The 144,179-nt window shown below is 44.9% G+C and overlaps 3 protein-coding genes across 12 annotated transcripts; 1 reads left to right on the plus strand and 2 right to left on the minus strand.

Moving 5' to 3' along the window:
* The first annotated feature begins 3,875 nt into the window (after nucleotides 1–3,875).
* MYOC (myocilin) lies at nucleotides 3,876–15,115 on the plus strand. Its single transcript, XM_075616747.1, has 3 exons — nucleotides 3,876–4,543; nucleotides 11,059–11,184; nucleotides 11,882–15,115. Exons 1-3 carry the CDS (start codon nucleotides 4,003–4,005, stop codon nucleotides 12,667–12,669), a joined length of 1,455 nt encoding a protein of 484 aa, XP_075472862.1. The 5' UTR covers nucleotides 3,876–4,002; the 3' UTR covers nucleotides 12,670–15,115.
* A 13,294-nt stretch (nucleotides 15,116–28,409) lies between these two features.
* Nucleotides 28,410–39,855, minus strand: LOC142503330 (allograft inflammatory factor 1-like). Its single transcript, XM_075615482.1, has 7 exons — nucleotides 39,790–39,855; nucleotides 39,170–39,203; nucleotides 38,899–38,951; nucleotides 32,987–33,053; nucleotides 31,326–31,367; nucleotides 29,425–29,587; nucleotides 28,410–28,610 (listed from the first exon to the last, which is right to left on the minus strand). Exons 1-7 carry the CDS (start codon nucleotides 39,853–39,855, stop codon nucleotides 28,412–28,414), a joined length of 624 nt encoding a protein of 207 aa, XP_075471597.1. The 3' UTR covers nucleotides 28,410–28,411.
* Nucleotides 39,856–48,748: 8,893 nt separating this feature from the next.
* PRRC2C (proline rich coiled-coil 2C) lies at nucleotides 48,749–115,412 on the minus strand. 10 transcript variants are annotated; one of them, XM_075616759.1, is made up of 37 exons: nucleotides 115,113–115,412; nucleotides 103,106–103,278; nucleotides 101,628–101,805; nucleotides 100,386–100,495; nucleotides 99,754–99,882; nucleotides 99,163–99,425; nucleotides 98,637–98,716; nucleotides 97,390–97,514; nucleotides 95,891–95,981; nucleotides 91,809–91,974; nucleotides 91,334–91,417; nucleotides 89,188–89,674; nucleotides 87,852–88,159; nucleotides 85,080–85,314; nucleotides 84,250–84,463; nucleotides 81,506–83,806; nucleotides 80,426–80,661; nucleotides 79,631–79,776; nucleotides 78,480–78,825; nucleotides 77,905–77,990; nucleotides 77,635–77,823; nucleotides 76,212–76,463; nucleotides 75,693–75,785; nucleotides 72,439–72,540; nucleotides 68,599–68,860; nucleotides 68,290–68,493; nucleotides 67,923–68,093; nucleotides 67,059–67,180; nucleotides 65,888–66,006; nucleotides 63,822–64,053; nucleotides 62,824–62,931; nucleotides 61,624–61,830; nucleotides 61,068–61,171; nucleotides 59,520–59,649; nucleotides 52,214–52,450; nucleotides 51,363–51,432; nucleotides 50,880–51,017 (listed from the first exon to the last, which is right to left on the minus strand). In XM_075616759.1, the coding sequence occupies exons 2-36, from the start codon at nucleotides 103,215–103,217 to the stop codon at nucleotides 51,397–51,399; spliced, it is 8,265 nt and encodes a 2,754-aa protein (XP_075472874.1). In that variant the 5' UTR covers nucleotides 103,218–103,278; nucleotides 115,113–115,412; the 3' UTR covers nucleotides 50,880–51,017; nucleotides 51,363–51,396. The 10 variants fall into 10 exon arrangements, with proteins under 10 accessions (XP_075472866.1, XP_075472871.1, XP_075472870.1 ...); XM_075616758.1 differs by having other exon boundaries at nucleotides 50,889–51,026; XM_075616751.1 differs by lacking the exon at nucleotides 51,363–51,432 and having other exon boundaries at nucleotides 48,749–51,026; nucleotides 103,106–103,274.
* Nucleotides 115,413–144,179: the final 28,767 nt, after the last annotated feature.

Raw genomic sequence — 144,179 nt, forward strand, 5'->3', positions numbered from 1 at the left:
AATGCATGTATCCATCGGCATTCGCATTGGCGTAGCTTCATGTCCCAGTTGCCCTTGCGTGGTCCCCAGGGTACATGAGCTATACCAATAAACCCAAGATTGGAAGAATCTCCCTGATGTTCCTCATTTATGTGCCTGGCAACAGGTGTGTCAAGTTTGTTCCTAATGGAACCAAGGTGTTCTAAAATGCGCACCTTAAATGCCCTGTGAGTTTCACCTACATATTGTTTGCCACAGGAGCATTGGATGAGATATACAACTCCTGTGGTAAGACAATTTATGAAGTCTTTGATGGTATAGGTTTGATGTAACGTTGAATCCATAAATGTTTTGGTGACTCTGATAGATGGACAGGCCTTGCAACGTCCGCAAGTGTATGTCCCATTGGGTTTGTTACCCAGCCATGTGCCCCCTGTGTAACAAAGTAAATCACTGCAGATGCCTAATACACCACTACACCGATGTAACCTTCCTGGGCAGCCGGGCAAGGAGGCTTACACTTGTATATTTGATTCATGTGTCCCTATTTGTATTGGTCGTTCCTGTATCATGCCTTGTGTAATATCTGCATTAAATGGCACGTACAAAGTTGGGACTGTATAAATATAGGAGTGGTCCTTATATGCCGACAATTACTTTGTGACAAATTGCTTTGCAGTCTGTTGCTGACACCTCTGGCACTGAAGAAGTTAAAGCCACTTGAACCACCGCTTCCTGCACCTGATCTCTCTCCTCTGTATCTCATTTCTCTCGCTCTGCCAGAGAACCGGTCTGTGCCCAGGCAGGCGCCATAACAAGTTGTACATACACTGCCTGCTCGCCCCCCCTCTGTGAGCCGGATCAGCTCTCCTGCTACTCAATGTCCTGTGCTAGACAAGATATACAGAGCAGAATAGGGAGAGATCACAGGGAGGATCAGTTAGAGTTAAGCAAACCAAGCTTTGCATTGGCACAGCGCAGAGGGGAAGGGATTTCGAGAAAAGGGGAACTCTGTTTTCGCAGAAGTCACATTTATTTTTTATAAGCAGAAAACGCAATAAAAAGGAAGTATGGGAATCCATGCCCAATTCCCAGCAAAACATGCGCACCAATAAAAATAAACGAATAAATATATAAAACACATTGTAAACGATTGGGTAATTTGAGTCTCACAAAAATATCACACAAACAAATCTCTGTACATGTGCTAGAGCAGAGGTGCGCAAAGTTTTCCCATTGCGCCCCCCCCCTGCCTGCTCTCCTCCCCTGCTTGCCCCCACCCCTGCTAATCTCCGGCGTCAACAGACGCCGTGGGGTCATGTGACGTCATGTTGCCATGGCTACGCGACGTCATGTGACCCCACGGCATCATTTGATGCCGGGTTACCATGGCGACGTGTCACCGAAGACACCACGAAGTCGTCTGAATCAAGGTAGGAGAAGTTACAGAGGTCTCGCATGGTCTCCGGCCATTTCATTTAAATGCCTTGGGGGAGAGCGCGGGCCTCTGTAACCGCCGCGTCCCCATAGAAGATCTTACGCCCCCCAGTTTGCGCACACCTGTGCTAGAGCAGGGTTGCTCAAACTTTCTGCGCTCCCCCCCCCCTGCCTGCTCTCCCCCAGTGTCGCATCCCCCCTTACCTTTAATCCGGGAACAAATTACGCCGCAGGGTCATGTGACGTCACATCACATGACCCCATGGCGTAATTTGACGCTGCGTTGCCACGGTGACGCGTCAACCGAAGCCAGCAGAATTTAGGTGAGTTACAGAGGCCTCGCGCTGAAGAGTGCGCGCCCCAAAAAAATCTTGCACCCCAATTTGCGCACCCCTGTGCCTACTCATAGCAGTGTCCCTGTGTGTTTGTGTTTCAATTAAATACCCGGACACACACCTACGCAATCATTTTGCACTATTAGTTGAGCCTCCTAATATTTCCAATAATTACTCATCTTCTGTGATTCCTCAGCGGATGACTTACCAGCAGGTTATACAGTGCTAAGTGGTGCACTGAGGCACCCAGAATCTGCTACTCTCGCACATCATCCTGTGTTATCTTTAGGTTTCATAGAGTGATGCTGCCCCGCGGTGTGCACACAATATAGTTCTACTGTTCAGAAAAACAGGAATCACATGAGAAGCTTTCCTAAGGGCCCAATTACATGCTGGTAACCCAGCGGTGCGCAAACTGGGGGGAGCGAGATTTTCTGCGGGCGGCGCAGGGTTTACAGAGGTCCCTGCGCGCTTCCCAAAGGCACTTAAATTAAGTGCTCTGTAAACTGCACTTACCTTGCTCCTGGAGACGCGTACCCATAGCAGATGACGCAGTGAGATCATGTGAGGTCACGTTTCCGCGGCAATGTGACATCATGACGCCGACTCCAATGTAAGAGGGGGGCGCGAAGAGAGGGGAAGAGCCGGCAGGGGGGCGCAGGGTAAAAAGATTGCGCTCCCCTGTGGTAACCCAACCACAATGCCTTATTGTTTAAAATTGCGCAGACCCACCTAGCAACATATGTTAAAGGCACGGTTGCCACCACTCCGGGTTTGACCCGGACACTACGGGTTTCCGCCGCGTATCTCTGGGATACGGGGTTACCTGTAAAATCTCCGGGTGGCGGCAGCACCATCAGGCGACATCTCTCCCTGCAGGGTCACGTCAATATGGCTGTGCGACGTTGCCGCGTCACGTTGCCACGACAACGGGACGTCACGTGACACCTCAGCTCCATAAGGCGTCCCGTTGTCGTGGCAACTTGTCCGCGCATGGCGGCGTGATGTCACGCGACGACACATTGTCAAGGCAACGCAGCGCCGTTTGACGTCGCAGAGCCATGTCGACGGGACCCTGCAGGGGGAGATGCCGCCGGAGAAGGTAAGAGAAGTAAATATATAAATAAAATACACAAATAAACAAAAACATGATTTAATGGCAAAAAGTCTCCGGGTTAGCCTTCAATAGAAGGGGCAACCCTGCCTGCAGGTGCAATAATTTGAACACACCTTGTGTAACACCTCAATCATTTTAACACTGGATTCATTATTTAAAAATACGTTCAACAGTTTTGCAAAGCAATGAGCGGCTGACCCTACTGGTGGTGACAGGGTTAAAGGACTGGCACAGGCTTGTGTGTGGCACATGGATGAAAGTGTGTGGCATTTGTGTTTTCTACAATTGCACGCTTTTCACAGTTACTGTTTTTTTAAATTTTTTAACGTATATTGCTTTTATCGTGCAGGGATTGTGCAACACATTTTCTTACGGAACATCGGGTGATAAGAGAGAATTATTTTGGAAGTGAAAACCACTATATACTATATATGCAATGTGTTTGTGGTGTGCATTCTTTATTCCCCCACTTTCACCTATCTTGCATTGTTTATTTCTGATCGTGCAGGGGTCTTGCCTGCACCCACATAATTGTTCTTGTTTAATAACTTTGGTTGTTATATGTAACTTGTGCTGCTGTTCATCTCTAGCAGCATGTGTGTTTCACCACATACATAAAAGACAATTAAAGATGCCACCTGACTTCCTTCTCGCCCTGTGATATACAGGTGCATCAAACAATTCTGTTTTTTTTTCCCGTTCCCCTGTGTAATGAGCAACAGGGTGATTTGGTAACGCAACCCCTGTAGCTGCTGCTTTTGAAGCAAGGCTGTAACAGCCTGTAGAAGCCCCAGTGGTTTACATATCGGCTTAGCCCTCTCTTGGACACAGCAACAGCTACATAGTGAGAAGCTGCAATATGAGCTGGCTCCAGGCACTGTCATTTCAGTTCAGCCGCAGGAGTCTGGAAGATTCCTGTCATGTTATCCAGCGCCCACCCTCACAACACGCCTCCTCCCTCCCACTATCCCCCTTCCATCCCAACTGTATAAAAGAAAGGTGAAGTGAAAAGGCACATACAGAGGAGTCTTGAAACAGACTGAGGTTGAGAGGCACCTGACCTTATTCTCTTATTTCTGCCTGCACCTTCCCTAAACACCCTCACCCCATTACAGTTAACTCCAGTGGGACACTATGACCCCTACTGCCCTGCACATTGTGCTGCCCCTTCTGTTTTGGGTGGCACAAGGAAGCAGCCCCCAGCTTCGCAGAGCCAACGACCGCCATGGGCAGTGCACCTATACATTCACAGTGCCCAGCCCCAAAGAGGCCAGTTGCACTGAGCCTAGAGAGGCAATGACTGCCGTCCAGGACCTGCAACGGGACAACTCTGTCCGTCGCCAGGAGATGGACGCTATGCAGACTAGGCTCAGCCTGCTTGAGAAGTTGGTGAACCAGTTCCTAGGAGGAGAGGTGCCAGCGATACCCACTCCAGCCACCCAAGCCCTGAAAGATCTCCAGCAGGAGGTGGAGAGGCTGAGGATGGAAAAGGATGAGTGGGAAGGACAACGAGGCAGCCTGGAGATGACTTACGCTGACCTCCTGAAGGAGAAGTCTACCTTGGTGGAGGAAAAGCAGCAGCTGAATGAGAGGATGGAGAGGCTGCGCCAGGGGAAGTGCCCTCAAATTGCAGAGACATCCAGGACTAGGGACCAGCAAGCGTCACCAAGACAAGGTGAGACCAAATCCTTCTCCAGTCAACAAATGTATCCCATAGGCTGTTGAAAGGACATGCAATGCAGTAGAGACCCTTCCAGCAGAGGCAGGGTTATTCCATCTCTTAGAGAGCTATTCAGTAAACTGTGATGGTGCCTGTCAGGGCATTATCATGTGGAAATTCCCATCATCACAGTTTAATGATTAACTCCCTCAGTCTGGATGGCATTATTGACAGGTAGAGGAGGGATAAAATGTGTCAGCCCATCATAATAAAAAAAAATACGAAACATTAACTTTGCAAGAAAAAAAAAGAAAAGAAAGGTTTTAGAAGTTAACGCGTTAACCCCTTCACTACCAGAGAGCGCCGCCACGCATTCGGAGCAGTCCCTACTGCTGACAAAGCGGCTAATAACTAAGCACGTCTAAGCACGTCGCAGACACCTTCTTCAGACATGCGCCTGCAGCAAATAATTGCATTATTGTTTACTGAATTCATACAGATTGTACGCTCTGTGGGACGGTTGTCCTCTTTTCCCTGTGTACATGAAATAGTTTATTTGTGTATATTGCTAAGTGCTGTGTGCATTTTTGCCACCAAACAAAAATAAGGCCGCGCTTATAGTGCCGGCGACGTGACGGTCAGGCGACAGTCGCTGGAAAATCAAATAGCGATGACTTCCAGCGATTGCGACCAATCCCTGGCTCCGTTGTGCCGTCCCGTCGCGCTTACTGTAAGCGCACGCAATGGCGGCAATTCATTTGTTTTGCCGCGACGTCGCGTCGCTGTCGCCGGCACTGTAAGCGCAGCCTAAAATGAGTCATCATATATAGCACTGGTTGTACTTTAAAAGAGAGTACTTAAAGAGAGTACTTAAAGAGAGTACTTAAAGAGAATACTTTAAGTACTTAAAAGTTGTACTTCAGGCAGAGAGAATCCATGCCCCTAAGAGCTTACAATCTAATTGGCCGCTCAAAGCAATGGGGGAGGGGGCATTAGGAAGGCTATACGTTTCCCTACAAAAAAATTTGATAGGAATCTGTAGGTAACTCAAAGCTCTAGTAGCCATAAAGAGTGTGGTATGTATCAACAAGAGAAATCTCTGCAGATGAAGCGTTTTGAGACTTCACTGATCTCTTTTCCACATGTTCTCACTCATACAGTAACACTGCTATCATGCAGATGTCCAGGGACGGGCAGTTAGCCATTCTGTATTACTGCGCACACCATTTCATCTTTCCAGTGCTGGAGGGGCCATTAAAACATTTCAATGGAGTACATTCATAATGAAAGAATAACACTAGATGTATAACCAACTTAATAGTCCTATTAATCATAATAATAATAATAATAATAGGATGTTATTGTATAGCGCTGCTAGTTTTACGTAGCGCTTACAGGCACAGTCTCTGCCCCGTGGAGCTTACAATCTATGGTTTTGGTGATTGGGGCACAGGGAGATAAAGTGACTTGCCCAAGGTCACAAGGAGCCAACACTGGGAATTGAACCAGGTTCCCCTGCTTCAAACTCAGTGCCAGTCAGTGTCTTTACTCATTTGCTTTATTGCACTGAATTTGTTGGTTTACCATCAAGTATGTAATATGATGCTAAGTAGGACTGTGATTCTAAGTAGCAGAGGAGCCTGCCTACAGATTGCATAATTATACAGTGAAGATGCACGAGCAGAGAAATAGTTATAGCATTCTTTGAAGTTTCGAAGTGCCTAGAACCTCAGGCCCTTTAATTGCAGCACATTTCAGGGCCTCCAGCAGTGAAACTTTATAGCTTCATATATATATTTTTTTTAAAGTTATGGTGGGTGAAAAAGGCGACAAACTTCCACCATATAGCATATAAATAGATCACTCGTGAGCACATTCACATGTCTTAGACAGGTCTGCAACCCTGCCTTTCACAATTATCACCTAGCATACAGTGCTCCCACTGCAGCAAGGGATTCTGGTAATTGACATGCAAATTAGCACACTGTGTCACCTTTTGCCTGAAATCCACTTTTACATGGAACCCTTATAAAATACTGCTCGCTGTTGACACAGCTTTTAAGCACAGCATGGGAATCAGATGCAAAGCCAGAGAAACCACTCACATATATCCTGGTACAATAGGCATTTTAAATGGGAAACAGCTGTTTTCTAGAAATTAAAGGTGCAGTTCCACCTTCATGGGACTATTCTGGGTCTAATGGAGGCTGGAACTGGGCTGCGGGGGGTGCTGCAGCCCCCTTTGGGTTTATATATTTTTACATTTGGTTTAGGACATTTGGCCACGGCTGTTTTGCCGCCACTTACCTCCCCACCGGGACATCTCTCCGCAGGCCGCATCGCCACCACGGTAAACCCCTAACTATTATCCCTTACCCCGACAACTCCTAATATTAACCCCTAATACTAATCCTGCCTCCTACCCTTAAAACGTTATCCTCTTAGCCTAAAACGCCTTACCCTGAAGACTTTAATCCCTTACCCTAATCCCCTTCCCTAAAGACCTTAATCCTTTACCCTAATCCCCTACCCTAAAGACCTTAATCCCTTACCCTAATCCCCTACCCTAAAAACCTAACCCGTTACCCTAAATACCTTAATCCCCTACCCTAAAAACCTAACCCTTTACCCTAATCCCCTACCCTAAAGACCTTAATCCCTTACCCTAATCCCCTACCCTAAAAACATAACCCTTTACCCTAATCCCCTACCCTAAAAACCTTAATCCCTTACCCTAATCCCCTACCTTAAAAATGTAACCCTTTACCCTACCCTAAAGACTTTAATACTTTACCCTAATCCCCTACCCACAAAACCTAACCCTTTACCCTAATCCCTTACCCTAAAGACCTAAATACTTTACCCTAATCCCCTACCCAAAAAACCTAACCCGTTACCCTTAAACCCCTATCCTTAACCCTGTACCCTATCCGCTAAAACCTCATCAATACACTTACCTTGGTGATGCGGCTGCCAGCCGAGTGTCCCAGCTGCGGCAAAGGATCCCTCGCCAGCCAAACGCCAGCGGAGACTGGGACACGGCGAATAGGCCCCGACCAACTGTCCCGTTCCGTTTTATATTATGGTAACACATGTATGTTAGTGATTTTGTATGTACAACACCCCCACACCCAAAACAGTAGTTCATAATATTTGGACGTATATTGATTCCTAGCTGTTTAAACATTTTGTCCAGGACCTCTTAAAGAGAGCAGGCATTGGGATTTTCAGGAAATGTCGTTACTAAGTACTCTCATCCTGATCACAAACATCAATATGAGATCCTCCAGTAGTATTTAGAGAATTGTATTATAATTTATTTATAACTAGCTGAGAGACCCGGCGTTGCCTGTGAGGTAAATTTCCCGCTAGGAGGGGGGGACACAGTGGACAGGAGGGGGGGGACAGTGGACAGGAAGGGTGGGGGGGGGACAGTGGACAGGAGGGGGGGACAGTTGACAGGAGGGGGGGACAGTGGACAGGTGGAGGGGGGACAGTGGACAGGAGGGGGGGGGACAATGGACAGGATGGGGGGGTTGCTTAAAATATTCCGGGTCCCTCCTCTCCACTCCCCCTGTATGTTTCTCCGCTCCCCCCTCTCTCGGCTCCTACGCCCCCCCCCATGCGCAGCTCCGGTCCCCACCCTACAGTGTTTACACACACACACACACACAGTGTCCCACTCACACACACAGATATGTCACCTCTCCTTCCGGGCGCCGCCATCTTAGGCACTCGGCGCCGCGAGGGAGGAAGGGGGTCCTTCCGGGTGCCGCCATCTTAGGCACTCGGCACCGTGAGGCAGCTGCAGGCTGCCTGCCCACTGCCTGTCCCCCCGCCGGGGAGGGAGGTGAGTGAGCGCCGGGGAGGGAGGTGAGTGAGCGCTGGGGAGGGAGGTGAGTGAGCGCCAGGGAGGGAGGTGAGTGAGCGCCGGGGAGGGAGGTGAGTGAGCGCCCGGGAGGGAGGTGAGTGAGCACCGGGGAGGGAGGTGAGTGAGCGCCAGAGTGGGAGGTGAGTGTGATGGGGGGGGGGAGAGGACAGAGAGTATGTGTGTGTGTGTGTGTGTGTGTGTGTGTGTGTGTGTGTGTGGCCGAGAGGGAAGAGAGTGGCAGTCGGGTGACGTAAGACCCACCAATCTAATTGGCCAGAGGCTGAGGACCAATCGGATTCACCGCAGCTAGCACCAACCTATCGATTTTATATATTAAGAAGTGTCAACATATTCTGCAGTGTGGTTCAATGGGGGAACAGTGATTACATAAACAGTGACCAACTAAATAAGAACACATGAATACAAAACGGTACAATAAGGCTAAGGCCCCGCTCCCTCTGTCAGCGCTCCCGCACTGCAGACAGGCGGGGCGCTGACATACACAGACCGCGATATGCGGTCTGTAGGGAGCGGGAGCCAGAGCGGGAGTGGGAGGGAGTGGGAGGCTTGAGCGGGAGGGGGTGGCGTGGCTTGAGCGGAGGGACCCGCTACTCTCCCCCCCCTCCCTTCCTCCACGGGCTCGGGCTGGAGCTGCTGATTGAAGTAATCACAAGCAACACACACACTCATACACACACGCAGGTACTCATACACACACGCAGGCGCGCACACACACACACGACAGAGGCAGGCACTCCACACTCCTCCCCGCTCCCCGAAGCCTCACCTCCTCCGGAAGCCTCGCCTCCTCATTGGCTCACAGCCAGTCATTTGACGCTATGGTGACGCTTCGCCAAAGACAAGTTAAGGGAAGTTGTCGAGGCCTCACACGATCCCCTGGCATTTAATTTAAATGTCTTGGGGCAGATCGCAGGGCCTCTGCAACCGCCGTGCCCCCTGAAAAATCTTGCGCCTCCCAGTTTGTGCACCCCTAATCTAAGGGATTAAGGGGGAGATTTGAAAGAAAAGGTACAAGTGGCTGCTCATTATGACACTGAAAATACACTAATCAGTGTATCTTTGGAATCTCTACAGCTTTCTTTCATTAGTTATGAGCTATAACTCCAGTAATGTAAATGTAAAAATGTTGCAGTTTTTAAACATATCCTGCATTATGAATTAGTCTTTAAAAGTGAAGAGACGTTACCATGGCTGGGTGCGCTTAGCATACGGCCTTTTCTATATACGTTGCCAAGTGGGGCTGCACCCGTAATCAATACATGTAATATGTGCTCATTTGCATGTCATTTCCCAGAATCCCTTGCTGCAGTGGAAGCACTGCATGCTTGGAGATAATGGTGAAAAGCAGGATTGCAGACCTATCTCAGACATGTGAACGTGCTCACAAGTGATATTTTCATTTGCTTCATGTAAAAAAAGAAAGAAAGAGCTATAGTGAGCTTGTGGAATGAAAAGCTAGAGAACCAGTAATTAAAACGTCTCTTCTGGGAATGGCTAAATGTAGCTGTGGAAGTGTTGGGGATGGGGGATGTTGATTGGATTCCATAGATAACTTTTTAATGTCACCGTTTGACCCTGTGAGGTTACTGTATGTCTGAAAGCTCATGACCTACTCCTCTGTCCTTATTCAAGTGACAACATATTCATTAGGTAGCAAGGACTGGTAACAGGACACAGGACATACTGTAGCTAAAGCGTTACCAGGATCTTACCAGGATCGGATATCAGAGAGGTATTTATGGCTTGTAAGTGATAATTGCAGACCTGTCTAAGACATGTGAATGTGCTCACAAGTGATATTTTTATTTGCTGTAAACTGTACGGTGGAGGGCTTTTGTCACTTTTTTTTACCAACCATAACGTTTTTAACATGTAAGTGATGAGAATATTCATTTCATAGCTTTAGAGAAAATACATCTGAGTTACATACAGTAGTACACATAGGACTCATTCTGTTTCTACTTAATTCACTGCAATACCCACTGCATACTGAAAAGTGGGAAATGCTGATAACATTGCCAGGAAGTATGGGGTATGGATGAGGGACCCCGAGTCAGAGTGAAACAGACCTAAGTTAGGAAAACTTTCTGATTATCTAGCTCTAGAAAAATCCATTATTACAGTACTCCTGTTCTGTATACAAATGGGAATACAGACCGAGCACAGTGTTATTCAGTGTCAAAGGCCAACGATCTAAGTGAACATACCAGCACCTTGTAAACACCAGAACACTATCCACAGTAACACAAGGCTGCTAAGGTTATATCAAGCTGTAGGTTCACTGTAGGTTGTGATAGCCTACATTCCAGAACCAATTCTGTATGCAAAATGTGCAAATTATAAAAGTCTAGATCAGTGTTCTTTGGAGTCTATCCCTTGTCCGGAAATGTGACAATTATAAGAGAGACCTGTTCATTTGATCCTGCCCCATCCCCTGTAGATTAGTGACCAAAGGTAATTCTGGATCATTGGCTAGTACTTTAAACTAAGCATCAATTATCTTATTGTGTGCTACGTTTTCTATCCTTAAATCCAAACTAGGGGTACTCTTCTTGCAAGTTTGAACTGCCGCCAAAACATATGGGAATGGTCTAGTTTCTGCTTCTGTTACCATTATACTTGGGTTTTTTTTTCCCAGTGTCTCAATGGGGTGCAGATGGTGTGGGATACCAGGAGTTGAAGTCAGAGCTGACGGCACTTCCAGCCTCCAGGATGATTCCAGAGAGCGTTTCAGCTCTTGACAAGTCAGAAAAAACGGACACTGGTATGTAAGACTGTTTCTTCCCTTCATCCCTTTCCCTTACATCCTTGTCTTTTTAGTCTTTAGAGTCATGACAATGTCTCCACTACACCCACCAAGCTCTTACAGTGATTTTTCCATTACCAAATTCCTACAAGGCCTTATTGCCATTAAAGTAATGTCTAACACTTCAGCTGACGATATGTATACATCCACCATGGGAAATCATAAGTACATTTCACTGGCATGTTCCTATGATATAATAGAAAATGGGAGTGAAAAAAAATATGTTTCACACATGTGGAACCTTAAGAAGGAAGATTGCCAGTTCATGGTGGAGCTTTTCCCCTATAAATTCAGTGTCATATGTAGAGTTGGCAGCTATCATCCCCAAAAGATACTCTGCAGAACCAGCTCTCTCTGGAAGTAGCCAATATTCTAAAACTCACAATAACATAGTTGCTATCCTTATAGAATGATTTCTTTAGATGTAAAGTCTGATCTTTTTCACACTCCTGTATCTCACTATCTAATTGAACCCGATACAAAAGGGTTGGAAATTCTTGTCTCTAGAAAACATGTTTGCCATACTAAATGACAACAAAGGGTATTAACACAGGCGTCACTTTCTCTCCCTCCTGTTCCTTTCTAAGATCTCAATTGAAGTAATGTCAAGCTATCCACCGTTCCCACGTGGAACTGACATTCTGTTTCCTTTCAGGAGGTTGTGGTGAGCTTACCTGGGTTGGGGAACCCACTGCATACCGAAAAGCTGATAACATCGCTGGGAAGTATGGGGTATGGATGAGGGACCCTGAGTCAGTGCCTCCATATACACAGGACACAATCTGGAGGGTCAATACAGTAGGAGCTGATATACGTCAGGTTTTTGAATATGAGAACCTTGACCAATTAACCCAAGGCTACCCAGCCAAGGTCCATGTCCTGCCTCGTTCCATGGAGAGCAACGGGGCAGTTGTCTACAGGGGCTCTCTGTACTACCCACGCCGCAAATCTAGAATACTTGTTAAGTATGACCTCAAGACTGAGACCATTGCAGTGCAGAGGGAGCTTCCAAATGCTGGCTACCATGGTCAGTACCCTTACTCTTGGGGTGGCTACACTGATATTGACCTGGCTGTTGATGAGATGGGTCTGTGGGTGATCTATAGCACAGAGAAGGCTAAGGGGTCCATAGTTATATCCCAAATGGACCCCAAGACCCTAGAGGTGAAACAGAGCTGGGAAACTCCAATTCGAAAGCAGTCAGTGGCTAATTCCTTCATGATCTGCGGCACACTATACACTGTTGGAAGCTATTCTTCCTCAAGCACCACAGTTAACTCTGCCTATGATACTCGCACAGGCATCCGGCGGCAAATAAACATCCCCTTCCAGAACCAATATGGGTATGCCAGCATGATTGATTATAACCCAACTGAGAAGAGAATCTACGGCTGGGACAACTTCAACATGGTGGCCTACGATGTGAGGTTGGCCAAGATGTGAGCAGAGATGGGAAAAGAGAATTAAGCGAAAGGACAGAGTGGGAAGACTGCTAGATGGCATGGGATACATTAAGAGGGAGGGGTAAGCTTTGCTAAAATTAGAAAGCCAAAAACCAAGAGGAACAACCTCTAATCTGCCTCCTAATAGTCTCTGTGCTTTGGCCAATGGAATCTACGCTCTCGCGCAGTAAGACACCTCCATCTTACTGAGATGGAGGGAAACAACAAATGCTTTAAATATTTACGTGGAATTCAGGGCTGCTAATGATATGCAAGATACAGTATAGAAGCAACAGCTTACACATAACATTGTACACATTCAGTCTGTATTACGAGCATCTGATTGATTAGACCAATGAGACAGACCAATGAGGGCAAGGCTAGGAAAATGTCCCAATGATCAAGCCCAAGGAAAATCATGGACTACAATAAGTGTATTCTGTACACATGTGGGAATACTGATTGAGTGACATGTGTATGTGAGGCAGAGAGACTACAAGAGGAAATCATTCCAAGTTAGAAACAGAGGGTCAAATGGGGGACTAGTTCTGAAAATGACCTGTTGACCTCAAGCAATTAGTGTCACTTTGATTTCCCTACAGCTAAGCAAAAACTTGCAATGGAATGTCAAAGCAAAACATCCATACTAAAGGGAGAGGGTAAGAATGCTCCCGGGGACTTAAACATGCAGTTACACTGGCTCAAATGTAGGCGGCTATCTACACGAAAACATATTAAAGCTGCAGTTCAGTCTTTTTTTTTTTACTTCAATAGTTTCATGTGTGCAATCTCTAATTACCTAAAGAACTGTATAGCTGCAGGTCAATTCGTTCTCCATGTATTGATAGGCGAAATTTGGTGACATAATTAGTGAAGGGATCTGTTTTTCTTCTGCTTCTGTCGCTCAGTGGAAGCTCATGAATATTCATGAGCACTCCTGCACTGACATGTGCTAGAGGGAGGGCAGGGCTGACAAAGGGGTGTGCCAGGGCTTGTGACAGGACATGAAGGGGCAGTGCCTTAGCAAATGGCTGTTAAAATAGAATACAAGAAAATTGGCCTTTCAAAGTTGTTTTTTTAAAAACAGAAAATGCTAAAAGTATTTTTTCTTACTACAGAACTGATTTATTAAAAAAAAACACAGGATATTGACTGAACTGCAGCTTTAATTTGATTTAACAGTTATTTTATATTTCAAGATAAGTACCGTATATTAGCATTGCTAATTTGGGCTCAAAAGTCTAACGTAGAAAAGCACAACAGAAAATATTAAACAGGTCTTTCCCACCTTGATTTGCATGTGATAAAACAATAGCAATTTGTACATTAAGGATGAAGGATCGAGAAAGTGCAGCTTCTATGTATAATGTTACCATCACTCTGTGGCTCAGCACATACTGTACTGGGAACTATTGGAACATTTTCTCTTCCCCACTATGCCCCTTGGAGGTTGATCTGCAGATCAGAGTGTGAGTATATGTTACAAGCCTTCTACCACCGAGATAACTGCATGTATTGTCTCGACTACTCCCCTGCAAGAGGAGCCAGCAACACAGTGCTTTTAGAATGCGTCGCTGACATCTCCGGCAACAAACGGGTTTTATACAGCTTGTTGTAAAATGGTTCTGTGATCCCATCCAGGTCAACGGAATTTCATTTTATTATTAATAATCCAGAAATACAACTGGGTAGTTCCAGCAATTAGAGTCTGATCTGCTAGACATATACTGTATAGCTACATAACTATCCTGAGCATGAACAACATAGGGAGAGCTAATGCTTTACAGCCGCTGCTACAAGGGCTTGCAGTGCATTGCAGAACTGGATATTGAAACTTGCAGAATGTAAAAATGATGTGCAGAAATGTACATGTTTTCGCAGAATCTTAAAAAAGTATATACGAAGAGAGAGTGTAAGAATATATTTAGGGTTTCTGGTTTTCTGGTTTTCTAATTACCCACGTTTATGTATCACGGTAATTAATAATAATTTGAATCTTGTGTATTTAAAACAATTATGTTTTTGTGTAAATGATGTCCAAATTTAAGGTGTTATTGTTTATCTATGAGTATACACATTCCTAGTTATAAAGCAACAGTTAGTAACACAGATGTAAGGTTATTAGTAGGTATCCTGCATTCATTAAAGTGACTAGGAAACCATTAATAGAAATAAACTGGAAAGATTAATAATTATCTCCCTTTGATCATTTTTCATAGTCAACAAATGTGTTTTAGGGTTGTTCTATTAATGATGCTAAAATCGAATATCAGAAGCCTTAAATATAACATTTAAAGAATCAACTTTTAATAAATTGTAAATGTATGGAACTTTTATTTGTTCAAGACAATAAAAGGTTTTATAAATGGTATTTGGAAATTATCTTAATTTCATCTTATAATATGAGACAATGAATGATGAAAATAAAATGAGAGATTTGCACTTGACACCGTCTTTTGGTCTTGGCTCTAAAACGTTTTTGAGTGTTGGATTATGGGAAAATTTGAGTATCTGTGTCATTTGCAAACATAATGGTAATAAATAACAAATATACCCAACAGGTAAGCATAAGGATGTTAACTCAACTGCAACTGATTGACTGATATACTGGACTTGTAGAGACAGAGACTAGAGATACAGGTTAGATGGCAGTATATATCTCTGTTCAACTATGTAACCCTCCAGGCTCTTAAGGAGTTTACATCATGATAGACTATTTAAATGGCTGTGCTCAGTGCCTCATACTTTATCAGGGTGCTGGATCCGTGCAGGCTGGTTTGGCTATGTAGATGTTAGCATGAAGGGCGCGAGGAACTTTTATAGTACAAACAAAAAGCTTTACTGTACTCACATCTGTTGATAATGCTCCACATACATGGGCAGGCTTCACATGGACATTAACTGGTGTAAAACAATAAGGTTACTCTGTTCTTCTTCCCTTGGTAGTTCCCACTCCTACACTAAGGATGTACTTTGGCTTCTTTAGGATATCATCCCCTTGATAGCTCTCACTCATACGCTGGGGAGGAACTTATTACTTGTGTCCTTTAGTAATGTTAGATTGACAATCTCTTGTATAACTTCCTCAATGCCCATGACCCTGGTTGGGACACACAAATATTCTTGGGGATCAGTATACCTTTACTGTGGACGGCATTCTTCCCCTATACTTAACAGATTGTGAGTTTACTGACTCTCGGTGGGAGTACACTATCTTCAGGGATCGGTATTCCGCTACTCTGTGCACCGTCTACCTTGTCCATACCTATTGGATCAGAACTGTACTAGGGACCTTCAAACTATACTCTGGAGTGTCTATTCTAAGAACTCCCTGCTGAGCACTTGTCTGCTCCTCTTCTGGTCAGTGAACAATCTCTGTTCATTATTATGGGCTCTATCAGTAATGGATATGTTCCCTAACTAAAAACAACAAAAGGTGACAGGACATCCTTACTACACAACTATAAACTCAAACTTATCTACATAATTTATAGTGAGGCCTTCTCTGACTGCTACTATTGAGGAACCTGATTCTAGAACACTGGGTGGCATATATATATATCGCACAGCGTACCAGAATGAATGGCAAATATGTGTATTAAAAACACACACAAACATATATCACTGACTCACATGAAATGAGGAAAAAAAGCAAACTCCTTGCAGTTCCAGATGAGAGCTGATCAGTTCAATGATCGAATACAGATGGGACCCAACACGGTGAGTCCCCGGACAACAGCTCGCAGCACTTGGGAAGAAGAGAGATGCAAAATAGGAGCTCAACAGCTGATCCACCACTGAGGCGTTCTGCACCCGGCTGCGCGCACAAACTCCGAGATGGGGGAAAGCCTCCGCTCACACTTCCAAACAGCTGAACTGCTCACAGCTGATCAGGAGGCTCCAACCACCATATGCGTGATGACGTAGTAACGTGATAGTGGTGACCTCTACGCGTTTCGCACGGGAGTGCTTCATCGGGGTGACATCACTAGCATACGGGGACTGGTATATATACCCTTCCCATGGATTCAGTAATCACAATTGCAAAGCTGTGGCCAATCTTCCACAAATGGTTAAATTACACCAAACTTTAAAAAGAATAGCAATATCAACATCACCATGGTATATATGTAGATGCTTCTGAAAGGATGCATTACTTTTCACAATAGGTATAAATGAAGGGACATCTATAGTAGAGAACAAACATAAGTGTATGTCCTACTCCCTTATTATATTTCATAATACACTAAAATGTAAAAAAAATAAAAAATAAAATGGACTCGGCCCGTCTTTGCCAGGTGGGTGTGTGCAAGTGAGAAAAAGGGAGAATCACCTGCACTGCTACAAACAGCTGTGATGAACTAGCTTAATTAGGGCAGAACCACTTGAAAGACTTTCTAACCAGTAGTAAAACTATAGATGTGGTAGCAGTGCAGGTGATTTTGTTGTTGGTGATTTTGTTTCCATGTACTCGCATACGCCCATCTAATTGGCTGGTAGGAATTCTCCCACACTCGGATTGGCTGCCGTATTTCATGAATGAACTCTGAAATACTATAAGGATGCCTCAGCCAATTCGGAGAGCAGATTCTAAGCGCTAGAACAGCAGCGGTAAAATTTGAAACAACCAAAAAAATGATCTTGGAGAAATAGCAGCGAGACGTCTTCAGATATTTCAGGTCGAAATATTTTCTAAGTCCCACTTTTCGGGGCCAAGTTCTGAGAATAGAACGTAGCGGTCGCAGCTAAGCTTGCAAGTCGAAAACAGTTCCAGGACATTTGGGGCTAACTCCCGGTCAAGGGATTTCAGCACCTCTGGAAGAAAGAGAGCGCTGGCGTCAGGAACTTCATGCCGATTTGAGTAACAGGACATTTAGGGACAAGTCTCGGTCAACCTAAAGACTTTGTTTTATGTACCATTTCACCTAGGAAAGTCTAGTTTTGCAGTCCAGACCCCCAGCAAGTGTGTTTTCTTCTGTATTTTGTAATCCACGGTGTGTACATCTGTTTCAATGGAATTAATGACAATTTGTTTTACTAACTTGTTTTGCTCAGTGAATGATCCTGGTAAAAAAGGTGTAAATACCTGGTCTCCCATGACACTAATATATATATATATATATATATATATATATATATATATATATATATATATATATATATAAATAAATATATCCCTTCAAACGTATATATATGTTTTTGTTGTGCTATCTAAGCCGTTTTTTCTTTTTGTTGTGCTATATATATATATATATATATATATATATATATATATATATATATACACACACACATACATATATATACACAAATACATATATACAAATATACACACACACACACACACACACACACACACACACACACACACACACACACACAATACTACATTGAACATCTTGTCTCTCTCATATTAATCTGAGTGCAGATTTTTAACAATCCGGTGGATTGTATCCAGTGGTGGATTTGGATTATTCAGCTCTGAAATTTTTAGTACCCAATATGCAGATGGATTTTGGTGGGGGGGATGGATTTAGTCAAAACAATCTGCAAAAACTTGGCAAACGGATCTGGACCAGTTCACCCATCTCTACATCTTCAGTCCAGATTGGCATATCCAAAAATACATACAGTATTTGGTAGCATGCTGTCCTTTAGCTTGATTTCCTATTAATTCAGGACTGGAGTCTGCAAGCACTGCCAGATGGTAGCATCTAGAAATGTCAAAATAAGTTATCTGGACCTTGGGTAAATTTAAAGAATGGAGCCCCTGCAAATGTTACGACATAACCTACTATGTCTATTTCCTCTCACCTCCCCCTCAAGTCTTTTTCTCTCCATTTCCCCATTTCTATTTCTTCTTTCCTTCCCCTAATGTTTCTCAGCTTCTTTCCCACTTATCACCGATGTCTCTCTTCTTTTCCCCTCATCACCTTACCACCGATGTCTCTCTTCTTTCCCCCTTGACACTATTTCTCAATCTCTCTCTCTCTCATGTAATTCTGTTTCTTTCATGTTTCTTGCCCACCTGCATCCATCTTCTCTCCTCCCGCATGTCTTGCTCTGTGTACTGATATGTCATCAGTATATTGACTGATGCAGAAAAAAAGGGGGGATCCCTGCTCAGCCTCAACAATATTACTTTTTTACTTTCTAGAGTGGTGCTGTCAGGGACAAGGCATATGTGACAAGAGAGAAAATAACCCTAAATGATGCACACTACTCTACTAAATCAAAAAAAAAAAATGTTATTAGATTAAATTTTGAATAACACAAAAAATACCTTTAAAACCTAAACTAAAGCGCTCTTGGTGAAGTGACTCAAAAATGATGTCCTCTTACAGAATACAACCTGTTATTATCACCATTACGAACCTGCAGAATAAAACAATCTGCTGGTTAATGAACTGTTGGTGTGTCTATTTATGTTCTGTATGTGGTTTCATGGGCAATAATCACCTAAAAAATAGTTACCAAACTTTTCACATTGAGACCATCTAGGTCCTACAGAGGTGATACTATAAAAGTGACATCATTGTAAGTGTAATGCTAAACTTGTTATACTGTAAGTGTATGCTAGCACTCTATTGCCACATGAGACTATATTTCTAGCTAAAAGCTAGTTGGTTATACTTGTTGTATGCATGTTATGAGTACCACAATATATCAATTAACCATTGGCTTGTGGTAAATACTCACAGGTAATATGATATTAATACCTTTGTCACCACATAATAAATACATGGTGTAAACCCACTGTCTATGTTAATGGTGTATAGCTCTTCCTTAAAAGTCTCACCAGGACTCTTGATATGATGCCCTGTGCTGACTACCAAACAAACCTTGTTCCACGGTTTAGGATTGAACTGATATCAGGGAGACCCAGCTGCGTGTATATAACACTTATCAGTCCCCTGCTGAATTACTACACATAAATCATGCTGTCTCAACTAGTGGTTGCCTGCATGGCCCACAACGTGATTAGCTAACAAAGAGCACCTCTTGATAAAGAGCCAACGCTTGAAACGCGTAGGTGTGGGCATTTTTGCCTGAGTATGCTGCTTTTTTCCATGTTGCTAATAAATTAGTCTTTTTTTTCCACTTTGGGAGCGCTCTCCTTTTTTTGATCATTCAACCTGCTGGGAGTAGTGCTGTGTCTTTTTTGCTCTTGTTGTTGTACCCGATTGAAGACGGAAGCACACCTATACCTGCATTAAAGAAGCAATTGCCCAGCCTTTAATGTAGTCATCCTGCAATTAAAGACTCCCGTTTGGTGTTTATGAGTCATTACCCTGGGAGTACCAGTCTGATTACGAATAAAGCTTCTGAATATGTGAAATCAACTCCATGTAAGTGCGATAGGTCAGTTTATTTTTATTCCCATTTTTTCATCTGTCATCTTTGGATCATAATCTCTCTTTGACCTGGAGTTAGAAGGTATGTTATAACAAACCAAAAGTAGTACCAGCACTCTCTGTCTCACAGCTAACGTTACTGAAGAAAACCAGTGGAATAAATATGAACAATTTTAATAAACTGAAATTATAGCAACAATAGCCAATGTGCCAATGAGAAAATTAATACCACCATGGGAAAAGTCAAAGTATAGGGGGTAGAGGGGAAAGAAGGAGAAGGGGAAAAAAACACATGAAACAAAAGGAAAAGACCACAAAATGGAATACATCTTTTCCCTGCTAATCAGGGCGTACCCCCAGCCCTACTAATATGTGGGTGATGCAGCTTTGTTTGATTATTACTTTTTCTTCTCGTCTAGTACATTAGAACTCTATTCACAAATTAAATCAACCAGTAAAAAAAATGGATTGTGCATTAAAATGTAGGGGATATCCCTCAGTTTGATAAAGAATATTATTTTTTCCAGCTCCAAAAAAAAATATTTTCAGTCATTTATTTAAACTTGCCGAGCAGCAAAAATATCACAAACCATCCAACATCCACCTAAGAAAATACCATGGCTTTATATTGGCAAAGCTGACTTGTATTAAAAAGAATATCGGCATTGAAGGTGAATTCCTCAAAAAGCCGGAGCTCCAGCCAAAGCCAGGACTTCCTGCCGACATAATGAGCCAATGGTTTCCTCTCCGAGAGTCCACTCATGAGGAGCTGCTGCTGCTGCTATAGAGCTACTGGCCGGGATAGGTGGGAGGGAAGAGAGTTTGCTCTCAATCATAAATATCCATCTTACTTCAAAATGGTATGAGCGCTAAATATTAGTGATTTTAAATGAACATGTCCGTTGTCAGCGCAAGGAGATTAAACTGCTGCTTTGGGATGTCTAGAAGAGTATCAAATCTGTGTTTAACCTTTCTACTGCCAGGCAACATACGACAAAAAGGAAAACCAAGCCCGACTGCAGAATTATCCTCACCATATAATGCCCCTTTTACTAAGCGACTAGGCTCATAGAAAAGATCATTTAACTATCCAAACGGACCAGTTGCCCAAAGAGTTTGGAACAATGATTCTATCACCACCAATAACCGTTTGCATTTTATCACTAATTTTTATGCCAATCCTCCCCCCCCGCCCCCATACAAGGGCAGGGTGGTAAAGTGAATACTAGAGTGACATGCAGCCACCTCTCGTTCAGAAAGTAAAGTAATTATTCATATATTAAAAATAATGTACAGCGTTTTCAAAACCTTACAAGTTTTCGTCTTCATGTCATTTGAAGAAGTCTAAAGTTTTGAAAACTATGTACATTAATTTCCACTATGTAAGACTTTGATGTTGGTCCATTAAACCAGGGGTGAGCAAACTTTTTATGCCGAGCCCCCCTTTTCATCCATAAAATTTCTCGGGCCCCCCCTGCCTGATGTAATCAAAATCACATGAAAAAAAAAAAAAACCCTTTATTAAACGGTATACAATATAAATCCAAATATGTTTAAATACTTACATATTTCAACAGCTTGCGCTTGCAAAATTAGGCTGCGTCCACGCTGCCGCTGAGAGCGGTGACATCACCAACTCTCCAAGCATGAGCACAGGGTGTCCTGCATAATTTTGCAAGCGTGGATTGGGGCTATTTGTGTGTGTGTCTGTGTGTGTCTGTGTGTGTGTGTATTGACTGCTGCTGAGCGCACATCAAAGTAAATTTTGTCTCCCCAAGCGCTAAGCTTGGGAGAGCGTACCTGCACAAAGACAATCCTTTGGGGGGGCATTCATCCACCTCTTTGCTACCTCCCTTTCCTCTCCCCCCCCTTTTTATTCTTCCTTCCCCTCCATGCTTTTTGTCTTGCTATCCCCCATTGTCATCCAAACTCCTACCTACAGTATTATTTATTTTTTCCCATTTTCAATGTTGTGTTTTCACAGTTTTTTTACATTATTTCTGTACATTCATAGTATGAGTGATATAGTGGCAGCCGACCCTTTCACTCGCAGAGGATCGCAGAGGGCAGGTTGCCAGCGGAGGAGAGCAGGAACACAGCGCTATTGCAGGGCAGACACCAAAGGAGGGGCGTTTGACTTCACCGTGCTCGGCCATGCTCCTCCCCGTACCTCCGAAGCCCCTGCGCATGCGCTCACACACCATCACGTTGCCGCCACCTGCACTATCCTATTCAGCCACCCGCACACATCTTCGGCTGCCCGCCCGTGCACATCTTCTTGGCCGCCCCTCGCGCACAGCGTCTGCCGGCCCGCGAAGCCAGTTTTCGTCTCATGCCGCCTGCGCCCCCCTAAATAATCTTGCGCCTCATTGCCCCCCCAGTTTGCGCACCACTGCATTACAACACACACTCTCTCGATCAATCACCACACACACACACCACATACACTCAATCAATCACCACACATGCACACTCAATCCCCCCCCACACACACACACTCAATCCCCCCCTACACACACAATCCCCCCACACACAATCCCCCCCCACACACACAAACTCAATCCCCACACACACAATCCCCCCCCCACACACACACACAATCCCCCCCCACACACACAAACTCAATCCCGACACACACACACACACACACACTTTCTCCTGGGGGGGGCGACATGCTCCAATCCCCCAACCCCCCATGCTGCTGAAAACTGGTGCGGGAAGCAGACAGGAAGAGAAGGAGGGGCTGTCTGCGTGCAGAGAGAAGTCCCGCCCCCTCTGCAAGACACAGACACATAGAAGCAGCAGCACGGAGCTTCTGGCCGCCCGTGCACAGCTCTGCCCGCCCCCAGGTTTCCCTGCAAGCAGCCCGCGCCCCCCCAAATCTTGCGCCCCCCCAAGGGGACGCGCCCCACAGTTTGCGCACCGCTGCATTAAAAGATATTGCAACCTACAAAGAATGTTCAGGACCAATCCCGCTATTAGAACAACAAATGAAAAGTCAAAAATTTGCTTTCAGGATACTTATATTCGTTTAAGATGGCCAATTACATGTACCTTGTTCTTGACAAAAATATTTGGCAAATTGGGACAGTCCCATTTATCTCAATCTTGCTCTTTCACCCCTTGTGTGACCTCTGCCAGTGTAAAGCATATTTATGAGGTTCATTGGATGTCACAAGGGCTGTGTGTTGTTCTTATGGCATCCAGTGGCTGTTCTAACCTTTTAATTGTGGGAGATTGCATCTGTAGCACTCAGGAAGCTGTTGACATGATCAGACCAGAAAGACAGGCCAAAGCCATGGGATGCATACAAGATCACATGATCGCAGTTCTAGATGTACCATGGCATTCCTGCCACCGTGAAAGACAGATTAAGATCTGTTCCCCCCCCCCCCCATTGATTTCTCCTCCTGCTTGCTTTGACTCAATAGGACAGTACTTGCTTTAGGTGTCCATTGTGGTTAACAATATGTAACGGGTATTCCCTATGAATACAACCGCTACTACCTGCTGTGCAACCTGTGTGGCTCTCAGGAGCCTAAGCCTCCGCTTGGGGAACCTGGGGTACATGCATATGGTACTGCACCGACACACTTTATTCGAGTAAATACCCGGTATGTACCTGGCAGATACCTGGAATGCGCCACTCCTAACCTCTGACAAGCCCCGTTGCATTTGCCTTCCCAGCCTGGGTTCATGCCTGGCTGATGGGCGGCTGATCTGTTAAATGATAATGATTAGGATTTAATAGGCTGCAATGCTTCGCGTGTCTACCAGATGGCATAAATTCATGAATTGTAATGCAGTTTATATATATATACTGTGCAGTATTGCAGCCAGCGGGAATAAAATGCTTCAATCCCTGCTTGGAAAATAACTCAATGTACTCGGGCAGAAAACAGTCACAAACCTCAATACACCCGGGTATACCCGAATTCGTGGGACTAGCCAAGCTCGAATAAAGTGTGTCGCCAGTGTACATCTCGTGGTGCAACGCCTCCACCTGGGAGGGATCCCAACGAAGTGGAAGAAGGCCCTCACAGGAAACAATCACACAAAGCAAACAATATAAAACAGGACTGGCTTTACTGCATAGCAAAACATATATCATCACAACCTTCATGCGCCACGGCGGACGCTAACCACACTGCGCCACGGCGGACGCTAACCATACTAGGCGTCACGGCGGACGCTAATCACACTAGGCGTCACGGCGGACGCTACCACCTCTGGCGTCACGGCGGACGCTAACCTCCCACAGAGTGATCCCACCCCGTGTCCAGTAACCCCCACCCAAATGTCTCGCACCCCCAAAGTCAAATACCACTGTGCATGTGTATGTGTGACTGCGCAGCCACTATGTCTGGTGATAGGCCTGGTTGGTGCACGTGAGTTGCAGGTTACCTGCCCGGGCTCCAGCCACGGGTACCGCGATATCACTGGAGATCCGCCCGATCCGACGTTGTCCTCCACACCGCGTTGGGTGAATTCCAGCGCGGATAATATCACCTTAGTCCCAGGGATGTAGGTTGTGTTCTGAGCCCAGAACCCACATCGCAGGGCCGCACGGATTCAGCACTGTGTCCCTGACTAAGCAACCAATTAATGGGGCAGTGTCTCTATCTAGGGCCTGTCCTTAAGCTCCACAAACTACTAGGTGGCTCAGGACCTAACTGGGACCTTGGGGGCTGCTGGCCTAATGCAGAGGGTCACTGACCCCTGCATCCACACCTTACCCCTAGCTGGTCTGGATCCTGACTGCCTGCGTGGCTGCAAAACCCCGCGAAATGTATCCTTATTCCTGCAGGGCCATACCTCAGCCCTATTGGCTCCCTGGGGTCATGTGTCTCTGCCCCTAAGCAACCTGGGGGCTGGCAGTCTATTCTCGCGCATGCGCGAGCTGTCTGGGCCTCCCGCGCTGTGCATTGCCATTGCGCATGCGCAACAGCCCTATGTATGGCGGCGCCCTGCTTCCCGAGCCGCCGGGCCGGTGGCAACGCGATCGCGGCCTTAGCGACGGCCCGATCGCGTCCCTAGCTACCAGGGATTCCTCTGCTCGCGCTCCGGCCCCCCCTCACTCCCTCGCACACAGCGTTTGGCCAAAGGGAGGAGGGGGTCAGCCACAACAAGGGGGGACCTGGCTACAAATATATAGTGAAGCCAAAAACAAAATTCCTTATGGAATTGCAATAAATTGGGAGGACACGAACAAAATACAGAGGGATATTTATCCAGGTCTCTCAGTTCCACACCAGGTCACAAAATCAGCACATATGTAAAATACATAGTTTCCCTTCATTGAGTCTGGTGCTGCTTTTTGTTCCCGTTTTCCAGCCAGGAGGCTATTATAACCCAAAGAATCCATTCAGGCCATTTTTGTCCAAAAACTTAATTAACGTCAATGGGAGTTTTAGTGCGATAACGGCCGCTTCAGACTAGAATGCATTACCCTCAGTCATTAGTTCATTTATGTGCTTGTGAAATTTCATGACATTTATTGGTGGTTGTGATACCTTTACATAGGAGGGACAGGAGCATTTCATAGACTGAATTAAACATGAAAGGCAATGGCGGTTTTGATAAAGGTGAAGGAAAGTTGGTCTGCAATTCTTCCATCAACTCAGAAGATAAGTAAATGGAGTATAATTGGTTCAGACGAGAGCCCATCCATCTAGAGATATGCAAACTTTTAACACACATCAGCAAGCTTTGTAAATTATCCCTTTCAGTCGGTGAAAAAGATTGCTTTGATCCAAAAAGTTCAATTAATGTAATGCCCATAGACTTGGGTAGATCTGTATCTAATTTGCAAGGCTGCTACATTGCCTCCAAAAAAAAAAAATTAAGAGGGAGTAGAGAAAGTTGCTGGCTAGGGAGAGAAGAGAATTGGCCTTTATGTGCAAGATAACAGGTCAACCCAATATTCTGGCAACTTCGTGAGTGGGGTACCTCAGGGATCGGTACTGGGACCCCTGCTTTTTAACTTGTTTATTAATGACCTTGATGTTGGCATCGAGAGTAAAGTCTCCATCTTTGCTGATGATACTAAATTGTGTAAGGTAGAATCAGAGCAGGATGTAATTTCTCTTCAAAAGGACTTGGGGAGACTGAAAACGTGGGCAGGTAAATGGCAGATGAGGTTTAATACAGATAAATGAAAGGTTATGCATTTGGGATGCAAGAATAAAAAAGGTGAATTACAAATTAAATGGGGATAAATTGGGGGAATCTTAAAGGAGAAGGATTTAGGAGTGCTTGTAGACAGCAGGCTTAGCAATAGTGTCCAAAGTCATGCTGCAAAGGCAAACAAGATATTATCTTGCATTAAACGGGCGATGGATGGAAGGGAAGCAAACATAATTATGCCCCTTTACAAAGCATTAGTAAGACCACACCTTGAATATAGAGTACAATTTTGGGCACCAATCCTAAAAAAAAAAAAAAAAAAGACATTATGGAACTAGAGTGCAGAGAAGAGCCACCAAATTAATAAAGGGGATGGACAACCTAATTTGAGAGGCTAGCTAAATTAGATTTACATTAGAAAAGAGGCGTCTAAGAGGGGATATGATAACTATATACAAATATATTCGTGAAAGTACAAAGGAGCTTTCAAAAGAACTATTCATCCCATAGGCAGTACAAAGGACTCGGGGCCATCCCTTAAGGTTGGAGGAAAGGCAATTTCACCAGCAACAAAGGAAAGGGTTCTTTACAGTAAGGGTAGTTAAAATGTGGAATTCATTACCCATGGAGACTGATGGCAGATACAATAGATTTGTTCAAAAAAAGGTTGGACATCTTTTTAGATGGGAAAGGTATACAGGGATATACCAAATAAGTATACATGGGAAGGATGTTGATTCAGGGATTAATCCGATTGACAATTCTTGGAGTCAGGAAGGAATTTATTTTTCCCCTTATGAGATATTGGATGATACAGTATGACTGGGGTTTTTTGTTTGCCTTCCTCTGGATTAATAAGTATAGATATAGGATAAAGTATCTGTTGTCTAAATTTAGCATATACTGAACTTGGACGAACGTCTTTTTTCAACCTCATCTACTATGTAAATTAAATTATGTAGGTTGGATTTTCATCCATCTTGCTGATAGACATTTATGGACTGTATCCACAAGCGTCACATCACATTGTGTGCTTTTAGCTCTCCTATGCAGTCTTAGCGATTCTATTCTACCTTGTAATAATTTAGAAGTGTAAAAACACTGGAATACATTTCATTGTTAGATCAGTTTTAAAATTCCCTTTTGCCTGTATATATTGAAGATATTTTAATTGTTCAGTTATTCAAAGTTATTTCTTCTTGTGGAACAAATTAGAACATTAGGTGCACTCACTGGATTTATGCATCTGCCTCAGGTGTACAGAGATCACCACCTGCTGGGGAGACCTATAGTACAGGACATCTTCCTAAAAAAAAAAAAAAAAAAAAAAAAAAAAAAAAGAGAATCGGCCCTCCAGTGGTTCTATACCTTAAAAAAAAAAAAAAAAAAAAAATCCTTTCCCCCTTCCCCCCCGATCAACATTTCGGTCAAACACACCGACCCATGTCATCTTGACAAAAATCAGTGTGTTGACCAAAAACGATATCTGTATGGATTTTTTTTAAAAAAATTAAAAAAAAAAAAACCCCTACACACCCTCTGGAATGCCGGCTCCTTGTTTTAGGATGGAGGATGTGTCCTGTCCTAATATGATCCACAACATTAACCCTCCACAAACACCCAATAGTGTTTAATCTGCAGATCTTGCAAACACAATGTATTACCCAGTGCTCCAACTGTAAAGGGATTACTTTGCCCATCTCTTAAAGTCCAGTATTGTACATCATAAAGTAGTGTTTAAATACAACACTACTAGAAGGATATCCAGGTAGCACAAAGGTTCTCCTTTGTTACAGTATAGTTTAGTAAATACAAACACTGCATCCATATACTTTACACACTACCTTGTAAGCTCAGACCCCAAATACACCACCATACATATGGTGTCAAAAATACTGTATACTTCATACACATTCCAAGCATGTATGATCCTTCATACAATACACCGTTTAAACAGCAAACTAGCAGTGGACATGCAAATTAGCATGTTATGAATTAAGAACTTGTCCTACACGCAGAATACTAGCAAGTAGTGATTGGGTAGGGATGTGGCCAAAAAGGTAGAAGACTTAACAAGAAAGGTGATATTAAAGATCGTGAATAGATATTGACCAACTAGGTTGCCCTCATTATTGGCTCCGAATGGTGGAAATAGAAGAGACTGGCTGATTTGTATGAAATTTTTTATTTGTGCTGGATATAAATATTTCCCATGAGGTTACAAAGAGTCCTGTGCAACTCCACACAGGCCAGTGTTCACCATCACGCTGCAGGATAGATCTGAGCCTCTGCACCCATATCAGCAGGGGATGGTGGGGGAGGGGGAGAGAATACCGCAACAGGAGAAAGGAGAGCGGACGAGAGTGTGACCTCTGTGCGAGTGATGTAGTGAGGAGCTGCGTCATCCAGCAAGCAGACCCGCTTCCCCACCTCTCCTCCTTGCACATTGTACTGCATTATCCTGCAAGAAAAAAACAAGACAGCCTCAAACTCATGCCTCATCTAATACATCCCTACAGCACCCCCATATTACAGGTTGTGGGTTATCATACTACCCCAGCACTGCCAGAGGCAAAAGAATTAAAAGACACTGGCAGTGCTTTATGTAGGAAATACTGTTTTTATAATTGCATCTTTTGCACTTGTACAGGTATTAGGCCAAAGGCCGTACTAGGCACACAGAACCCTAGGCGAGACTGGGATTTCAGAACAACCTCCTTTTGAAGTTACCAATCCCTTAAAATGTAAAAATAGTTCGCCTTCGGGTTTTACAGGACTGGCCTGCTTAAAATAAAGGTCAAAGATAGCAAATGCCTAATAAAATATTGTAGGCAAGCAGTGTGGTGTCCTACACAAAAAGATGTTGATATCAATGAGTCAGGCATATAAAACAATGTGGGTAATTACAATTGCCGACATATCCTTATTTCTGTGGGATTAGTGTGTTTCATTGAATATCTCATTGCAGTGCAACCAAGTGTTTAAATATACAGATCAATGCACGTCAACACCAACGGGTGGGCAACTGTACTGAGCAGAAGCATGACCCAAGTATCAGCATTTCTAGATTATGTAAAACCTAGGGGTATCTTGGGTACCACAATTCTATAAATAGTCCCCCTTCATCAAGCGAGAGGGCTAATAGATCAGACCTTCATGTACAATAAACACAATACTGGAGCAGGTCTACATTACTAAAAAGAGCATCCCAGACCATGGTCACCTGGATGTCAGATCTATGGTCACACTGATGATTAAACTACTTAAATCCTTACCGTTGGCACATGGTGGATCGGCGACCCAGCATAGCCATGGCACAGTCTTTGTAAGGGATGGAGTTCCCAATATTGCCAGTTATCTCCTGCACCTGCTGCTTCAGCTCCATCAAGGTCCGTGTAATACCAAGGTCCTGAGCCATGACATGGAGGGTGGTGTAATCTGACACCACAAGCAGAATGTAAGACCAAATGGAGAGAGTAATGTTGAAGACATAAATTTTTAGTATAGCAATAAATAGGCCAAGGTTAGATTAGCATAACAAGGTTGTAGAGGTTAAAAGGCACATGGACAAGACCACAGGAAGGGTTCCCATCCCCGATGAATCCGATAGGTGAATGTACGTTGGGTGCGTCTGATGTCACCCACATGTAATGTCAGTTCCATAGCAGGTGTGCGCCTAGGGGGCCTCACTGCACGCCACAGCCGACGGCTCCAAATTACAGACAGCACATTGTTCTATTTCTGGTGGGAAGGGGTAATTGCTGCTCACTACTAGCCAGTAATATTGGGGTTATGAGAGTCAGGTTTGGTAACCCTCTGAATGGTGTAGGTACAATGAGACTGGTATACTGCCACTAGGTACTACAGTATATGTGCAGGAGATTCGCTCCTTGCTCAGAGACAGCCGGCACTGATTAGCTCTGCGGATTTAAAAAATAATAACTAACTACATGAAACACTAAGGCTGCGCTTATAGTGCTGGCGACGGGACCGATGACGTCACCATCAGCGAAAGTTATAATTTGTTTTTTAGCGATGTCGCTGGTGACAAGGCCAGTGATGTCACGAAGGGAGAAGGCAGCGCAATCTGATTGGTTTAGAGACAGACACATGTGGCGACTATCAAATAAATAAAAAAAAAAAATCAAATTTACCCGGCATCAATTTTTGGTTGCGACATCGCTCTGTAGCGTCGCGCTTACTATAAGTGCTTGTGACTGAGTCAATGTATTTGTTTCAGAGCGACGTTGCGTTGCTAGGCACTATAAGCGCAGCCTAAGGTGCCATGGGATTGCTACATACTTTCTGAAACATCAAGTGGACAGGGAGTGTATTTATATACTGCCCCTCACTGGTGGTATCCCACTGCTACCTGGTGCTATCCCACTGTCTGTTTGCCCACTGCTGGCATTCAAGTCTAAAAACCATTATGAATTCATTGTAACACCCTTTATTTTCCTAGAGGCACGATGGGCCCCTCCATTACCAGATCTAGCAGACTTATTTTCTAGTCCTTCAGTATTTACATAGCCTTCCACTTTATACTATAATCAGGACAGGCTTTTTCTGCCAGTATTCTGCAGGGAGACCACACCTAGAAGCTCACACCCCGCATCGTTCATTTTTAATTGTTAAATAAAAAAATAAGTGACCCAAGTTTCTGGCATTACTACCCAGATCAATCCTTTTATACTCCTGCTTAGTTCAAAAATTAATCTAATGTTTTTTTTTTTTTGTGGGTGGGTGGGGTACATTTGGAGTGCAGCTCTAAGCACATCAGACCAGTTTCTATAGCACTGATCCATATTTACTAAACATTGCTTTCAGCCCCGGAAGACACTATGGCCCATTCATTTGAATGGTCTGCCAGTGCCACAAGGCATTTAATGGAATAGACTTTTCTTAATATTAGTCTATACTTCCTAAAGCTCCTCTGTAGCACAAGCAAACATGTTAACGACAGGGTCACAGCCAAAGTTAGTGTAAAGTTATTGCAATGAACAGGGATCGAGGAGCTGGGTGTAAGCTTCTTAGAACGCTCGCTGGAGCAAAGACTCGTTGGTTCTACTATCGCTCCACCTATCCGAGTGCCGCTCCACCTATCCGAGTGCCAGTTAAAGACAAACATTATGCCCCACACGATTCAGGGGAAAAAAAAGAGAAAATGAGACCATACCCATCTCTCCTTTGCAGTCAGGGTCATTTTGCATGAATGCACCTAAGAGAAAATGCAATAAGAAAGCCAGTTTAATAATTCAGGTACAAAACAGAAGCAACGTCCCTTAAACAAAAACACTCCAACCTCTGCACGTTCTTTTTAATACAGTATGTTCTGGAGGCCAGCAACACTGTATACATGTAGTCAAACCTTAACTGACCGTATTCACTTATCCCACTAAAAATGTGCCAGTTCGCATCTATTATACATTTAAAATATGCAACATTAAAATATAGTATCTATAGCAAACGATGTCCAAATTGACATACAAGCTGCTTAAAGCAGTAAAACGTGTAGTACTGCGCTATTAGCTTGAAGCTGAACTGCGTTAATTTCATCTCTGGGGACCCCCTGCCTCTACAGTGGTGCTGGTATCTGCAGTCAGGGAGCTTGTGTGCCTAATGAAATGGCGGTGTTTAAATGTCATCGCGTGGGCCAATAAGAAGCTGCGAGGTCATCCCTTGCTGCTGCCTATTGGCCTGCGTGACCTGGACATTTAAAGTCGATATATCGGCAGCCCTATGGGAGTCAAGTATCTCTGAATGCAGGAAATTAACACAGTTCAGCTCCAGAGGCCCTGCTTCAATCCTGTAAAAAAAAATTGTTTTAAATAAATAAAAATCAGTGTTACATGTTTTTCTGCAGAATGCAAAGACAATGTAAAGAAACTAAAAAGTGTAGCAATTTAAAGTCATTTGAATCTCTTTCCTACACCTATAATTTTAGAATCTGCATTCTAGGTTAATCTCTGCTAGAGATACTTGAACAGGGTTGGGAAACGAGAGGTGAATGGTCTTCAATTTGTGACATACAGAATGTAGACCATACCAGACCCCTACATGTACACCCCACACCCCCTCGTACTACCAGGATACTAAGAAATTGGCCTCGCTAGGCCTCCACATTAATATGTCTGGGGAAATCTCCATAAAGCCGTCTGACAGGCACAGCCAGGATAGGTTTACATGAATATTGGATATGGTATATTGAAGGTTTAGCCGGGGAATACCATAAAAACCTAGAATTGGTCATTTTAATAAGCTTTTGTATGCCATCTCCAGACTTAGCTGGTAAATAATCTATATATTAATTATTATATATAATTCTAAGAAAAAAATTTTTTTTTTAAATACACACCAGTCTGGGATTTTTAGACCCATTTTCCTACTATGAAAAAAAAAAAAAAAAGAGTATTCAGAAGAGACAGAATTGGCTCCGCCGCAAGGACTTCACAGCCCAATTTGATTAGTGCCAACATTAAGGCTGCAGCCACGCTGCCGCTGAGCGTGCTCATGCTTGAGTGGTGACATCACCAACTCTCCAAGTTGGAGCGCTGGCTGTCCTGCCATTTGCAAGCGCAAGCGCGTGACGTTTAACGGAGGGTGTGTAATTGGCTGGATCGGGGCGTGTTATTGAAGAAACCATCGTGATGTAATTTTGGGTCATGTGACCCTTCTGAGCACTTGGAAATCAATTTTCCATGTCGCCCCAAGCGCGGAGCATTGCCGAGCGTACGTGCACGAAGCGTCAGCATGGCCATGCTCATTAGATTACATTAAAGTGAGCGTGCTCAGTGGCAGCGTGGATGCAGCCTAAAGGAGAGAGTAAATGCCACCTACATTTCAGTTTCTCCAGCTTGGATTGCAGATCTGTGATGTCCTGAAATGGCCCATCTGCAATGTATTCCTGCATCACAAAGAGACACAGTTTAGCCTGAACACCTCAGTCCTGACCCCAGACACCCTCGACTATTCCACAGCTAATTAACTACACTTCCAACCTCGTGCAAATAAATAATATTATTATTAATAATATATTTTTAAAAATTACAACGTGTTATACTGCCCATGTTATAGACATGGTGCCACCCACTCCTTTTCCTAAATGTTACTTTTATGTCTGAAGCACTTCTTCCCATGATCTGTTATTTATATGCTGGTCACATGTATTACTACTGTGAAGCGCTATGTACATTAATGGCGCTATATAAAGACATACATACCCAAGCTTATTTTCTTACAGCAAATCATGCGTTGTGCAGTCATAGAAAGACTTTGATAATTAAAAAATAAATAAATAAACTGAACAGACTCCGTAGTATTTAAAATATAAGAAAGAAACTGCTTTTAACCCCAACACTTGACAACCTGTGAATATTCGTACAATAAAATATAACAATTTGCTTTTAATGATAACTTCACATGATATTGCACAAGGTGTGTAGTAATTAACAAACAGTGCCGTGTGTGACCCTCAACATATAAAAAACATTAGGGAGACTTATGTGCGGAGAGGAGCGCACCCGAGGTCCGTGGCTGGGAGATACACTTTGCTTAGCCATTGGCCCATTTAAAAAGGCGTTCCATACCACAGCAACGCTAGAGTTGATAAGCCCAAGGGCTGTTCCATAGTGGGTGCGCGGCAGTTATAGTCGGCTGTGGTTTAGCAGCCTTTCTACAATAGGGGCGCGCGCACAGCAGTGAGCGTGGAGATGGACGGACACATTAAATCAGGGTTGCAAATTTGTAGCAATACAGCAACGGATTTTGGATTCAATATAAAATCAGAGTTCGAATTCTTAAAAAGCCATCCGGATTATATTCAATGACTGGGTACTAGCAGATTCACTCAAATCAATCTACAGATGGATTTTGGTGGGAGGGGGACAGATGTGGAATTCCAGGTACTGTATTCTGAGCAGGAAATGGATTTGGACGGGATCACCCATCTCTAGTGATAAAACCAGCAGTTCTGCTCATCAGCACCCCCTGGGTCAGGCAGCTCTGCAGCTTCATAGGAAAATCATTCAGACATGAGCCAGCCAAATAAAAGTTCCCTTATAATTCAGTGTATTTATGCAAGAGTACAGCAATTTGGCAGTTACAAGTATACTGGTATTTAATGTGCGTTAACAGATTTGTTACTGTAAAACTTCAAGCATATGCACACTGGCGGGCCTAGAGCGGCAACGTTTGGGAGCAGAAAATGTCCTGTTCTTCCGCCCCCCCCTTTTATATGTAACGGGTATTCCCCCACCCAATCGCAGATAGAGTGTAGGTGCAGAGAACCTAATGTTACCTGGTGTGGTGCTTTACCTGTTAAGCTCACAGGAGGACTGAGCTTCCGCCACAGGGAACCTGGGGCAAGTATATTATGAGTAACCCTGTACAGCGCCTCCACCTGCGATGGCTCCCACCAGAGGGGGAGTGGTTCCTCGCAGGACAATATATATCACTCAGCACACAGTAGGTAAAACAGCCAATACCTTTACTAGTGCAACCATACTCATACATAACAATCAACAGATCAACAGGTGTCCCGCCCTAGAGGAGACACCAACTACAGCGTCTCGCAGGACGCTACACCCTTCACCTGGTGATCCCACCCCGTGTCCAGTAACCACACACACAGTACGTTTCCCACCCTTCCAAGTGAGATGATGTGTGACTGCGCAGTCACTAGTCCCGTGTGAACCTAATAGTATCGTTGGTGCACTTGGTGAGGGTAACCTGCCGAGCACGCAAGTGCCCGGGCCTGCAACGGAGCTTCGCAAAGGATCAGATGACGGATGAACACAGGAACTACAGTCCGGGGCGATTGCACCCGGATGGCCTCTGCAGCAACAACGAAGATCTGCGCCCAACCCTCTGGACGGACGCACAGCGTCTGCTGAGTCCCTAGCTGACTGAATAGTAAGGGGCAGGGTCCCTAACCTGGGGCCTGTCCCTGACACAACTTACACTACTGGGTGGCTCAGGGCTATCTGGGGCCTCGGGGGCTGCAGGCCTAGTGCAGGGAGTCACTGACTCCTGCACCCTACCTCCTTCCCCTAGCTGCTCCTGGCACTGACTGCCTAGCGTGCTCCAAGCCCGCTAAATGTATCTATATTCCCTGCAAGGAAATCCTCCAGCCCTATTGGCTACTCGGGGGGCACCTGGTGCCTTTCCCCCTTAGCCTCCTGGGAATTGTAGTCCCGTGGAGGCTGTTTCTATATTGGGGCTGCGTGCGCGATTCTACTGCGCATGCACAACTCCCTAAGGGCTGCTGCAACTCCCTAGCCTGATCCGCGCATGCACGAACACGCCGCATGCGTGCGCACCCGCAAAGGCGGCCCCCGCAAGCAGGGTACGCCGCCAAGCCTCCAAAGGCTTGCAACACTGCCTGCTCCGGCCCCCACCCTTGGAAACAGCCGGCGGGTCCGTCGCTGGCTCCGGCGGCACCCGCGACCGCACTGATCCAAAGGAGGGGGGGGGTCTCTGGGAGCCGGAGGGCACCGGGGCTACATATATAAAAATGTTGATGCTTGATATTTCACGTGTCGCAGGTGGAGTGTGGGGGGGTAACTAAGGCTTGCGCTCTTCTCCCACAACAATTAAACTGATGGCCAGGGGGTAGCATCAGGCCTCTATAAAAAAGGTCTGTTACCTTCTCTTGCAGCATCACCCTCCTTCAGCTGCGCCCCCACTGGTGCTGACCGCGCTCATGCTCGAGGTCAGCGACTTCACCAACTCTCCAAGCATGAGCGTCGGGTGTCCTGCTTATTTTGCAAGCAGGAGGGGGCTGGGGGTGGGGGGGCAATTTGAGAGCACTTCTGTCAGGTTTTTTAATCTGCTCAAGTGCCAAGCGTGGGTGAGCGTGCGTGCCGGTGCATGAGAACCGCGTGAGCGGGGACTTCCACATAAAAAAACCGCAGTAAGTAAAATAAGCAAGCGCTGAGCGCACAGAACGCTCAGCGGCACTGCAGTCTTCTGCATCAAATGATGTCACATTCATTGCAGTGACAACCAGATGTCACATTAGTTTCCATGACAGTCAGGACAGATCAAGAGGCGGCACAGGTGGCAAAAAAAATGTGGCAAAAAAATGTAAATCCGCCACTGCATATGCAAAGTGTTATGGGCACTGATTGAAATTAAGTTATTGTATCTATAACTCCACTACTGGCATATAAATTGAAAGCCAAGGTTTCCTTGCAGCGCCCTCTGCTGACATTCAGTGGTACATGTGTATTGTATTCATTGCTGTCCAGTGGCTGATAATTGGGTGTTTGGTGTATATCTGTTTAAATGAATGTTCCAATGGGCCCTCAACACTATAAAGTGCAAGTGTGTGGAGAAGAAAAAACTGAGCAGAGCTCTCCTTACCTAGCAGTACAAGGCTGCTCATATTCTGGGCTCTTACACCCAAGTACTGTATGTCTCCTGTCTTCCTCATAACCACGTCAGCTGTACAGTACTCTATGCCCCCACCTTCTCGCTTCCTGTGATGTTCATGCTGTCCACCCTTTGCATGCGCTGGTCATTTACAGTCATCAAATCCTGCCTTTCATTCTCTCTCCCCCACTATTAACAAGGCATTTCAAGTGTCACATCCATCCCTCAGGTTCCTGTCATCTCTGACCGCCAATTGACCAAGCCCAGCACACACCAGGATAGCCACTTTTTATCCTTAAGGCTTTGGTCCCGCTGCGGCCGACGGAGCGGCCGCGGTCCACCAGCTGCTTGCCTCCGGTCTGGATGTCCCCGCTGGCTCCTTCCGGCGTGGCTGACTGCGTGCTGTGACGCGTCAGCCAGCCGGAGCTTGTGGTTTCAGCAAGTGCCGCGACACGCAAGGCAGCCAATCCGATGCCCCCCCTGCTCTGATCCCCCTTCCGATTCACCCCCCTGTGTGTATTTGAGTGCCCGAGTGCCCCCCCCCCACGGCGGAAAAAAATCCCTGCAGACCGCAGATCGCAGTGCAGTGAATTGCACGCGCCGCGGGCAAGCAAGGCAGCGGGGCCTTAGCCTTACTAGCAATCTTTACTGCGCTCACCCAAGACCTCTCCCTCACTGACCTCTACCAGCTGAAGTTCCTCTCTTGCCCCATGCAACTTCTCCCCTCCCCTTCAAAATCAAACCTAAATACACACCTCAGGAATGAAGCATTTCAATAACCTGGACTCATGACTACTTCTCCCCCTGCAGACGCACTTACCAACCATTGTGGTCACTCACTGTACTCCTTCCCCTACTGTCTAATTTTCCCAACACCACTTACATTGTAAGCTCTCTGGGGCAGTGGTATCCACCTTTTTTTGTTTAAGGAATCCAATATGAAGTTCTGAGGAACCCCCAATCCTTTCCAATAGCAACTCTGTGATCAGATGCATTGTAAGGAACCCCAACCCTCTCCAATAGCCAGTCTGAGATCAGATGCATTGTAAGGAACCCCAACCCTCTCCAATAGCCAGTCTGAGATCAGATGCATTGTAAGGAACCCCAACCCTCTCCAATAGCCAGTCTGAGAACAGATGCATTGTAAGGAACCCCAACCCTCTCCAATAGCCAGTCTGAGAACAGATGCATTGTAAGGAACCCAACCCTCTCTAATAGCCAGTCTGAGATCAGATGCATTGTGAATTCTTCAGTATTTGATACAATTTTCAAATGACCAGGAAATTGCAGGGAACCCTTTAGGAGGTGCCTGGGGAACCCTAGTTGAAAGACACTGCTCTGGGACATACATTTCCTTTGCATGTAGTGTGCTTTAATATCTGATGCACTTATTGTATTAGAATGCTTTGTATGCCAATGTCTGTTAAGCATGGTCTACAGTACATGCTTATATGGCTATACAAGTTAAAAGTATACATACATTTTATACCAGTATACTGATCTGCAGAATTAAGTTGATACATACACACTTTAAATGTGAAAAACAAAAATATTGTCAAGGTTAGAAAAGAAAAAAAACCTAGTAAAAATGCGCGACTGGAATCAGAATAATTTCCTCCTGCTAAAGTGTAGAGTACTGTACCATTTGTACGGATATTGTCAAATTCACAGGAACACAGACATGGAGGATTGTTAGTGTCATGGAAACGTGCTGGCCAAAGCAAACAAACTTCAGTAAAATGATTTAATTAATAAGTTAAACCCCTTAAAACCAGGCAATGGACAAACCAGTATTTTAAAAAACATTTTCCTTTGCTTTCAAATGGGCACTTTAATACAGTGGTTGGCAAACGTATTTGCTTAACCCGTGATGTACAAATTTATGGACAGTCCCTCCATGTCTGAGGACTAAAGTGGACAATGGAAGAAAGGAGACGAGCCCGCTCTAAATATCTACATTGACAAACAGGATTCCGTTTATAAAGCCATTTAGAAATACTTAGTACTTTCCCAAGAAATGTAGTATAAGGAGGGATCACTCTGCTAGCTAGGAAATACAGTATGAGCCCATTATTAGAGATGGGTGAAATTCCTTTATTAGATTAGATATTAGAGATGGGTCTTTAGTGACGGATGGATGGACAGATTTGTAAAAATATCTACGCAAACCAAATGCAACTTTTGAAACTACAAAAATATTGAAAACAAACAAACTCAAAACAAAAATCCTTATTCGTTGCAAATGCAAACTGGAGAAAAACCTCGTGAATGCTAGGAGTTCAGTCTGGCCCCATGCGAGACCGCTCCTTTAGGGTCATAGGAATATTTCATTAGATGAATGCATGAACATAATCGGGGGGCAGCAGGTTATAACTGACCTTGTTGGCATAGTAAATTTCCTTCTCCAGCTTCTCACGTCTTTCCAACTGTTCTAAAAATGAAATAAATAAATATAGTATTACAAGTATGTTATACTAGACACAGGAACTTTTTTTTTTTTTTAACACTGATCACATACTTTAATGTGTAATTCTCCAGCTGTTGTCATTTAGCATTATTAGGTCATTTTCAGAAAATGGACTTAAACTTGTATTAAAAAGCAGCAGACCATGCTGATCACTGTGTTTACTTTAAGATTTCTTCTCGCACTTTCCAATGCCATTTTATTTCCATAATCTGGATTCTGCAATCATGAGATACGAGAATTTGAAATATTAAAGTATCTAGGAGGTTAAAATGGAGCACTCCCAGAAGACATTGCAGTCTAAAGGTTACCATGGTAACCTCAGGATTAGAAAATTATATATAGTTCATGATCAAAAAAAAGGTAAAACATTAACAAGGGGGGGGGGGGGGGAAGAGATTGGGCGTTTGTGCGGGTGCAAGTCCTTCAAATCAAGCCAGCTGACCAATGGAAAGGACCCATTTAGGAGTCACTTTGCTTTCCAATATAGAAGTGCCAGATGTCATTGGAAAAACAGTGATGCAACAAAATAAAGATTTGCAAAAGTATTTTAAAATGTAACCCTGTTTATGCCATAAAAAACACAGTTTTTCCCAGGTTCACATCTCCCAGACACCCGGGTCAAACACAGGAGAAACTCCAATTCAAAATGTAGATTGTGGTTCAAAAGGAACTCCATGCAGAGAAGCAGTGTGTGTTTTGCAGCTAGCATTTGAATATGGGTCAGGGGAAGTCATTTCCCAAATGAAACTTTTTTTTGGGTTTGTTTTTAATCAACTGCACTCAAACTTATTTTTAATCTTACCTGGACCACACATAGCTCATGTAACATAGTTGCTTCTGTGTCACACACCCTTTCAGGAGGAGACATGCTTAAGAGAATATTTTGGCACAAAACCCCTTCTTCCTTGGCTCCACAGTAAAAGGTTTAGTTAGCGGCAATTTTATGCAGAATATGCTCGGGTCATAATTAAAATATCTGCAGAACCAGGGGGACCCCCAGTAGCAAGAGCAGAAACTACCACTCAGGGAAACGGAAAATATAATTTCATATTAAGAAAGTTAAATTTAAAACCACCACACACTACAACCATTTTCCTGGAGAAGCTAAAAAAAATAAATACCACAGTAGGACATCATAGAACGATAAGAATTATTGTAGGCAGCATGAATAAATACCAGCATTATTTTCAAACAAAACCACTTGGGCTACAAAGCCAATATCATATTACATCCCTAAAGCCAGCTAAAAAAAAACCCAAACCAAGCACCACTTCCTCCCTTACCAGCAGCCATTTTGGACAGAAGAGATACAAAGGTATCTGGGAACACCCATTTTTAAATGATCAAAATTACCAAAAAGCAGGCCTGGTGTTAATTGAATGATTTCTGAATGAAAGCAGAATTGTGCTGATCAGTAATTGGAAACCAATCAATGTTCAATTAAGTTTATGCACTGTAGTGCTCAAATGAGGCTAATTTTATCGCGTTCAGCTGTGTTTCTGTGTGTGGCTGCGTATCTATCTATCTATCTATCTATCTATCTATCTATCTATCTATCTATCTATCTATCTATCTATCTATCTATCTACACACACGTGAAAATATAGAAATTCTGTTTTATTGTAAAACGTGTAATAAAATTGGTATATATACTGTACTGTATACAGTACATGTACACTGTAGAAATCTAGAACCATAATGATGTGAAAGTGAGAAATGTATGGCAAGTGCTGTATACACTATGCGCCACAGCGGATTTCTCTGGTACATCACTACATCATTTTCATTGTGTGAAAGCTTCCCGCTCGGATCACATGATGCTGACATGACAATGCATTGTCACAGACATTCCATATGAATATGTTTTCAGACTATATTTTTAAACACAGATAACAACTTTTGCAAAAATAACTGGTCAAACTAATTTCAAAGGAGCAGCCCCCCCCCATCTCTTTTTTTTAACCCCCCGCCCTCCCTTTTTTCCCCATGGAAAATATAGCATGGGTCTTTGAAGCTGAACAATGTTCATTTCAGAACTGGGGGTCGTCTGGATCCTGAGATACAGCAGGTGTATCCAACTCCAGTCCTCAAGGGCCACCAACAGGTCAGGTTTTACGCATACCCCTGCTTCAGCACAGGTGGGTCGATCAGTGGCTCAGTCATTGCCCTTGAGGACTGGGGTTGACCACTCCTGTTGTAAAGGTGGCACCAGTACCATCCCCTCCAGGGAAAACAAAATGTCTGTTTAAATATCTCATTATGGGGGCGATAGGAAGCTGCAGAGATATCCGCGCCTTACTGTTCATCAAAAACCTGGTACCAAAAGCATCGGGATTATTGAGGAACACTAAGACTAAGGCCATACAGCCTTCACCCGTGCGGAGGCGTGCGAAGGCTGTGATGTCACCGGCGTGAAGCGGGTGCGTTCTTGGGCCATGGTAGAAGCTCCATGGGGGGCGTGCCTAGGGGCGTCACGGAGCTGGTTCGTCCTCATTGTTTGAACCGCTCATGTGACCTGGCTATCGTGCCGAGAAATTAGTTTCAATTGATATGTCGCGCAACGCGCGCCCCCTCCTGCTGCTGCCCGCGCAATCTATGGGCGCGATCAATGCCTTTAGGCAATGTGATCGCGCCCCACGCAGACGCCTCCGCGTGGTCTGCGGCAGTATGGACGTGCCCTAAGGCAGTGGCCCCTATGCTTCATGATGTCCCTACGTTGATCGCTGATGCCGATCAGACATTTAGGCTGCGGCCACACTGCGGTTGCTGAGCGCGCTCATGCTTGAGAACGGTGATGTCACCAACTCTCCAAGCATGAGCGCTCAGCTGTCCTGCATAATTTTTTCAAGCGCGAGCGAGGGACATGGCCACGCAGTGACTGGCGCTGAATCCCTTTTATCTGTCTCGCCAAGCGCTGGCAAGCGAACGGGCACGAGCCGCGTGAGCGTGGCCGTTCATATTTACATTCACTAATGTAAATGCGCCAAGCACGCTCAGCAGCAGCGTGGACGCAGCCTCACTCTCCTGTTTATTGAGTCGTGATAACCTCACCCAAGATGGACCCTGCTTCATGCTAGCGACGTGACGCATGTTGATGTACACTTTTCTGCTCTCCAGAACATTACCACCTAGATGGCTACTCCGTGGATACTTTGTTTCTTTGTAATTGTGATCGTCCTTTTTATATATCTATTATTAATGCTCCTTCCATATTTTTGGAAAGTGGGTAATATGAAGGAAAAAGATTATATATGTTTTAGTTTATGTATTCTATATACTTTGTATATATTCTGAATGTTTTGTTATTGCATTGAGGTCTTGAGAAAGGTCCGGGACAGGATTTAAACGTTGATTCAAAATATGTGCTTTTGCTTTTTTCATATAGATATGCGAGTGCAGACTTAATCATTGAAATATTGCTGATTCCTACAGCTCAAGAACCTGGTGCAAGAGACATAGCTTTTTGGAGAGCTGCCAGTCTTGCATGATAATATATATATATATACACACACACACACACACACACACGCACGCACGCGCGCGCACACACACACGTACCAAGAGAACCGTGTGGCTGGCGATTGAGAATTTTCTCATACATGCGATTAATATTGCTATTTTTGTGAGTGGGCATTTGTCTATGTTTATGTCCCTAAATATATTTTTTTTATGGTGCTACACTAGGTGTGCGCCTGTTTTTTTCTCTCTCTCTCTCTCTCTATATATATATATATACACATATAAACTCATATCTACGTACGCGTGCATACAAATAAAAACATCACACACATTCACATGTCTTAGACAGGTCTACAACCCTGCCTTTCACTATTATCACGTAGCATACAGTGCTTCCACGGCAAGGGCTTCTGGGAAATGACATGCAAATGAGCACACCGTGTCACCTTTTGTCTGAAATCCATTTTTACATGGAACCGTTATAAACTACTGCTCGCTGTTAACACAGTTTTAAAGCACAGCATGGGAATCAGATGCAAAGCCAGAGAAACCATTCACAGACATGTTGTGACCTTAATGGGTCTCATCAATGTGAGGTTGGTTGTACTCGTTTTGCAATTTTCAAGGCTGTAGGATTTTCCATCACATTTTAAGATATGGTGGGTGAAAAAGGCAACAAGAAACCGCCACTGTATAGCATATAGCAAAATATATTTGCTATATGCTATACGGTGGAGGTTTTTTTGCCTTTTTCACCCACCATAACTTAAAATGTTCTGGTGTGTGTATGTATATATATATATATATATATATATATATTTATAGTTAGACGCTCTTGCTCGACCCCTCCATTCAGCTTCTTGATGCCTGTACACAGATAAATACTGTTCCGCTCCTCTTCTTCTATTGGAAACTAGTGGTTAGCGCTATCATTAGGCAGACCAGGGAGTGGGAAGAAGCTAAAATCCACATCAGCAACATGTCCACTCCCTATGCACTGGGGAGAGAGGGCTGCTGGGGTAGCCACCAGTTGGGGCCGCTTGTTGCCCACCGATTGTCACGGGAGACCAGCACTTTTAACACATTTATACCCGGGATCATATGATTGAGCAAAGCAAGGAGATAAAATAAATTGTAATTTATTTCACGAATGGACATACACACGTTACACAATTACACTCAAAATACACTTACTGGGACGGGGGCAAACAAAATAGTTGGTTTCCAGAACAAAAACAAAAAGTTGTAAAACAAAGTCTTTAGGAGCAATTTCCCAGGAGCAGTAGTTGCTAGTGAAACGGCTTGAAACGGTCCTCGGTCAGCAGCGCTACCTGCAACTGCTGTGTACTCTGACAGAGCTGCTTCATTCGTTTTGCCACCGCTGTAATGGCACTTGGAATCTTTAACCCTTACGAAATCCTAGAGGGTTCTTGCATGAATCTTTAGATGAATCTGATTCCCGATGGGCTGCAGAAATTCTTATAGAGTTTCAATCCCTATCTCTAACCAGTGCAACCAATCTCTCCGTGGGAATAGGTTTTCCCACCTATCCTGGAGTTGCCAATACTTTGGAAACCTGGCAGAGGGGGCTTGTCATTCTGCTAAGAGCATGCGCCAACGTAGCACCTTTGCTCCTTAGCATATGAGACCCAGCCCCTCTACCTGGCGACACTAAGTCTGGGCTGGCCACCATTTGCCAAACTGCCCGTACTTTACACAAGGATGGGGGTACTTAAGGATCCCATCCCCAACTAACACCTTGGGGACACTGAGCCCTTTCAACTCCGGGCTTTTACAGACATCGTGGCACCAAACCAGCGGGATGTCTTAGAAGTCCGGAGCTGCACCTCCTCAGCTTATTTAGTGAGTCACTAGACACATACTAAGTGGGGGGCTACAATAAATGAGTATTCCCCGGTGGTCTGAATGAAAGCCCAGTTGTGCCTAACATGTTTAATACACTATTTGAGGGGAACTTTCATTCATCAATTTTTAGACAAATGTATAAAAATTACCCTATGGGTGGTTTCCATGTTTCTCCCTGAACTACGCGCACAGCAAGTTTCAGCGCGCTAGGCGCTTTCTAACCAAAGTTAGCACATAGCCTCTTTTATTCTTCAAGCGCTGAATTTAAAAACATTTTTACTCTCGCCACCTTATACCTGGTGGGAAAGACACAGAACCCCTACACTGAATTCTGGGGGTTTGGGCATATACCGGGGGACCCTGGAATGTGATTTCCCCCTGCCAGGTCTTACTGTTCTGGTCTGCGCTGAAGCAGAGAGATCTGGCAATGAACTGCAAACTGCTTCCTAGGGTAGATTTTGTCCGGTGGCCTGTGTCTTCATGTCTCTAGGGATCTGGTAGGATTCCTGGGTACATGTTTCGGGGTAACCAGCAAGTCTGCCCCCCTTCTACCCAAACACACCCTGACAACATTTTATTGTAAAATCATCCGTGAAACTCATGCCCTGTGAATCTCCGTTGGTTAGCACTCGTGGAACAGTAAAACACACACACATATTGAAATACAGTGCACATGCCATAACTGGGTTGCAGAGCTGACAGTTCACACTCCCCAATATGGCTCAGGAGCACCCAGCCGGGCATAATACCGTTATTATTGGCCTGGGTACCCCCTCACCATCACACCGATGATGCACTAGTTTTAGTTATAGGTCAAGCGCTGTTAGTTTAGGTGTATCCTAGTTAACCATTTACGCCATCGGTGTGATTGGGCTAACACTGGAAAAGAAAATAGCTTTATACATTGACACCAAGAGACGCATATTGTAATGTCTATTAAAACCAGTTTCAGGGCAGAATCAGGACTGATGCAAAGCTCACAGTATTAGCTTCCATGGCGAAGAGCACAATAGCAATAGTAGTAGTCTGTGTATTATTTTGGGTGAATAATGGATTTATTTTGAAAAGTGGTCCATTAATTGTCTCATTAACCCCTTTTCTGCCAGAGGGGGGTCTGCATGCATTTAATTTGCAGAGCTTTATATAGAATTGTGGAGCCATAGGTCAAATGTTACAACACTCAGACACAGATTATTAATATAAATATAGGATGTGGATATCACCAGATACCAATGTAATGATACAGTGACCGAGAGCACTGAATCAACGCCATAAATGTCACCCTGTTTTGCTGGTTTCAAGGGGTCAGACCGTCATCAGTGGAGGAGTAGGAACTTATTTTCTTGGCATCAGGCCAAATCATCACGTGATCTGGAGCAAGGTTCGTGGCAATGGGTGCCACAAACTTTACGGCACACAACAGGTAAAGAAGCACCCCAGATCTATGAGAACCAGACCCAATAACCACAACATTGGAATTGGTGCATTTTTTCCTTAATGGTGTCCTGTCCATGATGAAAGTGAACTCAGGAAAGTAGCCTGTTCAATTGGTTAATTCAAGCAAAATAAGACCTTAAAAAAAAAAAATGGTCCTGGTAATCAAACTTTAGGGTTTTTACAATCTAACTAGTGTCTTTAGGTAATAAGACTGTTTGCCAGTCATCAAAATTATAATCTTATGTTGATTTTTCACAAGATACAAGAAAACCCATTACCTTAAGGGTAACAGTTTTTAGTTGTTAAACTGCTCCTTTAACTTTATGGGCGCCACAAAAATCCGGAAAAGGCCTTTTTGATTCTGGTTCGCGGATTTAAGTAACAGGACGATCCGAGTCAGGTCCAAAGCCAGTTTTGTATTTTGTCCCCAGAATGTGTTTTTATCTAATCCTGCACTATATCACTTCTTTTGAACTTTTCATTCGGGTGCATTATTCTGTCGATGATAATATATCCATGCATGAAACATCTATGATAAATTGCCTATTGAATTTCATACCATTTTATCTATACAGCCATTTGTTAATATTAGTCATATTAGGAAGGATATATTTCTTTCAATTTGGGAATAAGCACACATCGCCGAGCAGAGGCACGCGGCCGCGTCGTGTGGAAGGCAGTGAGAGCTCTCTGCTCTTGCCGATCCAGTGTGTGGTCTAAAGCGTTTATTTGTTACAAATCTGTGCATGCATTTCCACTTCTTTCATATTCGGCATATAAAACGATAAAGTATTGTTGCCCTTATCTTTCATTGCATATCTGGTAGATCTCCACACTAAATATTGAGGAGTGCCTAAACTTGTGTTTACAACACATGCTTGTATAATCCCTACACGATGTGCATCAGATTAATCTTTCCTTCCATCACTTGGTTTATTGTTCTAAGTATATTGCACTATAATGTTTCCATTTTTACTTTTATTTAGAAAAAACTTTCTAAAATGGGCACCACCCTCCCACACATGTGCGAGTTTTGTGAAAAACAAAAATCTAGTTTATAGTTAACTAAAAAAAATAAATTAAGTGACACCTGTGCCTACAATGAATAAACAGTAGTTTTGAGAATTATTTAAATACTGTGACTTGTGCAATCAAAATGACAAATTAAATATAAAGTAAATGACCTTGCTGGTCAAACCCAAAAGATGAACTGTTTCAAGTTCTTCAAGGTAGTCGATTTCTTCCAAGGGAGGGAGGGGAGTGCAACGAACCGATGAAAAATGAAACACAAAATAGTAGTATACCACGTCCTCATGGGCGAGGAATAGTGCGTGTTTAGGTAATAACCCTACTCATATTTTCACACCTAAAACAAGCATAGAGCCCAATCAGTGGCAGTCTTGTTAGCCAGTCTTTGGAAAAGGGGTAAGCTCAGGGAGACTGAGAAAAGCAAATAGTGCAGACCGTCCATCAAATCTTTGTATACAAAATTATAGGCTGTAAAATTCCGGGCATTATTGAAATCCCTGCACTCTGATTGAATAATGCCCGGAACATTAACCATTCATTAATGTCCGGAATTGTTGGCAGCTTGCAAAGTGTTTATTTCTAGCCAATCAGCTTTTCCTTTTGTCAGAACAGCTGAGACAGGGCAGGGGATTGGTCAGGAAGCAGCAGCCATGCAGTGACTCCACTCCCTCCCTCCATGAACACAGCTCCACGAAGACAGTTGATTGAGGGGGGAGTTTGTTTTGAGTTGCAGTTTCTGTCGTGTGCGCGCTGCAGAGTTTGTGTCTGCTGCAGTTTGTGTGTAGTGCTGTTGTGGTGTGTGTACAGAGGGGGCGGCAGTGTGGGGATATAGATAACTGTAGTGTAAGTGTTTGTAGAGGTGCTTTAATGTATTTACCATTGTATTTTAATAAAAAAAAATCTATATAACTGTACAAAACGGTCTATTATTTATGAAAAAGCCTACATTTAGCCTATAATAGTAATAATCCCCTAGAACAGGGCATTATTGGCCAGTAATGCCCTGTTTTTCTGGGATTACTTAAATAAAAACTGTAAAATTCACTCAATTTGAAAGAGCTTAAAAACATGTATCAGTTTTTAGCAAGTGTGTCGACGTTTCCAAGTTGCGATCTCACCGCTCCTACTTCTGTTGGCGTCCCAAGTGATCTCTGCATCAGCGTGTCTGGAGACGGGATGTAGCAGGTAGGAGGCACTGCGTATGACTCCAACTCGGCTCAAAGTGTTTCACCCTTACAGCCTTCCACAGGAGACAATACGCCAACAGAAGGAGATCACAACTTTGATACACTGACGCACTGTTGCTAAATACTGATAAATGTTTTTAAGGGCATTTAAATTGCGAGTGTGCACTTTATGGTTTTTATCTTTGGATTTGCTAGACAGTCGGCACTATTTGTTTTTCTCCGTCTCCCAAAAATTACCCTCAACCTTTATGTACTCTTTGTTTTGGGGCTGAGATTCTGCTGTTCTATTCCAATTGGATGGTGGGAAACATCCAATTCCACAGAGCTGGATCTTTTCCAGGGCTTGTATTTATTATTTTTATAGAGGGGATTTTTGTATGCGTCATATCACCTTTTCACGATTTTATGGTGCACTTTTTATTTCAGCATCTATATTGGCACATAAGCCACTAAAGTAAGTAGTCGTCATTCCTTACCTTGTTACAAGTGAACTTTTATGCTTTACCCGTTTATACACTATAGGAATCTTCAACGTTATTTGTTGTGGCTTCCTATAGGATGGCCATTAACATCCCCTTTAAAACCAGGAAGTAATTACTGGTAACTTCACCAATATGTAACTCGGGAATCAGGGAGGGTCCCAAGAGCTGAAAATAATGCCGTTCAGCTTCCAATTCCGTAAAATAAATAAATATATATCTATATATAAAAAATGAAAGTTTGTCGGGGAGGATTGCTCCTTTAAGAACCATTTTCTAGTGATGTATGACAGACGCCAATCTCTTTTCTTTAGAGAATACTTTATTAGTTCCTGTAATCAAACCCGGATAATGTAAATAGAGAGCTTACATATTTAATACAATGCATTACCCCCCTTTTGTCTCAACACGTTGGGTGTGGGAGGTGGGAAACAGGGAGCGGGGGGAGGCTAAGACTGGCTGTGGCTTCTGTGCAATGCCAAAGGGATAAAGAGTGGGAGAACTTTTGTACTATGCAGCCCCCGTCTTATTTTCAAAAAGATGACATCACAGTTAAAAAGAAAATAAGTGTGTTTGTGTATATTTTCCATATAGATCGATATCTATATATAGATCTATATGGAAAAAAACACAACTTAATTGCAGCTCCTCTGCCTGCGCGCGTTCTGTTTAACAGCCCGGTCAAGATTTACACATGATCTGTAATTATGATCCCGGGTTTTATTTTGGAATTTCACAGTGGGTTTGAGTTACTTGCTGTAGGACTTGGTATAGGCCTCAGGTCCGGAGGGAACAGAGATGCCCCCCCCCCCCTCCGGAACTGAAGGGGTTAACAGATATTCAACCTATTTTTAGGTTTAACTAAATAACTCGTAACCAAAACTATGCAAGGCAGGCCAGGCTATAACAATGGATTAATAACCAGCAATCAAACATCTAGACTGCTCTTTGCATCTGAAACAATCACCCTGTTTCAGAATAGAAACCCAGACTATACACAGATGCTGCCTTTTATATCCAGGGTGGGTGCCTAAACCTTTTTACTACTTGTCCCACCAAGACGATATTTTCACGTCAACAAAAGTTTAAAAAAAAAAAAATCACTCAGTCCCCACCATCCCCCCCCAAAAAAACATCCCTTGATAAAAACACCTCTACCATGACATTGTCGCATATACAAGTTATTTTATAATGTACAGTTTTGCCTTAGGTCTAGAATACTAAGAGGACTTTTTTCCAATTTTTATTTTATTAAAAAAAAAAAAAAAAATCACCGTTTGACTTGATTTTACTTTCAGCAGCAGAAAGAAAAAAAAAGAAATACACAATATTTTTGTGGTCGCGAGAAGGTTGGATATTCAAGGTACAGTATACAGAGTGAGATCTTTGAAACATTTTCAGACAGCAGCAACATTATAGAGAGTTGGCATGGTTTAAATTGCTCTAGCTTGTTGGGGTAAAATCAGCAGCCAGGCCACAATTTTTACACAGTGGACCATAAGAGATTTTAGAAACCAGAATGTCTTGTAGTAATGAGACAGAGGAAGCAAGAGGGATTGAGACGGGTTGGGTTTAACAGGGCAGCTCGGTTGTTTAATGCCTTTGATTTCCTTTGTAACCTGTACTCCTTACATACTAGTATGTTTATTTTAGTTAGGGCATCTGGCCTACATGTTCATAGGGATCAAAGACTGCTTACTCACGTGGCTCAGGGAAATCAAAGTCTCCAAGATATGAGCCCTACAGTCACACACTCGCACTTCTGCAAAGTCAGATGTAGGGAGATCAACAAAAGCAGCAGTGAGAGAAAGCCGACCGTGTAACCCTAAACAAGACCATAAAGCGTGTTTGGGTATACATATTATATTGTGTTGTACTGAAGCTCATTCTGATTCAGTGTGGTCAACGAGAAGGATAACTCCTCTGATAGGACAGCATTGCTAGCTAACTATACAGGAGTATTAGTGACCACCCTATTCAGGCTGTATACTCTGTCCCTAATTAAAGGGAAAGCAGTTAACCAGCATTTAGGTTGCAGACCCTCTTAATAGCCACAAACTGAGCAAAAGCCAAGGGTTCAGAAGAACCCTCAGAACAAAATATGGTTTTCAATGCCAGACCATGAAATGCCGAGAGGGAAGCCAAAGCCGACACGGTCCTATTCATACAATATCTATAACTAAACTTCTGCTATTTCACCCCTGCTTCTCAACTGCTGTATCTTCAAGGAAACAAATAAATGATATCAATACACCTCCGTGAATTACTCCCACACAAACCCCCAGAAGTGGCCTCTAGGATTTTGTCTCTTCTGTTTTGATGGCCTGAGGTTTAATTGGTCCAGTTCTGATGGGTTTAGTGGAGGTCGGCACGGAGACTGGAGCCAAAGGAGGAGTGGGTGTGGGGTTCTCCTCTACTTTCTCCTGTGGGACCATCGAGGAGTCTGGCAGGGTGTCTGAAGGCGTAGGGGGACCCGGGGTGGTTTTCAGAGCTTTGGGACCAGCGGCTTTGCTCTGCTGGTACAGCTGCTGCTGCTCAAAGAAGCGATGTGTTGACTGTAGAACCTCTGCTCTCTGTTTTGCCTTAAGGGAAAGGTAAAAAGAAAGAAAAAGGACAGATGTGTTCCATGAATTAAGATGTGCCACGGTGTGTATACACTTACTGTCTGCCTTCAGTGCTGTAAGATCTGCCACACTCTGAAAATGGCCTCCTGCACTAGTCTCCAACACAACACTAAAACATCAAGCTATGATCAGACAATACACATAAATCTTGCATACCTCAAAAAAAAAAAAAAATAAGATATATATGATTTCACTTTAGTTTTCAAAATCTCCATATAATTAGAAGGGTGCTATGAACAACTCACTAAATCTTCCATAAACCAGTGTTATACCAAAAGAAGATATGGAACAAACCATTTAAATGTTGCCATGTTGATATGATAGGATGTCACCCACTAGCTGTCCTATTTGAGTCAGATGATGACTGGGATGAAAAGAGAAAATATTAAATCATACTATTGTGATTCAAGTTTTTGAGTATATTTATGCCCCTCAAGGCACCGGCGCTATTTTCAAATTTTGTAAATGGTTAACGCCTGCTGAAAAAAATGTCAGGTTGTAAAAAGGCGCTGTCCCAGCTAGGACCAACTTTATTACACGGATATGTTTAATAGGTGACAACTAGGTAATTGTTGCCTTCTAGCCATAAAACTCCTCATCCTTAACTTCACGTTTGCAAATTCCTTCAGATTATTTATAACTACATTTGTCGAGCTTTCTTTTTAATACAATTACCTAGTTTTAACCTATTAAACATATTCGTTCACTTTGGCAGTATACGTTACATTTGCTGTAATACAACACATGTAAACTTTAAATGGTGTGCGTTTGTACCTTGTAATATTTCAGACTGAAAGCAGTTCATTTTAGATATATGGAATTTCCCAAGTAACCACAGAACATGAACATCCTTAGCTGCTGTAATGATTATGCGAGGCCTTCTACACAAGTCATACCCCTATAGTCAATTCGGTCGTGCGTTTGGCATTTGTGTTTAGATAGGATGACAGCAGATCCAGCAACAAGGAAGTGAATAATAGGCTGGCTAAATATATGAAGGAAGATAACTTCTGAGATGAATAGGAGTTTGGGGAGGGAAGTCCATAGGAAAAAGCTGCAGGGGGGCGGGGGGGGGGGGGGGTGTGTGCACATATATGTGCAAGATAATGCCAGCCCTCTACAAAACTTCCCCCAACCACACTGACCTTCAAATCTTGCTCGGCCCTCATTGCGGCATGTGCCGGAGTAACACGCACCCCTGAGGGTGGCATAGGAGGGGGCCGGGACACATGGTGAAGGCGAGGATGGTTCATCAGACCAGTGGGCATCTGTGGTGGCATCTGATTAGGCATCCCCATCGTTGGACGCTGAACGGGAGGTTGGTAGGCGTTTGGGTGGGGTCCTCGAACCAGTGGAGGGACGAGGTTAGGCTGGGAGAGCATCTGAAGGAAATAGAACAGAACCCACAAGCTTAACCTTTGCACCATTTACATTCTGGAACGAGGAAGAATGTTACGGTGTTCATATGCAGCTGTATAATTCTCTGCCTGACACTTTCACATCGGTTATGCTGATTCAGAGTCCAAAATGCTGATTGACTACAACTTTCAAACCCTTTACCCTTTGGGTTACCCAAGCACTGAAAGTTTTTATATGGGCTTTAAAAAAAAAACCCAAAATAAAAAAAATAAAGAGGCACCCATTTCACAAATTCAACAAAAGTTGCTGCCAGCTGCAAGATTAGATCAACGTGGGCAGTTGCAGATAGGATCCAGGCCTTTCCAAGATTTAGACTCCATTAGTCCTCCCACTACAGATGTTACACGACTGTCAATTATCCCCAAAGATCGTTTAAAGGGCAATCATAATAGTGCCACAAATTATTCAAACATTTTTTGTAAAATCTTCCAATGCAGTGGAAAAAACATTGAACTAGCATTTAAAAAAAAAAATTATATCAGAGAAGCATTTTTAAGCAACTCACTTAATCTGTCACTTTTCACTTAGATACTTGACATTCATGCCACATTTACAGATAACCGTGTGGGTTTATGTAAACAGGTATAACTAGTCACTTCCATCATTTACCCCGCCGCTTATTTATTATTTGCGTATACTGTACGCATGTGTATGCTCTGAGCTGAAAGAGTATCTTGGTGGTTACAGCACTGCCTACGAAGTGAGTACATCTGATGAACCCCTGTGTCAGCTCTCCTTGTGACACAGAGTAGGTCCCTAATGGCTAGTCCCTCAGGCACAAAAAAAAAAGATTGTAAGCTCTTCGGGGAGGGAATCTTTGCACCTGCTAAATTCTATGTACAGTGCAGTGTACATCGACAAGGCTTTAACAGATTACTTTTTGGAAACGTCGTCCTAAAATGGTTAACACCTGCTGAAAAAAATGTCAGGTTTTAAAAGGCGCTATCCCAGCTAGGACCAACTTTATTACACGGATATGTTTAATAGGTGAAAACTAGGTAATTGTTGCCTTCTAGCCATAAAACGCCTAATCCTTAACTTCACGTTACGCTTGCAAATTCCTTCAGATTTTTTTACTACATTTGTCGAGCTCTCTTTTTACTACGATTACCTAGTTTTAAACCTATTACCGTATTTCCTCGATTCTAAGACACACTTTTTTTCCCAATTTCACATCTCTGAAATAGGGGTGCGTTTTATAATCGATGTACTAAAAAAAAACAAAAAACCTGCTTGGGGGCGCTGCAGACGGAGGGCGTGCAGCTTTCAGCGTTTTTCCAAAAAGCGCGGTAGCCGGCTGCTTGAACCACAGCTTCCAGCCCCACGAGCCCTCTGCTACTCACAGCTTCCTGCCCCATGAACCCTCCGCCCCCCCCTCTGCTACTCACAGCTTCCTGCCCCATGAACCCTCCGCCCCCCCCTCTGCTACTCACAGCTTCCTGCCCCATGAACCTTCCGCCCCCCCCTCTGCTACTCACAGCTTCCTGCCCCATGAACCCTCCGCCCCCCCCCCCTCTGCTACTCACAGCTTCCTGCCCCATGAACCCTCCGCCCCCCCCTCTGCTACTCACAGCTTCCTGCCCCATGAACCCTTCGCCCCCCCTCTGCTACTCACAGCTTCCAGCCCCATGAACCCTCCGCCCCCCCTCTGCTACTCACAGCTTCCTGCCCCATGAACCCTCCGCCCCCCCTCTGCTACTCACAGCTTCCAGCCCCATGAACCCTCCGCTCCCCCTCTGCTACTCACAGCTTCGGCTGCCAGCCCCACGAGCCCTCCGACCCCTCCCTTGTCTGTCACTCTGTGTGTGTATGTGTCTCTCTCTGTGTGATTCTCTGTCACTGTGTGTGTGTATGTGTCTCTCTCTGTGTGATTCTCTGTCACTCTGTCTGTGTGTGTATGTGTCTCTCTCTGTGTGATTCTCTGTCACTGTGTGTGTGTATGTGTCTCTCTCTGTGTGATTCTCTGTCACTCTGTGTGTGTATGTGTCTCTCTCTGTGTGATTCTCTGTCACTCTGTGTGTGTTTGTGTCTGTGTGTGTCTCTGTCACTCTGTGTGTGTATGTGTCTCTCTGTGTGATTCTCTGTCACTGTGTGTGTATGTGTCTCTCTCTGTGTGTCTGTCACTCTGTGTGTGTTTGTGTCTGTGTGTGTCTCTGTCACTCTGTGTGTGTATGTGTCTCTCTGTGTGATTCTCTGTCACTGTGTGTGTATGTGTCTCTCTCTGTGTGTCTGTCACTCTGTGTGTGTTTGTGTATGTGTCTCTGTGTGTGTCCCCCTCCCCTCCACTGTCTCCCTTCCCCCCCTCCCGTCTCCCTCCCCCCTCCCCTCCACTGTCTCCCTCCCCCCCTCCCCTCCACTGTCTCCCTTCTCCCCATCCCCTTCTCCCCCCATCCCTCCATTCCCTCCTTTCTCTCCCCCCCTTTCCACCTTTCTCTCCCCCCTTACCTCCTTTCTCTCCCTCCTTCCCTCCTTTCTCTCCCCCCTTCCCTCCTTTCTCTCCCCCCCTGCCCTTTTTTCTCTCCTTCCTCCCCCCATCCATTCTCTCTCTGCTCAACCGATACTGTCTCTCTCTCTCTCCCCATTCTGTGTCTGCCTCTCTCTAGTGCAGATAAATGTATGCTACTGTTTGCTTTAAAAAAAAAAAAAATCTGCACTTTTAATATATTGGGTTTTTTTTCCCCACATTTTTTTTTATTAAATCAAGGGTGCGTCTTAGAATCGATGGCGTCTTAGAATCGAGGAAATAGGGTAGTTCATTTTGACAGTATACGTTAAATGTGCTGTAATACATCTGATGTATCTGCCTGCTTTGACTTTTTATTCTTATTTTTTTTTTGTACTTAAATTTTTATTCAGTTTAGACAGGGAAGGATAATGCAACATTAGCTTGAGTACGGATTACAGAATGTATAAATCAAATACAGTGGTTCACCGAAACCTATACAAATAAAATGATTATAGCATGTATTTGAGGTACTTCCTTTCTTATTAGTTAATAAGGTCCAAAAATTTGCGTTTTATCCACCCATCTGTATACATGACCAACTTTCTCCTAAACAAAGAAAATCAACCTGGTGTAGTGGTGGGTCTAGATCCCAAGATATTAAGAGGGAAAAAGTAATGGGTAGACAGAAAAAGAAGACGACGACGGGGGGGGGGGGGGGGAGGAAGGGCCCACGGGCTCCCCCCAGTGTCGCGTCTCAAGCCCGTCCGGCCCTCAGTTATCCATAGGTCCCAGGTCCCGTAGAAACGGTCAGTGGACTGATTTAAAAATACCGTCATTTTTTCCATTTCCATAACCTCGCTAATTCTCCTTTCAACTGCACGTTTGGGGGATGGGGCCAATTTCTTCCAGGAGGCCGCAATAGCGCATCTGGCTGCCGTGAGAATAAAAGATATTTTAGTCTTCTCATCGGAGGGTCTATATCTGCCACCGGTTTAGCTAATAAAAAGACCAGAGGGTCTATAGGGATCTGGAGTTCTGTGATCTCCTCAATGATAGATTGAATCATTTTCCAATAATTCTGGATACCCGGACATGTCCCCCATATGTGGGCCATGTCTCCCTTTTGTCCACATCCCCTCCAACAGAGGTCAGACACCAGAGGGAATATCTGTTTAAGGCGCGCTGGGGTGAGGTACCAATAATACATGATTTTATAAATGTTTTCTTTGAATGTAGTGCATATGGATGTTTTCGAAGCAAACTCCCATATGACCTCCCAATCCTCTTTGTCAATTTCAATATTGAGGTCATTGGCCCATCTCAACATATAATCATGATCAGCGGAGTCCGCTTTTGACTCTAGACTCCCGTAGATCTTTGTTATTAGGCCTTTTTGGTAGACGCCTTTGCTACATAACACCTCGAACTCTGACATAGAGGGGAACTCCAACCTCAGTACTTAAATAAATTTAGATCTGGTATCTCATACTTAGCTCGAAGCTCCTGAAAGCTCAACAGTTTACCGTTGTTTAACAGGTCAGCAATTACCCTGATAGCCCTTGTTTTCAATTGGTTGAATTGATTGGAATCGCAACCTGGGGGAAACTCCGGATTGTCAAACAGCGGAGTAAGCTGTGAGACGGGGGATAGCAATCCGAATTTATTTTTGGTTTTTGTCCAAATCTCCCACGTATGTCTCATCGCTTCGAGTTCTATTTTCTTTGACTGTATCTCTTCTCTCACCAGCCCACAAACCTGTTGGCAGAGAAGGCGTTTTCGCATAGTACATTTCAATAGACAACCAACAAGTCTGGGTCGGTGTTCCAAACCACCACTTGCCTTAAGCCTCTCTGAAGCCCTGACGGGCCTCCCCCCCCCCCCGCGGCCAGGTCGCCGAGAGTCCGATCTCTGCGGGGCCGGAAGTTCAACGCCAAGCTCGCGTGCGAATTGTGGCATATCCTCCGGTTGTCTGATGGATAGTTGTCTGCCGTTTCCCGTCACAATTAGCCGAAACAGGAATCCCCATCTGTAGTTTATACCTTTCTCTCATAGTAGCGTAGTTAGAGGTTTTAACTCTCGGCGCCTCTCATTAGTCGCCCTAGCGAGGTCGTTAAAAATTTGTAGGGGTTCTTCTTGAAACTCAATCACGTTTTTGTCCGTGCAGGCTGTTATTTTTTCCTTAGTGGAGTAACTGTGCATACGCACAATCACGTCCCTTCTTTTTGGGTCGCCTGATTTGGGGGCAAGCGCGCGATGAGCTCGGTCCAGCTCCAGATCTCTCTCCTCCAGACCGTCGCAGACACTTTTGAAAAGGTCCATCAGATATGGCCTAAGGAGGTCAGGAAGAACCTCTTCAGGGACATTGCGGATCCTCAGGTTTTGCCTACGGTCCCGGTTCTCCTGATACTCCAGGCTCTCTTTTAGGCAGGAAACCTCGGCGCCGAGGCGAATAATCTCCTCGTCTGCCTGTTTGCGCGTGGAGGGCCGCATCTAACCTGTTCTCCAGGTCTGCTCTTCTCCTCGTGAGGCTGCCAATTTCCTCCTTTAGCTCGGAGGCAAGATTTTTAAAGTCCTGCTGGAGGGATCTGTATAGTTTGTCATGAGAGGATGACAGCATTCCCTCCAGCATTTCTTCTAGGTATGCTCGGGTGACATTCCCCTCTGCTGCGGATCCCTCCGTCAGCCTCCTTGAATCTTTTCTTTGAGCTTAGGCGCCATCTTGCTCGACGGGTTGGGTCCCCGATACTCGTGACGCCGGCGAGAAATACTTGTTGACTCCCTTCGAGGTTTGTGTTTTTCCTCCTCAGGACATGTTGGAGTTTTTTTTTTCCCTGCCAAATTATAGCAACTTTTGGCCCGATATTTTGGGGGAAAGATGCTTGTCACTTTATCCGCACGGGCTCCTAGAGCTCTCTTACAATGCTGCCACACTGGTCCACTACACCGGAAGTCTCCCCCCCCCCCCCGGACCTAGCCTTTAATCATTTTGAATGAGGGTCTGATTGTCTCTGTGGGACTTTTATGCATATGCAGGTCTATCGAGTCCCTTGTTTTATGGCCTCCGTTCTGCCTCGGCCACACTTTGCAGGGCTGCAGTTATTCAACAGCCCTCCTCCCCCGCACCCTGTGCTGCAGACCATCCAGGGAAAGTTGATTCCCCCCCCCCCCCCCTCAATCACCCGATCGGGTGTCCCTGCGGTGAGCCCTCTAGGACTAGTGATTACTCTAGGGAGGAGGGGGGGAGAACCGGGGCTCTCCTCCGCTGCGGGCTGCCTACGCTATACGCCCGTTCGTGTGCAGCGTGGGAGGATCCTCCAAGCACCACCGAGGAGGGGGGGGGGGGGTACACACCTTCCTCCACGGGCTGCCCCACTTCCCTCAGGACTCCGCCGGTCCACCCTACTCAGGCCGCACGGCTCCGGTGGCCATCTTGGGCACACAGTGAGAGGCGTAGTGAGACCGAGCGTCTCCAGTCTCTACCGTGATCCCTGCCGTCGCTCGTTGGTGGGAGCGGGCGTCGGGTGTACTCGGGGGGGTTCCCCGTTTATCCGGGGCACTCCTGCGGGTCCCACAGCCACTTTCCCCGCGGCCCTGCACGGAGCGCTGTAGCCGTGTGACTGCTCTGCCCGGCTGCTGGACACGCCCCCCCCCCCCTTATTCTTATTTTTAACATGTTTGCTGCCAGACGGGTCAGGAACTTTAACCTGAAATGTTGTAGTCTGAAAACCACAGCACACCGTCATAACATATGCTGAGAGCCACCGAACAGAATACATAAAGTTATGCTGAAACCAACATGGAGCTTTAAGAAAAAATGATTGACTTCAGAATCACTCAGGATGCACTGAACAATAGTGGTCAATTTCATGCCTGCAGAATGTTAACGTCATGAACAAACCAAATGGCATATTTTAAACAGAAGGTGGTTTACATAAAATACCACCTAATCACAGCAGCTTCTACAGATTTTACCAGCGAGAAGCAGTAGTGTCAAACTGTGAAAGTTGGATGAGAGCCAGTGAAACTGTCGGCCAGGGAATAATTTAGAGAAGTTGGCAAGCCATTACTTGTGATGATACATTAGAGGTCACTGAAGTTTGTCATCGGTTCTTGCTCCGACCCATTTTTTAGGTTTTCTGTAGGTCACTGGTAAACTCATCCAAGTAAAATATTCTACAGATAGTGCTGTGAATCAATGTATCTGCAGTACAGGCATACCCCGGTTTAAGGTCACTCACTTTAATTACACTCGCGAGTAAGTACATATCCCCCAATAAGCAAACTCGCATGCGCCTGTCAGCACGTCCTGAACAGCAATACCGGCTCCCTACCTGTCCCGAAGCTGTGCGCAGGCGGGGAGACTATAGAGCCTGTTACAAATGCGTTAATTACATCAGTTATGCACAATTGCAGTACAGTACATGCATCGATAAAGTGAAGCACAACCTTTTTTCACTTAAGTACATTTTCGCTTTACATACATGCTCTGGACCCATTGCGTACGTTAATGCGGGGTATGCCTGTATGTAAATCTGCTGGGACTAACTAGATTCTCTTTCCAAACCTGGGGTCAACAGATGTTTTACCTGGGGAGGGAACTGTGTGAAGTGTGGCTGACCCATCCGTACACCAGCTGCTGTGGATGTATACTGGTGCTTTTGGTAAACCAGACTGTTCATTTTACTGGACTGGCTGTTGGGGCTGGTGGAACTTGCACTAAAGGAAAGGAAGAATCAGATTAAATCTCATACTCAGTTCATCAAATCAAATGGCAGAGAACGTACCCAAAAATAAATAAAAATGACGTGCATAGGGAGAGAGGAAACAATATAATCCTGGGCAGCTTCTAATTTATTTACACAAATATGAGATGACAGCAAAACAACAAAATAAAGGTATACAAAAAGTCAAACAAGATGTTTGCCATAACAAGAAATTCAGTGCGGCCCTTCAAATACTATTCAGTGGATTGTGGCGGTGATTTGAATCCACCAAAACGGAAATTAGAAGAAGGCCGTTCACTTCAACCTCCGCTTGTGTCAGAATCAGATCTGGGAATATCATTTTTTTTAGGTCAGGGTCTTGGCTTTTTTTTTTATTTTTTAGTGGAACTAGCAATCCACTGCGGATATATTTTGTTGAAATGACAAAGTTGTAGTACCACTTAGGATCAAATTAAAATGGCAGAGCAAGGCTTAAAAACATATTGCTTTTATAAAACACTTTTGATGTGCACTGACGAAGTTGAGACATTAGGGGGTCTGACATAACAGCATTAGGATGAAGCCATTTTGTTTGAATATTTTAGTCCGCCATCTTGTCGTGTCTTTGTGAGTCTTATTTCTGTGTGAATGAACGTGTGAAACAGACATGGAATGTTTTCGCTCCTAGCTGACTTTATTGATCTTTCCTCATCCAATCAGCTTCAAATTGAAAGTGTAAACAGGCCAGATATAATGAGAAGCCTGTAAGATAAGCTCAGTTTCTCATACAATGTGCCAAGTGGCAGAACTGACATCACATTTAACCCCATAATGATTTTTAGCTTACATACAGTTATTCAGTATTATTATGTATTACAAAATGACATCAGCTTTAGTATTGTTATGTATTACAAAATGAGGTAATATTTAGTGACGTGCAAGCCCCCCTATAAAGGGGTGGAGCTTTAGTTTTTAGGGTATAAATATATGGCATACTGTGTTATCTGGGAGAGAGCTTTTTGTTTTGAAGCTGTCTCCACTGTGTGCACTCTGAATAAACTCATTTGATAACTGAATCTTTGTTGTAACATTTTTACAGCTTTTACAGCATCATGCTTTTTGATAGATGAAAAATACCCACCTTATTTTATACTGAGTATATGAATTTCTAGTGGGGCACAAGACTACATTTATTATTGACCTGTTTAGTAGTAATTACACTAAGAAATACTGATAATTTAGCAAGTACCAGCTGATAATTGTTTGCAGAACTAGTCTCAACCTGTGCATGGTCTTTGTGTTGCAAAATTCAGGGGAACCAAGAATGAATGGAGATTGGTGTTACGGTTATACTATGCTAGAAAAAGCCAACACAGGCCCCGAGATGGCAACAGTCTTTAAAAATGGCAAGTATCCAGTGTTCAGACTCACCGAAAGGGGCTGGAGGTGGGAGTGCTTCTGCCAGGGATGGGAGGCGTACCAGGTTTCACATGATCCAAGCCACTGCCATAAGGCTTCAGGTCCATATCAGTCATCTGGAGAGAGAAGCAAGACACAGTGCAACCATACTGGCAAACTCATTTATGAAGAACACCCACTAAATTGGCTGAAAAAAATAAATCCCTAGACAGAATGAGTCAATGGAAGATGAGAACTCCCATATTTTTCAATAAAATTTCCTTAAAGAGTTTTTGTGTGTTGACCAGTATGGGTGCACCCAGGGGACATACCAAACGGATCCAGCTTCTTGTATGAGATTGTAAGAGTGGTCCTGCCTAAGCCGCAGAAATTGTTAAGACTTAATTTGCAATACTGTCCTATAACGTGCCGAATTAGTCCATGCCACTGTATAAATGTGTGAAAAAAACATGTGTAGCTCAGTTTGCATCTGTTTCCTGTGTGTGTACATTTTGTAGATGAGGGATGATAAGTGATCCTTATAAAGAATGCACACATTTTAATGTTCCATTTGTATTGTTGCTCTCACCTTGCCAGGTGCAGCAATCATGCCATGCTGATTGCCTGCAGGGATTAGGCCTCGGTAAGCCTGGTTCACTTGGCCCGCCCTGGAGAGATTCTGGTGCTGAGCCTGGGGTCCTGGCTGCATAGTTTGAGGTAATGCTATCATCTGCTGCCCAGCCGTGGAGCCAAAGTTGGACATAGAGAGCTGCGATCCTTGTAATGGTACAGTCATCTGGAAGCCCGGAATAAAGAATATAGCAAACTGTGATCCCCAACAGCTAAACCCTCTTTCAGAGTCAGAAGTCAAGTCCAAGGAATTTAACTTGGGCACTGCTGGAAGGGCCAGTAATGTATCACGAGAACTTTGATTAAGCAGTTCAGTATTAAGTTCCTTTACAATCTTCTCTGACAGCAGAGGAATAAAATAACATACAGAAGTAACCTGCAGACGTGGCTTATGCTATGCGAGGCGCTAGAGATTTCCAGCTTGGTGAAAGATAGTGTGTACGTGAAAGGATTTAGAACAGTGATTTTGTTTTCGCTGCTGTAAGATCTAAATAGATTTAAAATATACCAGTGTTCACGTACAGCGAGCCACTAAGGTTTTATTTTCTTAATTCAGATATTATACTGATTGTGAATGTACAAAGAATGCCTGGATATGTACTGAATAACTAGCTTATTAAATATATATCCAAAAGGAGTCTCTACTAAATCACAAGACAGGCAGTTATGTTATGCTCAAAATTATACTGCAGCTGTAGAAAGCAAACCCAAATATAACCAGTGTTCCAACTCGAAACTTTCTTCTTTCAGTATCAGATATGGAGACCCAATGACAACAGCTCATGCTAACACCAATAGTCAATGGATGAATCAATAGCTCAGTGATCGTGTCACTGCCTACGAACTGGGTGAACTCCATTGGAGTCCCAATATCTCTCCGTGTGACCATGGTAAGTCATTATCTGCATACATAGTCAGTACTATGCATGGAAAGAATAAAAATAAAAATAGATTTCTTCCCTAAACCAGCGGCTATATATAAAAATCACTATAAGTTAAATGCCCCAGTAAATAGACAACATATAAAACTAACATGGTTAACAAGGGTTCATGCCATCTAGGACAGCTCAATAGCCCGAAGAGTGGCAAATAACTAAGTGTATTTATAAGAATCACTGAGTCTACAGAATGATTATTCCTGTGCCGATGTGATCCTCACCTGCTGGAGGGCATTGGGAGACTGAGCTGTGTTGTAGAAGTTGGTCTGACCAGGCTGCTGGACCTGGCCCGAGTAAAGGTTTGAAGGCTGACCCAAGCCCTGACGTGCCTGGGAAGACAAACTTTGTTATTTAAAAAAAAAAAGGGCAATCTACATCAAGCTAGCTGCGCACTGTAAAGTATTGTGGATAAACTAGGGTCATACTCAAACTATTCAAGCCAAGTAGTGTTTGAGTGCAAGCACATTGTGACCATGTTTGATAAAAAATAATTGAGATGGAAAAAAAAAAAAAAAAAAAAAAAAAAAAAAAGAACCCTTTAAGAAAAAAGCTCTCTACATGGTTCAAGTACTTCTGACCATCCAATTTCCAACCATCAGAAAAAGCCAAAAAATGACAGTTAAAATGTCTGCTTGCGTTAGGGTATAAGGTATTTGCGGAGAGAAACCATGAACTCATATCAAAGGTTGTTTGTCATCTAGTTTTAGATGAGAAATATGGAGCAAATCTTTAGTGCAAACAAAAAAATTTCTTAACCCACCCAAGAATAACAAAGCTGGATTTGAAATAAGAAATGGTATATCAAGCGATTAGTGCAGTGATATTTCTAGCTACACAAGTCAGATCACCTCAAAATACTTAGAGGATCATACCAGAGTATCAGAAACATTCAGTCTCCTCAATGGCTTAAATGTGTAAAATTTTCGTGAGGAATTTTAAGCAGAAATCCGTGCTGCCCGTTTTCCCCCCACCCACTGTATTTGATCCAATGAGTCACACAGAACTTAAAAACAAGAATCCGAGCTCGGTGACAGTTCAGATGGATAAATAAAGCGGCGTTGCTTGTGTTTTCCTGGCCACATTTTTAACAAGTCCAAGGGCAACCCCCGGGAAGCATTGTGGCTTAAAAAAAAATCCACGTCACTAATTGCAGATTGGTCATTGGAGTATGCCTCTTCTGATGCTTACAGCATCATGTCTAATGGAGTGAACTTCCTACCTGGAGCATGTGAGTATCAATTAGTTGGGGTCCGCCCATTCCAGACTGGCTCAGCTGGTGCTCATAAAGGATGGGGATAGCTTGTGCACTGCTGGTCTGCTGATAAGCTAGGCTGGACTGAGCCTTGGCCAGATCTTGGTGTTGAACCCCCGCGAAGTTGTGTAAGGCGGCCCCAGACAGTACGACAGTAGAGGGTTGAGACAAACTGCTCTGTAGAAATGCTTGCTGGGATCTGTAAAACAGAAGTAACTGTGTTAGGAAAACTGTTCCTTTGACATTGGGGTAAAGAGGAAAGTAATCCTCCAATGGAATTTAAGCGGTTTGTGGTTTATTCATCTTAACCAACATTTCGGTCCAGCATGGTGGACATTTTTCAAGGGGGTAAATCAGATTCAAATTCAAGTGTCAGTTCACCTAATCAATTTGGGCAAATCACCGCCTCAAGCACCACTATTAGACTAAGGTCTTTAGGACAGGTACTCCTTGTGCCTGCAGAAGTTTATGTACAGCGCTATATAGAACACGAACACACACACCAACACACACACCAACACACACACCAACACACACACCAACACACACACCAACACACACACCAACACACACACCAACACACACACCAACACACACACCAACACACACACACACACGAACACACACACACACGAACACACACACACACGAACACACGAACACACCTTACTTTCCTAGAAATATCCCTGAATGGTCATGGATTGATTCTCCCATAAATATGCACCCACATTACATGACAAAGGGCGGCAGCTGTAATCTGTGTCAATAATATGGACGTTTCCTTCTAGGACTGAGATTATAAACACGAGACATGCCACGCAATGTGTAAGTAATGGAGTGAATAATCGCAGTTTGAGTCCGTTGAATGGCCATTTGTAACAAATACATTTAATACACAAGAGTGCATTGTGTGAAAGTATTGTTCCATAATTACAGTCACATTACAGGGACTGGTATGGATAAAGCTAGTAAGCTTTACGTAGAATTCAGGGCTCCATCGGAAAACACTTAAGAAGCTGAATATCAGAATCACTTAAGACAGCCCACAGATACAGGACAGAAAACAGAGCTCAGTGGAATCACCATATGACAGACAGAGCAACACTGTGGGGTCTTGCTTAGGCATTGGGGCCATGGTAAAAAAATACAGCGCTGAGCCAAGAAACTTACCTCCTGCATCCGGGCTGTGTGGGGCTTTGGTAGACGCTTCCGCAGGCGTGCGGAATTGCAGCCGACAGATAAATAAATTTTTCGCGCAGAGGGAAGCGGAGGGACGGTCACGTGACCGGCAAAAGCCAATGGCACTCCGTGACGTTAGCACCGTGGCGCGCTAGCCCCGCCTCACAAGCACACGCGCCAACGCTCATGCCAGGACACAAAAAGGCTCCTGCTTGAGCAGGAGAGCATGAGCGTCAGCGCAGCTTAGCGATGTATTTTGTACCATGGCCCCGGCCTTAGAGATATTATCTCACCTTTAGTACCATCCCTTTTTTCCCCCGCAAGCAAATACATTTTACGATTACCAGTATGTGTTGAGGCAAGGCAAACACAAGCGCAAACACGCGCTAAAATCCGGTAGTTCAATTGGGCAATATACCGGTGTGATGGCAATACCACGGTAATAACAAATGAAGGCGATTTGTGCAATTTTTTCATTACAGCGGTATTAGTATCAGTCTGGTCACACAGCTGACGCAGAGTTGAATTTCTCTCTTCCATCACTTCCACTGCGCGGTAGGGAGGCTGGTGCTGTGAGGCCCCTTGCGCCCGATGCAGAGGCTGCTGTCGGGGTGCCACTGTTTCCCCAGACACACTGAGGCCAACCTTCACCTGCACGGGGGCACTTCCCCCTCCATTCCCGCATAAGCTTGTGTATTCTTTTAGTCAATTAATTTGTTCACATGGTATGTTCTCATATTAGGAATGTAAGCGGTTTCTATTCTAGCAATGAGGAAACGTGAGTATTAAGAGTGCAATGCACTATACCCTAGTTAGCAGAAACAATGCAAATTATAAACCGTAACTTTACGTACCTGTATGGTTGTAAAGAGGAGGTAAACAACTCTTGGGCTTGGGATACAGAGGGGCCCGGTGCTAAACCAAGCTGGGCCTGATGCTGGCCTTGGAGAGGCGCGTAGATGGGGATTGGGATCTAAAAGAAAAGGTTATAAATAAAAAGTAACATTTACACCTTCCTAGAAGTGAGAACGTTTTGGTCTTCCAATAGAAATATGGAAGAGATGGTTTTATCAAGTAAAGAGCATGACATTGCACAAATGGATTCACTTTGCCACAGCACTAAGGCTACGGCCCCAGTCACTGCGTAAACGTGCGGCGGAATACCTGGCGGCGTATGCACCCGTTTCAGCCGCGATCTGTGGTCTAGGGGTTGCGCGTCTTGGCAGTCAGAGAAGAGCAGGGGGAGCCAAGGCAAGATCTAGGCTACGGCCCCAGGGAGATGTGGCCATGACCTCACACGGCTGGTTCGCTTTCATTGGCTGAACCGCTGTCATGATGTAGCCATTGGGCCAAAAATCTTGTCTTTTGGGAAAGGTGGCCACACACTGCGCTTTCTGCAGGCGCGCGCAAGCAGCCGCGAGCAGTGGAGACGAGGCCTGACAGGCAAAGGCTGTACTTTCTATTAACAGGCTTACAACCCCCCGTGGGAACATATGTTTTATCTTACAATGGTGGAGGGATCCTAGCCCCTGCAATTCCCCCTACATGCATCTTCCTTCTTATACATCTGTCTCAACTCATTTCTCATTGCTAGCAAACCATGTTCACACAGATTGCTAGCTGCGGAGCAGCCCTAGCTGCGGCAAAATAGAGATTTATTTACAGCAGGTTTGGGGGAAGATTAATCGGGATTCGGGCTTCATCTGTAAGATAAGAGCTGTGCTGGGAAACATACATAAAGCCCTCTTTTGGGAAGCGGTGCAGCAAGAGGGATTAAACTCCTTTGTGGTCCTAGGTACGCAAAGCATTGCAACAAAATGTACATAGGGTCAATTCATGGTAGAAAACGGGTGTTAAGATGCCCAAATACCTTATTATGGAACTTTCAATTTATGTGTTACTACTTGATGCTAGACTGTTCAAACTATGAACTGCAGATTTGACTTCTATCCTGCTTTACGGAAATACAGACATTTGCCTGTCTTCCTTGCTGCAATGACTAACTGGCAGCGCTATGTAACTCACCTGGGATAGTCCGGGCTGGAATCCTTGCTGCTGGGTTAGTGTCGGGGGACCTAAGCGAGCATGCTGGGTGTTGAACAGGTGACTGGTGTCCATATAGAAGGCTGGAATCTGTGCCCCAGGCCCTGTGCCATGAAACAACATTTTAGATATCAGTTCCTTTCATTGCCAGACAGTATGCAATCATTATTAATGGCAGGTAGGATCGTTCATTTGCTGGACTGAAGTGAAGCCAGAAGAGGCAAATCCACCGGCATGGTGTATTTAAACCACATTTTTTTTAAGCCCTGAAAAAATTGTAGTGGCAAAGTTCATGCGAGATTTCCCCCCCATCCAGTACCAGAATTTAGCTTAAAAAGTCTCAATATTGCTTTGAAAAGCAGCTATGCACAAGACATCCAACGTCCAAGCTTCAATGTATATGGCTTATAGGTCTCAATTCAACACGAAGTTTAGACGGACGGTTAATTCTGGCTGTGTGTGAACTCTGGCCCAGAAGGGAGACATCTTTAATGAATTCCACCTTTACAATTGGCTAAATATACCCAGCCACAAGGGCTGTCCCATGGTCTTTGATGGCTAATGCTCAATACAATGCAATTATCTGATCAAAGAATGCATACGCTTACAATGTCTTGCCAATCTATGCATCTATAATCAATGTAGTTAAACGCTGTGGTCCACAGATTTGCTTTACATATAAGAAACAGCTGGAGAACCGGTTTACAGAATGTTAAGCTCGTGCCAATGTAATAATTCTCAAAACATGTGGAGGGCACACCAAAAAATGGTAAACAGCAAACTTGAGGGGAGGGAGGGGGGGGGGGGAGAGAAAAACAAACAGTTTTTATCTGAAGGGTCTGTTACCTGAAACGTTATGAGACCTTTGCAACACTTGGGTAGGATTGCATGTGCCCCACTGCTCTTGAGAGTATAATGGAGCCAAGTATGCTTTATGAACTTGCGTTTGTGTGTGGCGTTGCCCTTTGAACTCTGCATTCATTGGCCCGTTTTCATTTTCTTTTTGCCTTATTCGGCCTGTGAATAAATGCGATTTATTTTTTTGCAATGATTCAAGGGTTGCTTGGTACTACTTTGTATTTTTGTACGCTTCTCACATTATGCAGAAATATAATAGGCCTTGATCACAACTGCCAACTTGCAGGGATATTTGTCCTACTTGCATAGGCGCCGCATTGTCTAATAATTACATGTGAGAAAGATGATTGCTTACCTGCCGCAGACTGAGACACATACACCTGTGGACTCTGCTGCTGGGCCATGAGTGATGGCATACAGCTAAGCTGGGAGAAGTGGCTCGCAGAGGGCATGCTAGCATTACTCTGGAGCTGCTGTGGCTTCACTTTGCAGATGTTTGGAGGGTCAGAATTGGTGGTAGTCTTTGTGCTCAGGGATGAGGTTGTGTAAGTCCCAGCTCCTAGAAAAGTGAAAGAAATGAAGCAGTTAGTCCAACGCAAGAATAACTAAATTGGTGGTATACACACCACCCTTCAGCTAGTTCTTAGTTCTGCTGCTATTGTACCTGATAAGGAAGTTGTTGGTGTGACTGATGCCACAGGAATAGGAGGCATTGATGCACTGGAGAAGGAGTTGTATGGTATACTGCCTGGAGCAGGGGGACCTGGGTTACCACTGCTTGCTGAAGCTCCCCCTACTCCGCTGCTGGCGCTGGTGGTGGCACCCACTACCACGGTGTTGGGAATGGGAGGCGCCACTGAGGTGATTGGGGATCCTTTCTCCGCAACACTGGGAGAGTTCTCCCATGCCTTGCGAGCAGACTCCATCTGGGGGAAGACAAAAACGACAGGTCATAATTCAACTTTCTTCAGACCTATAGTCCTCGGAAAAATCAGGGTTTATACATCGGCCCACAGTTCCACACATGTATAAACAATCAAACGCTCCTTAAAACATTAAATTCTGCGATGGTGCGTGTGCGCATTTATGTGCATGCGTGTAGGTGTATGTATGTACTAATATAGATATATATGTGTGAGTGAGAATGGCTGGGCTTGATGGAAGGGTGACCAGGTCCGATGTCACCACATGTATCTCTAGAGCCTCACAGTCAGGGATGTTAAGATTGTTGTTGCATTTGGAAAGTTAAAAAGGACGGCCATTAAAAGCATTGCTGAGGAGTATTTTCTTACGGGAAGTGTCATTACGACCCTCCCAACAATTAGAATGAGTTTAACTAACTTCAGAAGTCATTTTTAGGGATTGTAACCATGCAATAGGAATAATGATCGAATAAACCACACAAACTGATACGACAGGAATAGTTACATAGTACAATTCAGGATAACAACACAGAAATTAGTCTAGAAACCACTCTGGTGCAGAGGAGCTTGCAGTGTATTACATTGGCAATAATGAAACCCATTCCAGCAGTGAGCACCCGACATTCACAGGCGTCCTATTCCAACACACAACCGCATAGGAAACTTTCTGTGTACGCAGAATACAACTCAAGCAGCGAAAACATAAATGAGTCAACATTGTGTGCCGGTTCCTCCAAGATAGAAATTAAAAAAACAAAATTCTTATTTAAATGATTTGGACAAAACTCCAACAAACCATTCATAATGCATCCCAAAGTAATAATTGAATGTGAACACTGCAAGAAAGCAGGGGCTCTTCAATGATGCATCTCACAACAGCACATACTCAGTGTGCCGTTTAATGGAATGCCACAACACGTCACCTATCTGTATTGTGAACTGACATGACAGGACCTACACCAGCAGATTGGAAGGCAGCTACTGATGGGCTACTTCGCAAAACCAATTGACCTCCAGACTTCTCACTTTTCCAGTGCAACAATACTATTCTCTGATTTAAATCGCTGTGTATTTAGATCTTGATGGCGGACATACTAAACAAGGTGGCTCAAAGAGTTACAGTGTATTTCTACAGGTGGAAATACAGCAGTAAAACTTTGTTAAAAATATTTTTTTTGATGTTTTGTATTTTACATACAATATACAGAAGACAAGTCCAGACCCCAAAAAAATACAAGTAAACATTGACACACACACACACACACACACACACACACACACACACACACACACACACACACACACACACACACACACACACACACACACACACACACACACACACACACACACACACACACACACACACACACACACACACACACACACACAAACATTCAAAGAAACGTGTGTGTATTTGCTGAGCTAGGGAAATGTAATCACGGCACGTTTCCCATTTTTCAAACACATTGTGAGACCCTAGTTCCGTAGCCATTAGACTCTAATGGATAGAGAGATGATTAGAGAATCACATCTATCGTAGGTTATGATGGATAATATATCTCGTCTCAGTTCTCCAACTAATGGGGTTGTTAAAACAATCCATTTTCTTAAAGTTAGCTTTTTTGCTATATAAACTTGATATATAAATTATCGTTTGTGACGCTTGAGGTTGGTACCTGGGACCTTCTACCCCGTTCTTCGAAAATGAACAGAGAGAAGTCCTTTATTTCCTGAAGGCATACATACCTAGTAACTTTCTCAAAAACAATGACATTATCCCAATATTTTCTTCTTACACATCCATAAGCAATGTACTTTGCCTGATTTCTATTTTTTTTTTTAGACTTTAGTGAAGGGTTTTTGAATTTAACTTGTTCAGTTTTGTTATTTCCACAGATCCTTATACACAAGTATTTTAAATGACTTGACGGAAAATTATGATAGAGCTGTACGGTCCATCATATCTAACAAGATTACTTTAGACTTTATCAATTCACTTTAGGAGTCAGTTTGACAATAGAGAATCAACATGGAACATGGTATTGGGCATTTGCCAAACGGATATGTGCCAATAGTGGCCAACAAGCAGCCGTTGGTCTTCATCTGTGGCTCTCCACCCCACAAGTTAGCTCTCCCTTTATCCCCAGTGCAGAGATCAGTGACGCTGCTGCTGTGTATTATTATAGCTGCTCCCTGCTCCAAATGACAGTGTGCTGATGAATACTGAGCTTCTGTGCCAATCTAGTTCCCTGTATAAGAGGCAATTCACCAGGAAGCTGGCATTATGCAGCTGCTTGGAGGAGACAGGAAGACGCTCATACCCACAGCTGCAATGTCCCTTCTGCCGGTGCACCATACATATTCAGGTATTGTGCGGCCTTTCTAGGGCTCCTGGGCGAGAATATTACGTTGCTCAACATCATACTGGAAGTCCAGCAGGAAAACTAGTGTGTGAAAGTGTGTCCTTGGAAGATGTAGCAAAAAGAAGTGGATATCTATAACATCTGCACACAAATAAAGGCAAACCGATATTTACCTTTAACACCATGCTTAACACTTATTTCTTAAGAAAGAAAATTGTAATAAATGCAAGTATAACAACAGGGAATAAATAAATAAATGCGTACTAGGTTAGTGATATGAGTTTAAATGGTTAGTTTCTCCCAAAACTAAGCTAACTTAAATCACAAGTGTCTATAACCTGGTTAATGTCACAATAACAAGGACAGAAGTTATGGTTATAACAAGCATGTTATCAGAATAAGCTGGTATCTCCAGTGACTACCAGCCAAAATGCTGTAACAGTAGCGTCTGAAAAAGGAAACGGACTGCGGCCGCCCTCTGGACTTACCAGCAACTAAAAGCCACAAAAAAAATTAGAGGTAACACAAAGGTCTTGAATTTTACTTAACGCTAGTAGCATCGGACCAAACGGATGAATTTTTTTAAATGTTATTACAACACAAGACATAATAGAAATGTAAAAGAAAAAAGGCTACTAAATACTAAACTAGCTAATCAGCCATTCACTGGATAAGTAATGCAGATATAGCCTTGAGATAAGCCAGTGCACACGGAGACCCCATTTGAGGTGATGGGGTTGTGTACTTTTTATGCAACCAACCAACCTCTCAAAATCAGCAGATGCATGCACTGACCAGCTTGCATACAAACAAATAGGAGATGTAAGTGGAGATTGTGAGCTTAGTAAAGGGAGCAGCGAGACTTCTAAATTGTGTTTCATGGGCATAGGCAAGAACAAGTGGTGGAAAGAGGCTAGTTTCTGTAGAGTTAAAAAAAAATAAAAAACAAAAACAGGACCTAAAAAAGTGACTATCCTTAAGCAGCAGAAGCATTACGATGAGGGGTGAAGGCTTGGCCTATAAAAAAGTCTCATGCTTTAACTCAGCCGAGAAGCAAAATGGGATCTAAAAAAATAAGGCAAGCCAGCAAAATCAGCACCACTCCAGGAGTGTTAAGGGGAAGCGTATGGTGAGGGTTTTTTAAAAAGCGCTTGGCCTTTTCTCTCTTCCATGCATGCAAGTCACGATGCCGTGTGGAGGGTCGTTGGTACATACCTTGAGAGTGAGGTCGACAGTAGCAGGAGAAACTGGAGTTAGGCTGGAGCTCTGCTGAAGAGTCTCCCTCCTGGGCAGGGGAAGGGTGTGGGGCAGGGGTACCTGAAACGCAGGCAACACAACAATTCAACTAACCCTTTCCGGACAAAAATAAAAAAGCCACAAAAATAAGAAGCTTTGTAGGAAAAAATTTAAATCTAAAAAAAAAAAAAGCAAAAAGCTAGAGGAGAAGCCAACAGTCCACATGTTTCTTGTGCTTAAGCAGAATAAAGAAATGCTAGACCTTTATATTTATATATACGAGTGATCTACAAAAGGTGAGCAAGCGCTGAAATTTTCAAGTGTGCTGCAGCGGCGGCGAAGAAAGGAGATCAAACTCATTAGTCAATGTATCATACATAGCCATGTATTAAGGAGATACCAGCTGTTGGTTATCTTCAGCTACTTGTCAAAGGACAAATACAATTGTCTTTCACTGCATTAACCATTGGAGCAGAAGAAACAGTCAGACAAATTCTTTTAAGTGCTGCACGTAATACATATTTGTGCTACAACTACTTTACTACCCAAACTGATTGGCGAAAAGCAACAAACAAGCGGCCAGCATACCGCATTTGAATATAATTACATCAACTTAAATAAAGCGCTCAATAGGTCTTAACCAGAGGGAAAGAGTTGAATCGTGGGTAAGGACGGGGTAACCAAACCAAGTGACTTCACAATAAAAAAAACCCAGCAGTGATGCACAGTATTTAGGCCAGATACACTGCCAGTCAACCTTTGTCTAAACTACTTGCCATCAATATTTTAGTAAAGGAAACCATTTACATAGAGTACCCCATGGCGTAGCTACCACGTCCAGGGGTCTGGTACGCCAGGGGCGCCATGACAGTAGCTACATGATGGGCCTCTTGCCTGTTTTCTAAAGGGAGATGGTGCTCAGAAACGCGATGAAACCGGAAAAGGAACGGAATAGGGCGCATCTTCCATTGGTGTCCATGACAAGTCGGATGCTGCGGCCCCTCCAGCACTCAATGGGTTATGGTTAAAGCCACAATCACTCCTAACGAACCCATACCCCATTTTATCCTTCACAGAATTGAAGGGGGGTGGGAGGGGGGGGGGGGGGGGAGAGAGGGGTGTCCTCAGGAGCCGAACCCTGCTATTCTTAGCTCCTGGTACCCTACCCGCTCCCCAAGATATGTACCAGTGAAGTTGGCCTGAGATTTGGGTTTCCACTGGAGAGAGCGATCTAAACCCGGTAACTTCACTAGCAAGTATCTCATGGGTGTGCCCGAAGCTGAAGATGGTGCAGTCCAGCTCGGGGCACACAAACATGTTCCCAACCAGTAAAATAAAATAATAATTAGATGGTAGGGGAGTTGCATCTTTAAGAATTGTGTATTCTTATATGATATGATATTTAAATGATTTCCATGAAAACACAATAAAATCGTGAACGAACAAGCCATATTGATTGTTAATCTGTTACACCTGTGGCTGCCACTAGTGCTCTCCACAAACTATACAGGCACAAATCAGACTGCATTAGGTCTGTAAAGCAAAGTTTTTTTGACAGACGCAGAAACTAAATTGAGCATACTGCCAATGGGATTTTCCTGTACGATCATTAGCAAGTAAACGGTCTACTAAATTGTGGAGACGGAAATACAAATATTAACATGTTTGCAGCCCTGGCCTGTTAATATTGCCCAATTTGTCACTACATTATAAAATCCCAGCTAAAGTCATAAAGCTGTTCATGCAAACATAACGCGTAAATAAAAGTGAGCCCGGGTTCATTTTTCCCCTAGAAGCCCAGGATTGAGTGTTGGAATCCTGGAAAATACCCATCTTCAATCGTGTAAACCTAAAATCCTATATAACAAGCACTTTATCTATATAAACTCCATGAACACATGCAAAGTAAATCTGTGCACAAGTTAATACTTCAATCCCAAAATTAGGCAAAGACAGCAGCTCACTTAAAGCAGCAATCCTGCTTTCATTTTTTTATTTAGAGAGTTAGAGAATGAAGCAGGGGGTCTCTGAAGCTGAACCATTTTTTCAGCTCCGGGGACCCCCTACTTCAAGATACTTACATACGTAAAGGATGCCGGTACCACCTCCAGCTGGACTGGATGGGGGCTATTGAAATGGCGGCTTAAAATGTCCCGCTGGTCAATATGGAGACATGTCATCCCTTGCGGCTTCCTATTGGCCTGCGTGTCTGGGACATTTAAACCTGCAGAGCTGCTGCCGGCACCCCTACGGAGGTATAATCTCGGGAATCAGGGGGTCCCCAGAGCTGAAATGAACACAGTTCAGCTCCGAAGCCCCTTCAAACATAATGCAGCAGCTCCGTTCGCTCGAGATCGATCTGCGAAGATCCTGCTTTCCAGGGCACGCAATATGACTTCCTGTTTCAAAAGAGGAAGTGGTGTAGCTTCCTAAACAATTTCTATAACAAACCAGGAAGCTTAATACATTCAAACATCATTAAAAAAAAAATTGAGTGGAAAAAAAAAAAACAGGATGTCGAATGAAATGCTGCATTACATCCACTGTGGTTGCAGGATAACATAATATTACATGTCATTGTTTCCTTACCTGGGAAATGTGTGCATTCTCAATAAATCTAAGAATATGAGTAGGCATCAGTGTAATGTCCAACCATGAGTAAACCAAATATGAAAGTGTAAATGTCATAGGAACGAGGCGGAGAAGATGTGCATGAATGAAATATATATACATTTATGAACATAAATAAATATATATTTATTACCCCAATCAATGTAACCAATTGGAAATATAAATTTAAGAGGTGAAAAATCTATATAAAAATTCACATTATGAACAACAGTACAATGTCAAACAGACTAATAAAAAGCTGCGAATGTGTAAAAAAATGTTTTTCGAAGAGGAAAAAATCCAGACTATCAAGAGTCCATAAAAAGCCCCCATTTAACTCCTTTGCAATGGGTTTTATGCTGCTCCACAGCAAGAAATTCGCCTTAATCCTTAATGTATAAATATAGTGTAAAAAACAGTGCAAGTGTTCTTGTCGTGCTGTCATTCCAATTTCTGCTGTTTAAATCCACTGTACGTTTTATTTATAGGATGGTTTAAAAATTGTTGATATGCAATCTTATTTATAGCTGTGGGACAGACTCCCTTCACACTGGTTCTACCGATTATCTGCAGCTCTCGCCACACTGTATTATACAAAAGCAGAGAAGTTACAGGTCACTTACATTGGGCACCAGGGCAGACTCCATTTTAGCACTGCTTGTAGCTGCGGCATTTGGAAGGGAGCTGGATGGGGTGGTATAATCGGTTACAGACTCCTTTAAAAGACAGATGGAGGGAATAAAAAAAACCTTTATACACTATCATTGCAGGACTGTCCAACATACACTAAATTAATGTTTCTGTGCGCTCACATTTTACTAGTATGGCCAATGTATAAAACAGTGTACATTCAAGAGCAGCACAGGTAATAGATAAAACACCTAAATGCAGCAGGCTACATAGAAAAGCATTCAGCTAAAAACACAGCGAAAATGAAATAATCAGGGTGGTGAAATCTTCAAAAAATAAATGTCTTGCATGCCCCATTACAACTAATAAATTAGAATATAAAAAAAAAATACTCCACTAAGTAAGAAGGTTAAGGAGCATAACAATGGATTTGTTGCCTGTGTTGCAGTTAGTTGGTACCCAGATATCTTTGCTTAACAGGTTAAGCAGCAAATCATCTTGTGCTCGAGTACCTTAGTGCTGACTCCAAACTCTGGCGCAGACACGGAGAGAATGCTGGTGATTTTGGTGGCCACTTCTATTACAGCCTTGCTCTCTTTGGATGCAATGGGCTCTGGGCTCCGCACAGCAGTGGGCACCTGCTTCTCCTGGGTCTCTGGCTCTGTCTGCTCCCCCTCTTTCACTTTACGGTTCTTTAAAGAGCGCTCTTTCCCGATGGGTCCCGGCTTGTATTCCTTGCTCTGGAGTAGACCGAGGTCTGGTATCTGGGATAAGCGCGCGGGGATCAAGATCATGGTTTTAATTTTGTTCTGCCCCATTTTTTGGTCTTTTGGCATGATTGTTAAACTTTGTCTAATCAGATCAAGTCAAACCAACTGTTTCTTTTACACGATACTAATCTTTCACCCCGACTACATCCTTAATTGTGAATGTATTTAAATAATCTGTTTAATAGAACTGAAACAAACTAATTTTCAGGGATCATTAACAATTGTTTGTCTACATTTTCTATACAGGCATACCCCGGTTTAAGGACACTCACTTTAAGTACACTCACGAGTAAGTACATATCGCCCAATAGTCAAAAGGCAGCTCACGCATGCGCCTGTCAGCACGTTCTGAACAGCAAAGTTGAACTCCCTACCTGCACCGAAGCTGTGCGCAAGCAGGGAGACTATAGGGCCTGTTACAAATGCGTTATTTACATCAGTTATGCACGTATATGATGATTGCCGTACAGTACATGTATCGATAAGTGGGGAAAAGGTAGTGTTTCACTTTAAGTACATTTTCACTTTACATACATGCTCCGGTCCCATTGCGTATGTTAATGCGGGGTATGCCTGTACAACTAACACACTATGAAGCAGCAATAAACCAATACAAACTGGCACCGTATACCTGCCAGCTCACACATGCTTATGCAGACCTTGTTTCCAGCTCGTTTTTAGGTTTGAGTGACCTTAAGCGATTGTGTTTGAAAACTTACTGTATACAGTGTCTAGTAAATTGTGAAACACACAATTAGGGTTTAATAGGCATCTGCATGAACAGAGCATCCAGCAGTCTAAGCCTATAAGCATTTTCTAATAAGAGATGCATGTGGGGCATATGTTGAGGTAAGGGGGTTTTATTCCACCCTACAGAGGGTTGTTCAGAAACCGGTGATAAATTAACGAACGGCTACACACATTGAAGACTAACAAATTCGAACCCATCTCTACGTAGGCTTTTTTTTTTTTTTTAAACTAAACTAGGTGTTGTATTCTTTTATTATACAGAACCAACCATCTACAGTGTTTTGTAAGCCAAGCATGCAGAATGAAATATTCAAAGTGATGCAGTGCATTAATAAAAGGTACCAAACAAGAGTGTCCTACTGAACTTACAGTTTAATTTAGGGAACCAACAGGTTGGTAAATCGATATAAGTTACCTTCTGCGTCTTGATGGGTCCGGCCCGAGGCTGCTTCTGCCTCTGCTCTTTGGGCTCAGGGAGAGAGTCAGCTGCCTTCTCGGATAGAGATGGGGCAGCTTCATTGTCGCTGCTGCTGGATGCTGGGGCTCCGAACTGAATAGTTTCCATTGACATGTCTACACCTCCCTCATGTCCTGTCTTGGTGGCCTAAGGGGAAAGAAAAGCATATTTGAAATACAGAGTCGTAAAGGCATTGTATATGACACTATTGGATTGCTTGTGTAGTACCTCTAGAGTGGTGGCTGGCACAAAACCTGTTAGAGGTTTATTCCAGGCACTGGCAGATGGCGGTTGAAGGGGATTGATAGGACACACTGGGGGAAAAAAACAAACAAAAAGGAGAAAAATTGAGACTCATACCAGAATTGTGCATAAAAAAAATATATATTTTCTCTCCAATTGTCCAAAACACTTGTTTTTGAGGAATGAATTTGCAGGAATAAGTAAAAATGGCGGTTCTGGAAAAAGTACACTACAAATTAAAACCAATAACTGCAGAATTCTCTGCATACAGTTAGGTGGATGCAACATTGTAAACACCGTTATTTGTTTTGTGCTTTTGGCATTATACTTTCAGATTAAAACTTGCAACGCTATTGAGCATCTTAATTTATTAAACAAACAAATTAGAGAAAGCGTTTCATGGTTGAGGTCTTTCCCATTAGTAACTCCCAATACAGGTTGCTAAATGGAATGGTTACCAGCAAGGACTAGGAAGATCAGAATATGGCATGTTATAGCAGCACTCCAATGTTCTTTTCAACCCTCTTAATAGGAGTTGCTTGGGATTAACAAGTCCTTACATTTCTTGGACAAGTCATTGAGTACGCTGGGAGTCGCCATCTTGTTTTCCCACAGCTCTGTTCCTAGTGTACTGGCCGGCTGCGAGGGAGGTGGCGCTTTCACAGGTATGGGGAACTCTGAACCATTTATGGGGTTGTTCGTGGAGGCCTGTGACTGAACCGGCGGGTGAGGCTGACTTGGTGCCAGCGGTACAGGTGGAGGGTGAACTGCACCCTGTGGAGCTGCCATCACAGATGCCTGAGCCTGCAAAGCTGCCGCTTGTTGCTGCTGCTTCTTCACAAACCGGGGGGGAAGCTTTGAATTCTGACCTCTTCCTTTCTCACTGGAGCCTTTTTTGTTCCAGACCTAAAAACAAATTAAACAAATTTAACGCATGCCTAATAGGTACAGCAATAGCAGAGGACGTTTACCACCACCGACAAACAGTAGCTTTGTGGCTGAGATATACAACACCATGCAAACGGACTAAATGGGCAAAGGGGTCCTCACCTGCCATCAATTTGTGTTTTCATGAGTGGCAGCACATGAACATTGTTACTTGTTTTCATGTGTTCTGCACAGAACCATTACCCATCTCACTTATAAACTTGCGTTAGGGCGAAAGAGTTTCTGAATGCAAACTACTCTGGAAAACATTACGCACCCTTTATTTATATTCAGAACTCATACTGTAAGTATTACAAATCAGATGCTCTCTGGTGATATGAATCAATATTAAAAAGGTGAAGAGTACAGAGTTAGATACACTTCATTCAATGGTGACATTAGCAATAATGTGTATAATACGGTAATGGGGATTGCACATTTAATTCTCCACATTTACGAGGAATGCTATCTCTGAAAGGGAAGCCAATTATACATTGACAATGAACGTGCTAATTTGTATGTCCGATAGCAGAGTCTTAATAGCTACAGCACAGATTGTGGAAGAGCGTCTAACTTTAAAAAATGAAAGCTTGTGATATATGCATTTTTAGGCCTGTCTTGAAGGAAGCTACAAAGCCTAATGTCTGAGTGCAATAATACATCTAAAATGGATTTCTATAATATTTGCACATTAATCACTATATGATGTTCGAAAGGCTACTCATTGCTTTGCAATCTACGTCAGTACTAAAGACCACACACTTCCCAAAGTAGGTATCCATACCGTTTGTTCTTCTTTCTTCCTGCGTTCTTCGTCTTGTAGGCGTTTCTGCTGTTTCTTAGAGACCACTTCTGTGAAGCCATCATTCAGGTTAGACTGAGAGTCTTCTAGGGTGGTCACCTCAGGGTGATCGTCAATAATTACAACACCTGAAAGAGGGATAATAGTCGACCTACGGTGTCAATAACCTCAGTTTTGCGGGGAAAAAATCTACAAAATATATGCAAGCTCGGTGACATGAAAACTGCATAAGAAGTCCAACGAGCAAAAAAAAAACACTGAGAAACAAGAGCTGACAAATTAGGGGCAACTAGTTTGAAGTCAGAGAAATGTGGAAGTAAAGTTTCTTTACTACTGGCTTCCAAATTCTAGCAGTATTTCCATTTATTTATGACCGTATTTTAATTCCAACAACGTTGAAAATGGCAGTCCATCAACTTGGCCTTGTAGCCATTGCGTATAATTGCAGAAAGTAGCAACGCCCCCTGTGCACCACACTACACAAAATGACAAAACCACAATAACGTTCAGCAAATCTCAAATGTTTTCCTTTAACTACACGCCTAATATTTGAGTGGTCAAGAGAATCCCAAATAAAGATACATTTATAAAAGGTCTGTTTAGAGCAGGGACTTTCACCTAAAGCTGTTCTTGTATATGGTACCCATAAGCCTTTAGGGTACAGTAGCCGCGGTATTCTGAAAAGCTCTGTTCATATGGTTGGTGCTATATAAATAAAAAGTACACAGTGTGTCCCAGGCCTGTTGGCTTTACTTTCTGAATTCATAGACTACATACTTGCATAGTTGTTCAGGTCAAATTGTGACAAGGCGTCCACCTTCTCTTTGGGCTTCTTGGGCACAGGTTTAGGATCTTCTCTCTTCTTGCCGGCAGCTTCCTTGACTCCCTTCTGTGGCGCACTTCCAATATCTTCTGAGTGTGGATGGTAATGGTGGTAGTGATGGTGATGAGCATTACTGCTGGAACCAGAGGGATCTACTGAAGACATACCTGGGGCTTGGTCATCCAATGGCCTGCAAAAGAACATCTTGAATGACATGGAGCTTGCAATCACCCTGAAAAGTTAACCTAGAAGAGGAATGTTTCAAATAAAGTTTTGTGTCACTGATGCATATGATTTGGGTGAGATCGAAATCTGGGAAAGCTAGGGTAGTTGATACACAGGAGATACAGGATGGAGCACTGAATCAGAAAAAAACTGACAGAAACAAGAGTCTTTCAGACAAGTGCCATAACACTCAACATTAGAGTGAATGCCAAAAGCACCAATCCTACCAGTTTTTTTTAAGGATCGGAAACTGGGTGGTCCCCGGAGCTTAACAGTACTATTTTCAGCACCAGGGACTCCCCGGTTAAAGAGACACGGAATGGTAAAGTTACTGGTTTTAAATCTCAGTCCATGGGAAAGAAAATGGCTGCCAAATCTTACGCTAACGGGAAGCCGTAACCAATGCTATCCCCTTCAAAAACAAGTAATAAGTCAAAAGCGGATATTTTGGGAATGATGGGGGGGGGGGGGGGGGGGGTCCCCAGAGCTGAAAATAATGGGTTCAACTCTGGAGGATCCCTTCGTTCCAACTATATATATATAAAAATAAAGCGCCATTCTAAAGTTGCAGTTCCTTTTTTCCCCCCAGACAATACGATTTTGCGTAAATATCCTATAGACTGGGGTGAAATTAAAATAAATGGACGAACATAGCCCAGGAAGAGTTTACACCATGGTTGACTGAAAGTCACATCAAACACACACTTGGATGAAAAGCCCTTTTGGGAGGAATGTGAAAAGCCATATACACATTGGATCTGACTAGGCCAGCAAGTTTGCATTTTTAGCCATCTGTCAAGTCTGCTTACCCCCTTTTCCCTCTCTGTAAGGAAGCACCACTTCGTCTTTCACCCCTGGGCCCCGAGTAATGCCTGCCAGGCTTAGGGGCAACAGTGTTCCCACGGCGATTCTGACGATCCATGCCGGGTCTCTGGCTGGAGAAGCTTCTTTTGGCGCTCTCTCGCTTTGGTGGGGATTGGGCCGAGTTGTCTGATGCTTTAGCAGGAGCAGGTGACTGGGTACTGGCTGTCGTGGCTGCTTTCCTCTCATCCCTCTCTCGCCTCTCATTGAAGTCACTACTTTCTGAGGCAGTTTCCCATTCCTCATTGGCCTGATCAGAGGAGTTATGATTGGACAAGTCTGGGGTCTTGTTGCCTGAGAAATCTGAAGGGAGCTCTTGAGCAGTACTTGAAGCTGGCACTCCTCGATTGGGGGAACCAGTAGAGTCTACAGTTTTGCCTGCATCCTCCCTTTCCCTCTCTTTTAAACGTCTGAACCTAGGAGGCTTATCCTGTCTGGGTGGACGTGTAGGCCTCTGCCTCCTGGGTCGGTCTCTTGTTGGGTCAAACTTCCGTTCAAATTTGGGAGGGGGCCTCCTGTCCCCTAAGGGTAGTACTGGATGTTCATGATGCCTACTTTCTCTTTCATCCATCCTAGGCAGAGGCGGTGGCGGTCTAGACTCCTGCTGTCTTGGAATCCACTGATTGTCCCTATAGCCAAATCTCCGTGGTGGAGGGGGGCGTGTTGGACGGATACCAGGCTCTCTACCTCCACGTCGAAATCCAGCAGCCCCCCTGCCTCTTCGGGATGGCTCACCTTTAGGCAAAAACCCAGGTCTAGTTTTTGAGTCTTCATCTCTAGAGAAGTGTCTCTCAGTCATCCTCATCTCAGGCCTGGGGCCCCTAGTTTCTGGATTTAAACTCGGGATGGATTTGGGGACCCTCTTCACTTCGGTCCTCTCGTCTCTACGTGGCTTGCTTTTGCTGGTGCTTTCCTTGTCGGACAGAGGTGTGTCACTTGTGCTCTCGCGCCCTTCACTGTCAGAGTCTGTTTCAGATCCGCGCTGTCTACGCCTTTTCGGCATTACCTCAAAATCTGAGCTTTCACTGCGTGTTTCACTTTCTTCCCTGCGCCTCATGGCCCCGGGAGGAGCTTGCTCAGACCGGGGTTTGTTGTCTCTATAATGTGGATAGTCCCGGCTCAGCCCTCTGCCTCCCCGCCCTCTTCCACCATAGGAACCCCTATAGCTTCGTCCTCTCGAGTAGTACTCCCCACGGCCTCTACCCCGGTACCCTTGATCTGGAAACCAGTCTCTGTCTCTGGCTTCCTTCCTGTAAGACCTGGGAGGAAGGCCATACTCCCTCCTATGTGGTACTGTGGAAGGCGGCGGTTGTGATGCAGCTGGTGGCCTGGAATCTGGTTTGGGTTTATCAGAAGGGTGCTGCTCCTTGCTGACCACTCGCACAACCTTCTCTTCCTTAATTGGTTGAGTGACTGGAGCTGGCTGTACCACAGGTTTGGGAATTGGCTCAGGAGTGCTTTCTGCTGATTTTTCTAGATGCAATGTGGTGGTATGTGAAACTTTAGGTAGAGCGAATACTTCTGGAGCTGGTTTCTCTTGCTCAGTCTTAGCAACTGGTGCAAGAGGATTGGGTGCGGGTGGAGCTGGAGGTTGCCTCCTTTCCACCTTCTCTGGTTTCACAGCTTTCTCGTGGCCAAACTTTTCTTCTTCCTTTTCTTTTCTAAGTTCCCGTTCCTCTTTCATGTCTCGGAGAACAGGTTTCTTAATGGGCCCAGACCTTCTCACAGGTCTATCGTTACCTTCGTCCCTGAAACGGGATCCAGGCCTGGGGCCCCATCTCGTTTCGGATTTTGACTTATAAGGTTTCTCTAACCTTGAAAGCTCTTGAGGCTTGGATCCTAAAAAACTCTCTTTTCTCTGTTTTTCCTCTACTATCTCTTTTGCTGGTTCAGGTGGCCTAATTGAAACTTTAGGGTTCAACGGCACAGCCTCCACCCTTCGCTCTTCCTGTTTCATGGTATGTCCAGATTCACTGGAAAGGCTCCTGGTTAGGACAGGTTGTATATCAATCTGGGGGGCATTATCTTCCAGAGCAGACTGCTTCTCTGCTTGCTCAAATCCAGAAATTGATGTGTCTGTCTCCTCTGCCTGGAGGTGCTGGACAGGCTCTGGATGCTGAATTGGTGCACTGTGAAGATCTGGCTCTTGCGGTCTTGTGAAAAATTCAGTTTTGTGCTGGGGTTCGAATGGACCATGTTCTATTCCATACACCTCAGAGATAACTTCATGCTCCACAGCAGTTTCAGACCTGAATCAAAAAATAGAACGCATCAGAAAAATGCAGATTGTAATTTTAATTTACAAATTATGCATTTTCTATACAACAAATTTGAAACTCCCACTGCACAATTTTTGCATTTATACACATTCACACACATATATCCTTATGGGACGAATTAAGTCCACTCAAATGCAAAAAATGTGCAGTGGGAGCTTCGAAGCACTGTATCTATATTAAAAAAAGTTACTACTGTGGCAGAAACATGCTACAATATGGTCTTTTGATACATGGGATTAGAAACTAGGATTACAGTTAGGAGTCACTAAAACCACCTTGTAAAGTAAAACCAAGAGACCCTTCTTTTGCATAAAACATAGGGAAACAAAAGTATAAACATAGCACACACAATGAAGGTACATATCACTCATGCACAAAACTCAAAGGCACAGGTCACTTGGGAATTCCTCTACCTGTAATCTTCAGTCTCTTCCACTGCTTTTGGAGCAGCAGCAACCTGCTGAGGTTCTGGGTGTGGGTACGGGTCAGCTCCCCACATCATACGAGGCTCAGACAGTGGGACGCCATGGTCTCTTACTGATCGAGCTATGTGCTCGAATGGCTCAGAGCCAGCAGCCGGACCCTCCATTTGATCACGTCTCATCAGGGGCTTGGCTGGTATCATGCCTGCACAAAGAGGGCAAGTTTTAAAACCCATGATATGCAGAGGCACAGAAATCACACAGCTTCTATTTTGAAATCCTCTAGAAGTTAATGGAGGAGCCATTTAAAAATAAATAAATAAAAAACAACCATAATGGCAATCATTTTGAAACTACTCATATTTGAAGCCTGATGACTGGAGCAGCCTTATTGCCCGAGTTAGCAAAGAACCTCTAGTCCAAGCAGTGTATGTTCTGTTTATTCATTGTTCTTATACCCATGGTTTTGGCAGTATGGCTTCCGAAAACTGCAAAGGTATTAAAGTATACTTTACATTTAGTGATGTAAAATAGCATAAAAAGGTGTCAAATTTGTCAATGCTTTCACTACAGAACCACTCCAATGTACTCCCTCACTTAGGACTGCAGGTGTAAGCGGTATGTTCATATGCAATATTATATTATATATATATGTATGACTAGTTAGTGCAAATGTATCACTACTCTTACTGAATGGTTGATAAATATCTAAAATCATTCACGGGGTTAACAAAACCAATTATATAGACGGCAACAGAAATATTAGCGGTCTTGAACAAGTCACAAGTATGAAGCCACAGCAGAGAATAGTGGCACCTTACCGGGATGCATTGGTGGCATGTCCATGGCAGGACGGCCAGACATCATTCGGGGGTCCATATAGGGCTGCATCATAAGCCAACGGGGGTCAAAGCCCATGGAAGCCAAATGCTGCGGGTGCGGTCCCAGAGGCTGGTAAAGAGGCCTGTGTTGGGGTGGAGGGACAGGACTACTGGATGGCTGGGACAGGACACCTTGCTGCTGTTGCTGCTGCCACTGCTGCTGCTTCATCTGCTCCTGGAAATAAATGAAGAAAACAGGTGAAAGATTCCATCTTGTGTTACACATTACACAAGCTGCCCAGCATTCACAAGCTCTCTTTTAGCTATATACGATGATCTTTATCTGTTAAATATTTTACATCTGAGTAATAAACTACGTGAAGGTGGATCTTTTTGTTGTTACAAGCATAAAGCAGTGGTTCCCAAACGGTAGTCCTTTAAGCCTTAGAAAAGGCAGAGAGCAGCTTGATGTAAATTTTGTATTACTAGAGGCAGAGTTTTAGAGACTGTCCAATAAAAAAAAACAACAAAAAACGTCCAAATGATAAATAGAACAAATGAGGCGCCTAAATATATCCTTTATATTGGATTAGCACCGCATGATAGTGCTGTATCAATGAATCACAAGAAATGCATTACAGTGGCAGCATAGCACACATGCTATGAATGGCTAATTATTGCATTGTGATCAATTCAAACAGAATTGTAAATCCAGGCGCCAACAAACAAACCAGGAAGGAAAAAAAAAAAGAGAGAAGAGGGGAGAACCTCGCTGCAAAACGCCCAAAAGTTTTGGTTGAGGGGGTGCTGCCAGGGAAATAGCCTTAGATAAATGGTCGTTTGTACAGAGGGTACACGAGATACAGAGTCCCTAGAAATGGTGCACCTCATAAATTGTAACGATAATAAAATAAAAATATAAAAACAATACTTTAATGGTTATAGTTTTAAAATAAAGCACACGATACTTTGTGCAATGTTATTTAAAATGTGAAGGCGGGTATAATAGTATTTTCCAGTTCAACTGGCGGTGTACACATGTACGCCCTTAGACCATATAATATAGTTGAAGTTGATAATATACTGCACTGTATAATAGATAGCCGTATAGTAAATAGCTGGTTATCTAAATCAGCTGTGCGCAAACTGGCGGGCGCGGCGGGTATTGAGGCCCCACGCTCTTCCCCACGGCATTTAAATTAAATGCTGGGAGGCGGCGTGAGGCCTCTAACTCACCTGCTGTCTGCCGAGTCTTCGGCAACGCATCACCATGGCAACACGTCAAATGACGCGGCGGGGTGACGTCACATGACCCGCGACGTCATTTCATGCGGAGTCATTGGAGTGGGGGAGGGGAGGGTGAGCGCGAATACTGTGGCTCACGGGCAGAGGGGCGCAGCTCAAGAAGTTTGCGCACCTCTGATCTAAACCACAGAGATGGCAACTATGTTGCCTGAAGGAAGGATTAATGACCGCGCCACCAGGCGATCGCGCACCTAGCCGGCCACAAATCGCACGGCCGAGCAGGGCGCAGCGCACGAGCGCAAGCTCCCTGCCTGGCCGCAGCCCAAGATTATGCGCATGTTTGAGTTCTTCTTGCTTTCTTTTGGATTTATAAAGCGGCTTTCTTCTCTCCTGTATGTATCCCACTTTACATGAATCAGTTTAGCCATCATGACCATATTTCAGTCTCTGGTCTCATGCATTAGTTTATACTTTATCTTTTAGGCTCCGTTTTTTCAGCAGGGACTCCTCTGTCTACTGTCCGTAATAGTTCAGGGGGATTTGACGGAAACAGGCTAATCCTATGTAAGTATGATTAACCCATAGGCGTTTGCAACGAATTCAGCTCTCTTTATAATCCAATTGCTAAGAGGCGTGCCGCATAGATCGTTGTTTTACTCTATTTGGAAGTGTTGTCACACAGTTTAGAAAAACAGCTATTTACTATACGGCTATCTATTATACAGTGCAGTATTTTATCAACTTCAACTATATTATTAGGTCTAAGCGCGTACATGTGTACACCTCCAGTTGAACTGGAAAATACTATTATACCTGCCTTCATATTTTAAATATCAACATTACACAAAGTATTGTGTGCTCGATTTTAAAACTATACCCATTAAAGTATTGTTTTTATTTTATTATCAGCTTTACAATTTGTGAGGTGTGCCTACAAACAAAATCTGAAATAAAGGGAGTGGTTTTTCTTCAGGGTTACTTGCATTGTACCTCAAACCCTGCATTCTTGAGAACCTTTTGCCACTCTACATGTGTATGAATTGTGACCACAGCCGTAAACGACATGCAGGTAGTGTGAGGATCTGATGGTAATAGTGTATTTGTCAAATAATTCCTATAGGGCCATGTAATGACCTAGTTCTTGTAGAGCTCACACACTGGAATATATGGTGTTTTCCTCGAATTATATTTTATGTATTTTTTATTCTAAATAGTTGCCCATAAAAAATAAAAAAAAAACCCTTACATTGAGGTGTTATTGCAGTGGAAGCCGTGTTTGCTAAGAGATAATGGGGGAAAGACCAGGTTGCAGACCTGTCTGAGACATGTGAATGCACCACAAGTGGTATTTTTATTTTCTAATTACCCTAAAGTAATTCAGGGAAGGCAGATTGTTTCACAAGGCTATGCATGTATGTATACGTGTGTATTTTTTTTTAACCTTTGGATCCTATCTGGCAATACCTGTACCTATGGTGGAGTGACATGGTGTACAGGTTGAGGGCCTCGCACATTTGTTTATATTACCTGCTGTCTTTGGAACCGTGGAGGCAACGACTTTTGAAACTGCTTGGAGTATCCAGAGGAAACAGCTGGACGTGGTTGGGAACCAGCCTCCAACTCGCTCTCATGGGTCGGCACAGGCGTTGGGACTGGAGAAGGTGCAGGAGAAGGTGTCGGAGAAGGGGCGGGTGGGAGCGTTTCTGCAGGTGTTTGAATTGGAGACGGTGAGCGGACTGGGACAGGGGTCGGCAGCTCGATGGGTACAGCTGGGGGGGAATTTTCTTTGTCACTAGAGATGCTTTCCTTTCTGGCAGAGGCTGGTTCTTCTACAGCTGAGGAACAAAAGTGGAATTGGTCTATTTCCCAAACCAGATCAACACAGATTACTTGCATTCCGTGATACCTCCCATAACACACCAGAAGACATTGGGTACCTTAAAGTGCTAAATCCGCACACAAGGACAAAAGCTTAATATTTGTGGAGGGTTAGGATGTCAATATGGTACCACAGAGAGCAATTTGTAACACTCAAACGCAAGATAGAATGGAAAAATATAAAGTTTAAAGGAACAATGTGTTGGTGTAATCTATGACACCAAGTTCCAGTTGTCGTATAGTTTAACGTAACAACTTGCACTGTCGATAGATGACGGGAACACAATTTGACGCTTGCAAAACTGGCGATTTAGAATGGCAGTATCATTTTTTTTAAGTCTTCATATTAAATAGCTTTTATGCAAATAGTTATTTTATTTATCATCTAATGCTATATGAACATATGCATTGAATGGTTTTGTTTTTTCTTCCCTGAAGGTTTTACTAGTTTAAACATGCTATCTTTATACGTCATAGGTGAGATGTAAAGGGTAAAAAGAAGGCACCGTAAGTACAGTAATTTTCTTTCGGAAGGACTTTCACTGCTAACGGTGCAAATGCAAACAAAGAAATTATTATAGAAACAGAATATCAAGGGATCCTTAAATAAACAGAAGTATTATTTTTAATGGGGACCGTGAGGCAGTGGTTGTCAATTAAGTATCCTTCAACTTAAGCCGACCCTGTCCATGTGCCAATAAAGATTTTGAAGGAAGGGGGAAAAAACGCATTAACCACCAAAATTAAAACCCTTTAAACTCATCACTGCTGTTCATTCTGGTGCTAGGGAGGGAGGCGTACCTTTAAGTTGCTTAGCTGAAGGAAATTAAAACTGGTCCCCTCAATATAATGAGCTGGCTATGGCAGAACATGATTCAGTAAGTATGATATTGTTGAGCCACAATCGGTATAAAGAGGAACAGATTCAAATTAAGTTGTCACGCCCATCATAAAAAGGGATACCCAACAAAACACAGATGAATACCTATATCTGAGGTCTCGTCTTCCAAAATACTGCTGCTTTCACTTTCCTGTGGAGGTTCTACTACAGGTTCAACCATTTCTTCCTCCTTTTCTGTAGGTTGAGCTGGTGACTCTGGTCTCTCAGGTTCTGTCTCTGTCACTGGTTCTTCCTCCAGTATTATCTCCGGTAATGGAGAAGGTTCCCGAGGTGGTTCTTCAGCAGCTGATGTCTCCTCTGGTGGTTTCTCGGGGGGAGGTTTTTCAGTGGAGGACGCAGGTGCTGAAGCTGCAAACTTTTCGTTCAACCGCTTCAGCTTTTCGGCACATGCCGCTTTTCTCTGCTCTTCCATCCGCCTCTCCTCATCCTCGCGCCTCTTGCGGGCCCGCTCCACTGAAGCCGAAACCTCTCCCTGCTGTTTACGTCTCTGCTTCCACACCTCATCCTCGCAGGGACGGGAAGGAAGGGGGCCCGGTCTACCAGGAGCACCTGGACGGCCTTGGGGAGGTTGCTGGGGAAGTATTTAAAAGACTTTAGTGCTACACGGTCACACAATGCCTTCCTTCTGAAAAGGTATGTTAGCCCCACCTGATTTCTCCATTAATGTATTTTATTTATACCATTTTCTCTAACAATGAGCTCACCATTTCCTATTAGAGCCGGCTCAAAAAAATACAACTATAACCAATGCCCTTATTGTGTCCACCACATGTTGGGAGGCTATTCCACCATTCCGTATATATATATATATATATATATTAGCCGAAACCTCCATCCCCTCCAGTTTCCAGACCTCTTGTTTCATCACTTTTCTGAAACCCGCAATATAAAGCTACGAGTTGAAACGTTGGATACGCAGTGCTATTTTCTCCAGGGCCTGTTCATTTATGTAACTGTATTTGTAACCATGTATTATTTGTCTTAACTGTGTGCCCAGGACATACTTGAAAACGAGAGGTAACTCTCAATGTATTACTTCCTGGTAAAATATTTTATAAATAAATTAATTAATATCTTCTTAAATCAGCCTCGATTCAAGGTCCATAAGTGGATGAAGACATCTTGTTATAGTACTAGCATTAATTAGGGGTTTATTTTTCAAATAGAGTAGTGTTTACTTATATTTGTTTTGCATTTTCCATCAATTGTCACTATATGACGCTTTTTCCACATAGTAATAGGATGTGCATGGTTTCCTTGTATTTGAGAATCCCCGTGTAGATAATTAATGTTAAGAAACCACTGACATTGCTGTGGTTATCTGTTAAACGGTTAGCGCAAAATAAAATTGGGGGTGATGGGATTAAGATGCAAAGATCATAACAAGTTTCTTAATTGTTCCAGCATATTAGCAATTATATGACAAATACAACAACAGGAAGGAATTTCATCAATAAGATTCAGAGTAAAATTAATCTTGTTGCTTGAAGGGTGTCACATTTGAACAAGTTTTTAATCCATATGCTAAAAGAATGAGGCCACCAAATCAGAGCACAAGCATGTGAAATCTTCAGTGTTTCAATACAGTTGTCGGTATCGTAAAGCTGCAGTTCAACCAATATCCTACATTTTATTTTTGTTTTTAATAGAATCAGTTGTGCTCTATAAGAAAATCTTAAACTTTTTTTTAATGTATTATAATATAACAAGCATTTTTTGTTCCTATAGCAATCCTTTACAATGTCACATCACCTTCCTCTTCTGAAACAGGCTCTGGCACACCCCTTTTTTTAGCCCTGCCCTCGCTCTAGCAGAGAACCAATTGTATCTAGTGATTGCCTGGTCACATGATCTTCCCCACAGAACTTTGCATCTGGGCCTCCTGCTGCAGCAATTTAGTGAACCCAAGAGCAGAATCTTCACTGATCGGGAGATATATAGATATATATATATATGTTAAAACGGCAGCTTGAACTGCTGCTTTAATGCAGAAGAGGTTAGATTCACCTGTTTAGTAGTGGACCGCCTAAGAGTAAAGTAATAGTGCCTGCAAGGTAACCATGAGGTCTACACACATTTCTGCAGGTTGGCCTGACACCTGTTACTTGTTAGTACACTCCCTTTTCTATCTCGCCTCCCCAGGTATTGTATTATTTAGAAATACATGCTTTATTTCACTTGCCATCTACAATATGAAATAGATGCTATAATATGGTTAGTAGATGCATACCTGTTGAAGTGCATTTTTGGGCTGTAACAGAGGTGGGATAGCCTTATCAAGGGATAAAAGAGATGGAGGCCCCTGGCGCCATTCCTAGTTGATAGAAACGAAAAGAAATACATAAAGTCAGTTTCAAGAGTAGGGTCAAACTTCAGACTTCTCCGAACCAATACAAAATAAACATGCTCAACTACAGAATGCAGAGTGTCCCTCTACAGTAGTGGCCACCAAAGTAGAGGGGGGAAAATAACCCTCACTGCCAGATGAGCCTGCCAATTTGGCAAAAAAATGTGTTAAAAAGCTCTGCTGTATGATAGGGTTCTATTAAGCAGTCGTGAAGGAAAAGCAGGTAGTGCACATGGCTACTCCAGATGGCTCCTAAAATATACGTTGTCGATTTTAGCCAAATTCACAAAAATAATCTTTAAACAAACACGATGCATGTAAAAACAAATTCAATTTTCTCTTGCTAAATAGGACCAACCTGGGTGTCAACAGGAGGGCCTTTCCCAAGGAGCCCTTTTGCCCCTGAAGCAGAAGGGGGTGCTTGGGAAGAGGAGGCGACAGGCCGTTCCTCTGACTCTGTGCTGTCATCTCCACTCTCATTAGGTTTTGCTTGACTTGGTACGGTTTTGGAAATCCGACCTTCCCTATACATCAGAAGGGAGAGGGACTATTATACTTTTTGCAGATCTAAGCACTTGAGGAGTTCTTTTAAAACACTTCAAACTTGTTTTCGTTCAGCTCACTATTTCTGTTGTCGGGTGTGCCAGCAATACACTGTCAATCAATGTGATGCAGACACCAGTAGCACAGGAAGGGTTAAGGGACGAAGTTAACATTCAGTGGATAGAATTTTACAGCAAATCGAAATATACATTCTGTTAAAGGTCTCATCTGAGCAGAATACAAGATAAAATCAGCTGCTTTGTGGACTAAAAGCTACAGGGAAAGTAAATTTGAAACACAGGTGCTTAGTTATTTTTCCATAAAATATACTAATTTTCGCAATTATATTGGCTCTCTATAATCTGATAGACCCCATATTAAAACTGTTTCTCCTCTGAAGATATGTAGCCAAGTAATCACAGCTGCTTATTACATGATCTGCAATGCCAAGTGTACGGATTGTCCACAAATACACGAAAGTACACATGCATCTCAACTTTCTTTGTTCCACCATATTTTGTGTATAGATTGCACAGTTATTGCTTCATTCTGAGTACAAACTTGTGTAAAACCAACTTGAATTTTATTTGGGAGAAGTAGATTAATTTCCATGGATTTATTTTGTTTAAGTGTTACAGTGTCTTTACCTTAGATATGAGCGCCTAACTAGCTCCACAAAAAGCAATCATATTTTCCATATGGATTTTACACTAGTTTGTGTTGCAAATATATGTAAAAGATCCTACAATCAAAAATTGTTCATGCCAATTGTCCCATCATATCCCAGGAATTTTGTTATAGCTTCAATATATAATCAGGATTGCATGTTGTAAAGGACAGGAAAGCATACGATAGAAGTCAGTTGTTCTTAAAGCTATATCTTAAAGTTACCAGTGCTCTTGAAACTGTATTTGTCACGTTCAAGTTTTGTGACTGTTTTAATAAGTGTTTATTTTAATCATTACGCTACATTTAAAAAAAAGCTCCCCAGAGGTGCCGTACCCCATAATCACACCGTATACAGTGCTTTCACTGAAACCAGGGATTCTGGGTAATAACATGCAAAGGAGACTAGTCACTTTTTTGCTTCCTATCCACTTGAACGTGGATCCCTTTAAGCGGATGCATGCTGTTAAAGTCTTTTAGTACTGAGTTCTGACAGACATGGCAAGGAGAGTTGAGAACTCTCATTGGAAAAAAATAAAATAATAATTATGGAATGTAATGCTTCGTATAGTAAATAGGAACGTTTAAAACTTTTATTGTACAAATTAAGATACCAGACAACCATATATGAAGAATTCTTGGGATGCACTATTATAGACAAAATTCTATTAATCATTGAATACAGACCTAGACCACACTACAATGCAGAAGTAGGCTACCAACTATGCAATCTTCAGAATAAGTCTATTTTACCACTATTCGTAGTCTCCAAGAATGTAATAGGACTAGGATTTAAGCACAGGAGGGGGTTGATTAGTCCCAAGGGTCTGAATTCCGTTGCTATTTTAGAACAGGCCGTAAAAGCCTCTAATCTCGTGTTTAAACCTCTCTGGGCTAAATGTTCCATCTTCCTTCCCCTGATTAAATTAGAACATGCCCCATGCATGTCCAGATTTTATCTAGAGCTCTTCTACTAATCTAAAAATCATGTATCTACCTAGAGCAATTACAGCTGAACCAAGTTATAACATTGTCCTCGTGGTCCACCTGATACGACCGCGTTATAACCAGGATCGCAATAAAAAAAATAAAAAAAGGCCGCCGCGGTCACTGGTTCCGCGTCCGCCGGAGGGGGGAGAGCTGGGATAACACTCCCAGCTCTCCCAGAGCCCGGCATCGCAGCGGCAGCACCCCCTCCTCCCCCCCAACGCAGCACTTACCCGCAGCAGCAGCTGATCTGTGCAGAGAAGCTTTGAGTCTGCGAGAGGGGGAGGGGGGGGGGGGCAGCGGATCTCACGGAGTCTGGCCCAGGATGTCAGCTGTCTCTCTCTGTGAGTCCCCGGCCAGGAACCAGCTCCCTTCTCTCCTCCCCCCCAGCGGAGGTACAGGGAGGGAGGGGGGAAAAGGTGTGTATATGTGCATGTGTGTGTTCATGTGCAGGAAGGGGGGTGATGTGCAGGCAGGGGATGTGATGTGCAGGAAGGGGGGATGTGATGGGAGGGGGGGGGGGGTTAGATGTGATGGGCAGGGGAGTGTGTGTGTCCGTCCGCAATAAAGCTTTAAAAACAGGCGCAACGCTCACATCGCGTTATAAGCGAATCCGCGTTTTAGCGGATCACGCTATAACGGGGTTGGGCTGTATTTGGAGTTGCAGCATTTGACATTTTCCACCAATACAATATATAATTACCAAACCGTATAAACTTTTTGTAACGCTTAATATTCTACTGGTATTGTGCAAGTAAGCTCCTGTTGGTTACTATGGTATTTGGATGGCATTGAGGGAGGGTAACAAGGCATTCCTCGACTGACTCATTTTCTTTTCAATTATTTTTTATTCTAAAATGCAGGATATTTGTGAGAATTTCCAATAACTTTACGATGTTCAATTTTACAGGGTGAGGTCGGAGTTCTTCCTTCAAACCTGCAATGCCACTTTTGAAAGAACACTCCAAGAACCTCTTTAGCCTGGTGCAGTGGGCAGTCAGCAGGTGTACAAAACGCGCACTAAAGATCACAAACCAGGCAAAATATGCCTAATTTTTCAATTTCATTTTTTGCAAAAACTTAACGTGCCATTAAGTAGCACAATTCTGTCGCAACTATGGCGAAATTCAAAGCAATGTGGACTTCCACAAAAATAAAGATGCCGTGTGATTTCGTGAAAGCAATTTAATTCTATTCGCACGTCTAGTCAATGCCAATAATACATTAATTTACTATCAGAATCGTTAATAGCAATTTAGAGATTAAATCCCACCTAATCTCCCCACCCCCCTCTCCTAATTCAGGTAGCAGACCAACAATGCGCACTTGTGCATTACCCTTTAAAACAAGCTATTAGCTGTGGAATAAGATCCACAAGTTGACATCAATGGAACAGTAAAATCGTCCTCTGTAATCAGTTTATAAAATGTACAAAAGGGCCCTTTCCCTGTCATACTCCGATTATGACTGGGACGACCTGAGGGGAGGCCATAAACTCAATTTACATACGCAAGATGCAAGGATTGAACTGTACTAACAGTCATTAAACAGATTATTTTACAACCTAAATACTTACTTCTACAATAAGGACATTGTTGTCTTCAGCTCATGTTTGAAAAGCTCACGATGGTTTTGCAGCAGAAATCAATTTAGTATTATAGATAACACAAACCGCTATAAACATGGGGTGTTTTGAGGCTTATCTATGAATTTGTTAGGCTTAAACTTTTATCCCTTAATTCCTCCCCTATAGGCCAAAAAAAAAAATACCCTTTACACGGTATATGAGTCCAGCGAACTTGTTCCTAACCCGTTCTCAGTGATAATGTTCTAGTGTTAAAATGTGGTGTGTTTACATTACTCCTTCCCGCCTCACCACATCAATGACACCCAAGATGAACAGCTACATTGGAAGTGAGCAGCCTACCGGACATGATGTCCAGGGGGTCAGTAAACAAAAATACATTGGAGGAGGCATTTTTGGTTTAAGAATCACAATAAAATAATTTTAATGAAAAAAGTACAAAAAGGGGGACGGGTACAGAAAATATAATAATACATATTTCATAGAAGACCTGTCGCTACAAAGTGCAGAATCTACATCACAGCTACATATGATATAGACATCTAAAGGGGACTTTTGAGTTCTGTGCTGTTTTTCCTCTCTTTTCTACAGTACATGGCCAATTGTAACTCAAGATCCTACAGGTCAAGGGTAAGGGATAAAGATACAGTGTAGATTACCGGGTCTCCCCTTTCTCTTTCTGACCGGGAGATTGTTCATCATCATCGCTAAAGTTGAGCTGCTCGCTATAATCCACTTCACTGTGAGTCCCTATGGAGATGAGAATACAATTAGCATGCGAAACATAAAAACCGCTAAATGATCGGCTAAAAATGTAAGGAAGACAGCTGTGGCCTCCTCTACCTGCGGCAGAAAAGTATTTGAATGTGAAGCCAAAATGAAGGAAGAATCTGAGCTGCCACATGTGCAAGGGCTCACAACCTAGGATTACATTAGGCCCTCACCCATCTCGAAAAGCTTACATATAAAAAGGAGACATTTTTTTTAAGTAAACCTAAGAAGTGACGGGTTAAATATGAAATAATGGCAATGAGCACGTGTTTTGACTGCACTACAGCCCATTATCACTTAAACCATGGACATTGTATGCAATGGTGGCATTTCAGGCCTTCAGGAAAAAAAAAACCACTTCATTGTGTTTAAAAGCAGCAATCCAAGCAATATCTTGCATGTGTTTTTAAATAAGTCACTTCTGTAGTATTAGATATTTACTGCATTTTTTTATTATTCAACTCCATGCCATTTTTTTTACGAAATCCTTTGATTTCTACAACAGGCGTTAGCACAGGGGTGCGCAAAGTGGGTGCGCGCGGCGGCTACAGAGGTCCCGGCCTCTCCCCCAAGGCACTTAAGTGCCGGGGGGACCGCGGAAGGCCTCTGCAGCAACTCCTACCTGATCTTCGGCGATGAGCCACCATGGTAACTGACACCATTGGGTCACGTGACGTCGCGTTGCCATGGCAATGTGATGTCACATGACCCCGCAACGTCATTTGATGCCGGAGCCAAACAGCAGGGGGGGAGGGGGGGAGGAGGAGAGAGCACGAGCCGAGAGGTGAGCAGGCAGGGAGGGAAGGGGGGGGCAGGATGCTTTAGCACACCTACCCAGCAATGCAAGATCTTTGCAACACTTTCCTGTTTGTGATAACTTGTTGCCAATATTCCCAGTAACAATAGATAATGTTACCTTCATAACATAAGAATACATTGTAGCTCCTGAGTTACACGGACTGAAGGATTGATTTGAAAATGAAAAGCAGCCATTTAGTAAACCCTGAGAAGCAGGATCTTTTATGGTCGATCATGGGAGAACGAATCGACCGGCAGCTTAGATAATTAGTTTTCAACAAAAGGTAATCACAGGCTGCATATATTTTTTAAATGTCTCATGGACAGCCTCTATGTTTTCTACTTCCTTACTCCAGGTTTCTGCTACAGAAGCTTTTTAGGCTGGAGAAGATTTTGGTACCCTTCATTTGAAGACTTTTCTCCAACACTATCAAGCTGTCTCACGGCATATTGAATTGGTGATTAAATACATTGGGCATGAAAACAAAAGCCAACACTGTCAGATATTTTGTAACTACTGCCACAAACTTTTGAGTGTTGGAGGAATGGCATGTCTTAATCGGGAGGCAGTATTAATTTATCCATTTACCTGCCCAGCCTTCATCTGCTTCAGTATCCAGGTTGTCCAGCTCCTTGAGTTCGTTGGCTTTAACAATGGAGGGGCGCGCGACGCCTTCAGCAGCCCAGGAATGCGGTGTTCTTCCTCTGGGGGCCCTGGGCAAGGAGACACAATCAATGATCAGAAATAAGTGATTTTATAAGCTGCCCAAAGAACCAAGTGAGATTTTAAGCAGCAGTTTTTACGTCTTCCCATCTGCCAATGGGCAACAGGTAGCAGTGAGAAGAATAATATTTAAAAATGGACTGAATGTTTCTCATTAAGTAAAAGCCTCTCAAATTGTGCAGCAATATATTGCAGCATATATTCAGTGCAGACTCTAGCAGAATAGACCTCCCTATCTCGATTAGCATTCTGTGAATCCATTTCTTCCCCCAATACAGGCAGGGATCCCAATCCAGTCCTCAAGGACCACTAACAGTGCAGGTTTAATTAAGGCTATCCTCATTAGGAACAGGTGGCACAATCATTTTGAACCACCTGTGTTCAAGCTGAGGGTATACTTAAAACCTGCAGTGTTGGTGGTCCTCGAGGACTGGAGTTGGGAACCTCTGTCCTATATTACTAGATAACCGTGTGTAGTGTAGTAATTTCTGCTGCAATTAATGAGTATATCAGCAAGGTCACACAATTAATGGAGTCAATCCACAGCCGTAATATGGCCATAACCTAGTATTGCATTAGGCAATGGGTGCGCAAACTTCCTGCGATGCGTCCCCCCCTGCCTGCTCTCCTCCTTAGTTGCGACCCCCCTTACCTCCAATGAAGCGTCAAATGATGCTGCGGGGTCATGTGACGTCACGTCTCCATAGAGACGCATTGACTGAAGCCGGCAAGTAAATTTACAGGGGACTCACGCTCTCAGTGCGGGGCCTCTGTATCAGCCCCCCCCAAATAAAGTCTCGCGCCCCCGGTTTGAACACCGCAGCATTGGGCCACCAATCATCGCTAAAAACTTACGCATAAAAGGAGCTATTTTTAAGTAAACAATAAATGACGGGTTAAATATGAAATACCAAGTTGCTATATTGTCATGACTGATGGTAACTATACCGGAACAAAGCAGTATTTCCAGTTCACCTACCCACACTGCTGCTGAAAGGACGAGCAAAGCATTGCTTAATAAGGTTTTGCAGGCTCCTCCACTAATGAAAGGGATATCCATTATCATACAGTGCCAGGATATTTTGCCTGAAAGGATAGAAAGTCAACCCTACCTGTTGGCTTCTGCTGGAGTTGGGTAACGGGCTGGCACTTGCATTGGGGGAAATGGAAGCCTTGGATATGAAGGGAACATCTGTTGAAGCAAGAATATTGTGAGAGCATTTACAGACTGCACCGCAGGTGTGGGAGATGGGACAGATGAAAATATGTATAACTGTACAGCCCAATTGATGTTTCCATATTGACTATCAGCATTACATTCCCGCCTCAGTTCCTGCAACCTTCTTAGCAAAGTTTACGCCAGAGAATGATAGGCTTATTTAGTACATATTCCCCACTTTAACACTGCAGATTATTTATAACTAGCCCTTGAATTTACTGTTGCCCCCTTACTATGTCTGCTGGAGATGCCTGCACCTATCATACATTATCAATAAGGAGCACATATATGACCATTTGTGGATCAGATGAATAAAGCAACGTGCAAAAATGGCTATGGGGTCAAAAAATGCAACTACTGTAGGTCATCTCAGCCGCATAAAAAACTTGTGTGCCTATAAAATATTTTACACAACTTACATTTCCAGCAAATTGAGGCATCATGCCTCTGTATTGAGGAGGCAGACCAGGCTGCTGCCCGTTCGGTTTAATCTGTGGTTGGATCAGGGGGCCATGAGGCAACCTGATCTCTTTATCGCCAGTCTTGCCCTGCTCCTGAGCACCAGGTACTGAGGGGTTGGGGTTGCCGTCCTCTGCAACTTGAGGGTTATTATCTTGGTCGGTGGGGACCAATGGCGTACCAAGACTTCTTCCTCCACCTTCTCGCCAGCTTGCTACATCAGCTGTAATGAAAACACAACACGTGCCAAGTAAATACAAGACGGAAGGTTTGCACGATTTTAAAAACTGGATCAATACATTAAAGGCTTTTAAAGCAGTACGTGGTAATCACTTCCCAAAGCCATTAAGGGTCCTTCAAGTCCATGATCGTTATGACACAATGGACAAAGTTAAGGTTGTTCCAGGTCACAAGATTATCTATTCAAGGTTACGAATATTAAACATGCTCAGCTTTGAAGCCAAATTACAGGAAGAAATTCAGCTCCGAAAATACATTGGCTCAAGACAAGAACTAGATAACAGACAGACTCAGAACAAACATGCACTTACTTTGTGGACGCAAACTGGGTCCAGGTCCATAACTATCGTCTGTTGTCTCTTTGTCCTTGGGTTTGTCCTGGTCCCCAGCTGCCTGCAGACTGGGAAACTCTTGCTGAAAGTAGCGGTTTACCTGAATACCTGGACAGACAGGAAAGAAAAACAGCCTTTCCATTAGTACAGCGACAGCCTGTAATAAATGACAACTGCAACCATGCACTTTTATAAGTGGAGCCTTGTTGTAAAATATACAGGGGATTACATAATCTTCTCACATTACAGTGAGGCCTGAAGATACAAAAATGATTACAATGCAATCTATAAAAGCAGCTACACCCTTGATGTTCAGTGTCTTCAAGGAACCGTAATGGGCTCCAGTTATAATTCTGCTGAGCTTAAAACGCATGCTGCATTACGGACTACTAAAATAGATAATTTTAAAGAATGAGCAGCCATTGTTTACTTTTAGGCCATTCTGTTATGCTGAATAGGAAAAGCTCACACACTGCTGATTATCCAAGGTATAGTTTACACATTACAAGGAAGTTCGCGGGTTACTGCATCTCATATCTTGAGAATTTCAAGCAACTCCTAAAGAAACCCCAGTATAAAAATGGAGGTTCAGTTGTTTCATAATTCCTTACCATCTCCTTGCCCACCTGGCTTGGTACTGGCCCATGATTTGGCAACAGCGGGGACCTCTGGCGGAGGAGGGACAACCGGTTTTGGCGGAGGTGGAGGCACTTCTGGTATTCTAAAAAATAGTACACAATATTGAATGTTAGAGAAAGATTTGAGATAAAAACTTTTACAAGCAGCTACCAAATGTTCTACCATTCAAGCAAAGCTGCTTTACAAAGACCAAGTTAATGTTCCATTGATAACATCCAAGTTAATATCTAAATATCAGAATTTATATTCAAAGTACAAACAGTGTAGATAAAATATTAAAGCTTTATACAAAAAAAAAAACAAATAAATAAAAATAAAACAACCCTTTATGGAGGCGACACTTAGATTCAGCAACTGGTGATTTCAAATGCTAGTGCAGTAATTTTGAAAACAATCTCTACAGGACTATTGAAGTTTAACTTTTTAAATATTTCCTCTCCCCATTGATGCAGTGCTTAAAAGCGAGAAGCGCAGGAAACCTGCTACTCCGATTCCACTATACAGATGGCTACACATTTGCTTCTGGAGCAACAATTAGAAGCTTCTTGTCCACAGTTAATTAAATACTCTGTTTAAGTTCATGTTACTGATAACAGATAAAATATAGGCCCCGTCCATAATTCAGTAGAAGAAAAGCCGTGCGTCACGGCATTTAAAGGAGCCGAGCGTTTCTGGTTTGGTCTCAGTGCAATCACAGCAAAAAAACAGCTCTGTTATTCAACAAGCTCACATCTCTACAATGTTTCAGTGGTTCCTTCAGCAATCAATGCATTAATAGTATCAGTACCTACATATAGCCGATATCACACGTGCAAGTACATTTATGGGAAAGATGGTAACGAGTATGGGAAAATTACGTTTGCTTGGCATGTGCATCAATAAGTCAGGTCAAAATATTTCTGCTCCCTTTTAATGACAGGGGCCAAACAAAATAAGGTAAAATAAATTAAGTTAAAAATCTTTCAGGCAGCAAATGGGGAAAGGCAGGAATCAGGAGTTTGCCCAACTGGTATGTCTAGTGGTGCACACAACAGCAACTACATTACGAAGGATAGGGGAAACCAAATCAGGGTCTAACGTGTTATGTACCAAGACGTGCAACTTAAATCCTAGTACTTCTACAGCGTGCTCTTCACCAAGCTAGTGTTTAACGCACAATGATGACAAGGTGTTCCAGGAGCACGTGCTAATTACAGAAACATCCAATGACTTACTTTTCTTCTTCGGGCTGATCTTGCTTGGATGCCCAGCCTGAGCCATCCTTGGGCACAATGTTCACATTGGGGTCGTTGCCTTTGTTTTCAGCTTTGAGACTGGGCAGGTTTGCAGGGGGCGGCATACGCCGAGACACAGCAACTTTTCCCAGGCTCTGAAGTCCATGACGTGCAGCAACTGTGAAAGGAAAGCGCGTCAGTTATTAGGTATGGTGGAGTAGTGACCATAAACCCCATTGGGACCAGCTGTGCGGCTGGACCAATCCCCCACTAAACCTTAATGGAATCAGCTGCTGGGCTGGCCCATATTCCAACCTGATATACACTCCATCCTACAATGAGCAGCCATTTTACCTTATGGTTTTATCATTGTCCCTCATTCCCTCTACATTGTAAGCGTCCATGAGCAGACCCCCTCATTACGTCTTTGCATCCATTTGTGCATGTTCGTCCTCACTTTTTTGTAATATACATTACTCTGTACCCCATTGTCCCACGCTGCGGAATATGTTGACGCTTTACAAATATACAATATGAATAAACATCTGCGGAACGACTATTCTTTTACATTGGATATACCTACACATCTCTACAAGCTGAATCAATGAAAATCTATGGACTGCCACAACACTATGTAATGAACTAGGTGGTAAAAGATCTATAGGACGTAGAGAACAATGCTAGTTTTCAGTAATAAATTGTCTCAAGATACAGATATAAACACCTACATTGCAAGGACTAACCAATACGTTATTAAATACTGTTTGTCTACTTTAAATATCCACTGATTTGCCAAGAAATTTGGTAGCAACACATGTAGTTTTTTTTCTATAACTGCGGAAAATATACTATGAGAAAATGGAGAAACCATGCACAATAGAAGAAATGCCATCGAAGGCCCCCTCGTATACATTGTAAAAGATAAAATGAACACTACAGTGCCCTTCTAAACAAAAGAAGCATAATTCTGGTGAAGTCAATTGCTGGATAGAAGTGATATACATACAGAACAACATGCAAACAAATCTGCAAGCGATTCAAATCAGTTGATACCCAAGGGACTCATGTTACACACTCTGGCATTGCCTGCACACTTGGAATGTAAGATAGAAAAGGAAAAGGCGATACAAAAACCAAGACAACAACCTTGGAAGGCACCTAAAAAAACCTCACGCTAGCTGGTGGAAGAATGAAGGGGTTAAACATCCTGTTTCTATAGTATGGTTCGATATAGTAAAATAGAGACGTGTGTACATATAACCAAACAGATCAAGCTGCCAACAGCATTAAATTAACCTCGCTTCATCTATAATGCACGTTTACTACAGCCACTGAAACAAAGACACTACACATCCCTGAGGAAGCTCCAGGAAGTTTATTTAAAGTGTGTCAACAAGAAGCAGCTGGTGGAAGTGACATACAGTAGTTACTAGACTATTGAGCGGAATGGTTACTCCACGGATGAGCTTGGCACTTACCAGCGGTTTTCTGGGTTTCAAGTGACTTTCCCTTGTATGTGTTAAAGAGGCTGAGTGTAGCATACTTTTTCCCATCCTTTGCTTTTGCATTCTGGCCTGGCTTCTCCGACATGTCGAAGGAAATTCATCGAGTCTGATACAGCCTCTTCCTTACTTTTCAGGCCCAGTGCTATCTTGCCAATTAAAAAAAAAAAAAAAATGATATTAGATTGCAGTATATATTAAAGCAACAACACACGCAAACAAGCATGCAACAACCAAAATTAACCGGGGGGGGGTAAAATTAGGCAAAGGGAGATAAAAAGTGATATGCAACCTTGAACAGGCCTCGATCTTCATGTACATCAGGGGGGAAAAACAGCAAGCTCTTCAGCTCAAAAATCTCATTACGGATACACAAGATTAACATATAAGGCAGTATGTTTCCAAAAGATTACACAAGTGCAACTGGCCAAGGCGGAATCTAACCTACAACATTGTGTATTGCAGGCGCACACTTAACTACCGCAAGTCAACTAACATTATACAAACTAATATGAGAAACGGCTGTCTTATAGTCTGCTTTACTCCCAGGTGAAATTACCTGTGAACATTGGTCACTTATTCGAACGGTCTTTGCTTTGAGTGTAAAAGCTTTTAACATGGTGCCACATATCCCAGCACAAGGTTAAAATGCCACATTGTCTATAGGTCAGACATTTTTACAGCACAAATGACACTACCCGACATTGACACGTGGAATTAAATGGCAAGTTTGTTAATAGTAGCTGCCACCTTACTGCATCTTCAATACATATAATTCAGGGGAACGTACCCCTGATACAAAATGCAGTAGTGTTAAGCACGTAAGCACCTAGTTAAATGAATCCATTAGGGAGACTAAGCTAAGAGCCACATTCATGGAGAGGAAGTGGAGATAGCAGAGGTGCTGCAGTAAAAGCAACTTGTGAACCATTGCATTAGCCAGGAAGCGATTTAAGATGATCAATGAACCATAACGTGTCACTATAGTTACTACCTGAACAATTCCATAAGGCTTCATGTGCATTAACTGATTGCTCAAAGATAGTGCCAGATACATGTTTAGGGACAGCAGACAACAAGGTTAATTGCACTGCAAGCAGAGCCTTAAGGCCTCGGTCCCGCTGCGCTCGTTGGCGCGGGCGGCCAAACGCGAGTTCCCCACCAGCAGGGGAATCCTCCCGAGCCGGTCCCGGTCCCCCCAGGCAGCACAGCGCACTACACGCTGTGGCGCGTCAGCCGCTATGGGACACAAGAAAATGGTGATCCCTAGCGTTGACGCGTCACGTGGTGTGGCTGTGAGCCAATGGGGAGGGGAGGCTTCGGGAGGAGGAGAGGCTTCGGGGAGCGGGGAGGAGTGTGGAGTGAAAGCAGCGTGCCTGTCTGTGTGTGTGTCTGAGTGCGTGCCTGTCTGTGTGTATGTGTGTGCCTGAGTGCGTGAGTGCCTGCCTCTGTCTGTGTGTGTGTGCCTGTGTGTATATGAGTGCCTGTGTGTGTGTATATGAGTGCGTGTGTGTGTGTTGCTTACCATCAGCAGCTCCAGCCCGAGTCCGTGGAGGGAGGGGGAAGAGTAGCGGGTCCCTCCGCTCAAGCCACGCCCCCCCTCCCTGTCAAACCTCCCACTCCCGCTCCGGCTCCCGCCAGACCGCATTTCGCAGTCTGTGTATGTCAGCGCACTGCCTGTCTGCAGTGCGGGCGCGCTGACGGAGGGAGCGGGGCCTTAGCCTAAGGCAGAATAAGCTGTTTGCAGGTATAACATCGTACGGTCACACACATCCCTTTACCAGGGTCATGGACCAAGTGTTATACATCCAAATGTATAATGAAAATCTTTATTTAAAAATAAATAAATACAAATAAAAAAGGTTTGTTTAAAACTCCTGTAAACAAATATAAATAATTAACAAATAAATTGTCAGGTGAAAATATGCAACAAGCCTTGCTAGCTAAAAAGCAGTATAAAAAGTTTATGTAGATGGTATAAAACAGGGGTGGCCAACTAGAGTCCTCCAGAGCCACCAACAAGTCAGGTTCATGATATCCCTGCTTCAGCACAGATGGCTCAATCATTATGACAGCAATCTGTGTTGAAGCAAGGATATTCTGAAAACCTGACCTGTTGGTGGCCCTTGAGGACTGGAGTTGGCCAGCCCTGGCATAAAAAGGTCTGTTAGAAAATGACAAAATATGTTTTTGCTGGACAGTCTGAAGTTTCAGCAAAAGACAGCTGTGCTATTTACATGCAATTAATAGACCTTATAAGAGGGTTAATATATTTAGTAACAAATAGAAAGTACATTTATACTTTAAATGTATAAATGGGGGGGTTGCGCACCACTGGTCTAAGGCTTTAAAGCAGCTCAGGAAAATGAGAAGGCCATGTGACTGATGGACCTGCTCTGATATTTTTTCATGCTCCAGAAAGGATAAAGTAGCACCGTGAAGAAGGGATCGGGTGGTGAGGACAGACTGCAGAACAGCGCACACTTACAGGGCGGTGTGCATGAATAAGGCAACGGTCCCGCTGCACGCGCGCCTGGCATCCCGTGCACAGCGCTTCCCACCAATCTGTAGGCAGCTATTAAAGGCGCGGAGGAGTGGCCAAAATGGGTCAGGTGGGTGCATTCATGTTGGGGGCGGGGCCATGACAACTCACCAGAGCTAATCTCATGAACAAAATTGAGTTTGTAAAGATAAATTGATCTATTAGAAGACAATAGTGTTAAAATGAAATCAGCCTTGTTATATGTGCATTGTTGCGTTTGTGTGTGGTGTTTTGGTTCATACTTAGGCTAAGGCCCCGGTATCTCAGCTGCAACGCGCGCCCGCGAGATTGGCGGCGCGTGCAGCCGATTACCTGGTCTGCAGCTCACTGCAGGAAGAGAGACCGGGGGGTGGCGTGGCGGGGGAGTGACGGGGGCGCGGCCATGACATCACCCGGCAGGTTCGCCCTCGTTGGCTGAACCGCCGGGGGGCGTGCCGTATCGCTCGACGCGAGTCCTGCTCTCAATTCTATTGAGAGCAGGAGCAGCTCTCGCCCCAGCGCTGCGGCCCCCCCTCGCAGCGGGCCCGGCGCCATTGAGGGGAGGGCTCTCGTCCGTGCAGCGTCCGCCACAGCGGACGCTGTAGTAGGCAGCGGGGTCAAGGCCTTAGGGCTGGGACCCGCTGCGCTCGGCGGTGCGGACGGCCGCGCGAGCGTTCCCCACCAGCATGGGAATCCTCCCTAGCCGGTCCCAGTCCCCCCTCGCTGACGGCTCACTACGCACTGTGTCGCGTCAGCCGGCAGGGGATTCAAGAAAATTGTGATCCCGAGCGGTGACGCGTCACGTGGTGCGCTGATGAGCCAATCAGAGGCGGGGGCGGGAGCTGTCATCAGGCAGCTTCCTACTCAAGGTAGTGTGTGTTTTTGTGGCAGAAGGGGGAGGGAGGGGGGGGGGAGGAGTAGCGGGTCCCTCCGCTCAAGCCACGCCCCCTCTCACCCACCTCCCTACAGACCGCATATCGCGGTCTGTGTCTGTCAGCGCCCCGCCTGTCTGCAGTGCGGGCGCGCTGACTGAGGGAGTGGGGCCTTAGCCCCAAATGCCCATTTTAGCCCACACCAGTCCCAGCCATCACATCATCCCCGTGAATCACAGCTCCTGTCCACAGAGTTTAAACACCCACAGAGCTACCCAGACTGGTCAACCCCGTGTTTATTTTACATGTTCATCATCTGTACTGAGCGCAGAAATAAAAGATCACCTCGCGTTCAACATGATGCAATATTTTATTCTGCTGTCTGTGAATATCTGTGCATACACGTGTGTTTCCGGGGGCTGTATACAATATATATGTATGTGAGCTATATAGGACCATCATTACATCCAATTGATATGATAGATATTAACGTTTAAATAATCTTATAATTCGGGATAGATCCAGGCTCGGGTATATATCACCATATACAATGCATGTTCCCTGCCTCATAGAATATTCCGAAATGTAGATAGTTTAAGGGCTGAGACAAATTATTCTTTTGGGTTGCAGGGCCCTTCAGAATGGAAAAGATAAAGTCACGATTGGCTCCCTGGCGCACCACGTGACGCGTCGCCGCACCGGAACACAATTCAGTTGTATCCCCTGCTGGCTGACGCGTCACGGTACGCAGTGCGCCAGGAAGCGAGGAGTCACCGGGGCCTGCTAAGGAGGAGATATGGGGCTGGTGAGAGGCACAAACGCTCCCGCGCGCCGCCTGCAGCACAGACCTGGCCTAAGGGCTGTTATAAAGTGGCCGTGCGTGCTCCGCCGTGCGCGTGACACTTATAAATGGCTGTGGTTAGTCAGCCTTTCTATAATAGGGCCGTGCGCACGCACAGCAGTGAGCGTGGAGCCGTCCGATGAGGGAGAAGATTAGGAAAATAATGATTTTGCGCCGCTACCTCCGCTGTAATGTGTGTGTGTGTGTGTGTGTGTGTGTGTGTGTGTGTGTGTGTGTGTGTGTGTGTGTGCTTGTCAAAGCTGCACAATATTTTTTATTTTAATTTATACAACATGTCTTTATTCCCTTAAATATTATCTAATACATTTTTAACTCACCACACACACACACACACACACACACACACACACACACACACACACACACACACACACACACACACACACACACACACACACACAAAGTGTGCGTCACGTGCGTGTTCGCACACACTATATAACGGCCCTAAAGGTCTGTTTAGAGACACTAAAGGTAGGAAAGGGTTAGAGTGGATGGAACGCGTGTTCCCAACCCCAGCAAGCAATGTGCATTCCCTTCAGTGGATGGGCAGATCTGCTGATTGCTTTGGGCTCTACAACTAGTATTTGAAAGGGGCCAGACGCGAGGAGTAGAAGGGCCACAAGAATATCAATGTGATATTGCATACTTTTAAATCATTTGAAATTTGACATACTTTAAGAATTGCAAGCATGTATAACACCTTTAACATATATTTATTTACAAGTGAATTTCAGTGTTGCACTTAGCTGGTGAGTAACTACAATAGATTTAGCATAAGAAAACAGTCCATGGGTCACCCAAAGAACCTTTAGGGATCAGGATTGACATGCAGGCCATCAGTTGAAGACTCCTGGTGTCAGTAAATCTCAAGTTCAGCCTCTCTTTAAAGCATTTGTGTTAAAGCATGAATGTACTTTAAACACCTTTGAATCAAATAATTCCCTATAAAAAGGTGGGACACATTTACAATGTCATAGCTAACCAAGCCTTCTCCCGATTCTCTTATCTTTCTAACTGCTTCTTCAGTGTGTATTGTTAGCGCTTCCTCTTCTCCTGTCAACGTGCCTGCTGGGACTACACCTCTATACACTCACTTGGCGATCTCATGAGCGCCTTCTGTTTCAAATCTCTATGCAGGGGACCACCGCCTTTCAACCCCTAAGCTTACTATGGACATTCAGTCCGAAGCCACCCAATATCTACTTCATGATGGATGGCACTGTCGCCTGAAATTTAACAGGTTTAAAACGGAGTCCATGATCCTAACTAAACGGGCCCAATTGTGCCATTTTGTGTCAAAGTTAAAATGACTCCCATGCACCCAGTCTGTCAGGGATGTTGCCTGGGTATAATGTTTGATTCCTCCCTTTCCTTCTCCATTCACACTGTTGCCGTATTCTCTGCAGTATTATCAGAATACACCCTTACCTGTCACTCAACAAACCTTCTCCTCTGGCCTTAGGCAGAGGCCCCGGTGTCGGTGCTGCATGCGCGCCTGCCAGGCTGGCGGCACGTGCAGCAGAGATCCCAGTCTGCAGTGAGCTGAAGGGGGAAAGATGGGGGGAGCGCGTCCATGACGTCACCCGGAGGTTCGCCCTCATTGGCTGAACCCCTGAGTGGTGCGGCCAGCACTCCGTCGCAAGCACAGATTTCCTGTCTTCATGGAAATCTGTTCACACAACGAAGCGGGCAAGGCAGAAAGCGGGCCGGCCCCATTGAGGGGCAGTTGTTGTCCCTGCAGCGGGGACCTGGCCTTACTGTCTCAACTTGATAATCTAATCTATTCAAAATGCCACTGCTAGTTATTCCACTCTCTCCTAGGTGTGTCTCTCTGCATCTGCTACAAAAACTCCTCCAATGGCCCCCTATCCAATCCCCCATTAACTATAAAATGATCCTTCTGCATCAATGCTCTACCTTCTACCACATGTTAATCGCTCCCACTACACCCCTTCTTGTCCCTTACATTCTGCTGAAGGCTGCCATCCGTCTCTGTAGTACTGACATCGCAAACCTTCTCCCCATAGTTATATAGTAGATGAGGTTGGGGGGGAAAAAAAAAAAAACGACATGCGTTATCAAGTTCAACCTATGCTAAATTTACACAACAGATACTTTATCTTATATGTATACTTATTGATCCAGAGGAAGGCAAACTTCCATCTTTAAGTGATACCTGCAGTGACACTTCAGCAAGGCACGTCGTTAATTTAGGCCTGAGGCTACTCCCTGCACTCAAATATGTTCCATACTGCAATTGTCCCTACTGTAATCTGCAAGTCTCCCATTTTTACTGTAAACTCTGTATGGCAGGGACTTCCCAATCCCTATTTACTTCCTGTTTAATGCACTTCTGCCATTTGGTATATATTTACCTAAACATTGGTGGTACTACAGAAGTAAAAATATACATATGTTCATTATCACCGTAAAGCATCTGCAATCCCCTGTAATAGGCAAAGTCCCATGATACCTTAAAGGGGCAGCGCCTGGTAGAGAGGAAGAAAAAAAAAAAATGGAGTGGCACACTAACCCTTTGAGCACCCAAAGATACATTATGGAATCTGGCGCTCCAGGGGCCAAATGACGAAGTAACTATGTACAATTGCTTTTTTTCTAGGGGAGATCATGTTCTGTACTCCGGAACGCGATCTTAGAGGAATGGAAGAGAATGACTTCCGTTCGATCAGCAGTGACGGAGCGATCACGTAATGGCAAGTACCAGAGAGGCAGTGGCACTCTGGTGGTGCTGCGGCCCCTCAGGTACTCAAAGGCTTAATAGGTTACATGGTCGACACATCGAAATGAATTACACCAAGTTGTATATAAATGTTTTCTGACGAGCTGTGGTCCTCCTGTGGCAGTGAACCAAGGACGGTGGTTTTTAAAAAATATATGTTATAGCGGCAATCAAAGCTTCCGTAATTTTTTGTTTAATTTTGAACATATTTTTGAAGCAGGGGTCTCAGGAGCTTAACCCCGTTAATGTCAGCTCCGGAGGGACTCCCTGCTTCCAGGGAATTACCTCTGTATGTGGTGACTAACCGCTCGGCTAACAGGGTTCACGTAATGGCGGATTTTCAAAGCCCACGGGCCCTGCAGGCCAATTGGAAGTGGAGACTTCGTCAGGTTCGGCTTCCTATTGGCCCACTTGACTCGGGAGCTTTAAACTTTGCCAAGATGGCGGCATCAACTTTGGCGGTCTGTATCTCGGGAAGCAGGGGGTCCCTCGAAGCTGAAATGAATGGGTTTCAGTTCTGGAGACTGCTTAAAGCCTATGTTAAAATAATATTTTTTTTAAAGCGGATTAATTGCTAATATAAATGGAGCTGAAAAAAATTGTTACACTTTCACGTCCAAAATGACACAAACCTTCATAAACGTTCCTAAATGAGGTTATAGATTACGAAGCTTTCAAACCCTCATAGTTCCTTAAGTAGTGTCTACAGTACACAAAGAAAAAATCTATGGTGTTTTGAAAACTTTGTACATGTATTTAATCTATGGAGAAAAAAAAAATAAAATAAAAAACTTAGTTCGCTAAAAGGTATCAATCACGTACAAGTCTGCTTTTCTCCAGCACCAACATTGCTACTACAACTTTGAAATAAATTAAGTTATGAGAGCCACTACGTTACATCAAATCTATAGAAGACAGGTCAAAGCGACAATGTGTTCACAATTCTACAAGACAAAAAATATGGGTAAGTGAAGTGTATGCATGGGTATATCAGTGGTATCCAAGTTTTTTTGGTTAAGGAACCCAAAGTGAAATTCTGCAGAACCCCAAGCCTCTCTAATAGCGTGTCTGAGATCAGATGCATTGTAAGGAACCCCAACCCTCTCTAATATAGCACGTTTGATGCATTGTAAATTCTTCTGTATTTGATACAATTTTCAAATTACAGGGAACCCTTTAGGGATGTCCGGGGAACCGTGGTTGAAAAACACTGGTATACAGTACATATATACCCTACAGTCATATGCATATACATTTGTAGTGTGCAAATATATATTCATACATATAATACACATTTTTAAACCATAAACAAGAGTGATTGTATCTTTAAACATCATATCAGAGATTAATAAAGTAATGTAACAATGAATAGGACTATCGACTAAAAAATAAAATACATTTTCTAATACTTTTTCCCCCCCCCCTTCTTCACTGGGGCTGGTTATTTTAACGGAACGTGTCTGCACTCTGCAGCAAAGCACTGCCCTGGAGAAAGTAATAAAACCTGCAGCTCAGCCCAAAGCACCAGCTGTGTCACTGCAAAGCACAAATGTTTACCAGGACTATAAACAGCAAGGCAATGCACCAAGGAAATTCCTGCCCTAGCAACACCATCCACAGGGGCGTTTAACACAGAAGCCCAGTACAGAGTATTTTGAAATCAAGTATTAAAAAATAATAATTGGTGTGTATGTATATATTATACAAACAGATAGATCCATTTCTCTCTCTCTATCCAAACACACACAGGTAAACAGACGTGCACATGTATATGATATACATTACACACGTAATACAAATGAAATGTTGCACTGTGTATACGGAAAATACTACAATTATATAGAGTTTAACTATTCTGATCAGAAATTAGCTGTTTGATAACAAATTGGCGAATTCTCAGTTATACTATAGAACATCTGCTTTGTAAAAGGAGCAAGACAGTATGTCTTTTGAATGGTGTGTATCTTCAGTATATTTCATGCGTAAAAGGTTGTTGAAATTAATATATATATATTTAACAGTGGTTGACAAATCACCAAAAAATCTATTCGCCACACAAAAAAATCTACTCGCCACCTAGTACCAAACGTGTGCTGCTTGGGCCAATATTTACTCGCCCGGGGGTTAAATCCACTCGCCCGGGGCGAGCAAATGTATAGGTTTGTCGAACACACACACACACATATATATATATACATATATATATTATATATATATATATATATACAGTATATATATATATAGAGAGAGAGAGAGAGAGAGAGAGAGAGAGAGAGAGAGAGAGAGAGAGGATAGATATAGATATATATATATATTTTTTTAACTACTAATGACTGTATGGATGAAGAGATATGCTCAGTCATTTGCAAATTGCAGGCATAAAACAGGATAATACTTCAAACGCTGAAAGAAAAAAGCGACAAAATAAAAATATTGGATGTAACTGAGCTTCTTGGTGACATGTAGTGCCAAAAATTGAGCAACCATCATCCCACATACAAAGGGAAGCCACCACTGACCATATGAACTGAATGACATACACAAAATGTGCATTCAGTAATGTCCCCTGCAGTGAATTGAAAAAAGAGAGAAGATGAACAGGAGAACAGAGATGAAGACGGTTGAATTTCAGGTTAAGCAATGCGTACATGTAAAGGGCCCCATTCTCTCTGCTTCCCCTTCCTCCCCCTCCTATCTGCTTCATGAGCATGTTACATTGATACAAGGCCTCTAATTGCGGCTGCTACTGCAGTGCATCAAGCCCTCTCTGGGAACTCAAACATGGCTCCTCTCTCACGCACACAACATCCCTGTCCCCATAGACCACAGACAAAAGAAGAAGGGCTACAACAAAAGGAAAAAAACATACCCTATCCAAAAACCACGGCCTAGAGCAAGCACATTACTCGGACTGGTAAAAGCAGTCCTGGCAGAGGGATCCTATTTGGCAGCAAATAAGGACACATTTATTCCACTGCTTGAATATAAAACAGTCTTGGATGTAATGTGAAACATACTAAACACCGCCCTATTAAATATGCTTTTGCCAATGTGGGAACCGGAACACATTATTTTGCAATGCGTTGTAGTCCCCATTAGCATCCATGGGGTTAAAAGACCTAGTTTCATATAAGGTTGCAGAGCGTAACAGCACCTATTCTATTGGTTTGCATTATGAGATAGGGGACAGCTTTGATTGGCAAACATCCTGATCTTACTGTGGAGATAAGTTGAAACCTCTTATTTATAAACAGTCTTTAAACACACATAAAGGCCATTTAAGGACAATATTGTGGGGTCTGTCTTTTCTGGTCTCAAAATTGCTCATCAGCCCTCAAACCACAAGCAAGAAATTAACATCAATATGAAAGAAGTTGGTGAAATATTGTTTGGGACACTATACGACAATGCAAAATTACACCTTTAACCTTCAAATGCAACTACTTGCATGCTCATCATTGCCTGCATTTAAGGTTATTTAACCTTGTAAATATTAGTAAGTGAAAGTATAGCAGATGTTACCTCCTGATCTGTATGGTGAATTAAGGGGTATTGATCATTTGTCAACAAGGAAATAGCAACAAAGCATTTATCAATATTTAAACCGGTAGAATCATCTTTAAATTACTTTTCTCCAACGCCACCCTTACTGCAGGACCAAAATTAACAAAAAGATTGTTATTTATAGGCTACTGACCCCATACTTTGTACAAGACCCTAATCCATCATAACCCTATTCATTTTGGTTGATAACCATAGAATGACCCTCCCCATCACCAGTTAACTCGAACTCCCCAAAGAGATACAATTCCAAAATAATACCCATTTCTGGATCTGATAGATGCCCATCTGTGAAAAAAAACCAGACCATTTTGTGTGTCTGAGTAATACTCAAATATAATCCAACAAACCAAAAGGAGGCTGAGATATACCACAAGGAAATTAATCGTACAACATAAGGATAATAGAGCCAAAATATTGACTGCGGTATGGCTCCCACATACAATTAACATGTGAACCTATTATTGTCTGTCCTTATACACCGCCATACAAAAATGGATTTAAATCTAGTAACCCACAACTATTTAAGGTGTTAAACATAATATAATCCTGTACATCTGACATATAGATAACAGTCAATGTAGTGTGATGTGCTCCAAACGATCAATTATAATCTTAAAATGCATCACTCCAAACTCATTCTGTGGTTCATTCCTCCATCTCGCACCATCTACAAATTAGAGTCCATGATCCTATGGACCTGCAGCCATCACCTATTCATTCCCTAAATAGAGAGAATAGATCTGTGTGCTATTAATTCTACATGCCAGTAAAAAGATGTAACCCCACATTCTCCATTGTGGGTTACAGGAGCCTGGCCCTGCTCAACACTAACCAATATACAATTCAGTCATGAACACAGCGGCCTGAACATTATCATACACTACCTGTTTGTATACAACACTGATTTAATTCCATAGTTATAAATGGCCTCCGTTCTCTCCACATCTAACAGTGATATAGAGTATGTGCCTCCAAACCACTCTGGCTCTTAAGATACCAGCACACCGAGAACCCGATACCGCAGTAAACAGGCGTGTGTGTAACATGTATATACACAACACACACACCAAGACTGATTACGATGAGAGCAGGGGGGCTCTTTCCAATTAACCATCTTAAAGGGTCTTTGATCATGCACCCATGATGTATAGGAGGCTCAGATCTCCCTCCCACCTTCCTCATGGCAAGACACAAAGGACTGGGCCTCATTCGCGCACCCTCCCATGGTTAGGCCCGTAATGGCATCATGATCTCCCCCCGGACATGCTAGCCGGTCCCGGGGAAGGAGGTAGCGGCCTGTGCCTCATGCAGCAGCATACAAAGAATGTGCCGGTGTGTAGATGGGGTGGTGTCCCTCAGCCCCCTCCCCTCCTCGGGCTGGAAAAGGAGGCCGGTCATCCTCCTTCCTTTGTCCTCTTGCTCACCTGGGAGGGAGGGGAAGCGGTGTTATCCACGGAGAGGCGAGTAGCCGCTTCCCGGCCGGAGAGTGAATGGCGGTGGCGCGGGGATGTGACGCTGCAGGGAAGGGTCGGCCTGTATCCGGCCTCCTCGCTTGTGTGACTACCGCCCCCTAACCGGGCGTGCGCTCTCTTACTCACAGGAACAAGCCCCGGGGGGGAGACGTGCAGGGCCGCGCCGTATACACTCACCGCCAACACTCCCGCTTCTCTCTTCACTCACACAGCGCAACCCTACCCCCCCCCAACCCGGCGCCAGAAAAGATGGCCGACCGCCAACGGCGAACGTCACCACGCAGGCGTTTTTGCATGACGTAAGGCGTCTTGCCAGAATCCAAAATGGCGCTGCACACCACTGCATCTGCACGCGGCTTGCCCACAACAAACATGTCGCTTTGCGATCTGTCGGCCATATTAGGTTTGGGAATCGTATACTATATAGGCGAGAGAAGGGGCCAGTGTTGGGTCTGGCCCGGGTTGTTAAGCGGGCCTTGTCGTTTTGAATGGTACGTTAGGCTGAGCACTGTGACAACCTATGGAAGACTGCACTGACTCTCACAGAGAGGGCAGCTTTCAGTTTCGTTTCAGTTTTACGACCTTTTCTCGCCATTAACAGACATTTCATCATTCCATTATTAAACACATGATTACATTGAAGATCAATACATGTTATTTATATCAGCCGCTCAATCAGACTTAAGCTATAGCTGTGTTCATATTATGATGTTCACCCAGTATATTATATTAAAAAAAAACACCTAATGATCAAAGTCTAAAACATATTTTGCTGTTGTTTGGCTTCAGTGATATTTATGGCAGCTCCTAGCAGCCATTGTAACTAATCCCGTTTTGAAGGCTCGGCAACAGCGTATTTTTGTTGCGAACAGTACATACCTTTGCTATTAATAAACTTCACTGTCTTTCAAGACTGCATTGCATGCCATGTTCCTCAATAAATTCCTTAATTTGTGGGTGGAAATGTGTTGGATACTTGCCTTTTCATTGAACCACTGTGGTTTAAAAAAACACTCTTAAATAAACATCAATATATGCCTGATGGCAGGGGTGGAGGCGTGGGGCTCTTCCTCTCTATCTGCCATTACCGAACCCTTCCTATTCCTCCCTTTCTCTATTTTCCCTACTTTGAGACTCACACTTTCCAGCTTTTCTCTCCTCTCCCTGTCCACGTGGCGGTCATCTATTGCTCACCTGCCTCTACTCATACCCCTTCTGTCTTTCTCACTTTGAATCCTGGCTCTCCTTCTTTCTCTCCTCTGACTCCCCTATTCTTCTCCTTGGGGACTTGAACAGCCATATTGATAACCCCTCTCTCCCTTGGGCTTCCCGCTTTCTCTCTCTATCCTCTTCTTTTCGCCTTCAACAGTGGACTGCAGTCAGCACCCACAAGGATGGCCACTACCTACACCTGGTTTTCACTAAAATCTTTTCTCTCTGATTTCTCAATTTCCCTTTTTTCTCTCTCTGACCATCATCTCATCTCATTTTCTCTCTCAGTTCCCCCCTTCTCTACTTCCATCTACCTCCCGTTTCTGCAGAGACCTGCGCTCTATTAACCTACCAGCTTTTGATTCCACTTTACGCTCCTCCCTCAACTCTGCTGCAGACCCTGACAACCTGGTCAGGAACTACAATTTTGCACTATCTTCCTCTCTTGATCTACATTCCCCGCTTTCTCTCTGTTGTTCTCGCCCTTCTAACCCCAGACCCTGGTTAAATTTCCACACACATGTAGCCCCCTGTAAACAGCACGGGCTATACATACCTTTCTCCTACTGTGGTAAGTCCTGTAAAGGGCAGGCGCCAGTAGTAATCATGGGTTTTCCCCCTTCACACCCTGCCCTGAGTGATAGATGCAGGCCCCTGACTCTGCTGCAGGCAAGAGACAGAGGGGAGGTTCTGCTGACATCATGAGGGGTGGGGCTAACTATTTAGCAGCCGGTTCCTGTGAGTGACAGTCTGTCTGTCCTGGGAGTTGGAGGAGAGGAGTAGATCAAGCTCCGTCCTGGGAGCAAGCAAGAGAGAGAGAGGATTCTGGCCTAATACATTTGGAGAGTGAGCAGAGCTCCGGTGGACCAATGCCCCTCACCCCGATGAGGGGGTTATGGGGAGAATCTACCCCCACTCAGAGGATATCCTCTGAGGTGGGCATTGGGGTATTGAGGCCCCTCACAGACCATCCTGTCGGAGTACCTCTTGGAGGAAAGGAGAGGAGAACGGCTGTACACCTTGGGATCTCCTGGTGTGCTGTTGTTGTTGCTGTTATTGTTGCTGCTGTGTGCTGCCAAGGCTGCTGTGTGCGAGCTAGAGACAATAAAGAGACATTGCTGATTATACTCGAGACTGTGTGTGATTCTGGAGCATCCACCCTGGGACCAGGGTCATTTCTTCTATAAGGGTCCTACCCCATATCCCTGGGAAGGTATAGAGGATGGAGGCGCTGCACCACCACTAAAGAATGAGGCAACTACCCCAGAAGCCTGGTTCTGTGTCCCCAACAACATCGCGGGAAGCTCAAGCCCTCCTGTTACCTGCAGGTACGCACCACTCAAGCACGTGTAACCAGCCCTCACACACCCTAGATATAGCATCTGTGTCTGGGGGTGGGGGGGGGGGGGGAGAATATGGGTTACACACATGCTGCCTTCCTGTGCTCGTTCCTCTGAACGCCTCAGACTTCCTTCACTATATATTTATGCTATCCTGTTTCAACTCTGCCCTATCAAAAGCTAAACAAACCTACTTTTCTTCACTAATCAACTCGCACTAATCTAACCCACGCTGACTCTTCTGTCTTTGACTCACTACTCAGACCATCCTCTGCTGCCTTTTTTTCTTCCTTCATCTCACCCCAGGACTTTGCTGACTATTTCAAGGAAAAGGTGGAATCCATAAGTCAGGACAATCCCTCTGTATCCTCCTTCCATCCTACACCTCTTCCAAAGGCTGCACTTATAGTGCCGGCTATGGCTACAGCTACGGATGACGTCACCCGTCTCCGTAGCCCTTGCGAAAGTTGTAATTTGAGTTTTGGAGATGTCTCTTGCTAAAAGGGGAGTTACGTCAGTCAGGGGGGAAGGCAGAGGGGCGGAGACAAGAGCAAGGGGGAAGGCTGAAACAGAGAGGAGTTGTAATCCTCTCTTTAGGAGAGGGAGGTACCCCCACAGGTTTAGCAACAGGACTGGCAGCACAGGGGAACTGCCAAGCAGCAGCGTAACTGGCGAGGAGGGGGTCCTGTTCTTTTATGCAAATGTCTAGTGTTAAGGAAAGTACATGGAGCGCATCTTGAGCCTGAGCCAACATGAGGAGGGCGCCCTGTGTTACTAGATCAGGGTCATCAAACTCTTAGTCCAAAAGAGCCAAATATCAGTAGTACGGCGATTTAGAATTTTTCAAAGAGCCATAAATATATTTTTACAAATACGGTTGATTAACCGTCATCACATCAGGCTGTCCCCTCATCATTATTCCCCCTCATCACATCAGGCTGCCCCCAGCCCCCCCAGGGTCGCCAACAGAAACCATGGGGCCCGGGACAAATGAAAGGAGCAACCCCCCCCGAACCCATAGCGCACTACCACGAAAAAATATATTTTAGCGCGCAACTTTTACTTGACTGTTTTCTTATTGTGATACAGAAAAAAACATTACAATGCAACCTATTTATTTTTATATTTTCAACAAAAGACATGTGACTGCCTGCCTGGGTGGCTGAGTGGGTGGGTGGATGACTGGGTGGGTGAATGACAGTAGAATGACAGTTGGGTGAATGACGGTGGGTGGGTGAATGATGGTTGTTTGACGGTGAAGAGCTGGTACTTCCCCCTCTGTCCCACGTTGGGAGCGGGGGGCAGGGGCCGCCGCAAGAAGAGCTGGTACTTCCCCCTCCGTCCCACGTTGGGAGCGGGGGGGGGAGGGGCCGCAGCGAGAAGAGCTTGTACTTCCCCCTCCGTCCCACGTTTGGGGACCTGCGCATGCGCGTGCCGGGACCGCAGGGGAATCGCCGCCATTTTGCTCCCGCATCGCGCCTGCCCCTCAAGTTCAAATACTGAGGGGAGAGCCGCACGGACTTGCCCAAAGAGCCGCAAGTGGCTCGCGAGCCGCGGTTTCACGACCCTTGTACTAGATGAATGTCCAATGATAAGGCCAGGGTTATAGAGTGCCTCTTGGGCGTCGGCCAGTTCCATAGGGTACACGTTATCCCAGGTTAAAGGGGAATCAGGGGAGCGAACACAAACGGCCAGAGACTGTTTTAATTCCTTGAGGCAGTAAGCCTTAATAAAGAGATCTTTACGGCATTGTCTTTGCAAAGGGGTTAAACCTTCATACGTAAACAGATCTTCAATCAGGGGTAGTATTTCACCCAGATACTGGCCTTCAGAGTGGGACTGGTCCGCAGGCCGGGACATAACTTCAGTTGGAAAATTGCCGACCCCCGCGGTCCGGTTTTGTGGGGCTGTAGGAGGACGCGCACAGAGATATGCAAGGGAGACTTGTTGTGGTGAAATTAAATAAGGCTTTTATTGCGCCTGTTTCCTTAACATCAGGAAACCATCCACACAAAGGGGTCAAACAAAGCTTCTATTCACTTGGGAGTATTTCTAGTGAAACCTATGCAGTCAACAACTCCCTTTAGATTAGCATGTCTCCCAGCCCCAAACATATATCATGAAATGAGCAGATATAAAAAGTCTTATAAAGGAAAGTCTTATCTGTTCCTTGTAGTTGGAGGGAAAGTCTTCTCTGTTCCTGGGTTGCTACCTTTTCCTCAGGTTTGTCAGCATTCAGGTTTAGAAGTTTCCCCTGTGTCTTGCAAGCAGCTCTGCTACAGTATTTCTTCTGGCAGGCTCAAGACATCTGTCCCCATGGTCAGTCTCACACGTTGTGAGACTCAGGCACAATCTACCTTCCTGTCTCAAAGGCAGGTTTTTCTAAGGAACCCAATCAGCCAGGTGGTGTTGGTTAATTGGCTACCAGCAGTTAACCACCACACTGCTGGATTAGAGGCACATTTCCTGAACAGGGATAACTCCCCTGTTACATACCTCCCCTGTTTGTGGGAAGCTCAGGCTTGCCACGGCCAAAGCCCATCCTTCCACTCTCATTCTAGATCTCTCTGTGACTTGAATGAGAGTGGATGGAGGAAGAGAACCCTCAGTCCCGCTGGGATCGGAGCCCTTTCTCCAGTTCATTCGTGTCTCCTCCCGAAGGTGCTTGAGATCAGCACTCCTCAGTCGCTCGAGGAGGACTTTTTCTAAGTACAGTCTTTTTGCTACGTGCGCGGTCATGAGATTTCCCTCGCGTCGGGCCCTCATTTTATTGCCGGTAGACTGTATGGCAGCAGTTGCAGAGCGTTTAAAAACAGCCCTTTGAGTTTTCCGCTCTTGAAGCTGTCTCTCTGCACTTTTTCCACTTAATGGCGTTGCTAGTTCAACCTCTTTGGGATTAAGTTGCAAATCCATATCCACTTCCAGAGAATGTCCCATCTTTTCAGCTTCATCATTCTTCTGGTTTTGATTCAGCACGTGTACCTTCTTTTGTTGCCTGTTGAGTGGCTGAAGGTTTTGCTAGTGCTTGTTTAGGTGGTTCAAATTTTACAACCTTGTTTTTCAGATGAGCAGTATTCCCAGCTCTCACTGCACCCTTGTCTTCATGGGATTTTGTGGCTGTGGGATACTGACGCTTAGTCAGGGTCAATACTTGTCCTTGTAGAACTGTAATCTCATCCGCGAGAGATTCCTGTTTTTTGAGTGCGTCTTGCAAGTCTCTTCTCAGGGAATTTATCTGTACATTTTGTTTTGTCTGAGCTTGCTTCCACATTTTCACTGCATTGTGAAGCACTAGGATTTTTTTTGCTCGGGCCACAGTTACTTGTTTCAGTTTCTGGACCTTCTTGTGCTCCCTTTTGTGCCGAGTCACCTGGGTTCTAAGCTTGGCCTCTAGCGATGCTTTGGTGAGGTTCAGGGTAGCCTTCAGTTTCTCATGCTGCTTTGCGGGGACATACTGGGTAATCAGACGTTCCTGCAGCACCTGTATTTCGTTAACAGCCTGCAGATTGTCTTCCTGCAGAGTTCGCTGCTTCTCCTCAGACATCTGGAGGTGCGTACGCAGACCTTGCAGTTGGTTCTGCAGTCGGTGCTCTGCTTCAAACTTCTCACTTTCCAACAGTCTATTTATTTCTTTAAGCTCATGCAGCTTTTCATTCTTTTCCTTGACTTCGTCTGTCAAATGAAAATTTTCTTCTTCCAGTTTAAAGTTTTCTCTTTTTAATCTTAAATTTTCTCCTTTTTCAGTCTCTGTACTATTCAGGGCCTCCTTGCAGTCCTCCTTCCATTTACGCACATCTGCTTTGAGAATGACAGTCTCCTGGCGTCAGACTTCCTTCTCTAGGTTGAGGGTCTGAAGCTCCTTCTGAGAGACTTTGAGATCTGTATTAAGATTGACAATAGTTTCTTTAGAAATGTCCAGCTCCTCAGTGAGACTGTGTAGTTCCTTTCTGGAGACTTCCAGGTCTGTGCGGAAGCTGTTGGTCCCATGATGTGAGGCATCCAGTGCTCTGCGGAGTGTCTGAACCTCTTTCTGAGATACGTCCACCTCTGTCCGGACACTGTTGACCTCCTGTTGTGAGGCATTCAGCTCTACACGAAGAGTGTGAACCTCTTGCTGAAAGACTGTCATCTGCTTCAGTGCCTCCTCATACTTCCGCTTCAGCTAAGCCATCATTTTATCAGATTGGCTCTGCTTTTCATCCATGGTGGAAATAGTAGCGTTTGCAGTATCTAGCTCAGTCTTGAGATCGTCCAATTCTGTCCTGGCCAAAGAGTAAATTGTGAGCACATCTTTCTGTAGCTTCACGTTATTTTTCTGTAGCTCTGTGTAACCATCTTTCTTTTGTTTCAATTGTTCACGGAGCATATCACAGTAATGCCTGGCATTTTTCAGGGCATCTTCAGGGCTGGTCAAGGGATCGACACTCACTGGTTCCGGCTCTGCTTCCCTGGGATGGTTGGTTAAGGGTTCCTCACTGTCGGCACCGGACAGACACTTCTTTGGGGTAGACGACTTCTGCCTTGGGCCCTCTGGATATTCGGTTAACCGTGGGACAAATTCTCCATTTTCTCTAGGCTGCAGTGCAACTCGGTCCCCCTTTTTCTCCACAGGATCTGCGGACGTGTCTGTTCCTTCCACGGTAAGTGAAGGACCGCTTTTCTTTTTCCGTCTTTTTGTTTTGGATGACTCCGTCCCATCAGGAATACCGGGGTCTCCTTCTCTATTTGATACTTCAGCAGCTTCATTATATACGCCAGGCTTTTCTTGCAGTTGCTTTAGCTGACAGAAATATTGGGTGATCTGCTGCTCCCACTCTTTCTCCTGCTGATCATATTCGTCATCATAGGGAGCGGTCTTTTCGGTTCGTGCCGAGTTCAGGCACCCCCACCATTCTTGGGGTGTTTTGTGGGTGTGACTCGGTTCGGGTTCCCCGTAAGAGAGGTCTTCCTCTTTATTGGACTGGAAGGGCCACTCTTCAGTGGGGTAGGGTTCATTACAGGAACGCTGCATCTTGTCCTCCATTTTGGGGCTATCAGGTGTAATTTTCTTCCTGACCTCAGGAGGCGCTATTGCAGCTGTTGCCACTGTATTTGCTAGAACCCCCAATTGTGGTAGCCCTACAGGTGGGCATATTTTGCTTGTAGAGGTCGTAGCTCTCACAGGCATCTCTGTAGACTTTTTCTTTCTTGGGTAAGTTTTACAATATCAGCAGTACTGTGCACGCATTTTCTCTCATCAGGTATACAGGATGTGCAGTTGCTAGGTAAAAACGTCTATTTCCTTTACACCATTTACTTGCTAGGTGTAATCTCTAATTAGGTATGCTGGATGTGCAGTTGCTAGGTAAAACTTCTGTTTGCTTTACACCATTTACTTGCTAGGTGCAATACCTCCGCTTCAGCCAAATAGTGTGGTTTTCTGCTTGAGTTCAGTCTCAACTTTGGGTATTATGGCATTCACTCTTCACACTTTGGGATACCTTTTACACAGCTCAGCAATTCCTTTTCCCCAGTAGGGCAATTTTACCCTCAGCACTTGTTTACTGAAATTTCCCCTGCTTCAGCACAGTCGCATCAATTTTCACACTTTTCCGCATATACTCCATTCACAACTGGTAGTCCTATGCGGTGTGGCAGCCTTTACTTGCAGAATCAGTACCGCTCAAGTGTCACCATCTGTATTCACTGCTTCAGCGAAACATTTGAAAACAACAAACGCCTATCCCTTTTAAGGGCTAACTTACTTCTTGAACCCTGACTACAGCTGGAAGGAAAAACCCCTATTTCAATGACCATATTACACTTTATTTGTGATAGGCAAATAAGGGTTACCTGCTTCAGCACGGTCTCTCTCTCTCCTCTTGGAATCGGGGAAAAGAGCCCATCTGTGGTTTTGTAAGTTTCAGTGCAGTGTAGATTTCCTGCCTGGGTGTGTATCACTTTAATTCTGGTCTCTGCTGCATGAGATCCTTTAATTATGTTGCTCAGGCTGTTTGTAGGCAAAAAGCACCAAAAAAATCTCACAGACAAACTCCGGGCCCCTTTTAACTTCAAGGACCACCTCTCGTCCCACTTCTGACGACCATATGTAGGAGGACGCACACAGAGGTATGCAAGGGAGACTTGTTGTGGTGAAATTAAATAAGGCTTTTATTGCGCCTGTTTCCTTAACATCAGGAAACCATCCAAACAAAGGGGTCAAACAAAGCTTCTATTCACTTGGGAGTATTTCTAGTGAAACCTATGACGTCCACAACTCCCTTTAGATAAGCATGTCTCCCAGCCCCAAACATATATCATGAAATGAGCAGATATAAAAAGTCTTATAAAGGAAAGTCTTATCTGTTCCTTGTAGTTGGAGGGAAAGTCTTCTCTGTTCCTGGGTTGCTACCTTTTCCTCAGGTTTGTCAGCATTCAGGTTTAGAAGTTTCCCCTGTGTCTTGCAAGCAGCTCTGCTACAGTATTTCTTCTGGCAGGCTCAAGACATCTGTCCCCATGGTCAGTCTCACACGTTGTGAGACTCAGGCACACTCTCCCTTCCTGTCTCAAAGGGCGGTTTTTCTAAGGAACCTAATCATCCAGGAGGTGTTGGTTAATTGACTACCAGCAGTTAACCACCACGCTGCTGGATTAGAGGCACATTTCCTGAACAGGGATAACTCCTCTGTTACATACCTCCCCTGTTGGTGGGAAGCTCGGGCTTGCCATGACCAAAGCCCATCCTTCCGAGCATACTGTTACGACTGTGCTCACCACAAACCGGGGCCGGACCGTGGGGCTGAGGTTGGGTTATGAAATCACCGACCTTAGACCGCGCAGACTGGTCCGGAGTGCGAAGTTCATAATCAAACAGGCCGGGTTCAGGACTGGCGAGGTCAGCGGAGTCGTTGGACGAGCCAAAGTCGGGGTAGGAGAAGACAGGACAGTCGATGGCCAAACCAGGGTCGGGATAGAAGACATCCGGGTAGTCGTAGTCGTAGTAAGGAATCGGCAACAGGAAATCAAGCAGGTCCTCCTGCTTCAGCTTAGTAGCTGTGGGGCGGGAGCGGGGTCTGCGCGAGTGGCGTCCACGGCCCATGGTACCGGTCTTAGCGAGGAGAAGGCTGACCAGAGTTCAGCAGAGAGAAGGCTGACCACAGAGGGCACACCGCTAAACAGCACTGGAAAACCAATGCTTCAGCGCAGGAGTTCAAGCTGGCCTCTGCAAAGGGAGAAAGAGCAGCAGGCCAAGGGGTCCAAACAGCAATCTCTGCTAAGGGTAGAAGCAGCAGGTTGTGGGCTCCAGGGAGATAGCACACAGCAGGTCTCCGGGGTGCTTCAGCAAGGAAGCTTAAGCTGGCCTCTGCGAAGGGAGAAAGATTAGCAGGCCACAGGGTCCAAACAGCAACCTCTGCTAAGGGTAGAAGCAGCAGGTCTCAGGGAAAGCAAGAACTAATGCTGAAACACAATACACAGAGATTAGTACTAGAGATAACAAGCCAGGGGCTTGTGGCAGAACACAGTTAACATCCAAGAAGGGTTATGCTCGGCCGAGAGGGATTGTGGGAATGCAGTATTTAAAGGCCAGCGGGCCAATCCCCGGAGGAGGGTGTGAGGGCACTGCTCCAATGACTGAGTACAAGTCTGGGTTTCAGTGATAGCCCACACAGCTGCTGTTGAAAGAGGGAATTAGTGAGAACAACAGCACCCTGCAAGGCTATGAGAATAGCCAGGAGTGGATTCCTGACACTAACTCTCCTCCTGCTTTCCTTGACTCTTTTTCCGCTGTCACAGAGGAGGATGTATTGGTGCTGATCTCCTCTTCTCCCTCTACCACCTGCCCTCTTGACCCCTTTCCCTCCCATCTCCTATTACCTCTTGCTCCTACTATAATCCCTACGCCCACACACATATTTTACTCCTCTCTCTACTCTGGTACCTTTCCCTCCTCTTTCAAACATGCAACAGTTATACCATTACTCAAAAAAAGCAAGCTTGACTACCGGTCTTTCTAACTATCGACCTGTCTCCCTCCTGCCTTTTGATTCTAAACTCCTTGAACGTCTTGTATTCTCTCAATTGCTCCATTTCTCACACCTATTCTCTCCTAGACCTTCTACAATCTGGCTTCAGCACTGCTCCCTCCACTGAAACAGCCCTCACTAAAATAATTAATGACTTCTGCCAAAGACAAAGGTCATTACACTCTCCTCATATTACTCAATCTCTCTGCCACATTTGATACTGTGGACCACCCTCTGCTCCTTCACATTCTCCATACTCTTACCTTTCAGTGTCTCTTTTGCTAACACATCCTCCTCTATCGATCTCTCTGTGAGGGTACCACAGGGCTCTGTCCTGGGATCTCTTCTCTTTTCTCTTTACACACTCTCTGTAGGTGACTTAATCACATCTGTTGGGGTTAAATAGCACCTGATGACACACACATTTACTTTTCAACCCCTGACCTTTCACCTGCTGTACAGATCAAAGTTTCTGAATGCCTCTCCACTATATCATCCTGGATGGCTCTCCGCCGACTTAAACTTAACATGTCTAAACCGGAGCTCCTCATATTTCCTCATAAACCTGGCCATACTACCTCCTTCCACATTACTGTTGGCAGCACTATCATACACCCAATGCACAAGCATGCTGCCGAGGGGCCACACTCGACACCTCTCTCACATTCCCGTCTCACATTCAAAAGGTATCTAAACCTGCTGATTTTTCCTCTCCAATATTACATAGATACACCCTTTCCTCTGTTGCTCGACTGCTAAAACTCTGACACAGGCCCTTATTCTCTCCCGTCTCGATTACTGTAACTTCCTGCTGTCCGGCCTTCCTGCATCTCACCGTCTCCCCTACAATCTATCCTAAACACTGCTGCCAGAATCACTCTTTCCTAAATCTGTCTCAGCGTCTCCCCTGCTGAAATCCCTCTCCTGGCTTCCTATCAAATCCTGTATCACACACTCAATTCTCCTCACTTTTAAAGCTTTACACTCTTCTGCCCCTCCTTACATTTCAGCCCTAATTTCTCACGATGCACCATCCCGACTCTTGCGTTCTGCTCAAGGATAGTTTGAACAAATAGTTAAAGAGTGGCGCTTAAATCTAATTATAGTGACTTCAATTAGTGCACGTGAATAATAATAACAGTGTATCAATGTGAAAACATCAGTGAATGTGACACAGTAAAAATAATAATAAATGCAGCTTCAACCCTTCGTGTAGATTGTTGGCAGTTGATTGCAGACAGCAGAAGGATTCACTGGAAGACTCCAGCCCGCCTACCTTCCCACTTCTGTTTTCGGTGACGCCAAACACGAGAGACGCGAGACGTGAGGAACCAGGGTCAGGCAGTGGGAAGACGCGTGTAGAGCTGACAGCTGACCGAAAGCGTCCTTCCCAGCCTCAGAGGGGTCCGTCCGTATCCACGGCACCACGGGCGCAGTTTATCAGCTCACCTACGGGAGCAGACACACTTCTTGGCGGGGATATTATCCCAATCTGCTGGTTTTGATTTGCCAAATGTGAGTGCAAATTTGTATATTGATTTTTACATAAAAGTTGGAACAGTCTGCACTATGTTTTGTGCCTCTCTTTCATCCTGCTAAGGTCCCATCACATTGATCCAAGGGAGATTTGGATGTGTACCACATATCTCACAAAGATACCTTTACATACACGATTCCTTTGAGAAATCTGTAAGTAGAAATCTCATTGGGCTATTTTGTTCTAAGAACCACACCACTTGAACAGACATATTTGCACTATATGCTTGTGTTTGCTCTTTTTTTATATATATAGCAGTAGCAAGGGTTTCCCCTCCCCTTCCCCTGCCCCCTTTCCCTTCTCCCGAGTTCGTAGTCTTTTTTATATATACCTGCGCTCCCCAATATCCTGTAACCAGTTCTGCTCAAGGATGTCTTCTCTCTACCCCGTTTGTGCTTAAAGCCCTCTGTCATGGGAGATGGGGTTTGGCCCGGTATTAAAGGGGTTACACCCCATTTGGCCACCCGCTGCTCTCACTTTGGAAGCAAGGGGTTAACTGGACTGCGGTCCAGTAATGTGTTTTTACCCTGCTTCAGCAACCAAAGGTATATTCCCCTGTATAGGTGTATTGTTCCCATTCCAGTGTTTGCACCAACACCTACACTGCGATTGATGCGGGAGGGAAGGGGTTAATGTTAATTCAGTGTTTATAGCCCTTTGCAAGTAGAAAAATAAGGCAGTGCACTGCCCAAAGTAACAGAAGGAGGCTCACGGTTTTATGCAACAAAAAATAGATTTATTACATAAAAAGTGGACAAAGGGTCCCCCCTAGGCCGCAGCAGGGGTCCACCAACTAGTTTCAGGCAAAAATGCCCTTTATCCATTTTGCAGCTCTCCATAGGTCGCCATTGCAGCCCAATGCAACCTTATGGAGATTCCGGCGATTTGGGCCCGTTTCGGTAGAAGACCTGCAGGTGGCGCCCGAGAGGAGGAGAGGAGGAGCGGCGGTTCCCCATTGTAAGTCAATGGAGCCATTAATTTCAATGGGGATTCCTCGACGCCGACCTCCAGGAACGGGTTGGCAGCCATCCAAACCGCAGACCGCAAGAGCGGAAACATTTTCTGAAAAAGAGCTTTGATCACTACCCGGTCAAGTTCAATCAGAATTGGCGTGGGAACCTTAGGTTCTAGGGCACCCAGGAATAAAATTCTTTTTGCCCCTAGACCCTAGGAACCCCCACACTCGACCACCACCGGGTCCGGGAATGAGAGACCCCCGTAAAGGGTCGCGCTCACCACGAGGGTCGTCCCATTGAATCCCATGGCGGCGCCGGACCATTAATTTCCTATGGCGGTAAAAAGGGTAAGCCCATATCTCCGGGTCTGTGAGTACCAGAGGGTTGGAATTTTAGTCGCATGTAGTCACTGTTCCGGCATGACTGCATGGCCATTTCCAGCCCTCTCCGATCAACCAGATGGAGTATGGGCAAATGTGTAAATTGTGGTTTTCCTATAGACTTCAATGGCGGAGTTGCTCCATTGAAAGACTATAGCTGCGGAGCCCATAGACTTCAATGGCAGAGTTGCTCCATTGAAAGACTATAGCGGCGGAGCCCATTGACTTCAACGGCGGAGTTTCTCCATTGAAAGCCTATAGCGGCTGAGCCCATTGATTTCAATGGGAGAGTGAAAAGCAGAGATTTATTATAGCTATGGCGGAGAATCCTGCATTAAAGTTAATGGGGGATTTTAACTGGTTTTTCGTATCTCCGGTTCTGGGGGTCGTTGCAGGCTGAAACTTTGCCACGATTGCAAAGGTCTTCCGGCATGAGGACCTGGCAAATTTCAGCCCGCTCAGACCCACAGAACGGATTATTTTAATATGTGAAGATATTAAAGAATGAATTGTATTTTGGGTCTGGTATAAAAACTCAGAGCCCATATGTTATGTTAATGCTCAGGGAGGGAGACAAGTGGTCTACCATAAACCCCTGATCAAAGACTCCCCCACCCTCCTTGTGTATGCGAGCACAAAAGAAAGCAGGACGTGGGTACTTGATGATAAGTGTTATAATTCACACCTTGGGACAAAGGCTTTCCTGTCCAAACCAGACTTTAAGACGCCAGTCTTGTGGGAGGGGGGCTAAGGAAATAAGCCCCTGATTAGAATAATACCCACCCAGTGGGCAGGTATTACGGTGCCCCTCAGGTGAGGTGGCAAGGAGAGATTGGGTGCAGGTAATTGTTCTCCAATGACCTGCACTCAATGGTAAGGTATAGGACTGGAATTACATATAACCCAGTGTCAGTCCTATGCTCATTGTCTTTCATGTCTTCAATTTACCAACTACTTGATGCCTGATTGCTGTTGAATTGCTAATCCTGTTTCCTGATTACTTCATCATCCCAATCCCTAAGTAAGTGTCTATATTTTGCCTGTTATTTGTATATCTTGTGTGTTCACCTTCTTTAAGGAATAAACTATATTTATTATATCTAAGTCGTGTTCAATCCAACCCAGATATTTTGGTGTGTATTATTATAACCTATCACTAGCTACCGTGACAGGCTTATAATAAAACTGGTGGCAGCGGTGGGATTGAATTGAACCTGTATTACAGTTTACTGCGGGACTCTGTAATACAGTTGGAACTCGGGTGAATTGCGAGTTCCTAAGGCTAAAGATATTGGACACACAGTGTACAACATATAACACAAGATATGGCACCACCTCACTGTTCCCCTACTTGTGAGAAGCATTGCCTCCAGAACCCAAGTGCCAGCCATCCGTGTGACTGGAGCCGGGCACCGAGACCGGAGGAATGTATCAAGTCTGAGGGGAACCTGCAGCCGGTAAAGCTGAGAGAGAGGCAGCGATCGGTGAGCACGAAACCCGGCAGGCTGAGCAAAGATCCACAGCTGCAGCCGCTGTAACCACCAAATCGTCCGGAGAGCAGGGAATGGACCCAGCTCCGGGACAGCAGAGACTTGCGGAGGAAGCGGGTGATCGCGGAGACCACGGGGGTCTTGCAGCCGGAGAGGTATCGGCCGTTGCGGCGGCCAGTCCATATTCCCTGGAAGAGCTTTCACTGATATGTGCGTGAGGAGGGATGTGGTCCCAGGCGGAGCGGAATGAGCTCCAGATGCTGGCAATGTCCCAACCCGCTTATCCCCTCCATGACCTCGGTTGCTAAAGCAACTCCGCTCTGGACTCAGCAGCCTCTTGCGGGGGGTAGTTCACCAGCGGCGGAGAAGCTCCAGAATGATCCCGGCGCTCGAGCAACTCCGCTTTGGACTTAGCAGCCTCTTGCAGGGGGTAGTCCACCGGCGGCGGAGGAACTCTGGCAGAAGCGGCGGTGTTACCACTGCAACCAAGCGGGCCACATCAACGCCCAATGCCCGGACCATGTGCGGTCGGGCGAAGAAGCTCCTCAGGGCCAGCGCTCACGAGCTGCGGACAATGTGACCCATTTAGCGACATCCTCCAATGGCTCCCACCCAGCCAGGGCGACAACCCTTCGCGGGACATCCCCTGGAGAATCTGGCCGGGCTGCATCGGCAAGAGCGGCGGAGAGCGGCGGCCATCCATCTGATCCCGGCGGAGAACAGCGGAGCGGCGGCCAGAGCACATCTTTTCTGGCCATCAGCAGCGGTGCTCGGCAAGCGATCGGCTTGCTACAGCTACCTGATATGGTCCGGCCAGTGGAAGTGCTCCCAGGACGCAGGCTGCAGGCGGCGGCGGAGGAGAAGCCGCAATGCCGGCAAAATGCCGGAGCCGATTTTATTTGGGGGGAGGGTCGGGGTGTGCGGGAGGTGGGTGTTTTACCTGGTTTGGCGGAGTCGACGATCCTCAGCGATGACCGGAGCCCCACGATCTACGCCGGCGACCCTGTGCCGAAGCCGGGTGCTGTTGCGGCCGTCACCCGGAGCTCGCCCGTAGCGGCGGCGGTGGAAGAGCTGCGATTCCGGCAAAGTGCCGGAGCCCTTTCTGAGTGGGGGGAGGGACAGGGGTTGCGGAAGGAGGGTGGTTCACATTTTTTGAATGGAGCCGTGTTTCTCCACGAGGACCTGGGACCCATGTCCTGCACCGTTTTCCCTGTGCCAAACCCGGGAGCTGTTGCGGCAGTTGCCCATTGCTTCCCGGCCAAGATGACATCGGCGGCGGCCACTCCAGTCCCCCTGCAATCAGGACCTACGAGAGCGGCGGTCTCTGCCGGGACCAGCGAGGTAAGCCAGACCAAGTTGCAGACTGACCCTGACTTAGTTTTTCCCACGACTGTACCCTGTTGTTCCCCTGTAGGAGTGACCGGTGGGTGGCAGGAGATAGGGTTACCAGGGGAGGGGAAGGAAGGGCAGCTTGTAGGGCAGCTAGGCTTTCCCATTACCCTGGTGGAGCATCAAGGGGACTCTCAGTTAAGAGCCCCACTGTTGCAGCCTTGCTATGGGCTGGAGGTATCAGGGGTTGTGGCAAAGTTAGACCACCCCAGTGTTACCTACCAGCCAAGAGCTAAGGCGGGTGCATCCGCACCAGGAACCCTGAGCTCATCTCCGGTAATGGGGGCCCAGCTTCAGGGAGAGGGGCTAGCCCCATTAGCACCTAGCTCTAGGGTAGTCTTGCCGGGGAGAGGGTTGGGTGGGCCAGTGGGAACCGGGGAGGGAAGGCAGCAAGTGAGCCAACTAGATTTCCCCATTACCCTGGCAGAGCCTCAGGGGGTCTCTTGGTTTAGAGCCCCACTGTTGTAGCCTGGCTATGGGCTGGAGGTATCAGGGGCAGTGGCACAGTTATCCCACCCCCAGATTACCTGCCAGCAAGCAGCCAAGGCAGGTGCTTCTGCACCGGTGTCCCTGGGCTCCTATCCGGTAATGGGGAGGCAGTGTAAGGGAGATGGCCTCGCTGGTACAGAGACATGCCAGTCTCTGGGCAGTATGCAGCCTGGTCTGCAGAGGTGCCCCTTCACGGTGGTCTTGGGTCACCAGGCACTGGGTGGGGGGCAGAGGGTGGCAAAGGAGAATGCCCGGCGGCCACGTTGGACCCTGCTCAGCAGGATCTGGACTTCACAATCCAATGTGGCCAGGACAATGTACTGTACAATGCCGGAGGACAATTTTGCCAGGCCAACCCCATATCAAGTGCTTCAAGGATGCCAGTGGTGTCCCAGTGCCAGGGTGGGCAGCTGGGTCACAAGGCACCCATTGAGCAGGGGAGGTGTCATGGGAGAGGGGGTTTGGCCCGGTATTAAAGGGGTTACACCCCATTTGGCCACCCCCTGCTCTCACGTGGGAAGCAAGGGGTTAACTGGACTGCGGTCCAGTAATGTGTTTTTACCCTGCTTCAGCAACCAAAGGTATATTCCCCTGTAAAGGTGTATTGTTCCCATTCCAGTGTTTGCACCAACACCTACACTGGGATAGATGCGAGAGGGAAGGGGTTAATGTCAATTCAGTGTTTATAGCCCTTTGTTCCATTTTCCCGCCTTTTCAGGCTCCATTTTGCAGCTCTCCATAGGTTGCCATTGCAGCCAAATGCAACCTTATGGAGATTCCGGAGATTTGGGCCCATTTCGGTAGAAGACCTGCAGGGGGCGCCCGAGAGGAGTAGTGGCGGTTCCCCATTGTAAGTCAATGGAGCCATTAATTTCAATGGGGATTCCTCGACGCAGACCTCCAGGAACGGGTTGGCAGCCATCCAAACCGCAGACCGCAAGAGCGGAAACATTTTCTGAAAAAGAACTGTGATCACTACCCGGTCAAGTTCAATCACAATTGGCGTGGGAACCTTAGGTTCTAGAGCACCCAGAAATAAAATTCTTTTTGCCCCTAGACCCTAGGAACCCCCACACTCGACCACCACCGGGTCCGGGAATGAGGGACCCCCGTAAAGGGTCGCGCTCACCACGAGGGTCGTCCCATTGAATCCCATGGCGGCGCCGGCCCATGCATTTCCTATGACGGCGCCGGCCCATGCATTTCCTATGGCGGCGCCGGCCATTGATTCCAATGGGAGAAAGCCGCGTGGCTTTAAAACGGCTAAGTCCGAAAAGGTAAAATGGGTAAGCCCATATCTCCGGGTCTGTGAGTACCAGAGGGTTGGGAGTTTAGTCGCATGTAGTCACTGTTCCGGCATGACTGCATGGCCATTTCCAGCCCTCTCCGATCAACCAGACGGAGTATGGGCAAATGTGTAAATTGTGGTTTTCCTATAGACTTCAATGGAGCTGCTCCATTGAAAGACTATAGCTGCGGAGCCCATAAACTTCAATGGCGGAGTTGCTCCATTGAAAGACTATAGCGGCGGAGCCCATTGCCTTCAACGGCGGAGTTGCTCCATTGAAAGCCTATAGCGGCGGAGCCCGTTGATTTCAATGGGAGAGTGAAAAGCAGAGATTTATTTTAGCTATGGCGAAGAATCCTGCATTAAAGTTAATGGGGGATTTTAACTGGTTTTTCGTATCTCCGGTTCTGGGGGTCGTGGAAAGCTGAAACTTGGCCACGATTGCAAAGGTCTTCCGGCATGAGGACCTGGCAAATTTCAGCCCGCTCAGACCCACAGAACGGAAGATATTAAAGAATGAATTGTATTTTGGGTCTGGTATAAAAACTCAGAGCCCATATGTTATGTTAATGCTCAGGGAGGGAGACAAGTGGTCTACCATAAACCCAGAATCAAAGACTCCCCCACCCTGCTTGTGTATGCGAGCACAAAAGAAAGCAGGACGTGGGTACTTGATGATAAGTGTTATAATTCACACCTGGGGACAAAGGCTTTCCTGTCCAAACCAGACTTTAAGACGCCAGTCTTGTGGGAGGGGGGCTAAGGAAATAAACCCCTGATTAGAATAATACCCACCCAGTGGGCAGGTATTACGGTGCCCCTCAGGTGAGGTGGCAAGGAGAGATTGGGTGCAGGTAATTGTTCTCCAATGACCTGCACTCAATGGTAAGGTATAGGACTGGAATTACATATAACCCAGTGTCAGTCCTATGCTCATTGTCTTTCGTGTCTTCAATTTACCAACTACTTGATGCCTGATTGCTGTTGAATTGCTAATCCTGTTTCCTGATTATTTCATCATCCCAATCCCTAAGTAAGTGTCTATATTTTGCCTGTTATTTGTATATTGTGTGTGTTCACCTTATATATATTTATTATATCTAAGTAGTGTTCAATTCAACCCAGATATTTTGGTGTGTATTATTATAACCTATCACTAGCTACCGTGACACCCTCTCCCGCCTGAAACCTCTCTCACTGACTGCTCCACACATCTGGAATGCCCTTTCCTCAATATCCGACGAGCACACTCTCTATCCAACTTTAAGACCCATCTGAAAACCCGCCTCCTTAACGAAGCATGAGTAGCTCCGTGGCCGATACTATACACCTCTTACATAAACCTTGGCCCCCAGCAGACGCACTTACCAGAACACCTTCCTACTGTCTGTAAATAGTTATATAGTTACATAGTAGATGAGGTTGAAGAAAGACATGCGTCCATCAAGTTCAACCTATGCTAATTTTAGACAACAGATACTTTATCCTATATCTATACTTACAGTATATTGATTCAGAGGAAGACAAAAAAAAACAGTGACATATCATCCAATGATATCTCATAAGGAGAAAAATAAATTCCTTCCTGACAAAGAAATAGCAATCAGATAACTCCTTAGATCGACATCCTTCCCATGTTTACTTATTTGGTATATCCCTGTATACCTTTCCTTTCTAAAAAGATGTCCAACCTTTTTTTGAACAAATCTACTGTATCTGCCATCACAGTTTCCATGGGCAATGAACTCCACATGTTAACTGCCCTTACTGTAAAGAACCCTTTCCTTTGTTGCTGGTGAAATCTCCTTTGCTCCTACCTTAAAGGGTGACTCGAGTCGTTTGTACTGTCTTTAGGATAAATAGTTATTTTGAAAGCTCCTGTCCCTGAATATATTTGTTTATAGTTATCATATCCCTTCTTAGACACGTAGCAAAAGAGGGGTTAGGACAGACATCTCCCCAAGTATCCTACTTTCTGCACACTGTGTATTAACACCTAAATAGTGGGACACAATAGTCCTAATAACAACTTGTCAGGTGACCAAAGGCATCAATCACAATTAGCAACTGCTCCCATCATTATCGAAGGACAGGTGCTACTAAAAGCCACATAAAGGCTGCAAAACAATAAATACTTTAATGAAATTAATGAAATAACGACGCAAAGTGTACATATATTTATATACACAGTATGAAAGTAAAATACCAATATTAAAACATAGTGGTGATGCAGTGTCAGTAAGTCATGAAACACTTAATTGTGTGGTATAATGAATAGTAGGACTACTGTCACCCTCCCTCGCCTCCCCTCTGTGTGGTTGGTGTCTGAATGAGTGGTCTATATAGTGGTTGCTACCTTCAATGGGTCAAGATCATGTATCACAGTTGCTGCTATACTCCAAAGTACGAAGGCAGTAAATATAGCCTAGTATCCGCACCAGTCAAAGCACAAAACTAGCTATATTATTACTAGTGTAAAGTGTGGTGGACCTGAAGCATCCTGCAGAGTCCGTTTAAATCAATTGCAGTAACTGTGTCACATGTATAATGTGATAGGATATGATAGTATCTCAGCATAACATACATAACATAGACCCAAGTGCAAATAGTCACACCATAGCAGATAAGTTAGAATAATGTCATGCACTCCGTTGTAGGGAGACTAAGTTGCTAAATGCAATACATATCATTAGGTAACACTGCACAACGATATACAACCAGTTCCACGAGGAGAGGGGTGGTGCATCACGTGCCTCCGGATGACAATTTATCACTTTTTATAAAAGATATATAGATGACCTTATTTTAATTTGGGATGGTGATGTCAACACACTTTTATTATTTATAGATTACCTTAATCACAATGATCTTAATCTTCACTTCACTCCACAATTATGAATTTCATCACATACATTATTTAGATTTTTTTTTTTCCGTTGACATGAATATGAATATCAATACTGATGTTTTACGTAAAATTAACTCACGGAACACTTTTCTGAGGGTAGACAGCTGCCATCCCAAATCCCTTTTGAGAGGAATCCCTAAGGGACAATTAATCAGGTTAAAGAGAATCTGTTCAATCAATGAGGATTTCCTCATACAGTCAAAAGAAGTTGTAACCAGATTCGAAGCCAGAGAATACTCACCTTTTGACCTAAAGAGATCATTTGAAGAAGTGGGCAGTTTGAATAGGGTTTCATTATGGAAAAATCAATCACGAAGAGATCTAGACTCTGAAATTCCAATATTAATTTCTCAATTTAATACACAAGTTAATCACATAATTTTTTCCCCCAGAAAACATTGGGGTGCCCTTTCGGCAGACCCTTTATTAAAAAAAAAAAGGTCCCCGCTTTGTTTTAAAAAAAAGCGAAAACAATTGCAAATTATGATTCCGCTAGTTTGTTTCAAACATATAATACAAAAACCAGTGAATTAACGTAGGGTAGTTTTAAATGCATTAATTGCATATCTTGCAAACACATGACATCAGGTTCACTCTTTACCTCTACGGTTACTGAATCTGAATGCCAAATAAAATCCTTCATTAACTGTAATACCACATTGGTAGTTTGCTTGTTACATTGCGGATGTGGTAATATGTGGGACGGACCACACGAGCTCTAAAGGTTTGCATTATGGAGCATTTACACCTCATTAGAAATAATGATCTTAGCCATCCAGTTTCACAATATTGTGCGAACTGCAGTCTTGGTAGTGTAGACACGTTTACATATATGGGCATTGAACATGTCCCTAATCCCATCAGAGGAGGTATTAGAATAAAACTAAAAATTTGAATTGTATAATACTGCAGGCCTTTTTCTGACACCTTCCTAAGGGACTACTGGTAACTGCACAACACCTGTGGCTCCAGGAGATCTGAGCCTCCGCTAGCTGGGAGCCTGGGGTAATACTTACACATTTACATAGCGCAGCGCCTCCACTTACCCAGGATCCCCGTGACGTGAGATTCCCCTGGGCAAGAAATACACAACACACATACACTGTATAGATAATAACTAATAATTTACTAACGAGGATAGAGAACATAACACAACATAACCTGTACCGAATGACGGGTGTCCCTCTCTGGAGGAAACACTAATAACCAAAGCGTCTCGCAGGACACTTCCCCAACACCAGGTGATCCCACCCAGTGTCCGAAGAACCCCACCCAATGTCCCGCACTCTTGCAGAGATCGTGGGTGACTGCGCAGTCACAGTTAAGCTAAGGGCCCGGTGGTGCACTTAGGAATATGTGATACCTGCCGAGCACTCCGGTGCTCGGGTCAGCAACTCTTCACAAAGGGTCCAGTTGTAGGATGACGTCCTCTGATCCCCAACCGAACTCCGGGCACGTGGACCGCCAGGGCGGTCCCACTCTGGAAAAGTCTCTGCGGACCCCAACGTGGGTCCGAACCGCTTCCCAGGAACAGCAGCAGCCGCTGTGTCCCTATCTCTCTCTAAGTGGCACTAACGTGACAGGAACCCTAACCTAGGGCCTGTCCCTGTAGTACAGCAACCTTGATGGCTTCAGGGGATCTCCTATGGGCCTGCAGGGGTTATGACCTGTCCCACTCCCCTCACTCTCCAAGTCCCCTAAGCCTCACTAACAACTAGCTAACTAACAGCGCCTGCAGCAGACACACTGCACACACAGTCAACCTGCAGACAGCAACATGCAGCCATAACACACCGCACACACTGCACACGCTCTCACACCTAAGGGCAGCCTCCCTATCTCGGGCCGTCCCTTATCAATTACCCACTACCCTAACGGGGATCCTTACCTGGTGCAGGAGCCACTCGCTCCCTGCACCCTTCCTTCCCCCTCCTGCTCCCAGCTCCAACTGCCGTTGCTCTAAGCCCACGAAAAGTATCAATATCTTGGGCTGAGAATCCTTGGCCCTCATTGGCCACTATCAGACACCTGGTGCCTGCCTCCCTATGCCTTATGGGAATTGTAGTCGCTGGTAGGCTCTCTCTGTATTGGGGCCGCGTGCGCGCTTCTCCTGCGCATGCGCGAACGCCTAATGGCCGCCGCAACCCTTCCCTTGCCGTCCCTGCCCTCGCGCAACTTCCTAAGGGCTGCCGGGATGCTCTGTCTCTATCTGCGCATGCACGATCCCGCGCACGCTTGCGCAACGTGTCATGGCGTCCCCCGCTAGCCGGGTGCGCCGCCGGAGCTCCAGGGATGCCGAGCGCTCCCTGCACTGGCCCCCGCCCTTGCAAAGTGCCGGCGGGTCCGTCGCTGCCTCCGGCGGCACCCGCGACCACTCGGCACTCGCGGAGGGGGGTCAGTGAGTGAAAAATAAGACCAGGGCTACATTCTTCCCCTCGCAGAATCCCAACGACCTCGCTTGGGTAGCAAACACACAACAGAGGGTTATATAATGAAAAATGCATTGTAAACGATACACCACATACAACATGCATTTGTTCACCGATACCCAACATATTCGCATGGATACCCGAGGCCAGCTGAGTCTCAGAGTGGAGTGCCCCTAACTGATTGGGTGAGGGTATCCCACCTTGACTCCTGTGAGTCTTTTGGAACTCCCCCTTGTAGAAAAAATGGTAAGGGGTCCTGGGTATTGACCCTTGCCGGATCCTCCGGTTTCGTCTCGCGGGAGACAGGGAGGTTCAGTCTCTTGCCTCGGTCCACCACATGGCGAACGAAACGCTCCATCGTGCGCATGGAAGAGGCCACAACTACCCGAGCGGTCTCAGCACAGTCTTTGTCCGCTCTAGCAATCCCTTTAACAGTGACATCTTCTGCTGTACCTCTTCGTGCAGGCCCGTGTCCTGAGAAGGCCAAGCTTGGAGATTCCTCGCGCAGGAGTAAGTGTCGCTCCTGGCCGCTGTACCGGATACCTTGATGAGGTCAAATCCGCTCCCTAGTCTGCAGAGATCTTCTGGGGGAGACACCCCCACCAGGACGCGATGACGGGGTGAGCCCATCGCCCGGGTGACCCTGCCTTTGGAGCCACCAGGCCCCACGATCACCGGGGAGCTCACACCTGACACCCCTGCGGCAGTCAACTTGCCCCTATCGTCGTTGGCAGGTACTGATCCCAAGCCTGGGACCGCTGGTACCGTCGTAGAAGGCCGGACTGGCCACAGTAGGGCCCACGGGCCCACCGCAGGCTCTGTATCCACCGAGATAGCAGGCTCTGTGACTTGGCATGAGTGGTCCGCCGGCAGGCGCATCACCAGGTGTGGTGGGTCGCTGGAATCACCAAACAAGGATGGGGGTATAGACACCTTACCCTGGGATTCCGGAATCTGCGGTTCTGGTCTCGGTGGTTCCTGCTCGGGAATCGGGTCTGGAACCGACATCTGGGGTTCCAACATCTGTAGCTCTGCCTTCGGCGGCTCCGGCACTGGAACTGAATCTAGAATGTCCATCTGGGCACACGGGCCCTCCACAACCTCCACCGCTGAGGTAGGTGGACTGGTAACGGCTTCAACCGCCTGGGTAGAGACATCAGGCGCCTCCCCTTCTTCGGTTGGTTCCGGAGGCAGGGGTATGATAGGCTTTAAGAACCAGGCACCGCAACACTCACATTGGGGTTCCCACGCCAGTGCATCTCTAGAACAGTCACAAGTGGGGCTAAAACACTGGGTAAACGTTTCTCCGTCCACCTCGGTTGTCTTGAAGCCTAGCGGTAACTGGGACAGGACGGCTCCCTGAGCATGGGCTTCTTGCAGGCAGGGGCATGCTAGCACAACGTCCTCTATTCCTGGCGCTTGCCAGGGCACATACACATCAGGGTGTAACCCCTGGCAGCCTACCTCATTCTCTGGGGATAAATAATCCGTTTCCGCAACAGTGTCCTCTTCCTCGGACGGTGCTGTAGCCTGCGGCAGCTTGGGACACAGGAACCGTGCCCCACAGCAGGCACACTGGGGTCCCCAGGTCAATTCACAACCTGGGAAATCACATTTAGAACAGGGACCTTGGAGACACTTCTTCCCTTCCACTTGTGTCACGAACACCCCACGCGGTAGCTGATAGGCATCAAAGTCCTCACTACCAGTTATAGTCACGTCCCTTTGTAAGCATGGACACAAAATAACGGTTACATTCACTCCTCTTGTTCGCCAGGCTCTATGCAACTGAGGGTGTATTTTACTGCAGCCGTCACCTTTCTCATCATGGTGAACAGACATGGCTGATCGCTGTTCACTGTGCTCACTCACAGTGTGGAGGCGGGGCTCGGGTTTTCCCGCCAGTCTTGGACAGAGGCTTGCAACATTCTTCTGTGCAGGCTGGCAGTAAGCCGCACATGTGCCATTTTGATTTGGCGGGAGCCGCCATTTTAGGTGGGACTCACTGTTAGCATCCCTTGCTGCAGGAGCCTCCATTTTGATTACAGCCCTGTCAACTACACTAGGGCTATCAATACAGGAGGAAACTGCCAAGTCCGGGTAAATAAAGGGGCATCTATCGGTCGGACCCCCGGGCAGATTCAAGAATTGGGGGCCGTCTTCCTCGCTTATGGCCTGGCCCACATGCATCAGTACGGTACTCCATTGCAAGGTGACATCATACCTTCGCCCTCTGACCCACGTACAAGCTAGCCCAGGGAGTTTCCGAACCTGCGTCAGGACATCTAGCAGAGATACTCCAGCAGGGACTGCCCCCACGGCAACCACGCGGTTGGGAGGCACGTTAACCTTCAAGGCCCATGCATAGACCTCCTGCTTTGAGAGCGCCCACATGGTGAAACAAAAATAGGACAATTTAGTAGAAAAAAAATATTACAGGGCACCCCAGGTCTGATCTCTCAGCAGTGCCTCCAAATGTAGCCCTTTTTTTGACACCTTCCTAAGGGACTACTGGTAACTGCACAACCCCTGTGGCTCCAGGAGATCTGAGCCTCCGCTAGCTGGGAGCCTGGGGTAATACTTACACATTTACATAGCGCAGCGCCTCCACTTACCCAGGATCCCCGTGACGTGAGATTCCCCTGGGCAAGAAATACACAACACACATACACTGTATAGATAATAACTAATAATTTACTAACGAGGATAGAGAACATAACACAACATAACCTGTACCGAATGACGGGTGTCCCTCTCTGGAGGAAACACTAATAACCAAAGCGTCTCGCAGGACACTTCCCCAACACCAGGTGATCCCACCCAGTGTCCGAAGAACCCCACCCAATGTCCCGCACTCTTGCAGAGATCGTGGGTGACTGCACAGTCACAGTTAAGCTAAGGGCCCGGTGGTGCACTTAGGAATATGTGATACCTGCCGAGCACTCCGGTGCTCGGGTCAGCAACTCTTCACAAAGGGTCCAGTTGTAGGATGATGTCCTCTGATCCCCAACCGAACTCCGGGCACGTGGACCGCCAGGGCGGTCCCACTCTGGAAAAGTCTCTGCGGACCCCAACGTGGGTCCGAACCGCTTCCCAGGAACAGCAGCAGCCGCTGTGTCCCTATCTCTCTCTAAGTGGCACTAACGTGACAGGAACCCTAACCTAGGGCCTGTCCCTGTAGTACAGCAACCTTGATGGCTTCAGGGGATCTCCTATGGGCCTGCAGGGGTTATGACCTGTCCCACTCCCCTCGCTATCCAAGTCTCCTAAGCCTCACTAACAACTAGCTAACTAACAGCGCCTGCAGCAGACACACTGAACACACAGTCAACCTGCAGACAGCAACATGCAGCCATAACACACCGCACACACTGCACACGCTCTCACACCTAAGGGCAGCCTCCCTATCTCGGGCCGTCCCTTATCAATTACCCACTACCCTAACAGGGATTGGGGCCTGCCTGGGACTTGGGGATCCTTACCTGGTGCAGGAGCCACTCGCTCCCTGCACCCTTCCTTCCCCCTCCTGCTCCCAGCTCCAACTGCCGTTGCTCTAAGCCCGCGAAAAGTATCAATATCTTGGGCTGAGAATCCTTGGCCCTCATTGGCCACTATCAGACACCTGGTGCCTGCCTCCCTATGCCTTATGGGAATTGTAGTCGCTGGTAGGCTCTCTCTGTATTGGGGCCGCGTGCGCGCTTCTCCTGCGCATGCGCGAATGCCTAATGGCCGCCGCAACCCTTCCCTTGCCGTCCCTGCCCTCGCGCGACTTCCTAAGGGCTGCCGGGACTCTCTGTCTCTATCTGCGCATGCACGATCCTGCGCACGCTCGCGCAACATGTCATGGCGGCCCCCGCTAGCCGGGTGCGCCGCCGGAGCTCCAGGGATGCCGAGCGCTCCCTGCACTGGCCCCCACCCTCGCGAAGTGCCGGCGGGTCCGTCGCTGCCTCCGGCGGCACCCGCGACCACTCGGCACTCGCGGAGGGGGGTCAGTGAGTGAAAAATAAGATCGGGGCTACAATACATAAAAACACGACATACTAATGAACGGCAACCGCACTCCGGAAATGTGATGGAATCATCCAGCATGGATGAGCCTGACGAAGGGAATATATGCTCGCCGAAACTCTGTGTCATATCCACACTATAATAAAATAAGGCTACGCATCCATGCTTGGTGATTGCACCACAATTCCTGAGTACAGTTAATATTCATTGGTATGTCTGGTTCTACACAATGGAAAGTTCTTTTCAGCACACCTCTAAGAACCAGCCCCGGGAAGGAGACGTGGCTGCGGATAAAGATCACAGAGAACAGACGAGTGTGCCAGTTCAACTGTGTTTAGGTGATGCCTAAAAACACCGAAATATATTTGACACAAAATAAAGCACAACTAAAATGAATGGTCAGTGCAAACATCATGTTGACTTGTAAGTGGTCTATAAATTAACATTTCAGAAGTAACACAGTCCACCATATAGAATATTGCAAAGCAGGTTTAATGCCTAAAATCTCATTATTAGTCTTACTTAGCAATAATATTTTTTTTCTCATGGGCCGAGACAACTAATAAGTGTTGTGACATACGGCTTACTCCGGGGCTCCGCCGTCTGTCCAGGACTGTTAGAACACTGTTTTTTATCGTAGGTTAAATGACGAGGCGTAACGTGCTGTTCCTTTAAACAGGCTACTGCCTGGTTTATTCAGCCCCAGGCACTGATATTGCCACACTGCATACATAAGAAACACAAGCAAAACAAAAGCCTGCTCACCTGAGCAATAACTTAACTGAGGTTTTACCCTGACTGGGATTGGGCGGCTTATCCGCTTCCAACAAACAAAAATAAGGAACTTTGCAATTTGATAAAGGTACAAAATGATTTAACCTGTTTGGGGAGAGGCTTTTCCCCTCTCTGCTTCCAGCAGCCTTCCTGCCTCCAGTCTCTTGGGGAGAGGGAAGAGGAACCAGGAAATCAGCCTTAAATACCTGATTTCTAACTAGCAGGACAGGTGACAGAAATCAGGCAGCAGACAAACTCTGGTCTGGATCCCTCATCCCTCAGTTCCAGCACTTGCCAAACTGTGGGATGGAGTGCATGCATTCTGAGGCTGCACTTTTCAGCCTTAACAGGATAGAGACTGTTCAGTATCATGGGAGCCCTATATATGGAATTTATTACCATACCCTGGTTTCTGTCACAGTGTCCTGTGCTAAACAGTGCAAAAAAAGTGCATCAAAGCTGTGCATATCCACCCTGACCAGAAGGCCTTCATTAATACCAAAGGTGCATCATTTATTTATTTATCTGAAATGCTTCCCTTTCAAACAAGAAATTAATCCGGCTACTATTTCATTCATTAAGCACAAAAGCTGCACAACATGTGGGGAGCCAGCTTCCCGCGTGCCATACAGCTGCTGTCCTTTTGTGAACAGCGCTCGCTAGCCAATACATAAGGCCCATTGTGGGGCTGAAATTTCCTTTTCTCTCTCCAAGATAAATGTATATTGCATTGTGATATTGGAGTGCTGTGGATTGCTTCTGCATTCAATGAACTGTCGCTAATACAGTGTTAAGCAGTGTTTAAAATCCTTTGCC

Source organism: Ascaphus truei, chromosome 10, assembly GCF_040206685.1.
Source record: "Ascaphus truei isolate aAscTru1 chromosome 10, aAscTru1.hap1, whole genome shotgun sequence".
Taxonomy (NCBI): domain Eukaryota; kingdom Metazoa; phylum Chordata; class Amphibia; order Anura; family Ascaphidae; genus Ascaphus; species Ascaphus truei.

Excerpts from the sequence above, each read along its gene's own strand:
- MYOC (XM_075616747.1), top strand. The coding sequence starts at position 4,003 with ATGACCCCTACTGCCCTGCACATTGTGCTGCCCCTTCTGTTTTGGGTG. Across the intron at positions 4,544-11,058 it reads GCAAGCGTCACCAAGACAAG|TGTCTCAATGGGGTGCAGAT; the intron begins GTGAGACCAAAT and ends TTTTTTTCCCAG. Across the intron at positions 11,185-11,881 it reads GTCAGAAAAAACGGACACTG|GAGGTTGTGGTGAGCTTACC; the intron begins GTATGTAAGACT and ends GTTTCCTTTCAG.
- LOC142503330 (XM_075615482.1), bottom strand. The coding sequence starts at position 39,855 with ATGTCTCCTCCTGAAAGGGTGTGTGACACAGAAGCAACTATGTTACAT. Across the intron at positions 33,054-38,898 it reads AAATTTACTATGCCAACAAG|GAATACATTGCAGATGGGCC; the intron begins GTCAGTTATAAC and ends TTTGTGATGCAG. Across the intron at positions 29,588-31,325 it reads TGACTGCAAAGGAGAGATGG|ATTACACCACCCTCCATGTC; the intron begins GTATGGTCTCAT and ends TTGTGGTGTCAG.
- PRRC2C (XM_075616751.1), bottom strand. The coding sequence starts at position 103,217 with ATGTCGGAGAAGCCAGGCCAGAATGCAAAAGCAAAGGATGGGAAAAAG. Across the intron at positions 98,717-99,162 it reads TGCCTCAATTTGCTGGAAAT|ATGTTCCCTTCATATCCAAG; the intron begins GTAAGTTGTGTA and ends TTGCTTCAACAG. Across the intron at positions 68,094-68,289 it reads TGTGTCTCAGTCTGCGGCAG|GCCGAATAAGGCAAAAAGAA; the intron begins GTAAGCAATCAT and ends ATTTATTCACAG.